The 144,179-nt window shown below is 35.3% G+C and overlaps 8 protein-coding genes, 2 long non-coding RNA genes, 2 other non-coding genes and 2 pseudogenes across 15 annotated transcripts; 6 read left to right on the forward strand and 8 right to left on the reverse strand.

Moving 5' to 3' along the window:
* The first annotated feature begins 7,615 nt into the window (after positions 1 to 7,615).
* LOC116134586 (probable zinc metallopeptidase EGY3, chloroplastic) lies at positions 7,616 to 11,005 on the forward strand. The gene is given in 7 exon segments (XM_031420273.1): positions 7,616 to 7,673; positions 7,676 to 7,893; positions 8,044 to 8,241; positions 8,597 to 8,821; positions 9,183 to 9,421; positions 9,963 to 10,117; positions 10,332 to 11,005. Coding segments are annotated over 7 exon segments (1,449 nt in total). The 3' UTR covers positions 10,688 to 11,005.
* A 606-nt stretch (positions 11,006 to 11,611) lies between these two features.
* LOC116134626 (F-box protein SKIP22-like) lies at positions 11,612 to 13,961 on the forward strand. The gene has a single exon (XM_031420306.1). The coding sequence runs from the start codon at positions 11,730 to 11,732 to the stop codon at positions 13,314 to 13,316; it is 1,587 nt and encodes a 528-aa protein (XP_031276166.1). The 5' UTR covers positions 11,612 to 11,729; the 3' UTR covers positions 13,317 to 13,961.
* A 1,915-nt stretch (positions 13,962 to 15,876) lies between these two features.
* Positions 15,877 to 17,607, forward strand: LOC116134578 (F-box protein SKIP22-like). Of its 2 annotated transcripts, XM_031420264.1 has the most exons (2): positions 15,877 to 16,474; positions 17,348 to 17,607. In XM_031420264.1, the coding sequence occupies exons 1-2, from the start codon at positions 16,122 to 16,124 to the stop codon at positions 17,406 to 17,408; spliced, it is 414 nt and encodes a 137-aa protein (XP_031276124.1). In that variant the 5' UTR covers positions 15,877 to 16,121; the 3' UTR covers positions 17,409 to 17,607. The 2 variants fall into 2 exon arrangements, with proteins under 2 accessions (XP_031276124.1, XP_031276123.1); XM_031420263.1 differs by lacking the exon at positions 17,348 to 17,607 and having other exon boundaries at positions 15,889 to 17,266.
* A 4,090-nt stretch (positions 17,608 to 21,697) lies between these two features.
* LOC116134555 (protein SHORT HYPOCOTYL IN WHITE LIGHT 1) lies at positions 21,698 to 26,613 on the forward strand. Its single transcript, XM_031420228.1, has 4 exons — positions 21,698 to 22,043; positions 22,115 to 22,339; positions 22,422 to 22,487; positions 26,147 to 26,613. The coding sequence occupies exons 1-4, from the start codon at positions 21,900 to 21,902 to the stop codon at positions 26,291 to 26,293; spliced, it is 582 nt and encodes a 193-aa protein (XP_031276088.1). The 5' UTR covers positions 21,698 to 21,899; the 3' UTR covers positions 26,294 to 26,613.
* A 2,520-nt stretch (positions 26,614 to 29,133) lies between these two features.
* On the forward strand, positions 29,134 to 31,482 carry LOC116134621 (tubulin alpha chain). 2 transcript variants are annotated; one of them, XM_031420301.1, is made up of 5 exons: positions 29,134 to 29,363; positions 29,697 to 29,931; positions 30,023 to 30,393; positions 30,471 to 30,931; positions 31,014 to 31,482. In XM_031420301.1, exons 1-5 carry the CDS (start codon positions 29,271 to 29,273, stop codon positions 31,144 to 31,146), a joined length of 1,293 nt encoding a protein of 430 aa, XP_031276161.1. In that variant the 5' UTR covers positions 29,134 to 29,270; the 3' UTR covers positions 31,147 to 31,482. The 2 variants fall into 2 exon arrangements, with proteins under 2 accessions (XP_031276161.1, XP_031276160.1); XM_031420300.1 differs by having other exon boundaries at positions 29,135 to 29,363; positions 30,471 to 31,473.
* A 196-nt stretch (positions 31,483 to 31,678) lies between these two features.
* LOC116134587 (amino acid permease 6-like) lies at positions 31,679 to 34,460 on the reverse strand. Its single transcript, XM_031420274.1, has 7 exons — positions 34,370 to 34,460; positions 34,025 to 34,252; positions 33,393 to 33,486; positions 33,086 to 33,300; positions 32,854 to 32,996; positions 32,374 to 32,601; positions 31,679 to 32,230 (listed from the first exon to the last, which is right to left on the reverse strand). The coding sequence occupies exons 1-7, from the start codon at positions 34,458 to 34,460 to the stop codon at positions 31,805 to 31,807; spliced, it is 1,425 nt and encodes a 474-aa protein (XP_031276134.1). The 3' UTR covers positions 31,679 to 31,804.
* Positions 34,461 to 49,201: 14,741 nt separating this feature from the next.
* Positions 49,202 to 52,896, reverse strand: LOC116134614. The gene is made up of 4 exons (XM_031420294.1): positions 52,570 to 52,896; positions 51,592 to 51,821; positions 50,105 to 50,212; positions 49,202 to 49,496 (listed from the first exon to the last, which is right to left on the reverse strand). The coding sequence occupies exons 1-4, from the start codon at positions 52,769 to 52,771 to the stop codon at positions 49,374 to 49,376; spliced, it is 663 nt and encodes a 220-aa protein (XP_031276154.1). The 5' UTR covers positions 52,772 to 52,896; the 3' UTR covers positions 49,202 to 49,373.
* A 1,467-nt stretch (positions 52,897 to 54,363) lies between these two features.
* On the reverse strand, positions 54,364 to 54,938 carry LOC116134561. Its single transcript, XR_004128767.1, has 3 exons — positions 54,793 to 54,938; positions 54,619 to 54,676; positions 54,364 to 54,516 (listed from the first exon to the last, which is right to left on the reverse strand). It is a non-coding gene; the product is annotated as an uncharacterized LOC116134561 (long non-coding RNA).
* Positions 54,939 to 55,581: 643 nt separating this feature from the next.
* LOC116134620 (pyruvate kinase isozyme A, chloroplastic-like) lies at positions 55,582 to 59,651 on the reverse strand. The gene is made up of 7 exons (XM_031420299.1): positions 58,934 to 59,651; positions 58,687 to 58,774; positions 58,390 to 58,580; positions 57,841 to 57,959; positions 57,067 to 57,310; positions 56,726 to 56,960; positions 55,582 to 56,161 (listed from the first exon to the last, which is right to left on the reverse strand). Exons 1-7 carry the CDS (start codon positions 59,450 to 59,452, stop codon positions 55,833 to 55,835), a joined length of 1,725 nt encoding a protein of 574 aa, XP_031276159.1. The 5' UTR covers positions 59,453 to 59,651; the 3' UTR covers positions 55,582 to 55,832.
* Positions 59,652 to 62,758: 3,107 nt separating this feature from the next.
* Positions 62,759 to 67,749, reverse strand: LOC116134588 (annotated as a pseudogene).
* A 506-nt stretch (positions 67,750 to 68,255) lies between these two features.
* On the reverse strand, positions 68,256 to 71,646 carry LOC116134589 (annotated as a pseudogene).
* Positions 71,647 to 100,803: 29,157 nt separating this feature from the next.
* Positions 100,804 to 104,023, reverse strand: LOC116134560. Of its 2 annotated transcripts, XR_004128766.1 has the most exons (5): positions 103,744 to 104,023; positions 103,608 to 103,655; positions 102,733 to 103,041; positions 101,730 to 102,142; positions 100,804 to 101,086 (listed from the first exon to the last, which is right to left on the reverse strand). It is a non-coding gene; the product is annotated as an uncharacterized LOC116134560 (long non-coding RNA). The 2 variants fall into 2 exon arrangements; XR_004128765.1 differs by having other exon boundaries at positions 103,608 to 104,023.
* Positions 104,024 to 124,491: 20,468 nt separating this feature from the next.
* Positions 124,492 to 124,598, forward strand: LOC116134644. Its single transcript, XR_004128778.1, has one exon. It is a non-coding gene; the product is annotated as a small nucleolar RNA R71 (small nucleolar RNA).
* A 3,295-nt stretch (positions 124,599 to 127,893) lies between these two features.
* On the reverse strand, positions 127,894 to 128,000 carry LOC116134641. Its single transcript, XR_004128775.1, has one exon. It is a non-coding gene; the product is annotated as a small nucleolar RNA R71 (small nucleolar RNA).
* Between the last annotated feature and the right edge of the window lie 16,179 nt (positions 128,001 to 144,179).

Raw genomic sequence — 144,179 nt, forward strand, 5'->3', positions numbered from 1 at the left:
CCCAATTGAGAAGAGCTTATCCACCTCAACCTTAAGAGCATTATAACACTTTAGGTCCATGGCTCTTCTCTTCTCGCAGACTGGCCTAACCTCATCATCGATGTTAAGTGCATGACATATTACATTCGGGTTGATCCCAACCACGTCAGCATGAGTCCATGCAAAAACATTAATATTCTGCTTGAAGAGGCTCGTTAGATCAGTAGCGAGTTGAGGGTTGAGATTGCTTCCGATTCTCAACACATGAGTTGGTTCCTTCTGGTCAACTGATACCTCAAATAGAGTCTCAACAGGACTACTATAAGAATATTCCTCTTGAACACGAGGATCTATATTATCTTCCAATAGACTTGGCTGTGGTTCGATCTTGCTGATCGTCATAGCCTGCTCAGGAATACGCATTGGCTTCCCTTTTCCTTTGCATGTCATTTACACTACTCTTACATAGTAGTCGCGAGATTCACGCTGAGACCCTTTGACCTCCTCGTACCTCGTCGGAGTGGGAAATTTCATCTTCAAATGATAGATGGAGGTGACAACTTTGAAGTTCTGAAGTAGAGGTCATCCCAGTATGCCATTAAAAGTGGACGAACAGTCTGCTACTAGAAATGATGTCATTTTGGTCACTTCGTGGGTCTCACCCAAAGTGATAAGAAGTGCAATCGTTCCCTTGAGAATCAGATGATCCCCTATAAAGTCGTAGAGGGCGATAGAGGCAGGCTTCAGATTTGAAGCCTGCATCGTCCAATTGCATTTCCTCAAATGCTCGCTGAAATAGGATGTTCACGACGCTCCTATTATCCACCAACATTTGTAGACTTCGCACTGACCTATTTTAGCCGTGACAATGAGTGCATCCTCCTAAGGATGATGCAATTGTACCATGTCTTTCTCTGAGAATGTAATCTTCTCCTCTTTGCGCACCTTAGCAGGTCGCTACGTCGTGTTTAACTCACTCACGAGGTCATGGCAAGCTTCTCGAGCATACTTCTCTTAAGCACCTCGAGAATTCCCTGAGAGGTGCAGCCCTCCAAATATAATTCCAACGAGATGTAGGCCCTTTTGACCATGATGCTTCTTCCCATCTTCCTATTGTCCTTCTCCCAAATAGGAGTTGGACCATTAACATACTCCTTGAAGTGCCCATTTTTAATGAGGTCTTCAATAGCCTACTTAAGAGCTCGGCATTCATCAGTATGGTGCCCATTTTCCCAATAGTAACGATAGTACTTTTTGCTGTTTCTTATTGAAGAGAGATTTTTCATGGGCTCTGGCTTTTTGAGCAGATTAGATTCTTCCAATTTATCCAGAATAGTTGATACTGATGCATTCAATAGAGTGTACTGATTCTTGTCGTGATCGCAACAAGGAACTTGGGTATAAAATTTCTTCGGCTCAAACCGCTGATTCTTTCCCTTTCTCTGATCGTCATTAGCCCACTTGCGATCAAGCTTTCTACTATTCTCTTACCGGTTTTCCTCCCTCCAACTAGATGCTCTGGTCGAAGGACCGGGGTCGTGGCGATTCAAGCCAACCATTGAATTTTCAATCTGAGATATCTCTCAGTGAGGTTGTAGAAGTGGGTGAGGGAAATATCATCTTCAAATTGCAGTTTCTTCCACAGGTCGATTTGCGGGCAGACTCCCGCAATAACAAGAGTTTGAACTGAATCTTTGAGTATATTAGCCACCTTATGAAGCTCCTTGTGGAACCTGTCGATATAGGACTAGTAGTACTCATTCCTCTCCTCCCGTATGTTGCTCAGATAGCTCAACGACATTGAGAACTTCCTATTAGCCTGGAAGTGTCTCAAAAATAACGAACTCATCTGCTGCTATGAGTTGATAGATATTGGCAGAAGTGATCTAAACTAGCACTTAGCATGGGCAGTCAGAGTCACTACTAAGTAGCGACATTTCGCCAAGTTGGAGATTTGGTGAAGCTCCATGAGGTCATTAAACTCATAGAGATGATCTTACGGATCAGAATTACCAGAATTCCTATCGAATGCTTGCATGTCGGACATTCTAAATCTCAACGAGAGAGTAGCAGTCAAGATTGTTGAAGAAAAGAGAGATGCCTCAACGACTTGCCCTCGCTCATTCTAATGAGCTCTAAGCTGATCCGGGGCTCGTTGTAACTCCTCAATCTGAGGAAGCGGAGCCACCTGAGGATCACTTTTCTCAATATGGGGTCGCTCCCTATGATTGCGATTGAGGAAAGACCACAAATTGGACTCTTCCTCGGCTTGGTCGGGACCTCCAGCATACCTTAACACATGCTGGCTGGAGACATGTAAAGGCACTGAATGGCTGGGGGAGTTATCCCAACCTTCGCGGTGGTCAAAACTGACCCGCGTTCGGTGGGTATTTCCCTCACGGTGATGGTCGAAACCATCATTCTGGCGATATTGGGAATCTTCATGCCGTACATTCTTATGAGGGTGCCCATGCGATGTGGTGTGAGACGGCTCATGATGTGACATACCGCCAAGTCGCAAAGCTACAGGTATTCAACCTGTTTCACGAATGGTATTCATTAGCCCTTTTGAACCTTTTGGTCTATCGACAGACACTTGCTTTCCCTTATTTTTTATGCCGTTTAGTGTGAGTGGTATGAGCTTTCACTTGTTTCCACACTTTAGCGTGACCTACAGATGTTTTTTGAGATGGTACCGCCTTATCAGAGTTAGGTGGCATGACCTGATCCAAACGATTTAGCCTTCGGCTAACCGTTTGGAGAGTATTATAAAACCTCTCCAGGTAACTCATCACAACTGGATCGAGCTGAAAGTTCTAGGGAATGTTCGCCGTGACACCTTGGGGAGTTGGAGGTACTTTAGGGGAAGTAACATCCTATACCCGGGGGATTTCCTCGTTGTTGGTGCTAGTTCACTCGGTTTCAAGACCACGAGCCATTTGTTCACAAGTAGAACTGATTGATCAAAGGTTATGAATGAAGAACGAATATGAAATCAGCCCTCCTTCTAACGCCAAACTGTTATTGCTTGATTTTGACACCAACAACTCGCACGTGCAAAGTACTGAGCTGCTCTTAGAAATTACACGTGAATGATTATGATCAGATACAAAGACTGAATAATAAATGAGAGATATGATTTTTAAAGTGGTTCGGATGTCTAAAGCGAATCCTACATCCACTATTTCTTTTACATATGAGAGATTACAAGAGGTTGCATATAGCGAACAGCGAGCAGAGGTACAACAACTGAGTATTCAGAGAGAATATCAGGTCAGTCTCTTTCTCGTAGGTTATCTTTGCTCTGAAAATAAAGATTACAATTAGAGAGCGGGTTCAGTATCAGAATCCCGAAAATCCGCAAGTGGAATTCCTCTATTTATAGTAGAGAAATTCAAGGTAATGATCACGAATCTGCAAGTGGGTAGGTGTCGTACAAGTCTTTTTTTGCCTCCTATTGACTGATAACTTAGGAAATATCCTTAAATTACGTAGGGCTTGGACAAGTGTACGACCCTCAATCACTCATAGACAAAACCTGAATCTGCCAAGTTGATGACAACTATATTCTTTCTATCATGAAGTAACATAACAGCTCCTAGACGGCATAAAATCTTCTTGAACTCTGATTGGTACTTGCTGACGTAGAGTACCATCAATCCTATTTTTTAGGAATAATAATTTGTAAAAGAAGATACACTTTATTATGGAAGTTTTCAAAACTGTACATATTTTAATTACAGTGCTACAAGTAAATTTTCAGTTCGCCTGGATTTGAAGAAGCTATAAATTAAAAAAATAAGTGATAAAATCCACTGTTTAACACGATAAAATTACCAGAATTAATCAGACTGATCTTGATCTATCTCCTATTCTGCACCACTATTAATTGCTACTTGTCCTCATAGATACCCTCGCTAAAATATGAGGAATAGCTTTTGGCTTTTGTGAAAAGTCTCAACTATTTTAGAAAGCTTTTTTGCCTTGTTTAGTTAGGAAATAATATATTTTTAAGGCATTAATTATGTGTAAATTTTATCTCAAATTCTCAATTATTCAATTTTTAATCTTTCAAGTATGACGTATTGTAGTTGTAGTCATGCACAAATCATGCCACTCTTCTTGGTGTAAATACATTTTCTGATCATTCAACAATAACATAAACAAAAATTATCATGAATATTAATCCCATTAATTTCATGAATTACTCATTGTTTTTTTTTTTCTTTTTTATGAACAGGGTGTCTATGCTAGTTTATATATCCTTCAACTAATCTTTCATGATTCTAGAACTATCCACCTATAAGAGCTTTAGTGGTTACCTCTATTAGCAACTAAAGAATTATTCAAACTTAAAATTAGAATTTCTTAAGTAATACACTCAAAAGTTTCTATTAAACCACTTTGTCATCCAGAGATTGCTTGAATTACCCATTCTCAAGTGTTGACCTACAAAAACATTTTTGAATCATTGTATGTTTTAGGTTTATTTATGTACTCTAAAACTATATGTTTATATCATTCCAAATCAACTGAAGAATCTAAAACTTTATGTTTATATCATTCCAAAACAACTGAAGAATCTATATTTATATACTCTAAAACTTTCATGATTCTAGAACTATCCACCTATAAAAGCTTTAATGGCTACCTCTATTAGCAACTGAAAAATGATTCAAACTCAAAATCAGAATCTCTTAAGTAATACACTCAAACGTCTCTATTAAACCACTTAGTCATCCAGAGATAGCTTGAATTACCCATTCTCAAGTGTTGACCTACAAAAACATTTTTGAATCATTGTATGTTTTAGGTTTATTTATATACTCTAAAACTATACGTTTATATCATTCCAAATCAAATTTGACAGGAAGATCATGTGTGATTTATAATATAATAATTTTGGTATTATTAGATAATACTATACCATAATTATCCCAAAGTCATAACTTATGTTATTGTTTAGACATAATCAAAGAAATTTTAACCACTATTAGGTGATTGAGTCGTCGACTAAAACTTTTGGGTACGTAAAGACACCTCCTATCATAGAAAGAAAAAAAGAAAAAAAAAAGTAGGAAATGCCTTTACAACAATGACTACTGCTTGTGCAATGATACCTCTCTAGCTACAACAACTGGATCACAAATTCACAATACAAGACTCATAAATGACCCAACTAAGGGGGTGTTTGTCTGAGCTTATGAAAATAAGCAACAAGTGCTTATAAGCTAATATTTTAGCTTATAAGCATTTAAAATTTTAAGCAATTACGTGTTTGGTTAAAGTACTTATAAGTGACTGATAAATAGTTGACGTATTTGGTAAAATATAGCTTATAAGTACATTTTATTATAAAATAGTTAAAAAGGGTACTATATTAAACAAGAGTATACTATAAAATTTTAAAATTAAATAAAGATAATGTGGTAATATACTTGATCAAACTATCTTATAAGCAAAAAAAAAAAAAAAAAAAAATTCAACTTATGAGCTCAAAAAAGTTATAAACAAACAAATCAGCTTAATTTTAGAGTTTATAAACCAGTTTGACCCGCTTATAAGCTTATATAAACAGAATTTAGCCGCAACAGCAAAAGCAGGAAGTCATGAACTCTTATTCCAAAGTGTCCAAAACAACATAAAGGAACTCTTGGTCAGACTCGGAAGAGGTTTGTTCAAATATGCCTTATCAAAACTTCATTATTTTAATCTTGTAATTAACATATAAACTTCACCTCAGATGACTAAGTTATGTGAGTGATTAAGTTAGAAAAATTGTTAATGTCTTTCAATAATTTAATTGAGTAGAAAAATTGTTAATGTCTTTCAATAATTTAATTGAGTAGAAAAATTGAATCTTAAACTGTAATTTTTTCAACATCATCAACTATATCCTATAAGACCCTACAATATCCCAAATAAAATCAAAGACCAAAACCAAATCCTAATTGGAAATCTTCTCATTTTTCAACCACACAAAATTCCATCTGTGTCATGATTTAGATTTCATGTGGGTCTTATAAACTTTGTCATCACTGCCAACAATCCATCCATCTGTAACACTTCTCCAACTTTCTAGACAAGTCCCTCCCCTTTCAAATCTCCGTCGTCATCATGTCCTCTCTAACTCTAACACAGCTCACGTCATTGGTAAACTGCTTCAATGGCCACCCTCTTCATTTTTTCACATGCACCATTGTCTCATCTTTCATGCTCTCTCAAAAACACAACCAAGAACCAAACCAAGAAACATTCATTTTCANTTAGGTTTACTAATTTAACTAAAGACCCTAAAAAATAACAAAAACACCCCCACCACCTGCAGTGTCAGATTCCGGCCACCACCGCCGGAATCTGGTCGGAAAATTTCGTTACGGCACAGACTTGTCGGATCTGTGCCGTAACACGTTGTTATGGCCTTTTCCGGCCAGATCCACCATGGATCTGGCCGGAAAAGGCCAGATCTACGGTCTGTTATGGCCGTCGACGGCCGGAAAAGGCCAAACGAGGGCCATCTTTGACCGAAAACGACGGCCATTTATTTGGCCGTCAGCTCTGGCCTTTTCCGGCCAGATCCGTGGTGGATCTGGCCGGAAAAGGCCACAGCGGTGAACTTCCGGCCATTTCTGGTCGGAAGTTAGGCCGTTGTACAGATTCCGGCTATCACCGACGGTGGTTGCCGGAATCTGACAAGTTGGGTTGATGGGGGTGTTTTTGTTAATTTTTAAACTTTTTTTTCAGGGGGTATTTAGTGAAATTAATAACCTTATGGGGTAATAGTAATTAAAAAATAGGGTAATATTTTTAGAAATATGTACCAACGCTATTTGGAAAATAGGATCCAGAATAGGGATAAAAATATTAAACCAAACGCATACGTTAATGTCTTTCAATAATTTAATGAGTAGAAAAATTGTTAATGTCTTTCAATAATTTAATTGAGTAGAAAAATTGAATCTTAAACTGTAATTTTTTCAACATCATCAACTATATTCTATAAGACCTACAATATCCAAATAAAATCAAGACCAAAACCAAATCCTAATTGGAAATCTTCTCATTTTTCACCCACACAATTCCATCTGTGTCATGATTTAGATTCATGTGGGTTTATAAACTTTGTCATCACTTCAACAATCCATCCATCTGTAACACTTCTCCAACTTTAGACAAGTCCTTCCCCTTTCAAATCTCCGTCGTCATCATGTCTCTCAACTCTAACACAGCTCACGTCATTGGTAAACTGCTTAATGGCCACCCTCTCATTTTTTCACGTGCACCATTGTATCTTTCATGCTCTCTCAAAAACACAACCAAGAAAAAATTCATTTTCAAGGCAACGTGTTTATCTTTCACCAAACACCCATTTGGCCAAAAGAGTGGAAGGAAACTTGTTAAGTATGCTTAAAGAAGAGCAAGAAAGTGAACAAACTTCCACTTTTCTCTGTTGCAGTGGCAGATGAAAAGCAGTGGAAACAATTTTTTTTTTTCTTTTTTTTTTTTTGGTGGGGGGGGGGGGTGTGTGTGGGTGGTGTTTTTTTTTTTTGGTGGGTTAGTGGGGGGGTGGGTTTTTTGGGGGGGTTGTTGGGGTGGGGGGCGGTTTGGGGGCCGGGGAGGGGGGGTGGGGGAAGGAATGGAGGCTAGTAAAGAAAGTGAAGACACTTGCGGAGCAGCAGAAATGGACTGGAAAACGGTGAGGATTTCAAGAAGGTCATGGGGAACCCTTCCATTGAAGCAGCCATAAAGCTGGAGAAGAAAAGGGCTGATAGGAAGCTAAAAGAACTTGATAGGGAGAATGGTGGCAACCCACTTGTGGGATTGTTCAATAGATTTGTTAGAGAAAATTTGAGTAAAGAGAAAGAGAGGCTGGAGAAGGCTGAGGAGACTTTTAAGGCTCTTGACCTCAACAAGGTGATTTATTTATTTATTGCTAAAGCATATTTTGATTCTGTCTGATTATGTCAAAAAGAAACTGGATTATGACATTTTCAGTCCTTTATAAACTCCAAGTTTGCATCAAAAGACTAAGATATAATCATTTGTACGATTTTGATATGGCAGTTGAAGAGCTGTTTCGGATTTGATACATTTTTTGCTACGGACGTTAGAAGGTTTGGAGATGGAGGTATTTTTATTGGAAATTTGAGGAAACCTATTGAAGAGGTCATTCCCAAACTGGAGAAAAAATTGTCTGAAGCAGCAGGAAGGGAGATTGTTGTATGGTTTATGGAGGAAAAGACAAATGACATCACAAAGCAGGTCCTTGATTATGGCTTGATGCTTTAGTTTTGCTAAATGATATGTTGTGTAGTTAGATTTTAGAATGCCATATAGTAAAGGTTCTTGCAGTTTATTATCAAAGTAATTAGATCATCCACCCAATACTCAGGCTATTAATTTTTGCTTGTTGAAGGAGTGATTTTACTTGACTTTGTGCTGAAATAACCTGCTTACTAATTAAATGTCTAATCATTGTTGTGCATATATAAATTATATATGATTCCCTTGCTATGTTTTCTTCTCTACATTCTAAATTAATTTTTTTTTTTTCTTTCTGAAAGAACATGTTTTAGTTCTTTATGACCCTACGATTCACAGTGTTTTGTTGTTCAAGGCTTGTGTGGTGCAACCAAAAGCAGAAATGGATCTCCAGTTTGAGTCAACTAAGCTGAGCACTCCTTGGGGTTATGTTAGCGCGATTGTTCTGTCTGTTGCAACTTTTGGGACTATAGCTTTAATGAGTGGCTTCTTCCTCAAACCTGATGCTACATTTGATGACTACCTAGCTAACGTTGTGCCTCTCTTTGGTGGCTTCATTTCCATTTTGGGAGTATCTGAGGTATGTTCTCTTGTGGTTGCTACCAAACTCATCCTTCATTTATCGGTATTCTATCATCTGGATTCAGAGTTATCTGGACATTTTAAAAATAGCATCTGCTTTCATTCTTGAATCAAGTGACTTTAACTGCAATTTTCTTTTTTGCTAATACATGGCTACTGTTTATTTTTTGGATAATTATTACTAAAACTGCATGGTTTGGCCATTAGGTCCTGTTGTTTGTCCGTTTGAAAATTGCATAGAAGTGTGATTCCTTTGTAGATTGTGGCAACATTTATGTCCAATATTACAGAAACTTTCTTGCAAAAACTGCCGCCTTCAAGTAAAATATACTGAAGGCTATATATTTTGTGTTTTGCAGATAGCCACAAGGGTCACAGCAGTTCATTATGGTGTTAAATTAAGCCCGTCTTTTCTTGTACCATCCAATTGGACAGGGTGCTTGGGGGTGATGAACAATTATGAGTCATTGCTTCCAAACAAGAAGGCTCTTTTTGACATTCCTGTGGCTCGTACAGCTAGTGCATATTTGACATCACTGGTACTTGCAATTGCTGCTTTTGTGTCTGATGGTGGCTTCAATGGTGGTGATAATGCATTGTAAGTTTTCTATGGCTGCCTTCAAGTAAAATTTTTCTGTTCTGAAAAGCCGAGAATGAGGAATGCAGAATTTGTTTGTTGGAATCAAATTTGTTCAGCTCTAGTTTCTGTTAGTATTAAAATTCCTAGATAATATCAATCACTATAAAAAACAGTTTGGAGTTACTGGAATTTACGCATTTGCAAGCAAGTGTTAATCAAAAGTGGATCAGCTCTCCAGCAACTTTGCCTATTCTGATTTTTGTTAGTGCAAGTATGGGTCAATCTTGGTTAAATCTTAGAGTTTGAGGCATGTTAATCTATCAGAGCGTGCAGTGTAGATAGAATCATGTTTATTAAATATATGATGTTACTCTAATAATATTTTAAGAAGTCACATGTACCCTATTTGATACATGCCAACTTAAGCTAGAAATTTCATCAATGCGTATAAAGTTTGTTGTGCCATTTGACTAATTCAACATTTTCCAAATTTTGGACATAAATGAATTCTATATACATTGTATGCTTACAATTAGTTTATTCTGTTATTTCTTTGCAGGTATATAAGACCTCAGTTTTTCTATAACAATCCCTTGCTTTCATTCATCCAATATGTTATTGGACCTTATACGGATGACCTTGGGAATGTATTGCCTTATGCAGTGGAAGGTGTCGGAGTTCCTTGTGATCCTCTTGCTTTTGCTGGACTTTTAGGTGAGTTTAATGGCCTCTTTATTCTAAGCTATTGACTTTACATTCTGTTTACATATGAATATGTATTTGCTGATCTTCTTGGCCTCATTGTTTGGACTGCCATTTTCTCTGCTGAATAAGTTTGAGCAGCCGTTTTGTGCAATTTTTGGCATTCCACATAATCAAACCCAGCAACACTCATCTGTACCGTGACCCTGACTTCTTCCTTCTGCAGGAATGGTTGTCACTTCATTGAACTTATTGCCATGTGGGAGACTTGAAGGAGGTCGCATTGCCCAAGCAATGTTCGGTAGAAGCACTGCTACTTTGTTATCATTTGCCACATCACTGTTGCTTGGCATCGGTGGTCTGAGTGGAAGTGTACTTTGTTTGGCATGGGGATTATTTGCAACCTTCTTCCGTGGTGGGGAAGAAATACCCGCAAAGGATGAGATCACCCCATTGGGAGACAACAGGTATGCTTGGGGCTTTGTCCTTGGCCTTATCTGTTTCCTGACTCTTTTCCCCAACGGAGGAGGGACATTCAACAGTTCATTTCTCAGTGATCCGTTTTTCCGGGGCGATTTGTAAATGTATGTATAGTTACTTATAGCATCGACTGTATACATATTTTGTTTACTCATATTAGTTGGTTAATGAAACATTTCCTATCAATCCCATAACTTTTCTCTTAGAAAAAAAAAAAAAAAAAGGGGCAGGAGATCAGGATCTTAGTTTCTGGTTACCACCCAGTTTGGGTGAAAAAATTGTGGAACAGCCAGATTTGTGTAACTACAAAAACAGACATCTGGGATAAGTCCCTTTTTTATATTTGCTGTTCAATCTCCATTGAGTGATAACAATTTTTTATCATTTTTCAATATGTACTGGTTATATGTCAATTTTAATGGGAGCTTTGCTGTCTACTTGTAATTATATTTATGCACTTCAAATTTGGACTGGTGTTACCAATTGAGTATGTTTGCAACAAGGAGCTTAAGAGAAAAAGCATTGTTCAAAGTTACGTCTAAGCGATATTAACTTATTTCCGTAGCCTTGTTCAAGATTTTATTGTCATTGGTAGTGCCTGCACTTGGCAAAATGTTGCTATTGTTCAGCATTATTCTTTCTTAGCTAGTCTAGTAACATTGCTGGTTTTTTACTGCAATACTGAAAGAAACATTGCCAAGTGCAAGATATTTTATTTTATTTTTTTTCAATTTTTTTTTAATGTTCTAGTGTTTATCTAGAATTTTCTAGATTTGTTTGGGCAATTTTGTCATTTTCTAGTCAAAATCATTTGATATTAGTATACCTATATGGTTTATTTCAAAATGCATTTTTATTGAAAAGAATTATATCCCTCAAAATTATTAAAAACCACTCTTAAAAATCCTTATAAATGATTAAAAAATCTTATTAGGATATCTAATACTTTTTAATATCTGCCTAGAAATAACTGAAACGTGGCTAAATCCGAGGGGAAGTAGTGTCTATCTAGTGTGTAACAAAACAGTACCGCTGCTTCTCTGTATCTTAGAAGCCAAGCAAACTTACTTTCTGTTTTACAAGTTGCTTCATTCTTCATTCTTCAATATTTTTCTTTCTTCATTCACCCTCAATCACCATCATCATGAAACTCAGAATTAGATCTCTTGAATCCAGAGAAACCCGGAGACTTGAAATCCCCTCCGATTGCACTCTCCAACAACTCAAACAAATTCTCTCACAATCCATCTCTTCATTTCCTTCTTCTCTTCATCTCTCTCTCAACAGAAAGGACGAGCTCATTGCTCCATCGCCTGAGGCGTCTGTCGAATCCCTCGGTCTCACGTCCGGGGACCTTATCTATTACTCTCTTAACCCCTCGGCTTTTGTTTCTCTACAAGAGACTGCCACTCCAGAACTACCTCAAACCCTAGTTCCATATCAACAGGAATCCAAACCCAAAGAGCATGCTATTGCTCAAGATAATGAAAACGAAAACCCACCTGCCCGATTGGACACACAAGAAAACCCAGTTGTAGAATCAATAGAAATTAAGGGAACCGGTTTAAATTCAGAAGAAACCATGTCGACAGATCATGATTTTTCTCTAGAAAATCAAGATATATCTGTTGATGAAACCCATAATGTTGAAGGGGCCCCACAATCGCAAGAATTTCCCATGGATATTGATGTGGATGGCAAGAGAACTTCCGAGCCATGTTTTTTAAGGAGAGTGCTGAGAGAAGAACCAGGTGATGGTGCAAGTGCTCACAAGCTCGTTGTCATTGCGGTTCATGCGATTTTGTTAGAGTCTGGCTTTGTTGGGCTTGATTTGGCGTCTGGTAAGAAAATTGACCGGTTGCGATTACCCAGTGAGTGGCCTTCAACAGCAGTTACAATGTCTCTTTGGTATACTCTTCCAGAAATTTTGAATAACAATGCTAATAATGTGATTGAATCTATTGTTTTGAAGTTTCAAAGCTTAGGACATTTTGTTAATGTTTATGGTTGTTTAGTTAGGGGTGATTCTGGGTTGCATAGGGTGTGCTTGAATGAATCTAAGTTTGCACCTATTATCGATTTAGTGTGGACTCAGAATGGTAAGTTGGATGGTAAAGATGAATCTAAGAATTCGTGCCCTGAAATGGAAGTTTTTGAATTTTGGAAGATGGTGAAGGATGGACTTGCTTTGCCATTATTGATAGACCTTTGCGAAAAGACTGGGCTAAGTCTTCCAGCATGTTTGATGCGTCTCCCAACGGAACTGAAGATTAAGATTTTGGAGTGTCTGCCTGGTGTTGATATTGCGAAGATGGGATGTGTATGTTCGGAAATTCGGTACTTGGCATCGAATAACGATTTATGGGAGAAAAAGTTTGTAGAGGAGTTTGGAGATCAACCATATGCACCTGGAATATGCAGCTGGAAAGGTAGGTTTGCTTGCTATTGGGATTCTAACAAGAAGAAACAGAGGGTGATTCCGCCATGGTATCCTTCCGTGGCAAGGCCTTTTCACATCCCGTTTATAAGAGATCCTTATCCACTTGGAATTCCTCCAATGATAGGTGGTGACCATGAGCGCTTGCCTTCTGGCATACCCTTTCCTTTTGGACAGCCCAGTGTCCCCAGCCACCCGCCTTTTTTACCTTTTGCTGGGAGGCGGAGTCCGCCTTTTTTTCGTTTTGCTGGGAGGCGGAGTTTTTCTCCAAATTGTAATTTGGGAGATACTTGAGGTATCTTTTGGTTTGCACTGAATGCCCAAATTTAATTATGTTGGAGGTGTCTTAAACAGATGTTATATATTGGATTTATTTTAGTAAAATTCTTGCTAGGTTTGCTAGTACAGTTAAGATGGTCGGAGTGTAAAAGAGGCTAAATGCCAGTAGCCTTTTTATGCTTACTTAATGGATAAACTGTTGGTTGCTACTGAGACTTTTCTGACAGAGAGTTGTTACCTCGGTTTTGGTAGAATCTGGTGCAAATTTGAGTTTACAGTTGTATAAATGGTAATTGTTCTTTGTTGCATTGCTAACATATTGCATTTTAGTTCAGGATGTTACAATTTCAGAAGTGAATCTGTGTGGACACTTCCATGTTAAAGCTAATGACAGATTGAATTTTGACACACTTCACAATATCTGCATGTTACCCTTCTTCTGGAGCTGTTGGGTTTTTTTAGGCTAAATAGATGGGGAAGTGTGTGTTGGATAAATAAGAGTCACGGCATGTCAGTTAGATTGGATGATTTATGGTCATACTTTTGGTTTTATAATGTTCTTTTAATCCAAGTCTACTGGGGTTTTGATAATTCATAGTGTTAGCACATGTTGGTAGGCTTTTTATTTACATCACTTGTATGTTGATAAAGTTTCTAATAAAATTTCCATGTCCATTGCTAGTCCACTCCAATCCACTACCCCTACCCCTACCCCTACCCCGAGAAAGAAAAAGAGAAAGATACACAGCAAAAATAAATAAATAAATAAATAAAGTTCGAGACAATTGAATTTCATTTTTGTTTGTGAAGCTCACTTAAGGAGTGTTGATTAACCGTTCCTTCGGTCTTTTCTTTTGTGGGAATGTGGTTGGATGTATTGCTCACTAGAGTGTCTCTCTTCAAATTAACTAAATGGGGGAAGGGCCATGATCTTGAAGTAACTGGAATATCAGTGAATTTTCATGTTTGCTGCATGCTAAACATGAAAATTCACAAACAAAAATGAAATTCATAAAATCAAGCAAGGATTCGTAAGGAGAATACCTCTCTTGTTCTTTGATTCCAAGATGACCTTTCTCTTGTTATACCAGACTGCCATGCTTAGGGCTAGTGTTTATATTACAGAATTATAACTTCTGCCAGAGCTTTACGAGCTTACCCTGTTTTCTGTCTTCTCTTGTTTAGTAATCCTCTGACTAACATTTTTACAGCATATTTGTGGCAAAAAAATCAGATTTTTTCTTTTCACATAATGTTGGTTTTTAGACCTTTTGTCCCTAGATAGTATCCATATCTGCCTGTGGCATTAGTTCTCTAATAATTTTGAGATTGTGTCCAAACTTGATACTTAACTGTATATTGTGCTGCAATTTTATACCATTACATTTCTTATGATATTTACTAGGTGAGGAAGTGTGTGATTGAGTACTTGCAGATTTGCTAAATGAGGGGGCAACAAGTTGTAGGTATTATTTAATGCCACAGATTTTTGCTTTTGCTGTGATCCTAATCTATTTACCTGGCTTGGTAAAAGCTTAGTTTCTTAGGACTCTTGGTACATAGTAAATCAAAGTGGATGTTGAGCTTGTTAGTTCCCTATGATGTGTAAGATTTCACCTCCCAGTGGCTTTACACATTGATAAAAACCATATATGATAATAGTTAAATTAACAAATAAATAACCGAGGTTCTCAAATTGTAACTTCCGGTTGATCCTGCTGAATACATCATGGTATTGAGTTATGTTTTCACTGGGAAGCACTAACCTTTCTGTCACAAAATCCTGTGTCAGTAGTATGTTTGATGTCATCTGCTATTGATATTAGGTATGTCGAAATTTAAGAGCAAGAGGGAGGAAATTTTGTGATCAGTGTTTGAGAAATGCCTACTCAATATTCTTCAACAGTGGCACCTTTTCTTTCCAAGTTTTCGGATAAATTGTTTCTTGCAACTAAGGTGGGATGAAGTGATGTGGATGCATTATTTGCTTCACAACCAGTGTTTTGGAATTCTTTCTGTTCTAGTCAGTGAACAAACATATCCCATCTTACTAGCCACGCATCTTAACTTGTGAAAAATGGGCTGCAAAATTATACAGAGAAATCAACCTTATGTTCAAATAAGGGAAGATTTTACATTTTTACATCATCATTGCAGCTAAAATTTGCTGATTATGTTTTGTATATGATTACTTTTAAATGACATTTATTCCCTGTAAACGTTGTAACTTTGCATTATGAATTCTACTGCAATATATGACCATGCAGATTATAAACATATTAACTTTATTTTGAGATAAACTATATGAGTAAAATGGAGGGGAAACAAGCAGTTGATGTTATTTATTTAGTATATTATAACCATCAACTGTAAACAAATCAACAGCGTAGATATCCCTTTTTAACTGCACGCATCATTTGGGTTGGGCCATGCTTTTACTGGGAAATTAGGAATAATATGCCTGCACAAATTCAAGGTCACTGTCAGGGTAACTGGCAGGAAATTTTCAATCAAGGTGGGTCACACTTTTTAATTGAATATTCTTCCATTCCATGGACTTACTCCTCTTCTAAGGTTTGCTTTAGCCTTTAAGTTCAACCCTTCTTGTTCATTTTGTCAAAGACAAAATAATGGTCTTTCCTTCTTTTCCAAATTTTATCCCACTTGTTCTTTTTTATTCATTCTAGTAACAGTGTTTTCTTGGACTAATCAGAGTTCTAGATCATAACGAAAGCTCGGATTCTGCAAAAAAACAAAAAGACCTGATAATCCGAAAACGCTTGTACCCTGAAGAAGATTTTCTCAAACATCGAAGCCAAAATGTATGACTCTGACCCAATACAACAGCAAGACCTTTTTTCTTCTGATACCGACGACTGTGAAGCTTTGTCATCAGATGATGAAGCCTCATCATCAACCTCGGAAGTTGATGATTTTGTACTTGTTAGTTCACCACCCAAGTTACCTCCCGCTATGTCTTCCACCATGTCTTTTATGAAAAAGGTTTACAAGGAAGAAGTGGGCAATCTAGCAGATGATTTCAAACTTTTGACTGTAGGCATTCATGCCATAATGTTACAGTCTGGATTTGTTTGTTTTGATCCTGATTCAGGAAACAAGATCGATGGGTTTCGACTTCCGAATAATTGGGATAATAAGTATTCTTCCACCAGGTATTTATGTTACACTGTCCCTGAACTTTTGGATCTTGGTTTTATTGCAGTAGAGAGAGTTGTTTTGAGGTTTCAAAACACAGAGGACTGTGTTAATATACATGGTTCTTTATCTGACAAAGAATCTGTGGAGCATCATCTAATTCTAAATCTAAACCGATTTGTTATCCCTTTAGATTTGGCTTTTGTGAACTGTGATATGATCGAGGCAAGGATTAAAATCCATGGTTCTTCTTCTGATCAATATCCTGAAAATGAAATTTTTGAGTTTCATAAACTTGTGAATGATGCCCTTGTGTATCCTCTCTTAATTGATCTCCATGAGAGGGCCGGTTTGGTTCTTCCACCTTGCTTCATGCGTTTACCTGTCGAAATTAAATTCAAGATTGTGGAGTTACTTGATGGAGTTGATATTGCAAGGTTGGCCTGTGTTTGTTCAGAACTGAGGAATTTGACTTCTGATGATGATTTGTGGAAACGAAAGTTTATAAAAGATTTTAGGATTTTTCAACCAATAGTTGTACCACCATTGATGGGGTGTTGGAAAAAATTTTATGCTTCTACTTGGAAGGTGTCCATTCATCGATCTGGATTCAGCAGGAATCTATTGAGGCGCTCTTAGCCAAGAATGCCTTCGTTCTTCCTTAATCCAGAGGAATTGTGTTAGTAGCTTCATCCGGATTCAAGATTAATTAGTTTGGTTTGTAAATTTCTTAATGTAATAAATGTAGGGATCCAGACCTCCGATCATGTTTCGATAGTAATTGACATTCCAGCACTTTATTTATGCTAGTTAACTAGTAACAAATTTTGGAGTTTGATCCCCTTCATCAGCAGATAAAGATTATTGTTTTCTATTTTAAAAAATTGCAGGGTTTGGCGAGGAGCTCCAATTTCAAGGCATTGGAGATTTCTGGAATCCGTCTTTTGTTAGAATTTAGACTGCTTGTAACTTCTCCCTTAATTACTTATTTCATAATCTACACTCTAAAATGTGTTTGGTAAACTAATTTCAAAAAGTGATTATGTTATAAGTTGATTGTGAAATAATCTATTTTTATAAGAGGATTCCAAAAATAGTTTTTGTTATTTTTTTTATTTTAAAAGCTGATTTGAGTGTTTAATTAAAAAAAGAAGTGGTACAGTTTAAAACGAGCAGAATTCCGGTGACTTGGGGCCATGGGAGTAACCATTTATTTTTTTATTATATATTTTTTCTGTTTTCTAATTGTTTTTATTTTTTATCTTCATCAATTAATAAGATTTTGAATAAATTTATTTTCACGTCTCTTTTCAGTTAAAACAATGAAACACTACTAAAGTTTTCACAAATAGTAGGGGGTCTAGAGCTACTAGAGGGGGTTTATTAGATTTAGACTATACCTTAGAGGGTTTAGAGTAATTTTCTCTTATTTAAAACAGTGGTTCAGTCGGGAAATATCATAGGGATTTTGTCTTAGACATTCTATGTTAAATGCAATGTTTTAAAACCTGATCTGACTTGTTGATTTAATCAGTTTGACCAAGAACGGCCACTGAGTCAGGCTGGGCCAGCCTTAAATCGGGGTGTGAGTTCACTGAGTATGACCCGCGATTGGACTAAGGTTTTATAGCAAACCGTCGGTCCAATCATTTTGGGGGAAAACCAGTGAATCAAAATTCAGATCACGACGACTTTTGGCTGATGTTTGACAAGCAAACATGAATCGGGTTAAGGGGTTTTGAAGGGTGGATCATGGTGAGTCGGAAGGTGGTGTCCGATTAAGTTTTAGTCGTCGAATCATTAATTTGGCCAAGAAACAGCAAAACCCTAACTTCTAATTACGTCGATTGGTGGTGGCAATGGCTTGGGACTTTGGGGTTTTGTAGGGGAGTAGCCAGTGAGTTTAAGGTGGTGGTGGTTGGAGTTTTCGTCGCTCGAAACCACCAAAGTCAACAAATAAAAGTCGACTGAGCTATTGCTATGGTCGACGACAGCGAGTGATAGGAGGGCAGGGGATGAAGGGTATATTTTGAGAGGAACAGTGGGGATTCCAGTGTGGGTGACAGGTTGATTTTGGGTGAGAAAACAACTGAAAAAGGGGGAAAAAAAGGCTAGCATCGACGCGTGCTAGTGCGGCGAAAACAATCACCATGCTAACATGTGCTGATATAAAAATTTTGAATTTTTTTTATGTGACACATCACTGGTTTGACCCATTGGTCAAACTGGTTAAACCGTCAACCCGAGACCCGAACACTTTGCCGGTTTAGCTCCAAGTTGATATTAAAACATTGGTAAAATGTATAGTTAGTGTTTTTGTATGGAATTAGAGAATCCAAGAGTCAGGGAATAAATTTTTCATTATACTTCTTATTCTCTTTCATAAATAAAAATATCAGCTTCGAATAAGAATCTTTATACAAAATTACAAATAGATAAGTTATTCAAAACAAACTAATGATATTTGAAAACGTTTTACTTAATCTTTTAACAACCAACCCAGGATGAAACCCAACAAAGTTGTCGAGTCTTGGGTTGACCGGTTCAGTCGATTTGACCAGTCAGTCAAACTGGGTTTTAAAAGTTTAAAAATCACAAATAGACCCCTAAATATTGTTAAGTCCATACATTTATTGAAATTTAGCAAACACACACCCAATAAAATTGACGATCGGTTGGTTGGCGGCAACGACACACAAAATGCAATCTCAATCATCCCCTGAGCCATTCCCAAAAAAAGCTACCCAAGATCTGGCCAACATCGGTTCGATTTTGGTTAGATCTCATCACTGCCGATGTCGACAACCCTCCCTGTCACCACAAAAATACTTCATCCTCAAAACCCACTCACCCCACTGTCATTCACCTCACCAATCACTACCAAAAGCTGCTATTGCCACAATGAGTTTTTTTACTTTCGGTCGATTCCCTTACCGGAAATCACCCTCCTGTCGCCACTATTGCTTTCATCGACCCTTCCTCTTAAAAAGCCCTAACATCTCGACTTCAATTGTCGTTAATCATCGCCCCAATTTCTAGGATTTTGGTAAACAGGAAATTGATAACCTGACCCAGTGAGGTCTTGGGTTGGTGAGTCTAGTTCAATTGGCTAGGCTGGCCGGATTTTAAAATACAATAATGCTACGACACCGGGATTTTTGCACCGAAATATTGTACTGCCTATGTGAACACTCTCTAATTTCTTTAACAATTTTTTTCTAGTGAACGCCGTTCACTCACATGGACGTGTTCCCCATTTAATGGACGCTCGTTCATAAGTAAAATGGAATAAATTTTTTTTTATAAAAATTAGGGACGGCGTTCATCCGTTATGGACGCCGTCCGCAAATAAGGGATGCTCGTCCTTAGCCAAAATATGAAAAAAAAAAAATTTTGGGGACGGCCGTCCATAAATTTTGGACGGTCGTCCCTTACGTTTGAATGGGCGGCCTACTTAAAAAAAAAAAAAAAAAAAAAAAAAAAACACAACCTTCTTGTTCTTCTTCTTCTTCTTCGCCAAGCCAAAACACCACAGCAACATCTCTCACACATAGCTCATTGATCTCCATTGATATCCAGTTGATCCTTACGCTAGAATCTGGGAAGCAGCAACAGGAGAATTTGGATTAACAACAGTCTCAAATGAAGCATCCTCCATTAAAGTAACTACCCACCAGACAATCCTCCACCATTGGTGCTACAAATGCTATTATTTCTTCAAGTACTTTGATAGGGATAAATATAATCACAAAACTTCCTGAAAAGCTGACTCCCTTCTTCATGGCGACCTACTTCTCTGAATAATCCAGCTCGGCCACAGTAACACCTCAAATCCATTTTGCAGCAATCCTAATCCTCCCACTGATTACAGCATAAACAAAACAAAAATAACCTTTAATCATAATCACTTGGTTTGAAGGCTTCTAAGCACTTGAAGGAGATGGCAATGGCGTAGGAGTGGTATCACTAGGAATGGCACAGGCTAGCACAAGTGCTTCTCAAGAAAATGCCCCAAATGGGTTAAGAAAGACAAAAGGAGATTGCTCCATGTTGTTTATCGTGTTGGAGATTTGGATAAGAGGATAAAGTATTCAGTTTTTATTTAACTTCAACGGCAATGTTAATGTTATAAATAAGTTTCTCTTTGAAACAATATTATTGTAATAATCTTGGAAGGATATTAATGTATTTGGTGACTTTAGATTCTATACTGAGTGCTTGGGGATGAAGTTGCTGCGGAAACGGGACATACCGGAGGAGAGATATACAAATGCCTTTCTTGGTTACGGACCAGAAGATTCTCACTTTGTTATTGAACTCACTTACAGTAAACTCTCTGCCTGCTCCTCTGTTTTGTTAAGCTTTGCTAAACTCTGAAACAGCTGAACTTCCGATGAACCTTCTGTAGAATACTGAGATGTTAAATAATTTCTGTACATGACTTTAATGGAGGATGCTTCATTTGAGACTGTTGTTAATCCAAATTCTCCTGTTGCTATGGTTTTTGGCTTGGCGAATAAGAAGAAGAAGAAGAGCGAAGAAGGTGTTTTTTTTTTTTTAAAAAGTATGGACGGGCGTCCATTAGGGACGGGCGTCCATTCCTAATGGACACCCGTCCAAACTTAAGGGACGCTTAATGGATGCCCGTCCAAACATAAGGGACGGCCATCCAAAATTTATGGACGACTGTTCCCAAATTTTTTTATTTTTATATTTTGGTTAAGGACGGGTGTCCCTTATTTGCGGATGCCCGTTCAAAATGAAGGGACGGCCGTCCATAACGGATGAACAACCGTCCCTAATTTTTATAAAAAAAATTTATTCCATTTTACTTATGGACGGGCGTCCATTAAATGGGGACGCCCGTCCCTAGTATATGGACCCCTGTCCATATAATATGGATGGGCGTCCATGTGAGTGAACGGCTGTTTAAATTTGATGGATGTCCGTTCACTAGAAAAAAAATTGTTAAAGAAATCAGAGGCGTGTTATACGTAGGCCGGTACAATATTTCGGTGCAAACATCCCGGTGTCCGTAGCATTATTGTTTAAAATGATGGTTTTACTAGTTATATATGTGATAGATTTCATATTTTATTATTTTTAGAATATTATTTTTATACAAACATATTAAATATATTTTCATTTTCACATTTTCTAAACCTGTAAAAAATAACACATCGGCAATTTTCCCATAAATTTACTCAATGGTTTTCAAAGCTTAAAAAAAAAAAAAAAAAAAATGTCCATGAGCGACGTGGCACTTATGAAGTCTCTATTGAATTTTCCGTCATCCCACCTCACCCACCACCACACATGACTGATGACTGAAACTTTTTGGCCGTCTCAACCTAACATAACCCACCGCAATTTCTTTCAATAACCACCACGTGCGATCCATGTCTGACGCCCTAAAATCGCCTGAAATCGAAACTCACCGCCATGTCATTCGCAGTCACTCTATCATCTCCCTCTCTCTTACCACTTCCCCAACAAAAATCTCCCTTTCGTAATTATCCCAAATTCCTCACATTTCGAACCCTAAATCCTCTCCAAGCTTCTAGAAGAATCCCTAATTTCCCCGAGGTTCCTTTTCTCTCCGGTTCTATCTTGTTAACATTTCTTACTCTACGCTTCGTAACTAACTTCTCCTGCAGGGAAGTGAGAGTCTTGTGGATGATCCTCGCAATTGGGGCCGTAGGATCAGTCAACAGTTTAATGAAGATTATGGTGATGACGATGATGAGGAGGATGAGGAAGAGGAGGAAGATAGGAGTTTGGATCTGTTAGTTAGGTTTGTTGAGAACGTGTTCAAGAAGGTTTCTAGAAGAGCTAGAAAGGCAGTACGCTCCGTTTTGCCAGTCTCGATCTCGACCAAGCTGGTAAGAAACATTCGTTTGAGTAATTTTTTGATGGTTTTGTTCGGTGATTATATTGTAATGAATTCTTATTATTGAAATTTAGGTTGGGTTTTCTGTTAATGGAGTTCTTATTCTTGCGTTTTTGTGGGTTTTGAAGGCATTTCTTGAGGTAATGCTGATCTATAACTTCTTAACATGTGTGCACATGATTATTAAATTCATTCGCATAATGTCATTCTTGTTATCGTTTTCTTGGGAATTTAAATTCATTGAAATCGTGATTATTAGCTAAGACGGAAATGCTGTGTTTGTGCAATACAAATATATAGTAACATTACAAGAACAATGTGCTTCTTAAACCACATACGTGAGGCGTCATTCTGGTTAAGTAAGGTATTTTAAGTACACTATTGCACTTTGTAAAATGATATCTAATGTGATCAGTATTTAGTAATAGTATAAATTTTTTCATATTTCTATGTTTATTTGGCGTGAACATAAGATAGAAAGAAATGTGTACTTGCAAGTAATAGAACTTCTTGATTATAGTACACTTCCTACCATTGAGTTTGAAGATGGTTTATTCATAGAAGTAGAATCATAGTGAGACAACATGGGGTCAGGCAGTTCTAGGGCAAGTCAACATATGAACTGATGGTTCATAGGATGATTACAAGCTCAAATTACTGAATAAATATGATATTTAATAACCCCAATTCTATTGCAATTTCACATTTCTTTCTATTTTATTGTTTTTTGGGGTCGATATGTTTCGTTTTGTTAGTATAATTCTGTATAATGATGGACTCAAACTAAATTTGGAAGAAAATTTGTTGTTTTGTCTTATTTAAGTGTGTTGATTAAGCAGTGGTATAGCAATTTCAATTATTTATTCCATTTTGAGCCCAATTTTGGGTTTTTGTTTTTGTTTGTTTCTTTTTGGGGTAAAGGGTTACAGAATGGCAAATTTTTTATTGTTGTAACCTTGCCAATTCGGATCCTTCTTTCTGTTAAGCTTGATTTTCCTCCTGTTTATTCTGTTAACTGTCATGTACTCAATTGGTTTTTTGCAATAACTGAAGGTTTATAATTTCCCCCCTTCCCCTCTATCTGAATGTTCTGTTATTCAGAAAAGGAGTATTATTACTAAGAGAGTAAGAGGACACTTATTTCCTGAAAGATTAAAAAAGATGCCAAGTTTCAAAAGCGAGCCCAAAGGTTGCACGTAACAGTGGGTAGACATTAAACTTAACTGACCTAAGGGCATGAATGTCTTTTCTGAAGGTAGTCATTAGAGTCTGATTTGATCCTTGCAAAGCTTCCAATGATTTTGTTTACAAAAGTTTCAGGATCCTTCAGGAAATTTTGAACCAAACACTTTTTCAAGTAGATAAACCTTAAGTTATTTGGAAATATGGAAGGAAAACTGTAGTTTCCAAAAGTTTTTTCTTCTTAGGAGCTTCTCACTCTGAAATCAAACTTTATTGTTGTTCACAACTAGCAAAAATATTCTCCTCTTCTGAATCCTCTAAAAACTGGTCATTTAATTTGTCATGGTTTTCAGTATAATGTGCCTCTTAATTATCATTGCTTTTAATTAAGCTAATTGATTTTCTTCCAAAAATAGAATGAAGCTTCTTATCATAAACAATCTTTGCTTCCTTACCTGGTGGATAAGGTTATCCACATTAACATATGTACTTGTAATGTCAGTAACACCATACGGAGAGATTTGTTACTTGGTATTGTTTACGAATTGATTGAAAAATCCCAATGAGAGGTTTTGATCCCCAACCAACAAAATCCATTTTCTTTTATCTAACCTTTTCATTGTATTTAAAGTGACAGATTTCTTCAACAGTAGAATAGAGTTTGACCTGACCTTCCTTTTCATTTTATAACTGAAGGGTTCAATATAATGTGGTGACTGGTGAAAAGAAGAAAAGGTGACAATGCAGCTTTATAAAAGACTGATTTTTGACCATTGTATTCCAACAGTAAAAAAATAATTGGGGCTTGTTTGGTGAATTCATTTGGATATTTTGTGCTTTGTGTAGGATAATTTCGTTAAGGGACTTTTTTTAATGCTGACTCATATTCTACTCATTGTTAAGTGTCAAGTGTGGCTTTTGTGTCTACTCTTGAAACTTTGTTTCCTTTTTCAATCTTTTGAAGGAAAAAGTGTCCTAGTTGTGATAATATACCTTTAGAAATCATCTGAGTTTTCATGCTGACTAAGTCGTGAGTTTGCACATCAAATAGGTATTTTGAGTCATGTACTGCCAAGTTATCATTTCTGATATTGCAGTGGCCTCTAGTGCCTTTTGCAAAAATAAAAAAAGGACCATTCTGAGAGTGAGTTCTTGCTTCTATTGTGTGTATTTTTGTAGGCTGGAGGTAATGGTAGTGAAAAGCACGGTCTTCTTTGTCTTGAGTGATAGGGTGGCATCTAACTAGTTGAGATTAGTCCAGTCTTTAATGTTTTGGATTTGTTTCCTTTTTATGGATTCGATGGTGTTCCGTCTTCCATCCAAGCTCAAATTTAGCGGCTGTCAGTTGCAAAGGCTGATGTTATTGAAGAAGTGTTAGATGTTAAGAAAATTCGATCTAGACGAGGCAACCCATATAGACGATTCTTGGTAAAGTGGCTTGGTAAACCAGCAAGTGAAAGCTCATGGATTTTTTAAGAAGAGCTGAAACAAGTTGATCCAGCCGTATTTGAGGAATATGTCAAGGCTTACTCGTTCGAGCCGAGTTCTTTTCTAACCCGGGGAGAATGATGCGGAAGCATCCAAGTTAAATTAGGATTTCAGTTAAATTAGGAAAGGGTTTCAGTTATTTTGTCAGTTTTCCTTTTTTATTTAGGATTCCTATTTAATAAGAATTTGGGAATAATTTTCAGTCTAGAATTAGGATTTGTCCTAACTAGTATAAATAAGACAACATAGTCAGTTTATTGTATCTTTTCTTTAATTTAGAATTTTAATTCAAAGGTTTTCTTTAAACCTAGTTATTTTCTATTGTTCCAACCACAATCACCCTATTCTAGCCCTAATTGTTGAAGATCTAATTGCCCTACAACTCTTCCGCTACATCAGATTGTGTTATGCCATTCCAAGTTAAGAAATGTCGAACTTTTGATCATGTGTTGCACGTCTTCTACGAAAACCTATTTTAAAAACTTATCCATTTGTTCAAGTTGCTAGAATTTGTTTTTGCACTTCATGTCTCAACTATACTTCTCAATCTATGCAGAACCCTAGTTGGAAAAGGAAGTGAAATATGTGTATGAAGCAAGAGATTTTAACTGGGTATGCTGTAACTCTGTTTTTGCAATTGATCATGGTGTCACAGCGTTTGATAATAAAGTAAGCAATATGTATGCCCTTTGTGGAAAGCTTAGGGAAAAGGAAAGGAAAAAAGGTATAAGAGGTCCTTGTTGACTGCTTATATTCATCTGTATTTGAATGTAATCAGTTTGACGGTTTGACTTGTTTTGCTATCATAGTTAAGAGGATGTCAATTATGCTTACTTAGGCATTAAGCACCGGCCTTGATTCATGTGTTTGCATAATATTAGCAGTCAAAATTGGCAAGCACTTAGTGTGAATTGAGCACTTCATTATTTTCTCAGCCCTATCTATAAACATGCATATCTTGAGTTTGTGGTGCAGATGAATGCTACTTGCTTTTTCATATATGAGAGACTATGTTGTTTTAAATGGAAGTTTATTACTTCTTGAGATGCTAAAGTTAACTGAGAAGCCAGTTAGTTCCTTGCAAAGTTTGCTGCTCATTTCTGTACTTATCTTTTTATACTGAATCTAGGTGGTTTGCACCCTTGGAAGTGTGGTCTTTGTGAGCATATTACTCATACGTGGTGTTTGGACTGGGATAGCCTATTTACAAGAAAGCCGCAGTCATCGTGTGGATGACGATAATCGCGCATGGACTGGTGCTCAGCCTGCAAGTTGATACGTCCATTTACATAATTAATTGTTTGAAAAATAGTCCCAAACATAAATAATACCAACCTTAGCTAGAGGAACACTCAGAAAGCTTTCCATCTTTGAAAAAAATTTATTGTTGTAATTGAAAATAATGTAGGAATACAAGGATGACTTCCTGTGTGAAGATTCTGAACAAGCTATCTTCTTTAATATTGATATAGAACTGTTTAGTAAAAGCAAGGAAAAGATATAATCAGTATGCACAAAGACAGAAATCCGCCCTATGTATTCACAATTTCACACATCAGGTATAACATATGTATTGTTAATTACGAATTTTGACAAGGTTCCTGAATTGCTGTATTTTTATTTTTTTACCTAGTTTTTATTAACCTGAAAAGAGCAGCAAATGCATATCACGATTCACGAGTAGCCTTCCTGGTTTTGCTTTGTCTTGTGCGTCATTTCTGTTCCTTTATTATCATTTTGTGCCGGAACATCCCATGGGAATCAAATACTTCCTTCTGTCTTATATTGCTCTTGACTGTAAAAGTTTTCTGTAGAATACTCGATTACTGCTTAAAATGGTTATTTCATTTCTCTGTCATATGTGAGAAAACATCCTATGGAACTCAGGATGCTTTTCTGTCTTAGATAGTTCTTTACTGTAGAAATCTGTGCTACAAGATTGGTTTACTTGTGAAAATGGTGATTGTCAAAAATTAAGGGATTACAAACCAGTCAGGGAAGCTTCAAGGGGTAAATACAATTGCCCCTATTGATTTAATTTTCTGCAACTTGGAGTCGGAGTTGAATAAAATTCGTGAGGGACACGATAAGGGGTGGTGTTTATAAGTTCTAATACAAATTTCATATCGGAAATGACAAAAAAAAAAAAAAAAATCATATAATTAAAAGCTGATATCATGAAAGACCTATAATAAATTACCCCTCACGTAATTAAAAAACTGATATGGAAAGTCTTATAATATATTACCCCTCACGTAATTGAGTGGTTTGATAGAGATTTTTGGGTGTATTATTTAAGAGATCTTGAGTTCGAGTCTCTCTTCGGTTGCTAATAAGGGTAATCACTGAAACTTTTATCCGATTAGTAGTTTTAGGGTCTTAGAGTTATTATCTGGTCTGTAGTTTCAGAGTTTTGGAGTTCTTATTCGGTCGGTAATTTGTTGCTAATAAAGTAGCTACTGGAGCTCTTACTCGATCAATAGTTTCAAGGACTCGGAGAATTAGTTGAGTTGCTAATATGAGTGACCTACAATAAATTCGTAATGTTATATATCCTAAATTTATTAATATTTGTGATTTTTATATGAATTATGTGTTTACATTAATATCGTGTATGTGTGTATATATACAGTAAAACCTTTCTATCGTGATATTTTATATAAGAATAAACTTTACATAGTCATAAAAAATTATATTTCCAATTTAAGATAGTTATAAATAAGAATAAACTTCACATTATAATAAGATATAATTTTTTTAATTTCCATCTTAAGAAAAGTTGTCTCTACATAGTAATAATTATCTGTATATTGAAAAAAAAAATGTTACCTTACATTAAAGGTTTAAGATGAAATAAAATATTTATTTAAAGTTGTTTGGAAGAATGATTTATGTTTTAGAGTTGTTACCACATCTTTTAACTCGTGGGTACATTACTCATTAGCATGAACATCTTTTTGTTGAAACCAAAATATTTCTAGCTTCTCAAGTATGTTTAGAGTTTAATAGCACGGAACTTTTTGTATTTCCCTATAATCATCCTCATGATTATTTCCTTTATCTTCTTATTTAATTGTAACAGTGATTTCTTTTTCAGTTAAAGTATACATGACTTGTTGCTCATTTGGATGATTGAGGAAGACATTAATATCAATTCGATTAATGTAGTGAAGTTGTCGAATTTGATAACTCAATTCTACAATGATTCTTTGATTCTCCTTATCTGCTTCATTTGTAACTTACAATTAATTGACATCGGGGTCCTAATTTTGTAATATTTAAAAGTTAAATCAATTGACAATTATCTATGGATTCACATTAATTTAATTTTATAATGCTTAAAAGTTAAATCAATTGACAATTGTCTATGGATTCACATTAATTTGAACATGCAGCAATTGCATTTACAATTCCATCCGTGACACTTATCTTTGTTAGTTCCAAGATAGAATCTTTTATCCGTTTCAAAAGTAGACAATTGAAGCGCAGAAATTGAAATCTTAATACTGTTAAAACATTAATTGAAATCATAATACTATACTACAAAAACATGAATTATGAAATAATAAATTTTTGTAACTACGCCTCTATTAAGTTATAACCTCTTCATAATAATAAAATTAATTAGCCATACCATTATGACTATAGAGAAGTTTTACTGTATATATAACTCTAAATTAATAATATAAGAAATTTCTCAATTCATAAAAATACAAAAACACTATAAACTAAAAGAGAGAAATATACACAAAACTCCCCCAAAGTTTATGTTTTTTATCTGAGAACCTACAAGTTTCAAACAATACAATGACACCCTTGCTTCAACTCCAGTGCAGGAATATCTATAACAGTAAACCCATGAGGGGGATCAATACCCCTCTTACGGTCTTACCAAACAGGCCAACCTCAACCACTCGTAATCACGACAGGCCCAGCCTAGCGGCAAAATTTAAAATTCAAAAAAATAAAAAAATGGAAAACCTAACCACGGTTACAAAAGTAGTTACAAAGGCCCAATCATATAGCGCCAGCTCACCAATAATTGCCGTCCCTTAACTAAACCCCAATTCATCCACCCAAGTATCTCTTCTCTCCTGTTATAAATATCCTTCTCAAATCCCTCTTCGGTGCTATCCTCTCTTCAAACATTTTCAGTAGAAGGCGTCTTAATAAACGCCTTCGTCTTAATTTACTTTCGTTTCTTCTTCTTTCAAATCTCTCAAACGGTTTCGTTTTCTTCTCAATTAGCGAAAATGAGAGAGTGCATTTCAATCCACATTGGTCAGGCCGGTATCCAGGTCGGTAATGCCTGCTGGGAACTATACTGCCTCGAGCACGGTATCCAGGTCCGTATTTTTATACGTATAAATCTCCGTATATACTCCATTTCGTTTAATTCTATCCAGATCTATGGTCTTTCTTTGATCCTGGAATCGGATCTGATCAAATCGGCGTCGTTTGACAGTATAATAGTCGATCTATGATTTAAGTGTGTGTTTATGTTAGATCTGATTTTATTTCGTTAACATTAGGTGACTTTTGGTCAGATCTGTGAAAAGTGTTATATGTGATTGAGAGTATAATTGAGGGATGGCTATGTACTCTAATTGAAACCCTAGATCTGTAGTTTTCTTGAAAATGCTCGGGATCTGAAGTGTTGAGTTTGTGTTTTTGAACAGCCTGATGGCCAAATGCCAAGTGATAAGACTGTCGGAGGAGGTGATGATGCTTTCAACACCTTTTTCAGTGAAACTGGTGCAGGGAAGCACGTGCCTCGTGCCGTCTTTGTTGATCTTGAGCCCACTGTCATTGATGAAGTGAGGACTGGTACTTACCGCCAGCTCTTCCACCCCGAACAGCTCATCAGCGGCAAGGAAGATGCCGCCAACAACTTTGCCCGTGGCCACTACACAAGTAATTACTTCTTAACCCTTTTTTTCCAATAAATTATTTTGTTTATTAACGTTATGCGGAATTGTTAATGTTATGAATTGTTTTGTTGCAGTTGGTAAGGAGATTGTTGATCTCTGCTTGGACCGCATCAGGAAGCTGGCTGATAACTGCACTGGTCTTCAGGGCTTCCTTGTGTTCAACGCCGTTGGTGGAGGAACTGGTTCCGGTCTTGGTTCCCTTCTTTTGGAGCGTTTGTCAGTTGACTATGGAAAGAAGTCCAAGTTGGGTTTCACTGTTTACCCATCTCCTCAGGTGTCCACATCCGTCGTTGAGCCTTACAACAGTGTTCTCTCAACTCACTCTCTGTTGGAGCACACTGATGTGGCTGTTCTTCTTGACAATGAGGCCATCTATGATATCTGCAGGCGCTCCCTTGACATTGAGCGCCCAACTTACACCAACCTTAACCGTCTTGTCTCTCAGGTAACATGTCTAGCTTTTAATAATGGTCATGTTGGTGGGTTTGGCTTCTCTAACAGTGGTTAATTTTGGTGTTTCAGGTGATTTCTTCCTTGACTGCCTCTCTGAGGTTTGATGGTGCTTTGAATGTGGATGTTACTGAGTTCCAGACCAACTTGGTCCCTTACCCAAGAATCCACTTTATGCTTTCCTCTTATGCCCCTGTCATCTCTGCCGAGAAGGCCTACCATGAACAACTCTCAGTTGCTGAAATCACCAATAGTGCATTTGAGCCCTCGTCTATGATGGCCAAGTGTGACCCTCGCCATGGCAAGTATATGGCTTGCTGCCTCATGTACCGTGGTGATGTTGTGCCCAAGGATGTCAATGCCGCTGTTGCTACCATCAAGACCAAGCGTACCATTCAGTTTGTTGACTGGTGCCCAACTGGATTCAAGTGTGGTATCAACTACCAGCCACCAACTGTTGTTCCTGGAGGTGATCTTGCCAAGGTGCAGAGGGCAGTTTGCATGATCTCCAACTCCACTAGTGTTGCTGAAGTGTTCTCTCGCATTGACCACAAGTTTGATCTCATGTATGCTAAGCGTGCCTTTGTCCACTGGTATGTGGGTGAGGGTATGGAGGAAGGAGAGTTCTCAGAGGCTCGTGAGGATCTTGCTGCCCTTGAGAAGGATTAAGAGGAGGTTGGTGCTGAGTCAGCTGAGGGCGAGGATGATGATGGCGATGAGTACTAAGAGATCCAAGTGCCTGCAATAATATCTGAATGCTATTTTGATATCTGTGTTTTTGTATGGTCTTGTGCCCTGTGTTGTATTTGTTCTATGAAAAAACTTGCGCTTGTATGAGTTTTGATTCTTACTCGTTTCAAAGCTGTTTTAATTTAGTTTGAAAAATTAAAAATCTATGCTATCGCTATGTTAGTGTAAAGTTGTGCCGAGTTCTTTCATGCTAGAGTAGATGGTTTGTCCTTCAATTGTTGGGTTGCCGAAACCATTTGCTTAAGCACAAACTTTTCACACCTTAGAATACTTGGCCTGAATGTTGTGTATTGGGCCTATAAAATATGCTTCAGGGTGGACTGCAGTTGCAATTGTTCGGTTGTCAAAAGTTACTGAATTGGTTTAATTCATTTTCCCTTTCTGAATTAAATTCATTTAGGTTTAGAAAAGTACTTAAATCTTTCTAAAAAATAAAAAGCGAAGAAAGAAACTTGAGCACAAGTTGTTGAACTTAGCTAGTGGTTGGGGACTTGGGGTTGTTATATCAAACAATAAAGTTATTCGCTTAGAGTAACTTGGCTTAGAAGCAACATTAAGATAAGACACCTTTATATATCTAGGTCTTCTATAACTATCATCCAGTAACTAATAATTGAGTGTGTTCGATAATACATTAACAAAGAAACAATGGAGAACTAGGAAACTGAACTGAAGGGTTTGAAGGAATGGAGATCCTTAATGAGGCCTTGAATGGATGCAGCAGCAGCAAGAAGTGATATGATCAAACAGACCAAGGTCAAAAGCTTTAGCCATAACCAGGTGAAAGAAAAGTGACCAATCGTTTCCCGTGAAATGTACATCTCTATTGGGAAATAAACTGTCAATGGCCAGAATGAAGCAGCTCCGAGTAGACCAAGAACACTGTTGAAGAATGGGAATATCATGGCAATCACTGCAGTTACTGTTACATATACCGTTCTCCAAACTAACCGGAAGATGTTTATATTGTGAACACCACACAAGGGAATTGTAACAGAATATCCTTTTGTTATGAATTCACTTTCAGGCCATCGCTGGCAGCACCATTTCTCCACAGTATTGTATATTGGTTGACAGAATACCTGCAGACAAGCATAATTATGAATCTATCAGACCCCCTTTGCTTCTTGATCAAGTAATGAAATCAAAATGTTACAAACATTATGTTGCAGACCCACCTCAGTGCCATCATTAACTTAATTAACCTATTTTTTTCTAACTGTACCTGGTAAGCTCCCACAAGATGAACAACAATGCATACATTAGCAATAGCAACAAGCCAGAAGGGTTCATAAAATCCAAATCCTGTTAAAAAGTTGCCTGGTGCATTGTTTCCAAATGCTGCATAGCCTAAAGTTCCACACAGCATGTAGAACACAGTGGTGACCGAGACTCCAACAAAACTAGCCTTCTTCATCACTTGAGTCTCTGGTGGGCTTGATTTCAGAGTATCCTGCATAGTGTAACCCATGAAAACATTCAACTTTAAATGTATGAAAAGAACTTACAGCGCTAACTGAGAACTACATATTGCTGAATTTATAGCCGGTTCACAGAGCAATGAAAGGCTATTACAGATATATACCCACTTCAGTCCCCAACTTCGTCATTGGAAATGAATTAATAGTATATTGAACCAGTCGAATCAAAAGTGGCGCGCTCTGAACCCACTATTTGAGATACTAAGAGACATATATGGACTTGCCTGTATCTCAACGAGGACAACAGCAAAAGAATAGGCAAAGGCAATGTCGCCAATGGCCTGTAAAGAGTTCCAGATTTTCTCTGTGCTAGTCACATCCACTCCAATGCTTACTCCTGTTAAGCTTGTCCTCGCATGATTTCCTCCTTTAACATCATCACATAAGAAACACAAACCCAGCTAAAACATTGTTATTAACATTGAACAAACTTTGCATATTGCATTAGTTGCTGACCTGCAATTTTAGCTATGGAGAGAGCAAGGCCTATTAAGGAGTATGCAAAAGACATGACAGCAGCGATAATGGAGAGGCATGAAAGCTCATGAAAGTTTGGAATTTGGCTTAATATGATCTCTGTGATCGCAAAGCTTATCATATATTTATTGTTTGATGTATGACATCCTGCATTGTGACCTTTCTTGTGGAAGCAATCTGATCTTATAACTGCCCTGTTCATTTTATGAAATAAATATAAATGAAAATGAAAACCGCCGCATTCAGAGTCCACACAATGATATTTGAGATTATAAATATAGCTTACGCCATGCTAACTGATGCAGTAATTGTGTATCCAACTGTTATTCCAACAAGATTCCCATATTGAGCTAACCCACAAAATTTGTACTTAATTCCTCCTGTGCAAAAACACCGAGAGTTAGAGTTTACTGAATCATAATACTCCATGTTTACACACAGCTTTACATTTGTTGATACCCATGTTCCTAAATGTCAAATTTATTATAATAATATGATTTACAAATATTATAAGAATAACCACCACTACCAATGGATGACCGAACGGTCAATTAGAACTCTTAGGTGTATTATTCAAAAGGTTTAGAGTTTGATCCACCTCCGCCCCTAATAGAGGTGGACACTGACCCGATCGTTAACTTTAGGACCCCGAGAATTAGTTGTGCGCGTGTCATATATATTCTTGCCTAATAAAATTGTAATATATACTCATTTATGTTTTTGTCTCTCTACCTGATTACACTAGTCTAGTTTTTTTTCTTTTCTTAAGGACATACAACTAACATGAGACATTGTTATCCTATGTTTCACCTAATATTTTCTCGTATTAACAATACGTCCAACAAAAAAGTGAAAACTTCAAACGAAGTATTCCGATAACTTTTATGATTTCTTTGTTTCCCCATATATTAAAGGTACCTAAATTGGCTTTTACAACATCGATGTAGGTGTAATTTCTTGATCCACTGGTGGGAGACCTGTAACAATCAGCAAGAAGAGTAGAAGTAAACCAAGTGATGATAGAGAAGATGAAGATAGCGGCAGGCCCAGTAATCCAGCCCAATTGAGCAATGGCCCATGCCAGAGATAACACTCCTGATCCAATTACAGCCGTTATGATATGTGCACTTGCAGTCACCCATGTTCCTTCAAAACACAAAGCACCATGCAGACAAAATTGATTCCTAGCAACAAGAAACTGGGAATTTTGAAGAAGAAACAGAGAATTACAAGGTCTAAGAAAGAGTAAAAAAAAAATATTACCGGTTCGTTTTACTCGACCGTCCTCATCGAATTTAGAGTTGGCAATGCCTGTTTCTATGCTGAGTGTTCTCTCTTGCAGCCCTATAGCCATATCTGTGTGTGAAATGAAAGAAGAGTGTGTCTTTGACTGGTCTTAAATAACAAAAAAATCGAAGTAAATGGGAAGTGATTTAATGATGATAAACAAAAATGGAAAGTTTACTTACCCAAAAAAAAAAGGAAAGTGATTTCAACATGCTTAAAAGAGTATAAATGCAATATCAACATAATGAATTTCATATATATTTAGCCTACATAATGAATTAATTCTCATGTCGAGGAGTCTTAATTTTCGAGTCTCACCTAACGAAGTAGACTGAAAAAGAAAGAAATTGAAAAGGGTTTCACTAAGCTATAATTTCAAAATGTTTTTATTTGGAAAATAAAGCACTTAGCCTTATAAGTGGTTGGAAGATGAAACACTAAATATTATACACTACTTACATTATATAAAAATTCTCTCGTGCATTCAATACATCAAATAAAACAACCTATGTAAATTTCTATTATAAAATAAAAAAACTTATGTAAATTCTTATGTAAAAGGGTTTTGATTAATTCTTATGACAAGATAACAAAGAAAGAAAGTCATAGGATGATAATATATATATTTGGTAATCGAGGTTTTTAGGCCAGTTTGCGCGTACCTTAACTAATTTTTTGGGTCTATTGAACACCATTCAAACTTAAAGGACAAGATAAACTATAATGTTATTGTGATATGTGACCTCAAAGTTTGAACCTAAGAACTCAAAGAAGGGAGCAAATCTCCTTAATCGTCATGCCAACCCTTGGGGTTTACATATATATATTTCTGATTATTGAAATCTAAAGTTTAACTAGAAAATTATTTGAAAGAAGTATTTTTAAAATTTTAAAACATTTGTCTTCTTACATTTTTTACACAATTTTTAAAATGAGGGTTTCTTTGATTTGTAATTTTTAATAATTTATCCATGATTAACATTACTTAAAAGTCAAAATGAATTAAAACTTAGAAGTTTTCAAAGTATTCACCTATAAAACAATACCAAATAAATAAAAGCATTATAATTTTTTTTTATTTGTTTTTATTTTTTTTTTTATGTTAAGAAATTAAGGTCTTTAGTAATATGATTCCCTAATAGTCTTGACTAGAAATTTTAAATAAACACTTGTTAATGTTAATCTAAAAATTGTTTGATTTTTGTTTCTCCCACGAACCCAAATTCCCTGTCAATGAAAAAAAAAAAAAAAAAAAAAAAAAAAAAAAAACAAACAAACAAACGTATTCAATTGTACCCACAATGGATGTGGCACGTGGAGTGTATGATTTTATTTTTGTTTTAATCAAATTAAAATACAGTATATACATATCACTTGAGATATGCATAGAATTTGAGATAGGGTATTGGATGTAGAAGTATTATAGAGTTTAATCTCATGAATGACAGAAAAATAAATATAATTTTTCAAAAGAAAACGAAAAAAAATGAATTAAACATATATATTTCAGATTAATTAATTAATAATTAGCAAACTGTATGAAAGAATCAATCAATTATAATTCAAATATAACTAGTCATCTAATCAGTTCGAGAAATCTAAACTATCATTGTCACCTTCACCTTCACCTTCGGATATAATCAAGCAGTTCATCAAAGAATGGTGAAGAAAATAAAGACTCGAAGAATGAAGAAAGATAGACTCAATTTCTTTTGTGATGTCAATACAATAAAAAGAAGAGGTTTGTGATTTTATTGAATAAAGAAGACAGAAATAACTAGGCTACATTGGTAAGACAGTTTCGAAAAGGAATATTTCTTAAAAAAAAAAAAAAAATAAATGAAGAAATTTTAACAATTAGGAATTTAATATTCTTGTAAAAGGAAAAAAATAATTAAGAAATAAAACTTCTAAAATAATAAAAACTCCTAAAAAATAAGATACACTGGCTAATTCATAGACTCTTAGTAAGGAAACAAAACAACCAAATAAAACAATCAACGACTTGACTTTCAACACTCCCCCTCAAGCCGATGTAGAGATGTTGATCATACCAGGTTTCTCTACAAAGTCTTTGAAGTTGGTTCGAGGAAGAGCTTTTGTGAGAATATCTGCAGTTTGACCGATTGTTTGAGTGTAGCTAACCTTGAAAATTCCTTGTTCAATCTTTTTTTTGACAAAATGTCGGTCTATCTCCACATACTTAGTTCGATCATGATGAACCGGATTCTTGGCTATACTGATGGTAGTTGATTGTCACAATGTAATTCCATAGGATGCTCCAAGGTGACCTTTAATTCTAACAATAATCTTTGTAACCAAATTCCTTCACAAATTCCATGCGCCATTGCTCGAAATTTTGCTTCTACGCTATTACGCGCTATAATTGATTGCTTCTTGCTTCTCTAAGTCACCAAGTTTCCCCACACATAAGAACAATATCTAGAAGTTGATCGTCGATCTGTAATGGATCCTGCCCAATCTGCATCTGAATAAACTTCAATGTTTCTTTTAGAAGTTCTTGAGAAGAATAGAACCTTACCCGGAGTCATCTTGAGATATTTTAGAATTCTATATAAGGTAGTCATATGTCTCTCAGTCGGACAATTTATGAACTGGCGGACTACACTGATAGAGAAACCGATGTCAGGTCTAGTTGATACCATCCTTTGTCGACATGAGCACTCCCATCAATAACTTCGAGCTTGACAATTGGATCCATGGGGGTCTTGACAGGTTTACAACCAAGCATTCCCGTTTCACTTAACAAATCCAGAACATACTTACGTTGGGAGATGAAGATGCCTTTCCTTGATCAACCAATTTTCATCCCAAGGAAGTACTTGAGGTTCCCTAAGTCCTTGATCGTAAATTCTTTATCCAAGAATTGTTTGAGAAGTCTGATTTCTTCCTCATGGTCACCTGCCAAAATGATGTCGTCCACATAAACAATAATAATGGCCATCTTCCCTTCAGGATAGTGCTTCACAAATAGAGTATGGTTAGATTGACACTGGGAATATCCATACCCTGTTACTACTTTAGTAAATCTCTCAAACCATGCCCACAGAGATTGCTTGAGTCTATACAAGGATTTTCGAAGTCTACAAATCTTTCTGGAGTTAGATGATGTCTCAAGCCCATTAGGAATATCCATATAGACTTCTTCCTCTAGATCACCATTGAGGAAGGCGTTCTTCACATCCAACTGGTGCAAATACCAATTAAGGTTAGCTGCCAAGGATAAAAGCCTAGTTAGTAAATTCGCGTTTTATACGCGAATTATACGGCTAGCCGTATAATTCCCGTATAAAACGCGAATTCACATATATTATAAGGACTGCCGTATAATTCGCGAATTATATACCCTATCCGTATAATTCGCGAATTATACCCGAATTATTGCCGAATTTTTGCTGAATTTTTGCAGACAAAAAAATAATTACATAATAAGGCAAAACGACGTCGTTTTTGTGGGGTTTGACTAAAATTAAAAAAAATCTCCTTCTCCTCTTTCTCGGTTCTCTCTTCCACAGTCTTCATCTCTTCTTCAAATCTTCAACAATTCAACTCTTTTTTCTTCATCTCTTGACTCTGAGTCTTGATCTCTTCTTCTCTTCTCTTTTTAAATTTTAACTCTCTTCTCCAAGCTTTAAGTCCAAGACTTCAACTCTTCAAGCCTCAAGCTACACACTTCTTCTCTTCTCTTTTTAACTCTCTTTGAATCTTGTATGTTGGTGATTTGTTTGTGTTTGTGTTGGTGTGTGAGTAGTAGTAATAGGGGCTGGTGGATTGATGGATTTGTTATGTTGGTGGATTGATAGATTTGTTTGAAACATGTTTGATGAAATGCTTGTGAGAGTTATATTTGGTATCTGTTTTAACATAATATTTCATTTAGTTCTGTTGTTTTGTGTTGTATGGGTCAAAATGAAAAGACTAAAGATCATCTATGAAAGCAAAAGGTAAAGGCAAAACTGCAAAAGAAAAGCATGAATTCATAAAAATAATATTGTCGGGCTTGGATTTGGAATTGGCAGATACTTAAAGAAGAAGAAAAAAGCAACAAACCATCAGTTTACAACCAACGCCAACTGCAAATTGTAAACCCATGTGCACTTTGTCATGTTTTTAGATTTCATAACACTATTATTATTTGACCTTTGAATGTACTGTCCAATTAAATTCAGAAAATAAAACAACTATACTAATTGGAATCCAAACTTTGTATGCGTAGCTATAAAATTAAGGATAAAAATACTAGTCTTAGTTATTGTTCAAATATACTTTAAATTAAAAGGAAAATAAATTGTAGGGTCGACCACAATGGATTATTTAAATGGGGATGTTTTGAAAAGTGCTAAAACCAAGATTGCTATTGCCGTATTTTTCAAAACGTATTATTGACAATGTGTCGTATTAAACCGTATATATCCGAATCGTATTTTTTCCGTATCCGAATTTTATGACCGAATTTTTACAAACGTATTTTTCACCATTTGCCGTATCATACCCATAAAATTCCCGTACCGTTTTTTTGCCGTACCCTTATTTACTAACTAGGGATAAAAGTACACACATTTCGGTTATATGAATGATTAATTATTTATGTCCCGCTGATATGTGAGTTTATATGTTAAATGAATTAATTTTGGTTGATTCCGTTTTTTAATTAATAGGTGTTATTTGAAATATTTCTTATTAATCCTAATATGATAATCCCTTAAATTTGGGTTAAGCAAACCATTCATTTTATCATCACATACATTTCGGTTTCCACTGAACAATTAGTAATAAATTGACCATAACTTGCTCAATAAAAACCCAATTGATGAGAGAATTGAATCTTTAGAAACTAGACAGACAGCGTTTTAATTTGATATATTATACGCTTAATTTGGATAACTGTAACCCCACTTCTGAACCATTCCTTTTATCATCACACACATTTTGGTTTCTCTTGTTCTTGATTTCTATTGAATAGTCAGTAGCAAATTAGCCATAACTTGCTCAATAAAAGTCCAATTGATGAGCGGTTTAAATATTTGAAAACTAGACAGACAAGGATTTAATTTGATATATTGTACACTTAATTTGGATAACTATATCCCTACTTCCAAACCATTCCTTTTATCATCATACACATTTTGGTTTCCACTGAATAGTTAGTAGTAAATTGACCATAACTTGATTAATAAAACTCCAATTTATAGGAGATTTAATATTTAGAAACTAGATAGATAGAGCTTTAATTTATATTCAATGCTTAATTTGGATAACTGTATCCCAACTTCCGAATTAGTCCTTTTATCATCACACATTTCGGTTTCCACTAAACAGTCAGTAGTAAATTGATTATAACTTGTTCAATAAAACTCTAATTGATGAGAGGTTTGAATCTTTAAAAACTAGATAGATAGGGATTTAATTTGATATATTATATGCTTAATTTGGATAAATGTAGCCCCACTTCCGAACCATTCCTTTTATCAACACACATATTTCGGTTTTCCCTGTTTCTCGATTTCCACTGAACAATCAATAGTAAATTGGCCATAACATACTCAATAAAAATCTAATTGATGAGCGGTTTGAATCTTTGAAAACCAAAAAGATAGAGCTTTAATTTGATATATTATATGATGAATTGGATAACTATAGACCTGCGACTGAACCATTCATTTTATCATCACACACATAAAACCAATGCAATTTTAGTGATGACAAAGGAAAACAAATATTGATATGTAGTTTTAATTGTATTTGTTATATTTTTTTTTTTGTTGATATTTTTTTATGTTACATACATATATCGAAAACAGGTTGTTACTGAATATAACAAATTTTATTTGTATCACAAATATCATTTGATGTTTGTTGCCGAACCATGTAGCTTTAGTAAACCATTTGTAATATGTCGAACAATTATTATTATCCTTAAAGGAAAACAAATACTGATATATAGTTTTAATTGTAATTATTCTATCTCTTTTTGTTGATATCTTTTTATGTTACATACATATATCATGAAAAGATGGTGTTGCTGAATATAACTAATTTCATAAATTGACTATAACTTGCTTAATAAAACTCTAATTGATAAGAGGTTTGAATATTTAGAAACTAGACAGATAGGGCTTTAATTTGATATATTATACGCTTAATTTGGATAAATGTAGCCCCACTTCCGAACCATTCCTTTTATCATTACACACATTTCGGTTTTCCTTGTTTCTCGATTTCCATTGAACAATCAGTAGTAAATTGACCATAACTTAATAAAAATCTAATTGATGAGCGGTTTGAATATTTGAAAATTAGAAAGATAGAGCCTTAATTTGATATATCATACAATGAATTTGGATAACTAAGGACCTGCGGCCAAACCATTCATTTTATCACCACATACATAAAACAAATTCAATTTTAGTGATGACAAAGAAAACAAATATTGATATGTAGTTTTAATTGTATTTGTTCTATCTCTTTTTGTTGATATTTTTTTATGTTACATATTGTAGTAACAAATAGGGTTATTAACTAAGTTGATTTCAATCAAAGCAATGAATGAGCAGACTCAATAATCAACTTATACAATCTAATATGCAATCAATTTAGAGATGAATTAAAACAGGAAAAAGCTGAATAGCAATTGACACATAGGGATTTATAGTGGTTCGACTAAGGCAACCTACATCCACTCTTCAAGGCACACATTAAGGTATTTGATTAATCATAAGAACAATATTACAAAGAATATTAAACAAGCAACTACAGGAAAGAACACACCCGATTAAACCTCACGTTCCTCTGCCTTCTAACACATATCGGTCTGATTTTATACACATATAGACTTTGTTGATCAATCACTAGTTGTACAACAAGATCTAAAAACCGTTGGATGAATAATGCACTAGAATCTTCTGCCATTATCGAGATCTAGAGCTGAAACAGGACCAGAGAGAAATGAGCTGTGAAGGGGAAGTTTGTTACACTGAAATGAGGATCAAGTGCCACGATAGGGCACTTAAGCTTAACAACCAAAACGACATCGCATAGGCAATTATATTACACTGCTTGCTTTGACTCATTTTGACTCCAGCGTGTCAATTGCAAGCCATGCTATCACAATCCTCCACCTTGGCTTGTGAATTGACACCCTAAGTGGCCTTCGCAAAACTGAACTATTCTTGAACTTGGAGTAGGCTCATATAGAGCCTATGCTTGTCTGCAGTTACTGGTTTGGAGAGCATGTTTGCAGGATTGTGTGTTCCTTTTATCTTCTCAATCTTGACTTCTCCTTTTTCAGCCATTTCTCTAATGAAATGAAGCCTGACATCGATGTGTTTAGTCCTCTCGTGGAAGACTTGGTTTTTGGATAGATGGATTGCACTCTGACTGTCACTTTTGATCACCACAGTTTTCTGTTCCAGCTCCAGTTCATTCATAAAACCCTTGAGCCATATAGCTTTATTTGCTACTTCTGTCAAGGCTACATACTCAGATTCTGTTGAGGAGAGTGTAACAATATGTTGAAGTTTTTATTTCCAGCTAATCACATTCCCCATAATGTAAAAACAAAGCCTGAAGTGGACTTTCTCTTATCAATGTCCCTTGCATAATCGGCATCAACAAACCCTCTAATGCAGTAGTCTTCTTCTTTGTTCTTACTGAATACAATGCCCACTGATTTGGATCCCTGTAACTATCTTAGAATCCATTTGAGAGCAAACCAGTGTAGTCTTCCTGGATTGCTCATGAACCTACTTACTAAGCTCATAGAATATGCTAGATCTGGCCTAGTGCAAACCATTAAGTACATCAAGCTGCCCAGGGCATTTGCATATGGAATAGTGGACATTTCCTTTTGCTCTTCTTCTATTTGTGGGCACTGATTAGTTGATAATTTGATGTGCTGCCCTAGGGGAGTTTGGACAACCTTAGCATTCTGCATGTTAAACTTCTGCAGGATCTTTTCTGCATAGTCTTCTTGAACCAGCTTCAAGCTTCCCTGCATTCTATCTCTTACAATGGTAATACCAAGGATTTTTTGAGCCTGACCCAGCTCCTTCATTTCAAACTTGGTATTAAGGATTTTCTTCAATCGAGTAAGCTCAGTTTTGTCATGGCAGGCAACCAACATGTCATCCACATAAAGCAACAAGTAAATATGAGTCAAATCAGAATTTCTTTTAAAATAAAAACAGCTATCAAACTGACATCTATTAAAGCCAATTTCAATCATAAAAGAATCAAATTTCTTGTACAACTATCGTGGTGATTGTTTTAGACCATAAAGTTATTTTCTTAGAAGACACATTTTACCTGTTGGTCCTGAATATCCCTCTGGTTGCTCCATCAAAATATTCTCTTCTAAATCACCATGTAAAAATGCTGTTTTCACATCTAGTTGCTCCAGTTCCAGATTGAACTGTACAACAAGAGAAATCAGAATTCTGATTGATGCATGCTTTACAATTGTGGAGAATATTTCATTATAATCTATGCCCTCCACTTGTGTGAATCCTTTTGCAACCAACATAGCCTTGTACCTAAGTGATTATTTTGAAGTTAGGCCTGGTTTCCTCTTGAAGATCGATTTGCACTTAACCACCCTGCAATTTTATGGTTTGTCAACTAAGATCCAAGTATTGTTTTTCATTGAGGAACTGAATTCCTCCTCGATTGGCTTTTTCCACTCTGATTTTTCAGGTCCTAATATAGCTTCCTAAAAAGTTTTAGGCACATCATTCAGCTCTTCTTCTACCTGAAGAGCATAAGCTACCAAGTCTGTATATCCTAGTCTATTGGGAGGCTTAATGACTCTTCTGGTTCTATCTCTAGATAGCTGATAGTTTGTCAAATCTAACTCTCGCTCCCCTTGTTCCCCTTGCTCACCAAATTCATTTGTATCATGGTTTTTAGGATTCTCCACAATCTCTTCTGCTTCACCTTGATGATTAGAAACTGCATCTTGAATTTCTAGCTCTAGGTGATCTGATCGTAAGGCAATGTCAATTGGTTTTCTAGGTTCATTTTCCAGTCCAGGAAGGACCTTTTCCCTAAAAGCCACATATCTATTGATTATACATTTCTTAGTTTCTAGATTCCAGAACTTATAACCTTTTACTCTCTCTGGATATCCAAGAAATAGGCACTCAATGGCTCTAGGTTCCAGTTTATCTTCCTTTACATGGACATAAGATAGGCACCCGAAAACTCTTAAGTTTTCTAGTTTTGTAGGGTGTCCAATCCATTTTTCTAAAGGCACCTTGAAACCTATGGTAGATGAAGGCCAATTAATCAAATACACCACAGTATGTGTAGCTTTTGCCCAGAATTTTACAGGAAGTTTAGAGTTTGACAGGATGCTTCTAACTTTGTCTAAGATTGTGTATTCATTCTTTTATAGAGGCCATTATGTTGTGGGGTATTTTTGACAGTTTTGTGCCTAACAATTCCATGGTTTTTGTAGAAACTATTGAATTCATCATTTACAAACTCAAGACCGTTATCAGTCCTAAGCCTTTTAAGTTTCTTCCCAGATTGAGTTTCAACCATTGTTTTCCATTCTTTAAACCTAAGAAAAGCCTTATCTTTGGTCTTGAGGAAGTATATCTAGACATGCCTAGAATAGTCATCTACAAAACTAATGAAGTACTTGCAACCCCCTAGTGAATTGTGTCTAGCTGGTCCCTATACATCTGAGTGAACATACTCAAGTGGTGAGCTTGAATAATGTTTACCAAATTCAAATTTGACTCTGCACATCTTGCCAAAAATATAGTGTTCATAGAAGGTTAAACTTCCAATCTTGTCCCCTCCTAACAAATTCTGCTTACTCAACTCATCTAACCCTCTTTCACTGACATGTGCCAACCTTTGATGCCGCAATAAGGTTTTATCTTGTGTTACTAGAGACCCTACAGCAGCTATGCCATAATATTTCCTACCCTTTAACACATAGAGGCCATTTCTCTTTTCACCTTTCATCACTACTAGTGATCATTTCATCACACTAAGGCTTCCATTTGAGGCCTTGTACTCAGTCTTATTGAGTCTAGAGTGCCTAGTGATATTAGATTCCTTTTGAGGTTAGGAATATATCTCACATCTGTGAGGGTTTTGGTTAGGCCATTGTGAAGGCTTAGTTTAACGGTACCTATACCCTTAATGGAACATACTGCATTATTTCCTATCACAACTTTTCCACCATCTAGAGTTTGAAAAGAACTAAACCACTCCCTATTAGGTGTCATGTGATAGGTACATCCTGTATCTAAGATCCATTCCTCACTATTTCTACCTTCAGAGATGACTAACACCTCTGAACTTTCATAACCCTCAGACACAACACCAGCACTGCCTCACTCTTCCTCTTTTTCATACCTTTTCTTACCATTTCTCTTAGGACAAGCTCTCCTAAGATGACCTTCCTTATGACAGAAGAAGCATTTCCATTTCTCAGTTTTGGACTTGGATCTATTCCTATTGTGTCCCCTTTTTTTCCAATTCCTCTTCTCTGATCTACCCCTTACCATGAGACCTTCCCCATCACTACCTAATTTCATTTTATTCTCACTATCCTTAACTGTAATGGCTTCTACAACTTCTTCTAATTTTAGGGTCTGCCTACCATATTTTAAGGTTTCTATAAAATTAGAGTAGGGTTTTGGTAGGGAATTTAGAAGAATTACAGCCTGGTCTTCATCATCAATCTCTATTGATATGCTTTCTAAATCATGTATAATTTTCAAAAATTCATCCTTATTGTCTTTTAAAGTTTTCTGCTCATCCATTTTAAACCTAAACAATCTTTGTTTCAAAAATAGTCTATTAGGGACAGCTTTAGATTGACAGAGTGTCTAACTTGTTCCAGATCTCAGCAACAGTTTTCTCCTTCTTCACTTCTCGAAGGACTTTGTCACCTAGTCCTAAGATCAAGGAGCTTTTCGCTCTGTTGAGAACATCCTGCTTCTCAATTTCAGCCATGGTGTCAGGCAATCCAGATTCCCCTTTCAATGCTAAGGCTATTCCTTCTTTAATTAGCACAACTTCCATTTTCATCTTCCAGAGTCCAAAATCATTGTCCTCTGTAAACTTTTCGAGTTCAAATTTAGTGGACATGTTTTTGGTATGAAATTTGTAACGACAGAAACAAAGAAATCACAAATAACTCTATTTAGGTCTTGAACCAAGCTTTGATACCAATTTGTAGTAACAAATAGGGTTATTAACTAAGCTGATTTCAATCAAAGCAATGAATGAGCAAACTCAACAATCAACTTATACAATCTAATATGCAATCAATTTAGAGATGAATTAAAACAGGAAAGAGCTAAATAGAAATTGACACAAAGGGATGTATAGTGGTTCGGCTAAGCAGCCTACATCCACTCTTTAAGGCACACATTAGGGTATTTCATTAATCATAAGAACAATATTACAGAGAATATTAAACAAGCAACTACAGGAAAGAACACACCCAATTAAACCTCACACTCATCTGCCTTCTCACACATATCGGTCTGATTTTATACACATATAGACTCCGTTGATCAATCACTAGTTGTACAACAAGATCTGAAAACCATTGGATGAATAATGCACTAGAATCTTTTGCCATAATTGAGACCTAGGGCTGAAACAGGACCAGAGAGAAATGAGATGTGAAGGGGAAGTTTGTTACATTGAAATGAGGATCAAGCGCCACGATAGGGCACTTAAGCTTAACAACCAAAACGACATCGCATAGGCAATTATATTACACTACTTGCTTTGACTCATTTTGACTCCAACGTGTCAATTGCAAGCCATGTCATCACATATACATATATCAAAAACAAGTTGTTGCTGAATATAACAAATTTTATTTGTATCACAAATATCAATTGATGTTTGTTGCCGAACCATGCATCTTTAGTAAACCATTTGTAATATGCCAAACCATTATTATTATCCTTAAAGGAAAATAAATATTGATATGTAGTTTTAATTGTAATTGTTCTATCTCTTTTTGTTGATATCTTTTTATGTTACATACATATATCATGAAAAGAGGTTGTTGCCTAAATAACTAATTTCATTTATTTAACAAATATCAATTGATGTTTGATGCTGAACCATGTAGCTTTAGTAAACTTTCATTTTATTATCACACACATTTAGGTTTCCACTGAATAATCAATAGTAAATTGACCATAACTTATTTAATAAAACTCCAATTGATGAGAGGTTTTAATATTTAGAAACTAGACAGATAGAGCTTTAATTTTATATATAATATGCTTAATTTGGATAACTGTAGCTCCACTGTCGAACCATTCCTTTTATCATCACACACATTTTGGTTTCCACTAAATAGTCAGTAGTAAATTGACCATAACTTGCTCAATAAAAATCCAATTGATGAGATGTATGTTTGGTTGTTTAAATTGAGGTTTAAAATGGAGTGTATTTTGCTTGCTAGCTGCATCTGTTTGCACTCGGTTGATTGACTAAAATGTGATGTTGGCTGGGTAAAATCCACTTGCATGCACTTCGGCTGGAATGCCTTTAGGATAATTGATTAAATGGTGTTTTAATATGCTGGGAATTAAGGTAAATCTGGCTGTTAAATTGTTAAATGGGTATATGTGTATTACCTTTATTTTTCTAAGGATTAAATTATTATTTTTGGGTGATAATGAAATCTGGAATCCATAATTATAGTGGAAAACCTGATACCACAAGTTTCCCTAACTCTTTTCTTTTGTAAAACGAAAGATGATGTATGTTTTTGGGATGTTGGAAATGGAAATACTATGATGTTATTCAGAAAAAGTAGGTATTTTAACAGGTTTCACGGTTTTTCTACATGACACGCCTCGAGTATCTGAGTCTTGTGGGAGTGCCCAGATCTTACGGGATGAGAAAATTCGGGACGGGTCGTGTCATATAGACTTTGAGTTCAATTTGTGAATATTTTATTTATTGATTTTTTAATTATCAGATCAATATAAAATGAACTTCAATATAGAAAATATATATTTAAAACAAAAAAAAACCAATAATAATGTAAAAAAAAAAAATATAATAAATATATCCATGCAATGCAACTTGAAAATGAATATAAATTATAGAAATTGCGGAAGGTCAATATAAATTTTAAGTTTAAATAGTTGATTTTGATAATATTCAGATGATATTAAATATCATACACGATTCACTACAAAATACTAACATCGAATATCAAAGATATGTCTGCAAAAATAATATCAATTGTACAAGGTGATGATCCTGAAAATATAATTAGACCATATAATATTCAGGTGATCTTCTCAAGTTAGATGAATGATTTAATGACATATTCCTATAATTGGTATTAATAATTATATAGATACAATTATTAATTTTATTTTAACACAACTTTGCATATATATACAATTTATATTTACTTTAAAATTTGTATAATTTAACAATTATTATGTCTTGATCTAATTAGTTTATTTTATTAGAATAAATTTGTTTACAATCTATTTTAAAAACATTGAATAAGCATAACCACGTAACGCGCGGACCCCATGTCTAGTTAAACTATGAGTCTCAATACTTTGGGGGGCGTTTGGCTAGGGGTATATGAGATTATTGAGGTTAAGTCATCATATATTACTTGATTACCACGTTTGGTTGTCAAGTAATATAAGATTCCGATAATCTTCCAATACCAATAGTGCTTACTGTTAGTAATATTGGAGATAATCTGATAACCTTCATTTTCTCAGGTATTGTAAAATTACCAAGGTAATCTTATTTTTGTTACAATTTTATCCCTTATTAATAAAATTTTAGGACAATAATACCCTTATTTTAAAATTAATTTACATAAATTAGCTTTTACTATTTTATCCAAATTAATTAACTTTTTAAATAAAATTACCCAACCGTCGCGGGAAGTTGTCGGAAGTCACTTGGATTTGCTATGACTAGCCCATCGTCATTGAGAGGCTTCGATATAGCCATTTCTGGTCGAAAAGGCCATATCGGAGCAGATCTGACCGTTAACGACGAGATCTATGGCCTTTTTCAACCATATCTAAATGAAATCTGATCGTTAATAATCAGATCTGCTCCAATATGGCCTTTTCAGCCATCAATATAGCAAAAAAGGGCCATATCGAAGCCTCCTAGTTATGATAGGCTACTCATGACGACTCCAAGTGACTTCCCACAGTGGCGAGTGATGGCAGGCAATGACTTCGGGTGATGAGAGTGATTTTGTTATAAATTAAAGTTTTATATAAGCGGAAACGTTTTAGCTAAATCTTAAATGTTGGGGGTTAAAAAAAATTATTCATAAATTAATAATAAAATTAATATTATATTAATATTTAAAAAGATGACAATTTAAATAACATACTCACTAATTTATTCCAATTAACCAAACACATTTTCTTAAAAATTTCAAGTAATCTTCAAGGTAATCTAACATTCCAATAATTCAATATTCCCAGTAATCATATATTCCCTAAACCAAACGCACCCTCTAAGTTATGTTTAACTTCGCGAAGGAAACATAAAAGTAAAATTAAATCTAACTCTAATGGCTAATTACCAATTTACCATAAAGAAAACAAAATAATCATTGGATGACTTAATGGTAAAAGAGTAAAAAGAGGTTCCATGAATTCCTAAATTCAAGTCCCTCCAAGCACTAATTAAACTAACCACTGGGACTCTTACTTGATCGACAATTCCAAGACCCGACACCCCCCGTGATAGAAAAAAAAAAAAAAAAAAAATTTACCAGAAGGATAATAACATGTTTCAAGCATGGGAAATGGAGCCAAGCATGCAAACTTTACCTTTGACGAGAATTGAGAAAAGTTCTTATTTACTTTTAGATTTACACAGAAAGAATTAGCAAAAGCGAATAAATTATGCTACAGATATCTATAATTAAAGTTTAAGAATGTAGTGTAGGTAAAACCCATTTGGTCCTTCAATTTACACGAGGAGCGATTTGTGATATCCTTTCATCTTCCAATAGCGCATACGGATCAACATACTGTGGTGGTGAAATAGGGGTCTGACTTCCATCATGAACAAAGGTTGGCCCAAAATACTGCCAAAACGAAAGAGTGAATCAGTCAATATCTATCTTTTCAACACAAAATAACCAAATCATGTTTATTCACTCCAAAAACTTCTTAAAGATGTTGTCATGCATACAATTCATATTAAAAATCTTAACATTGTCAAAGGATATTCCCCGTGACAACGATTATGATAATATGACTAATAATCAATTTTGGCCTGAGATTTCACTTGGTTTTCAAACTCGTTTTATTCTTGTTCAGACAACTGCAAATGGGTTCACTTCAGAAACTTCTCTCAAGCATCTTGCCAACATAAAATGTGAAATGCCTTCGACAAATTGCTCACACGTATTTTAAACAAAACAAAATCCAAATTACACTACATGATAACAAAAACCACATCCTAAATGAAATTCAACCTTTCAAATTTCAAATAAACCCTGATTATTCTTCCACTCACCAGGTAGCTGTAGGTTTCAAATAGCCAAATAACATGTATGACTATAATTATTAAAATTAGGCAACACCTAGAAAAATTTGGCATTGATCATAAAAAATTGATCCATAATATAATAAGCAACCGCATGTTAATATAAAATAGATCTATTGTGTTAGAACAAGAAAGAGAGCTTACCAAATAGAGGGCAGAAAAAGATGCCACAGTTATAAGGATCAATGGCCAAAATCCCAAGAAAAATGTTCCCCCAAGTGTTAGAAGGAGTTTAGCTCGTGGAATCAACCCCTGAAAAATATAGTAATGTAAGTCCATTTTCTCTTAAATGCACCCATATCATGCATACAGAAGCCAACAAAACTAACAGGGTTAAATTTCCACTATAACTATTTTTTTATTTTTATAAGAAATAAGGTAAAGACAAACTTTGGTACTAATTTTATACGGAAAAAAACATCACCATTTTGATCACAAGCAATAGGCTTCTTGAACAAGGACCATTGAAATTTAATGAGATTGAAATGAATACAGATTTATATGAACATAAAATATAAGTATTAAACTAACAAACAATGGCCAGCACAAACAACAGCTCCGCAAAAAACAAATTGCAGGAAACTTTACAGAAGCCTTGCCATGTAATTTACCTTACTTTAACAGGAGATGAAAATTTGTTCCTTTTCTCTTTACAATAATGTGTTACTAAATCTAGACAAGTGAAATTTGTAAATGAACTTCCAGGGAAACACGTATGTTTCTTGTGCTCCAAAAGGTATCATGCAACTAGTTTAGATGAATTCAAACACAAAATTCCAATAGCAATACTGCTCGAGACCCAACTTATGCAATGGAAACATATGAAACAAACCAATTAGAGTACCTTTACAATTCAGTAGGGAAAAAAGTCCATAAGGATTATAAACAGAAAAGTAATTCTTAGTGACAAGTTGCCTAAAGTTTCATGTTTTTCTTTATTAGAGGCTCAAATGTCATAGTTAGAGTATGCAAGGAGACAAACCATCGTCTAAATAATGTCCTTTATAGACTATATTATATATAACAGGGAGACCAATGTTCAAAGGCCAATCAGGTAAAAATGTTATAGATAGTCATTAACCTCCCCTGTTTCTCAATCCTCTAAGCAAATATTTGACTTTTCATAGGATCAAATTTTCTTCAACCGTTTCCTATAATGTGACTAGAGATAAAAATGAGTTGGGCAGCTTGACCCTAGAAATCAAAAGGGTTTCAAACATTTCATGCTGCACATCATTGTAGTGTCTACAAATAATTAGCAGAAAAATGAAAAATATGAGTTTCTAGAACAAATATTTCTCTGAAATAAAACATTATTCATTTTAAAATAAATTTCCATGTTATCCTTCTGGAATTCTGTTTAGGAAGAAATTTTCAGTGTGAAATTCTAAATTAGCAATCATTAGAGGAGAAAAAGAAATAAAGAACAAAAAATCAACAATCATTTCACCAAAGTAGTAAAATAAAAAATGGATTTTTTTAACGCAAACAGACATGGCTGAATCTTTTGGAGTTTCATGTGTTTGAAATATATACAAGGAAATAATGACTTAGTTCTAAGGCAGTTTACCAGGAAGCATAAATTTAAAAATTTCTACATAAATCAATAAATAAGGAAAAAGAATGTCAACCTCAAGGCCTTCACTATTCAATGCCATGGAGCGCTCCCTTTGATTAGATAGACTTTTATCTAATTTAGCTGAGACTGCATTTCTTTTTGAGAAACTTCTTTCTTCTTCCCTCAATTTCGTCTCACCATCCAATCCATAATCTGTCCTCTTTGTGTCCTCAAGCAATGAAGTTGGAGTCATGCCCCTTCTCTTTAGTTCCTTCATAAATAATGACTCTGGAGGCTCTTCACCTGGAAAACATATTCTATGAGGCAAAAAAAATAGTTGCATATGGACAACTGATAAAATTTCAGAGAATACTACTATAGCATAGGCAGAAAACATAAAATTCTAAGCCTCAACAGCTCAAAAAGGTCATCCTATAATCAATATAAACCAACACAAGCATACAAAAGGTGCTCCGAGACTTGCACATTAGATGTGTCTAAAATAACGTGAGCTATAAAAATCAAACGACTGGGCCAATCAATCATATACCACCTAATTCAAAAAATAAGTACTAAATTCCCCTTTATGATTTCTCATGCATTGCCACATGGTGTTTGCCTCCTAAATCAATTTGTTCTACTCTGACTCTATTTACAAATCACTAACTAAGCACCAAGTATTTTAAAAAATTGATAACTTAATAAATGCTAAATCCAATATTCCACTAGCTACAAAACCAAATTTCTTATTTTTTTTCACGTCAAAAAGACCAAATATTATTTAAATACTTCCAAAATCCACAATCCGATCCTGCATATGCTTATACTTACAAACACTTAATATCAACTGCAACAATTTATATGCTTTTAATAATAACAAAAAAAAAAAAAAAAAAAAAAAAATGGGAAACAAACTACGAAGTTTCAATCTTGTTTTAAATATTATAACAATTCTGCCTTAACAGAAACAAATTATAATTATAAATGAAAAATATAAACATCAATTACGAAAAATTAAAAACTCAAATAAAATGAATAAGAAACGACTTGCCGTTGGTTTGATTATTATCGCGGTCTTGAACAGCACAACAAACCCTAAAATTCCTGCCGGCGGAGCTATTCGACCGTTTATAACTTCTAAAACGGAGCGCCACTTTCCCGAAAGAATCCGATTTTCCGGGGAAATTAGAGTGAGGAACCGAAACGGGAGTTAGCAAAGTGGATTTCACAATCTGCAGAGAAGCGGCGGCCATTTCTTAGTTGTTTTCGTTGCTTTCTCGCATCAATTAGAGCAGATTTTCATACTCAGAAAATTAAAAATTTTTATTTTAGGAAAACAGAAAGGAATAATTCAGCTGTGATAGTGAAGCTTTTATATTTTTGTTCTAGAGGTGGCGAGAGGTGGGTGATTGTTTCCTAGTGTCACAGGTCGGCGTACGTTAGTTTTGGATAGTAGAAATGAGTAAAGTGCGCCGAAGATGACGTGGGAGGTTTGTGGCTTGAAGTTTGCGGTTGGACAGAATCAGAAGAATGGTGGCGTCACTCGTTGAGTGAGTTTAACTGTTTAAGTTTGAGTTAAATCATATTCGTCCCTGAGGTATGGCCCAAATAACAAAAAGTCCACTAGATACTGATATTTAGTTCTTGTCAGGTTTCAGGTTTCTGGTTTTTGATTTTTTTTTTTAACTATCTAAAATACCCTCAGCCTGTTAATTTTTATTTTCTTTTAACTAATGGAACTGTCCTAAATTTATAACAAAATTCACAGTTAGTAGCTGTTAATTTTTTTATAATTTTATTAATTTTGAATTTCATTTGCATAAGAAAATAATAGAGATATTTTCTCTCCTTACAGTCGGATGACAAACCTTTTAACCATTGGAATTATTCATGGGGTCTTGTCTTCGAGTCGTGGGAGAGACAATTATCGGGTTTACTATATATATATATATATAATAATAATAATAATAGGGATATTTTAGACAAGAAAAAAAATTTAAAGCTGCTATCTTATAAGGATCTAAGTGTTACTATCAGATTCTACTGGACCTAACTGAAGGAACAAATGTTAACTCGCTTAGGTTTGGACCGTCACGTGTCCTTGAAATATAATTAAATTTTGTAGATAATAAAAAAAATTGATAATTTGATTGAAATGTTATGGTCAGACTAAAAAACAGAAAGAAAAAAAAAATGAAAAGGTTATATTTAATATTAGGACGAATGCATGAATACATTAATCTGTAAAATAATTAAAATAAAGTTAGATTAATCAATATTATAAATGTATGATACATATTATATAGATGCTGAAATTAAATATATAATATTCTATATTTTGTGAAAAATATATTATGGTATGTTAACATGACCCGAGAATTAAAAATGTATAGTATTCGGAGTATAATATTAATAACATGTAGAGTGTTTCAACTCTATTAATACAATACAGCTACTGGGTGGACTTTTCCGCCTCGTGATTCACGGTGCCCATTTCATTTTCTCTTTGGCAGTTGACCAGACAGAAATATTCAATTCAATTTAATCGACAATACCCACTTATAAAATTACCTTAAATTTTCTCTCTGGGCGAACCTTTTAGGGTTTGTTTGGGAATTTTATGGTAGCGGTTATAAGGTAAACTATCGGTTTTGAGGGTAAATCATCGTAGCGATTTTGAGGGATTTTTAGTAGCGGTTTTTAAAACATCCAACCTGTGTTTGAGAGTTTATTTTCCAACGATTTTAACAGTTTTTTTAAATAATAAATTTATATATATGCCCATAAAATTAAAACAGCCAAAAACAGAATGCTTGAACAATTTTAATTAAACTCATACCCAAAAAGTGATTGCAAAAACAGAACAAAGAGCACAAAAAAGGTGAAATCCAGCAACCTGGTCAGACAGTGGCTCTAGTTTCAGACCTTCCACTGTGACTTCTCTTATGGTCTTCGTTTGGGCAATTTGTTTCAAACTTGAACGTGATTCTCCAAAGGCCTGCAATCATAGATGTGACATCAATCTAGGAGTAAAAATAAAAAAAATTCACAAACATATAACCACAACCAGTTCAGCAAACTGAGAAAAAGAATCTCTTACCCTCGTGCTGCCTTTCCATCCACATTTTGTACGAAAACACATCCATAAAGCTATGACTCTGATCACACAGAAATTCCGAAAAAGGAACTGATAGGTAAGTGGTGATCTGTTAAGAACAGAAAAAGAAGAAATTACAAAGAAGGAAAGTATAGATAGCGTACCCAGATAGCGTACCCATCAGGGCTGATGTAAACAGACAAGCTTTTTTCCTCTGAATCACCACCATTGCACTAATATACAAAGAATAATGAAAAACAACAAAACCAATATTGTTGTTAAAACCATTCACTCACTTCGTTAGAGAGAGAAAGCAACAGCAGCAAGAGATTTGTGTGCAGCAAAAGGATTATTAATGGAAAGGGATTTTTTGGGATAAAATTGTTAAACTAGCCAAAACACCCTGATTTGGGGTGTTTTATAAATCCCTCAAAAATATACTACACTAGTTTTTTAGGGTTTTAAAATCAGTCAAAACCAGCCCATTAAAAATCTGACAAATAATGGTTTTTAAACACTTCAAAACCAGTTTAATTAAAAACCCCCCAAAACCAGTAAAAAAAAAAAACTCCTAAGCAGACCCTTAGCCACTAGAGTTAACTGTATCCAAAGGGTCTTGTCTTTGAGTCACAAGAGAGATACATACCTTATGTATACAATTACCATAATCCATTAAGCTTGTAAAGTATTTTATGACCTTGAAATTTAGATAGACTCTAATATGGGTTTAGACACAATTAATTACCTTAGAAAATAAATTACCTTAAATTTAAAATATGTGATGATTGTTTAAATTTAAAATATTTTTTACTTGTTTGGCAGCTAATTTAGGCTTTAAGAAAACGATAAAATGAAGGTTACGAATTGAAGTAGAGTGTGTTTGAGGAAGGAGTTTACGTATACGGTGAGGTTGCGAAATCTTAAATCACCTGCAAAATCTGGATTTATACGGCTAAAATTTTGGTAACAAAAGTGACATGTGTGTCATTTAGTTGTGGGCTCATACACCAAATTCAAACTTTCAAGATTCATTTTGGCTGTTTAGGCACGTCCAACATTCTACAATTCTACTTTCATAAGATGTAAATTGATAGCATCTAAACATAATGCACATTACACATTCTCACAGATTGGAAATTTGCTTTGTCTTTTCATAGAACTTGCCTTCTTCTCTCTACAGCTTGATTAAAACGATACTTAGAAGATAAAATATCTCATTAAACAATGGTCTTCACTTGGATAGATTGGAATGCTGTTGAAGTAACATAAGCTGGAATTAAATCTGACACCACCAAAACAGAATCACCCTGTATTACCATCCCCTTCGATTTCATGAGATCTATGGTTTTTGATACATTAGCTTCCATGTCATCTGATAGGTCAACAAGGAGGGGAATGACTCCCCATTGCAAATTCAGAGCCATCCGGGTGCTGTCATCATTAGTGAAAGCAAATATGGGAGGGTGTGGACGGTTACAAGACAAGAGAGATGCCATATGCCCGTGTTTTGTGTACACAAAGATGGCATCTACACCAAGATTTTTAGCTGCAGAAAAAGAAAAAAAAAAAAAAAAAAGCCCAAATTATTTGTGAGGGAGTATGTGCTAAGAGTCTCAAAATGGGTACTCAATTACATATATTACGAAAAATAAAAATCTTAATTAAGACAAGTGAAACAGATGGTGCTTATATTTGTATGTGAACATCTGCATAAACAATGTAATTACATCACAAAATTGAACATCAATTACTAAATGCGACTCAAACTGCTAATTTCATGCCTTCATCCAGTGTTATCTCGTGAGAATATTGTTATTTCATTGGTCCAGGTTTCATCTTGTTTCCATTGGACCAAGAAGTGATGTACATTAGTGATCTAGTATTATATCCTTTTTACCATATAAATCACACTTTATATTTATAATAATCCCAGTTATTGACAATGAATGCATGGTGCGCTGAAAACACTTCCTCATAGACTCATTGACAATTTATTTATTTATTTATTTTTTGACAAGATAGTACTAATATGCTTGATAGTGAGATTGCAGATAATGTGTTTAATCAAAGTACTGAAGGATGATGGAACAGTGAGGAAAAGTAGTAGTACCCATTTCAACTGCACAACTGCAGATCTGCTCAGTGATGCGATCTGGTAGTGATACTCCTAATTGACGCTGGTTGAGAGCACTTTGTCGGTTTTCCTCACGACTCCACAGTTCCATTCGGCTGCTAGTCATTTGCAAGACAGAAATAGCCTTCTGTCCATATGGTCCAATTGCTGACTCTCCAGACAACATCAAGGCATCAGCATATTGTCTAACTGCTTCGGAAACATCTGCAACCTATTCATGCAAAGAAAATACTATTATACAAAAACATTCTCTGCCTAATACACAATGCCTAAACAACAGAATAACATTAACATATCATCAATTGTGAAAGAACTACCTCAGCACGTGTTGGAGTTGGATATTCAACCATTGACTCAAGAAGTTGAGAAGCTACAATCACTGGCTTGTTTAGCTGCCTGCATACATGGGTAATTTCTTCTTGGACTGTTGGAATCTGCTCAAGTGGAATTTCAACTCCAAGGTCGCCTCGAGCCACCATTATTCCATCAGAAGCCTCTACAATTTCTTCCAATTTCAGCACAGACTCCAGGTTTTCAATCTTTGCCAGTACTTTTATGGATCTGAAATGACCAAGTTTTTTCCTTTACAGTTCAAATTCCGAAAGATACCTAGAGCTAATGTCATTTGTATCCAGCATTCTACTTATTGCAGAAATTTTAGTTCAGGACACAATAATTTCTTCCAGTTGAAAGGCAAAAAGAAATGATTTTGTTATAATAATGATAAGATCAAGTATTATTGAAAAGAAAAAAATAAGACAATGGAATTCTTATAGGATGAGATTGTCGAGATAATAATGTCAGCAAATATTAGGATTGGTATGATAGTTTATGGAAAAAAATGAATATGAATCTGAAAATTGTTTCTGTTCTAAACTTCTAATGCATGTTGCAGAGTGAGAATTTTCTAATTTTGGCTTCATTCAGATGGACTTGAAAAAATATAAAGATAGAAGCTGACAAGTACATGCAAACATTATAGGATCATTTTGGTATAGATAATTTTTTTCTACCAAATTAGAGTATTATGGGAATAATTCAAGAAGCAGGTCTTAAATTTCCTATACTAGTAAGGATGTATACTTGCTTACTTTGTCGATTTCGAAGAGAGATAATTCTTCAAATGCCTGATAGAATCAGCATCACTTACAAATGACATGGCCACAAAATCAACTCCTTCGGAAATTCCAAACTCGATGTCTGCCCAATCCTGCGACATGAAAGGAAACCTTTTAATTGTTGGTATCACAGTATCATAAGAAGTATTATATTATGTTATCATCACCTGCAATGCAGCAGTAATATCATCTATAGTTACTAATCATCATAGCAGCACAGATCAGTTTTCTAACGGAAAATCAGTCTTTTGAGTATTTAATAAAAAAAGATTAAAATTTGTCCACATTTTTTCAGAACTTAGAATTCCAATTAATTCAAGAGAACATTATATGAGATACTTTAATATAAGGTAGGAACTGTATTAGTTAATATGGTTCAGCAGGCCTAACAAAAATACACCAGCTGGATATTTTCAATATAACATCACTTAGATGGTACTGTAGAGTAAGAATGCCGATGCAAATAACATTTGACTAGAGTCTATATACAAAAATTCAAATAAAGAGGCATATGAAATCCACCTTTTTTGACAGAGTAGGGAGCCCATAATTTCTCTCCACCAGCTTCCCATCTCTCCAGAAGCTAAATTTTGCTCGAGGTAGGAAAAGACCAGGATCTGTGCACTTACAACGCAAATCATTCCCAAGTTTTTCAATCACCTCAAAGCTTGCCATTCCTCCATCAATAACAAGCTCATCACCCACTTCAATGCCTGCCAAACATGAAATTTAATTTAGATGGACCATAAAGTTACAAAAGATTTCCCATTTTCATTTAAACAAATTGATTCTTGACACAATTAGTAATGCTTTAATTACCTTCAGAGAAGCCTTCATACTTTGCTTGCACTGTAAAAGGAAGAGATCCCTCAAACTTTTGAGCAGTAAATAACCATATTGAATCCACCTGTTGCCCAAATAAGAACCGTCAAAATTACTATATCTTCATCAAAATAACAAATGTAAACCAACATAAAAAGAAAGACTGATACCCAATTGAACCATTCTGATGCCCCTGCCCCATCTAAATTAATCCAAACCTAGAAGTGGGATTCTTGTTAAATACCTCAGCTTTGACAGAGAAAGGAGCACCATGGTCAACCACATGAATCTGACTACCTTCAGTATCAATCATCACAGCAACACAAAACCCCTTTTCATCATTCAACCTCTTGATCTTCCTAATCACATCACGATGCCACTCCCTAGAGTTGTGACACATGTTAAGCCGAGCCACATTCATGCCTCCGAAGGCCAACTTCTCCAAAGCTTCCTCTGAACAGCATGCAGGCCCAATTGTACACACCATCTTCGTCTTCCTCATCCCCATGAACCCCTTCTCTCTCAGTTCCCCCTCTGACACCACATCAAACCCCAAACTCAAACCCTGCAAACTCTTCTCTTGTAACACTACCCCTGCTTGAACTTCAGCCTTGATCTCACACTTGAACTTGAGATTTCTCCCATTGCAAGAAAACCCTCTTGCAAGATAAACTGGGGTGGCAGAAATCTGAGTCTTGAAACTGAAACTGGGAGTAATTTTGAGTAGAGTACGTGAAAGAATTGAATCACTTGCAACAGCCATTAAAGAGTCTAAGGAAGGTGGGTCTTTTTTAGCAAATATATCATGAAAGATCAAATTTTGAGAGTAGAAATAATCAAAAAGTGTAAGGCAGATGATAATAACGATGAATTTTTCGTGGCAAACTCCGTCAAGGATCCTGGAACTTTGTTTTAAGCAAAGACTAGACTCACCAGGGCTGTTGTACCACTACCAGCACAGGTGGTGGGTGACTTTTAATTAAAAATAAAAATAAAAAAATAAACAAATAGAAACTAGAAGAGGGTGGCTTGTTGTAGCAAGTTTTCTAACAATGGGCTAGGGCATCTTTAATGGGACACTAAATTAGTGTAAAAAATAAAAATGGTGTTGTTTAAATATTACTCCAACTTAATTCTAAAAGTAATACTAAATTGTTATTGATGAATAGTGTCACACTAAATTTGGTGTGATGTGACACTATTCATCCACACCAAAATACCAAATAATTTTTTCATTTTTCAATATAATTTTTTTTTCTTTTTCAAAATAAACCTTACATTTTAGCCATTAAATTAAATTTTATTACATTTATATCCTTATTTTTTATTTAATTATTAATTATATTAATATTTATAGTAATTTTATAATTCAAAAAATGATGAAAATTTGAAAACAAAACTTCATTTACAATGCAAATATTACACTTCAATAACTCAAAATAAATTAACACTCAAATTAAAAGAAAATATAACCCTAAAATATATTATTCTTAATATTTAATTAATATATATAAATAATTAGTGAAATAAATTAATTATTAAAAATTAATAGAAATAAAAAAACGAAGAATATTCTAAGAAGTATTCTTTTCAATATAATATTTGGTGTAATAGATCAGAGATGTAATAATAAAATTGTGCAAAAATTTGGTTTGAAGGATACACCAATGTGGTGTTTAATGCTTGGAGAAGGTCCTAAGGTTTAGAGCATTAAATAATTCGAAGAAAAGTTTAGGTAAGAAAGGGCGGTATTGATGGCAATGGTAGTCGTCCCAGTACTGGGTTTAGCTTATTTAGGATAATAACAAGCTTGAGTAATACTACATTTACAAAGAAATTTTATAAAGATTTCTATATAAAGTGATGTGACAAAAAATGAATGGAAGAGTGAATTTAATGAGTTTGACTTTTTGTTTTACTCTTCCATTTATATTTTGTCAACTCACTTTGTATGAAAATCTTTGTAAGTATAGTATTATTTGTACCTTTTTGTCCCTATTAGTAGCAATTTGCCAATTTAATCCCCGTCGAATCATCGATGCGAGCGACTAAAATAGTAAAATGTTACTGATAAGGAATAAAACGTTACTAAAAATTCTTTTAAGCTTAAATTGTACTCATTCTAAACCTCAGGGACTATATAAATTTCCCTGTTTTAGCTGTCCCTACGGCTATGCTGTGTTTGGTTCTTTTAGCTGTCTCTGTTGTCATTTTCTGCTTTGTTTTAATTGGTACTGCTGTAAAGGGGTTGTTGTGAACATGTGACGGTGATGAAATTTTGAAAAATGAAATAGAATTCCACTTGCATGTTTTATTAATTACATCTCTTTTATTTTTACTTCATTTGATTTGTTTTGTTTAGGAAATTATTAAGAATTCTTTTATCTCTTTCCTTGATCGAAAAATAAATTTTATGAAGAATTTAATTTTTAAGTTTGAAATACAGTAAAATGTTTAATTGTATTGATGGGTACTTTTAAATAGAATGTTATTACTATGATGTTGGTATATTATTAATATAAGTTATTGTAACAGAAAAATTTGACATTAATTCATAATAATTTAAAAATTAAATATTATGAAAAGAGTAATGCTACATTTAATTAAAAATTTATGTGGTTATGACATATGTCACATCATGATATAATGAATATGATATAAAAGAATAGTATAAATGTAACAATATTACTCTTATGAGAAAGTATTCACATGAACTCTTGAGTCAAGTGTAAGCATGGTTAAGTGAAGCTTTTTCGAAAATTTGAATATTTTGGGATCTTCTGATATTGCCATTTGGATTCTCTCCTGTTTTTATTATTATTGTTAAATTACTTAATTAATTTAATCAAATATTGTTTATTTCACATTCAAGTTTATTTTTTTAGAGGGCTGTTTTTTAAGCTCCAAATTTATTTCTAACTTTGAATAATAATTTTTAAAAGACAACGAATCTTCTTACCCTTTGCTGCCTTTCATCCACATTTTGTACGAAAAACCATCCATAAAGCTACGACTCTGATCACACAGATTCCGAAAAAGGAACTGATAGGTAAGTGGTGATCTGTAAGAACAGAAAAAGAAGAAATTACAAAGAAGGAAAGTATAGATAGCGTACCCATCAGGGCTGATGTAAAGACAAGCTTTTTTCTCTGAATCACCACCATTGCACTAATATACAAAGAATAATGAAAAACAACAAAACCAATATTTGGTTAAAACCATTCACTCACTTCGTTAGAGAGAGAAACAACAGCAAGAGATTTGTGTCAGAAAGGATTATTAATGGAAAAGGATTTTTTGGGATAAAATTGTTAAACTAGCCAAACACCCGATTTGGGGTGTTTATAAACCCTCAAAAATATACTACACGTTTTTAGGGTTTTAAAATCAGTCAAAACCAACCCATTAAAAATCTGGCAAATATGGTTTTAAACACCTCAAAACCAGTTAATTAAAAACCCCAAAACCATAAAAAAAAAAACTTCAAGCAGTACTACCACTAGAGTTAACTAGTACCAAAGGGCTTGTTTTGGTCACAAGAGAGATACATACCTATGTATACATTACCATAATCCATTAAGCTTGTAAAGTATTTTATGACCTTGAATTTAGAGACTCTAAGGGTTTAGAACATTAATTACCTAGAAAATAAATTACCTTAAATTTAATATGTGATGATTGTTTAAATTTAAAATATTTTTTACTTGTTTGGCAGCTAATTTGGCTTTAAGAAAACGATAAAATGAAGGTTACATTGAAGTAGAGTGTGTTTGAGGAAGGAGTTTACGTATACGGTGAGGTTGCGAAATCTTAAATCACCTGCAAAATCTGGATTTATACGGCTAATTTTGGTAACAAAAGTGGCATGTGTCATTTAGTTGTGGGCTCATACACCAAATTCAAACTTTCAAGATTCATTTGGCTGTTTAGGCACGTCCAACATTCTACAATTCTACTTTCATAAGATGTAAATTGATAGATCTAAACATAATGCACATTACACATTCTCACAGATTGGAAATTTGCTTTGTCTTTTCATAGAACTTGCCTTCTTCTCTCTACAGCTTGATTAAACGATACTTAGAGATAAAATTCTCATAAACATGGTCTTCACTTGGATAGATTGGAATGCTGTTGAAGTAACATAAGCTGGAATTAAATCTGACACCACCAAAACAGAATCACCCTGTATTACCATCCCCTTCGATTTCATGAGATCTATGGTTTTTGATACATTAGCTTCCATGTCATCTGATAGGTCAACAAGGAGGGGAATGACTCCCATTGCAAATTCAGAGCCATCCGGGTGCTGTCATCATTATGGAAGCAAATATGGGAGGGTGTGGACGGTTACAAGACAAGAGAGATGCCATATGCCCGTGTTTTGTGTACACAAAGATGGCATCTACACCAAGATTTTTAGCTGCAAAAAAGAAAAAAAAAAAAAAAGCCCAATTATTTGTGGGAGTATGTGCTAAGAGTCTCAAATGGGTACTCAATACATATATTACGAAAAATAAAAATCTTAATTAAGACAAGTGAAACGATGGTGCTTATATTTGTATGTGAACTCTGCAAAACAATGTAATTACATCACAAAATTGAACATCAATTACTAAATGCGACTCAAACTGCTAATTCATGCCTTCTCCAGTGTTATCCGTGAGAATATTGTTATTTCATTGGTCCAGGTTTCATCTTGTTTCCATGGACCAAGAAGTGATGTACATTAGTGATTAGTATTATATCCTTTTACTATAAAATCACACTTTATATTTATAATAATCCCAGTTATTGACAATGAATGCATGGTGGCTGAAAACACTTCCTCATAGACTCATTGACAATTTATTTATTTATTTATTTTTGACAAGATAGTAATAATATGCTTGATAGTGAGATTGCAGATAATGTGTTTAATCAAGTACTGAAGGATGATGGAACAGTGAGGAAAAGTAGTAGTACCCATTTCAACTGCAACTGCAGATCTGCTCAGGATGCGATCTGGTAGTGATACTCTAATTGACGCTGAGGAGCACTTGTCGGTTTTCCTCACGACTCCACAGTTCCATTGGCTGCTAGTCATTTGCAAGACAGAAATAGCCTTCTGTCCATATGGCCAATTGCTGACTCTCCAGACAACATCAAGGCATCAGCATATTGTCTAACTGCTTCGGAAAACATCTGCAACCTATTCATGCAAAGAAAATACTATTATACAAAAACATTCTCTGCCTAATACACAATGCCTAAACAACAGAATAACATTAACATATCATCAATTGTGAAAGAACTACCTCAGCACGTGTTGGAGTTGGATATTCAACCATGACTCAAGAAGTTGAGAAGCTACAATCATGGCTTGTTTAGCTGCTGCATACATGGGTAATTTCTTCTTGGACTGTTGGAATCTGCTCAAGTGGAATTTCAACTCCAGGTCGCCTCGAGCCACCATATCATCAGAAGCCTCTACAATTTCTCCAATTTCAGCACAGACTCCAGGTTTTCAATCTTTGCCAGTACTTTATGGATCTGAAATGACCAAGTTTTTTCCTTTACAGTTCAATTGAAAGATACCTAGAGCTAATGTCATTTGTATCCAGCATTCTACTTATTGCAGAAATTTTAGTTCAGACACAATAATTTCTTCCAGTTGAAAGGCAAAAAGAAATGATTTGTTTAATAATGATAAGATCAAGTATTATTGAAAGAAAAAAAATAAGCAATGGAATCTTATAGGATGAGATTGTCGAGATAATAATGTCAGCAAATTTAGGTTGGTATGATAGTTTATGGAGAAAAAATGAATATGAATCTGAAAATTGTTTCTGTTTAAACTTCTAATGCATGTTGCAGAGTGAGAATTTTCTAATTTTGGCTTTCATTAGATGGACTTGAAAAAATATAAAGATAGAAGCTGACAAGTACATGCAAACATTATAGGATCTTTGGTATATAATTTTTTCTACCAAATAGAGTATTATGGGAATATTCAAGAAGCAGGTCTTAAATTCCTATACTAGTAAGGATGTATACTGCTTACTTTGTCGATTTCGAAAGAGAGTAATCTTTCAAATGCCTGATAGAATCAGCATCACTTACAAATGACATGGCCACAAAATCAACTCCTTCGGAAATTCCAAACTCGAGTCTGCCCAATCCTGCGACCTGAAAGGAACCTTTAATTGTTGGTATCACAGTATCATAAGAAGTATTATATTATGTTATCATCACCTGCAATGCAGCAGTAATATCTCTAGTTAAATCATCATAGCAGCACAGATCAGTTTTCTAACGGAAAATCAGTCTTTTGAGTATTAATAAAAAAAGTAAAATTTGTCCACATTTTTCAGAACTTAGAATTCCAATTAATTCAAGAGAACTTATATGAGATACTTTAATTAAGGTAGGAACTTATTAGTTAATAGGTTCAGCAGGCCTAACAAAATACACCAGCTGGATATTTTCAATTAACCTCACTTAGATGGTACTGTAGAGTAAGAGCCGATGCAAAACATTTGACTAGAGTTTATATACAAAAATTCAAATAAAGGGCATATGAAATCCACCTTTTTTGACAGGTAGGGAGCCCATAATTTCTCTCACCAGCTTCCCATCTCTCCAGAAGCTAAATTTGCTCGAGGTAGGAAAAGACCAGGATCTGTGACTTACAACGCAAATCATTCCCAAGTTTTTCAATCACCTCAAAGCTTGCCATTCTCCCATCAATAACAAGCCATCACCCACTTCAATGCCTGCACAACATGAAATTTATTTAGATGGACATAAAGTACAAAAGATTCCATTTTCATTAAACAAATTGATTCTTGACAATAGTAATGCTTTAATACCTTCAGAGAAGCCTTCATACTTTGCTTGCAACTGTAAAAGGAAGAGATCCCTCAAACTTTTGAGCAGTAAATAACCATATTGATCACCTGTTGCCCAAATAAGAACCGTCAAAATTACTATCTTCATCAAAATAACAAATGTAAACCAACATAAAAGAAAGACTGACACCCAATTGAACCATTCTGATGCCCCTGCCCCATCTAAATTAATCCAAACCTAGAAGTGGGATTCTTGTTAAATACCTAGCTTTGACAGAGAAAGGAGCACATGGTCAACCACATGAATCTGACTACCTTCAGTATCAATCATCACAGCAACACAAAACCTTTTCATCATTCAACCTCTTGATTTCCTAATCACATCACGATGCCACTCCCTAGAGTTGTGACACATGTTAAGCCGAGCCACATTCAGCCTCCCAAGGCCAACTTCTCCAAAGCTTCCTCTGATCTTATAAGGATCTAAGTGTTACTATCAGATTCTACTGGACCTAACTGAAGGAACAAATGTTAACTCGCTTAAGTTTGGACCGTCACGTGTCCTTGAAATATAATTAAATTTTGTAGATAATAAAAAAAATTGATAATTTGATTGAAATGTTATGGTCAGACTAAAAAACAGAAAGAAAAAAAAAAAAATGAAAAGGTTATATTTAATATTAGGACGAATGCATGAATACATTAATCTGTAAAATAATTAAAATAAAGTTAGATTAATCAATATTATAAATTTATGATACATATTATATAGATGCTGAAATTAAATATATAATATTCGATGTTTTGTGAAAAATATATTATGGTATGTTAACATGACCCGAGAATTAAAAATGTATAGTATTCGGAGTATAATATTAATAACATGTATAATGTTTCAACTCTATTAATACAATACAGCTACTGGGTGGACTTTTCTTACTCGTGATTCACGGTAGCCATTTCATTTTCTCTTTGGCAGTTGACCAGACAGAAATATTCAATTCAATTTAATTGACAATACCCACTTATAAAATTACCTTAAATTATCTCTCTGGGCGAACCTTTTAGGGTTTGTTTGAAAATTTCATAGTAGCGGTTATAAGGGTAAACCATCATAACGGTTTTGAGGATAAATCACCGTAACGATTTTGAGGGATTTTTAGTAGCGGTTTTTAAAACATCCGACCTGTGTTTGAGAGTTTATTTTCCAACAATTTTAACAGTTTTTTTAAATGATAAATTTACATATATGTACATAAAGTTAAAACAGTCAAAAACAGAATGCTTGAGGTATCAAACAACTTTAATTAAACTCATACCCAAAAAGTGATTGCAAAAACAGAACAAAGAGCACAAAAAAGGTGAAATCCAGCAACCTGGTCAGACAGTGGCTCTAGTTTCAGACCTTCCACTGTGACTTCTCTTATGGTCTTCGTTTGGGCAATTTGTTTCAAATTTGAACGTGATTCTCCAAAGGCCTGCAATCATAGATGTGACATCAATCTAGGAGTAAAAATAAAAAAAATTCACAAACATATAACCACAACCAGTTCAGCAAACTGAGAAAAGTAATCTCTTACCCCTCGTGCTGCCTTTCATCCACATTTTGTACGAAAACATCCATAAAGCTATGACTCTGATCACACAGAAATCCGAAAAAGGAACTGATAGGTAAGTGGTGATCTGTTAAGAACAGAAAAAGAAGAAATTCAAAGAAGGAAAGTATAGATAGCGTACCCAGATAGCGTACCCACAGGGCTGATGTAAACAGACAAGCTTTTTTCCTGAATCACCACCATTGCACTAATATACAAAGATAATGAAAAACAACAAAACCAATATTGTTGTTAAAACCATTCACTCACTTCGTTAGAGAGAGAAAGCAACAGCAGCAAGAGATTTGTGTGCAGCAAAGGATTATTAATGGAAAGGATTTTTTGGGATAAAATTGTTAAACTAGCCAAACACCTGATTGGGGTGTTTATAAATCCCTCAAAAATAATACACTAGTTTTTTAGGGTTTTAAAATCAGTCAAAACCAGCCCATTAAAAATCTGACAAATAATGGTTTTAAACACTTCAAAACCAGTTTAATTAAAAACCCCCCAAAACCAGTAAAAAAAAAAACTCTAAGCAGACCCTTAGCCACTAGAGTTAACTGTATCCAAAGGGTCTTGTCTTTGAGTCACAAGAGAGATACATACCTTATGTATACATTACCATAATCCATTAAGCTTGAAAGATTATGACCTTGAAATTTAGATAGACTCTAATATGGGTTTAGACACAATTAATTACCTTAGAAATAAATTACCTTAAATTTAAAATAGTGATGATTGTTAAATTTAAAATATTTTTTACTTGTTGGCAGCTAATTTAGGCTTTAAGAAAACGATAAAATGAAGGTTACGAATTGAAGTAGAGTGTGTTTGGGAAGGAGTTTACGTATACGGTGAGGTTGCGAAATCTTAAATCACCTGCAAATCTGGATTTAACGGCTAAAATTTTGGTAAAGTGACATGTGTGTCATTTAGTTGTGGGGCATACACCAAATTCAAACTTTCAAGATTCATTTTGGCTGTTTAGGCACGTCCAACATTCTACAATTCTACTTTCATAAGATGTAAATTGATAGCATCTAAACATAATGCACATTACACATTCTCACAGATTGGAAATTTGCTTTGTCTTTTCATAGAACTTGCCTCTTCTCTCTACAGCTTGATTAAACGATACTTAGAAGATAAAATATCTCATTAAACAATGGTCTTCACTTGGATAGATTGGAATGCTGTTGAAGTAACATAAGCTGGAATTAAATCTGACACCACCAAAACAGAATCACCCTGTATTACCATCCCTTCGATTTCATGAGATCTATGGTTTTTGATACATTAGCTTCCATGTCATCTGATAGGTCAACAAGGAGGGAATGACTCCCCATTGCAAATTCAGAGCCATCCGGGTGCTGTCATCATTAGTGAAAGCAAATATGGGAGGGTGTGGACGGTTACAAGACAAGAGAGATGCCATATGCCCGTGTTTTGTGTACACAAAGATGGCATCTACACCAAGATGTTAGCTGCACAAAAGAAAAAAAAAAAAAAGCCAAATTATTTGTGAGGGAGTATGTGCTAAGAGTCTCAAAATGGGTACTCAATTACTATATTACGAAAGATAAAAATCTTAATTAAGACAAGTAAACAGATGGTGCTTATATTTGTATGTGAACATCTGCATAAACAATGTAATTACATCACAAAATTGAACATCAATTACTAATGCGACTCAAACTGCTAATTTCATGCCTTCCTCCAGTGTTATCTCGTGAGAATATGTTATTTCATTGCCAGGTTTCATCTGTTTCCATTGGACCAAGAAGTGATGTACATTAGTGATGTAGTATATATCCTTTTACCATATAAATCACACTTTATATTTATAATAATCCCAGTTATTGACAATGAATGCAGGTGGCTGAAAACACTTCCTCATAGACTCGACAATTTATTTATTTATTTATTTTTGACAAGATAGTTATAATATGCTTGATAGTGAGATTGCAGATAATGTGTTTAATCAAAGTACTGAAGGATGATGGAACAGTGAGGAAAAGTAGTAGTACCCATTTCAACTGCACAACTGCAGATCTGCTCAGTGATGCGATCTGGTAGTGATACTCCTAATTGACGCTGGTTGAGAGCACTTTGTCGGTTTTCCTCACGACTCCAAAGTTCCATTCGGCTGCTAGTCATTGCAAGACAGAAATAGCCTTCTGTCCATATGGTCCAATTGCTGACTCTCCAGACAACATCAAGGCATCAGCATATTGTCTAACTGCTTCGGAAACATCTGCAACCTATTCATGAAAGAAAATACTATTATACAAAAACATCTCTGCCTAATACAATGCCTAAACAACAGAATAACATTAACTATCATCAATTGTGAAAGAAACATCAGCACGTGTTGGAGTTGGATATCAACCATTGACTCAAGAAGTTGAGAAGCTACAATCACTGGCTTGTTTAGCTGCCTGCTACACATGGGTAATTTCTTCTTGGACTGTTGGAATTGCTCAAGTGGAATTTCAACTCCAAGGTCGCCTCGAGCCACCATTATTCCATCAGAAGCCTCTACAATTTCTTCCAATTTCAGCACAGACTCCAGGTTTTCAACTTTGCCAGTACTTTTATGGATCTGAAATGACCAAGTTTTTTCCTTTACAGTTCAAATTCGAAAGATACCTAGAGCTAATGTCATTTGTATCCAGCATTCTACTTTTGCAGAAATTTTAGTTCAGGACACAATAATTTTCCAGTTGAAAGGCAAAAAGAAATGATTTTGTTATATAATGATAAGATCAGTATTATTGAAAAGAAAAAAATAAGACAATGGAATTCTTATAGGATGAGATTGTCGAGATAATAATGTCAGCAAATATTAGGATTGGTATGATAGTTTATGGAAAAAAATGAATATGAATTGAAAATTGTTTCTGTTCTAAACTTCTAATGCATGTTGCAGAGGGAGAATTTTCTAATTTTGGCTTCATTCAGATGGACTTGAAAAAATATAAAGATAGAAGCTGCAAGTACATGCAAACAATATAGGATCATTTTGGTATAGATAATTTTTTTCTACCAAATTAGAGTATTATGGGAATAATTCAAGAAGCAGTCTTAAATTTCCTATACTGTAAGGATGTATACTTGCTTACTTGTCGATTTCGAAGAGAGATAATTCTTCAAATGCCTGAAGAATCAGCATCACTTGCAAATGACATGGCCACAAAATAACTCCTTCGGAAATTCCAAACTCGAGTCTGCCCAATCCTGCGACATGAAAGGAAACTTTTAATTGTTGGTATCACAGTATCATAGAAGTATTATATTATGTTATCATCACCTGCAATGCAGCAGTGATATATCTATAGTTACTAATCATCATAGCAGCACAGATCAGTTTTCTAACGGAAAATCAGTCTTTTGAGTATTTAATAAAAAAGATTAAAATTTGTCCACATTTTTTCAAATTAGAATTCCAATTAATTCAAGAGAACATTAATGAGATACTTTAATATAAGGTAGGAACTTTATTAGTTAATATGGTTCAGCAGGCCTAACAAAACTACACCAGCTGGATATTTCAATTAACATCACTAGATGGTACTGTAGAGTAAGAATGCCGATGCAAATAACATTTGACTAGAGTCTATATACAAAAATTCAAATAAAGAGGCATATGAAATCCACCTTTTTGACAGAGTAGGGAGCCCATAATTTCTCTCCACCAGCTTCCCATCTCTCCAGAAGCTCAATTTTGCTCGAGGTAGGAAAAGACCAGGATCTGTGCACTTACAACGCAAATCATTCCCAAGTTTTTCAATCACCTCAAAGCTTGCCATTCCTCCATCAATAACAAGCTCACACCCACTAATGCCTGCCAAACATGAAATTTAATTTAGATGGACCATAAAGTTACAAAAGATTTCCCATTTTCATTAAACAAATTGATTCTTGACACAATTAGTAATGCTTTAATACCTTCAGAGAAGCCTTCATACTTTGCTTGCACTGTAAAAGGAAGAGACCCTCAAACTTTTGAGCAGTAAATAACCATATTGAATCCACCTGTTGCCCAAATAAGAAACCGTCAAAATACTATATCTTCATCAAAATAACAAATGTAAACCAACATAAAAAAAAGACTGATCACCCAATTGAACCATTCTGTGCCCCTGCCCCATCTAAATTAATCCAACTAGAAGTGGGATTCTTGTTAATACCTCAGCTTTGACAGAGAAAGGGCACCATGGTCAACCACATGAATCTGACTACCTTCAGTATCAATCATCACAGCAACACAAAACCCCTTTTCATCATTCAACCTCTTGATCTTCCTAATCACATCACGATGCCACTCCCTAGAGTGTGACACATGTTAAGCCGAGCCACATTCATGCTCCGAAGGCCAACTCTCCAAAGCTTCCTCTGAACAGCATGCAGGCCCAATTGTACACACCATTTCGTCTTCCTCATCCCCATGAACCCCTTCCTCTCAGTTCCCCCTCTGACACCACATCAAACCCCAAACTCAAACCCTGCAAACTCTTCTCTTGTAACATACCCGCTTGAACTTCAGCTTGATCTCACCTTGAACTTGAGATTTCTCCCATTGCAAGAAAACCCTCTTGCAAGATAAACTGGGGTGGCAGAAATCGAGTCTTGAAACTGAAACTGGGAGTAATTTTGAGTAGAGTACGTGAAAGAATTGAATCATTGCAACAGCCATTAAAGAGTCTAAGGAAGGTGGGTCTTTTTTAGCAAAATATCATGAAAGATCAAATTTTGAGAGTAGAAATAACAAAAAGTGTAAGGCAGATGATAATAACGATGAATTTTTCGTGGCAAACTCCGTCAAGGATCCTGGAACTTTGTTTTAAGCAAAGACTAGACTCACTAGGCTGTTGACCACTACCAGCACAGGTGGTGGGTGACTTTTAATAAAAAAAATAAAAAAAAATAAACAAATAGAAAATGAAGAGGGTGGCTGTTGTGGCAAGTTTTCAACATGGGCTAGGGCATCTTTAATGGGACACTAAATTAGTGTAAAAAATAAAATGGTGTTGTTTAAATATTACTCCAACTTAATTCTAAAGATACTAAATTGTTATTGATGAATAGTGTCACACTAAATTTGGTGTGATGTGACCTATTCATCCACACCAAAATACCAAATAATTTTTCATTTTTCAATATAATTTTTTTTTCTTTTTCAAAAAAAACCTTACATTTTAGCCATTAAATTAAATTTTATTACATTATATCCTATTTTTATTTAGTTTTGTATTTAATTATTAATTATATTAATATTTATAGTATTTATAATTCAAAAAATGATGAAAATTTGAAAACAAACTTCATTTACAATGCAAATATTACACTTCAATAACTCAAAATAAATAACACTACAATTAAAAGAAAATACAACCCTAAAATTATTTTTCTTAATATTTAATTAATATATATATAAATAATTAGTGAATAAATAATTATTAAAAATTAATAGAAATAAAAAAACTAAGAATATTCTAAGAAATATCTTTTCATATAATATTTGGTGTAATGAATCAGAGATGTAAATAAATTGTGCAAAAATTGGTTTGACGGATACACCAATGTGTGTTTAATGCTTGGAGATGGTCCTAAGGTTTAGAGCATTAAATAATTCAAAGAAAGTTTAGGTAGAAAGGGCGGTATGATGGCAATGGTAGTTGTCCAGTATTGGGTTTAGCTGTTTGGATAAAACAAGCTTGAGTAATACTACATTTACAAAGAAATTTACAAAGATTTCCATATTAAGTGATGTGGCAAAAATGAATGGAAGAGTGAATTTAATGAGTTTGACTTTTGTTTACTCTTCCATTTATATTTACCAACTCACTTTGTATGAAAATCTTTATAAGTTAGTATATTTGTACCTTTTTGTTCTATTAGTAGCAATTTGCCAATTTAATCCCTGTCGAATATCGATGTGAGCGACTAAAATAGTAAAATGTTACTGATAAGAATAAAACGTTACTAAAAATTCTTTTAAGCTTAAATTGTACTCATTCTAAACCTCAGGGACTATATAAATTTCCCTGTTTTAGCTGTCCCTACGGCTATGCTGTGTTTGGTTCTTTTAGCTGTCTCTGTTGTCATTTTCTGCTTGTTTTAATGGTACTGCTGAAAGGGGTTGTTGAAATGTGACGGTGATGAAATTTTGAAAAATGAAATAGAATTCCACTTGCATGTTTATTAATTACATCTCTTTTATTTTTATCCTTTGATTTGTTTTGTTTAGGAAATTAATAAGAATTCTTTTATCTCTTTCCTTGATCGAAAATAAATTTATGAAGAATTTAATTTTAAGTTTGAAATCAGTAAAATGTTTAATTGTATTGATGGGTACTTTTAAATAGAATGTTATTACTATGATGTTGGTATATTATAATATAAGTTATTGTAACAGAAAAATTTGACATTAATTCATAATAATTTAATAGTTTAAAATTAATATATGAGAAGAGTAATGCTATAATTAAAATTATATGGTTGTGATATATTCATCATGATATAATAATTGGTATAAAAGAATAGTGTAAATGTAGCAATATTACTCTTATGAAAAACACTCACATGAACTGTTGAGTAGGCGGACTAATGGTAAGTGAAGCTTTTTTGAAAATTTGAATATTGGGATCTTCTATATTGCCATTTAGATTCTCTCCTGTTTTATTATTATTGTTAAATCACTTAATTAATTTAATCAAATATTGTTTATTTCACTTCAAGTTTTTTTTAAGAGGGCTGTTTTTTAGCTCCAAATTTATTTCTAACTTGAATAATAATTTTTAAAATTAGTAATTACCTCATAGGACATTTGTTCTTTTAGTATACTCCATATATTACGGAACTTTTTTCTCAATTCCCTAAACCCTTTTTAAAAAAAAAAAAAAAAAAACATTAATTTGAAAATTTATTAGAAATTATGTTGTCATGAATGATTGGATTTTTTTTTTTTTTTTGTAAAGAGATAGAAGATGGAATCACAACGGATGAAAAATAATAATTGATATTTCCATTGACTTTCTTGCTTAGGGTTTGATTTAAGAAAGAGCAAACGACATGTTTACAACTCGAGGTTTAGTGAAATACCAAGTTCATACTTTTGGTTGCATTTATTTAGGATTTTTACCCTTAAACTAACATCGTTAGTGAATATTGACTTCTGACTTATGTTATTACCATACTGTCTTTAACTTTTGATTTCACCCCATCCAACCACCATCACCATCCCCATCCCCATCTAGCACCACCATCACCTACCAAACCTACTCGATCGCCATTCAGTGCCGATCTGGCCTGATTTTGGCATCGATTGACCAATCCGACACCATCAAGAGCCTCTAATCTTCGATCCCATGCTGCCATCATTCATCAACCACCGCAATTTTTTTGTTCCTGCGCTTCAAGCATTCGATCAGGCATTTGAAGAATTATCTCTCTTTGAAATCAACAAAGTAAGCAAGTATACATCCTTACTAGTATAGGAAATTTAAGACTTGCTTCTTGAATTATTCCCATAATACTCGAATTTGGTAGAAAAAAATTAGCTATACCAAAATGATCCTATATATGTTTGCATGTACTTGTCAGCTTCCATCTTTATATTTTTTCCTAGGTGGGTTATCCAATGGGGATGTTCTTGTTTGATGATTGCATGGTGCCTGGTACATGAGCCTTAGACTTATTGTTTATTGTTTATTGGGTTTGTTTGTAATTTTTATAAACAAATAGGACTTGCCTGTCCTGCTTCTCTCTCTTAAATCTCCATGTATTTCTTCTCCTCATCTCACTCCCCTCGTATGTAACGCAAGGTTTCTATTTTATTGATGTAAATTAGAATAGGTTTTTTATTATAAAATTATTTGTAATGATCGTGAAGAAGAAACAAAGGAGCTATGAAGAGGAATAACTTGAAGATCCAAGATTTATTTTTAAACCCTAGGTTGACCCACCGATTCCTCTAGGCTCGAGGAAATCGGTTTTAGTGGGCCATGTATCGGCACGTTTAATTTTTTGTTTAGAATGCATGCTAGGGTTGAATGTTCAATAACATGCCAAACAATGACATTCTAGCAAAGATAATAATCTGGTGAGACATTAAATAAAAACCCTCAAATAAGATATATTAAGTCACGTATGCCTTCCATCACCATGGTTTTAATCAAACCACTGTTCGTCAGAACCTTGTTCGCCACAGCGAAGGGTACACTTCTACCTGTGGGAGGTTAAAATTCATTGGAGTTTTCCTTAATGATGATGGGTCGACTTAAAATGACAGTTTAGCTTGTTCGCCATAGTGAAGGTTGATAAACACGTCATAGGCATAGCAGAGAAGTACACATGTTGAGTGTACTTGGCGACATGTAGTATCCACTCTACTGATACTGAGAATCACACTTGAGGATGATGGCTAGGCCATTGAATTGTGTGATTGGCTTGTTGGCTTACTTCACATTTGAGGTTGGTAGTGAGAGCTATCAACTGGTGTGGATTAAGTTTGTTGGCCTTCCTAATGAACCCATTTTGGCTTGTTCGCGACAATGAAGGTTTGAAATGGGTCAGAAGGGATCTCAGTCCACTAAGAAAGCCAACAGGCTTTCCCGAGTTAATAGTGAGGCTAATGGCTTGAGGAAAATAGTGGGAGTGTTTTTTAATGAAAGACCATATTAAGAATTAATAAAAATTATATTGACTTTACTTTTTTGAATTGTAGATTCTCTTAAAAATGAGCATTATGAACCTGCGACCGATAATCGGGAAAGAAAACAAGTTGGATGGATCCAATTTCTCGGACTAGTATCGTAATCTTCGGATTATACTTAAGTCGTATATCATTGATAAGCCATACATAGCTGAGCCTGATCTTGATGCTACTCAGGAAGTAAATGATACTTATCAAAAGTTCCTTGATGATGCTGATGGCGTTCAATGCTTGATGTTAGCATTGATGACACTAGTGCTGCAAAAATAGCATGAGAATATGGACGTTCCTGTCATCATTTTACACCTCAAGGAGCTTTACGAAGGGAATGCTCGATATGAGAGGTACAAGGTGTCAAAAGCACTGTTTGGAAGTCGCTTGACTGAGGGAGCCCAAGTTGGCCCTCATGTGCTCAAAATGATCAAGCACATGGAGAGGCTTGAGACTTTGGGGTTTGAGTTGGATGCAGAATTACAAGTGGATTAATTCTGCAATCCTTGCCTGACTTTTATGCACCGTTCATAATGAACTTCAATATGAACGCTATGGTGAAAACCCTGTCGGAGCTTTTGAACATGCTAAGGACTGCAAAGCAGGACTTGAAGAAGTCCAAGCCTGTTTTACTAGTAACTGCCAGTAAAGGAAAGGGTAAGGGCAAGGGAAAGGCCAAGGCCAATCCCAAGCCCAAGCCTAAAGGACAAGATGCTCTCAAGCTTGCGGGTGGCGTTGGGAAAGGTGGGAAGGTAGTCTGCTTCTATTGTGGCGAGCCTGGCCACTAGAGGAAGCACTGCAAGGCTTTCCTCGCAAACAAGAAGAAGTCAGATGCTTTGACTTCAGGTTTGTTTATGATTGAGATTAACTTCTCTCCTTCAACATCTTGGGTCATTGACACAAGATGTGGTACTCACATTTGTACTGATGTATAGGGACAAAGGTAGATTAGATTGCTTAGCAAGGGAGAAGTAGACCTACGAGTTGGAAATGGAGCATATGTGGCTATATTAGCTGTAGGGACTTATTGTTTATCTTTGCCTTCGGGCTTATTATTAGAACTCAAAGACTGTTATTTTGTACTTGCGATTTCTAGAAACATTATTTCAGTATCCGCTTTAGATAATATAGGATATCGTTTTGAGATTTCTAATGGATTGTTGTCCTTTAGTTTGAATGGTATTCTATTTGGAATTGCAAGGTTATATAACAGATTATATGTTCTTGATTTGAACAATAAGGACATTCTCAACGTTGAAACTAAGAAATCTAAACATAGCGAACAAAACCATACATACCTCTGGCATTGTAGATTGAGTCATGTTAATCAGACCTGCATTGCAAAACTTCAAAGAGGTGGAGTTTCGGACTCTTTTGACTTCCAGTCATTTGAGGTATGCGAGTCATGCCTTTTAGGCAAGATGACCAAGTCACCTTTAACAGGACAAAGTGAAAGGGTTGCTGAACTGTTAGGCATCATCCATAGTGATGTATGTGATCCACTAACAGTTGAAGCCAAAGGTGGATATTCCTACTTCATCACATTTACTGATGATTTCAGTAGATACAGTTATGTCTACCTTATGAGACATAAATCTGAAGTCTTTGATAAGTTCAAAGAATTCAGGAATAAAGTACAGAATATGTTGGGCAAAAGTATTAAAGCTCTTCAGTCAGATCGAAGAGATGAATACTTAAGCTCAAGGTTTTCTGAATACTTGAAGGAATGTGGGATAGTATCACAACTCACTCCTCCGTATACACCCCAACACAATGGAGTGTCTGAAATGAGGAATAGGAACTTACTTGACATGGTTAGGTCCATGATGAGTTTTAGCGATTTATTTGCATCATTCTGGGATTATTCCCTAGAGACTGTAACTCACATTTTGAACCGTGTGCCGTCAAAGTTTGTATACAAGACTCCATTTGAACTATGGAATGGGCGAAAGCCCAATTTGTCTTATCTAATGATTTGGGGTTGCGAAGCTTATGTCAAGAAATTAACTTCGAACAAGCTGGGCCTAAAATCCTACGAATGTATATTTGTAGGGTATCCTAAAGAGACGAAAGGATACTATTTCTACCATCCAGAAGAGCACAAAAATTTTGTTGCTCGTATTGGTGTCTTCCTATAAAAGGATTTTTTTCTAGGAAGTATTAGTGGGAGAAAAGTAGAACTCGATGAAATTCTAGAGCCATAAGATATACTAGACGAAGGATAAGAAGATGTGCCACAAGCAGTGGTTAAACATCAAGAGGAGGTTACTCCACAACTTGTGGATCAAAGTGAACCACCTCAAGTAGCACATGAGCTACGTAGATCTGAGAGAGTACGCCATTAGCCTGAGAGATACGGTTATCTCGTGACTCAACATGGTGACATACTTGTCTACCAAGACAATGACCCCAAATCCTACGAAGACGCTATATCGGATCCAGATTCTGTTAAATAGCTTGAAGCCATGAAATCTGAGATAGACTCCATGTACCAGAACCAAGTATGGTTTCTGGTGGAACCACTTGAAGGGGTAAAACGCATAGGGTGTAAATGGGTCTTCAAGAAGAAGTCTGCCATGGATGGCAAGGTGCACACTTATAAAGCATGACTGGTTGCCAAAGGTTTCAAACAAATTCATGGTATTGACTATGAGGAAACCTTTTCGCCGGTTGCCGATTGTTAATCACATTCAGTCACTAGCCACCCTATCTTTCTCTCTCTCTCTCAAGAAGAAAACTTTTCTTGTTCTTCTTTCTTGATTCTTGAAGCCCTTGATTGTTCTAGCAAAATAATCAAGGGTTTTGCGGATTATCTTCGTGTGGGCTTCCATGAGTGCGATCCTACTTTGGATTGATTGGCGAAAAATCACGTGAACGGTAGATGGTGAACAGTAATCGTGAACAGTAACCATGAACAGTACTATGAACAATACATGAACAATATTCCTATCCGAAATAAGAGATACTCGAACGAGCCTCCAAACGTATGTAAGTATTCTAATCCTTGAATGGATTTACTTTATACAGATTTTTGTTTATAAACATGTAAACGGTATAATCTATACTTGGATCTAGGCTAAGAAAGGTAATTGATTTACCGATTGAATTTTTGTTTTCTACTACATATGGTAGATCAATTACTTACAATGGTCTATGTATACTCGAACAATTCTAAGCCTGATGGTGAGGGCCAAGAGGAAGTTGAGGAAGGCAAGGAGGGGACTAGCCTTAAGCAAGAGGTCGAGGATCCAGTTCCTCTGGCTACACTTGCCCCCAATGTTGTCGATCTTCCTCCGAGCGAGGCTCCCAACCCTAAAGAGGCCTCAGTTATTCCTACCACCGAGGAACCATCTCTCCTAGTTGGTGGCAAGCTTCATGGTCCGGCCGTTGATGATGCCCCTACTCCTCCACTTGTTTAAAGAATTTCTGTATCTTTCCCCTTTTTTTAATTAAATTTGTAGTCAAACTTCATAATGAATGGGAGGTATTTTTGCATGTCTTTGTTGAGCAATATATTTCTTATAATCCTATAGAGTCGTTTCAATTGTCCTAAACAGACTTGTCATAAAAACTCCGAATTTGCTTCAAGTTATGCATAGCTCGTTTCTTGAGGAGCTTTTCAAATATATGTAGGGAAATCTTATGCGACAGCTCCGACTTCAAATCCATTGTCCGTCTCGAGTTTTGGTCACTGGCTTATGGTCGATTTCCCTTGATGTGTTTTACTTGAATTTTTCCAAGTATAACTTTATCAATTTGGGGATATTTCCCCCTTACAGAGTTAGATTATGGCATGGCTTATTGAGATAAGCTGCATTTTTCTAGACTCTTGACTTTGAGTTTTTTAGATGCGATTGCGTAAGTCATGATTTTTGAAGCAATGAATGATAAATGCTAAACAACAAGTAAATTAAAAAGGAAAACAAAGAAAAGTTATGAATAATACCTCTTTTATTGATTAAGCATTTTGGCTGTAAATGACCTTACAAAATGATTGAAAGAAAACAAAACATGACTGGAACTCGAGCTGCTTATTGGTAATACCTCCGCAGATCTTGGCGTTCCAGGCTCGTAGTATTGCATCGCCGTTGAGGCGTTCCAAGTGGAAAGTTCCTAGTGCGAGCTTTTCGGAGATCCTGAACGGACCTTCCCATTTGGGCCCAAGTGCCCCCAAGTTTGGGTTTTGAGGCCCCCTGGACAACCTTTTTGAGGACTGTTAGTGTATATTAGTGTATGCCGTAGAAACCATTCGTGTTGTCGATTTTAGAGTATTTTGTCTTGTATCAATATATCATAAATAATAGAAGAAAGAGTTCTTCAATTCATATATATAAATTGCTTCCTTTATTCAGTCATGCATTTAAAATAAAGTATGTATATGAATTGTCCAGATGATTCATTTAATCGATAAATGAATTATCAAAAATGGTTCCCTGCGGAAGCAATATAATTTGGGCAACTATATTACATAGTAGGCATACTGGATGCTTCCGAAAGATATCATGAGTTGACATAAGTACGAATGACGATGATAGTCATGTCACTGGGGCATTGTTATGGATTAGTGGTTGGTGAACTGTTTTTCGAATGTGACTGAATAATGACAAATCACTTGGAAAAACATGTAGTCAATGATTTATTGTTTGGTTATATCAGTTCACCAAACAATAAATCATGTTTGGTCGGATCTGATACGGATGTGTATGGTTCATACGGTGTATAAGTACGAGACTAGTCATGTTTCGTATGATATAGCCTATTTGGTCATGTGTTGTTCATATGCAGAAACGAACGATGGTCAAGAAGGGATTCATTGACTCGAAAATATAGGATCAGGACTACCGCTGACTCCATCCGGATTCAAGTTCCTAGACGAACGTCGATAAATGTCGAAAATCGAAATCTCTGGCAAGAGTCAATTATTAATCATACGAAAGCAAGTTCGTGATGACGAGTTCCAGACATATTGATCGACGATTCTGTAGAAGATCGAGTCTAGGATTTTGGCATTCCATGAATCCATACTCGATCAGGATATATCAATGGAGGGACTTTACTTGCATGGTACATATGATCTAAAATGGGTTTGATGAAGTATTTCTTCATCGTGGTTTAGGGACTATGACACATTGCTAGATGTTTACCATAGTCGTTGAGCCTTCAGACAGGTTTTCGGATTCATCCAGAACCGGCTCACGGCTAATCCATGATGGACCTACATGGTCATACCAATAGCCTTGAGAAGTTAGAGAAGAATAAGAGAGAGAAATGATTATCCGAAGAGGGCTAGCACCTTCCGAGGGTAATGACAGGATTTCTATGGTAATAGTTACATAGAAAATTATTTGTGACATTTTAAGGGTTAAAATGGTCAAGCAATAATTAATTGTATTTAATTATTATATCTTAAAGCGTTAAGATAAATGAGATGAACTAAAATAACCTTTTAATAATTGAAGGGCAAAAGGGTAAACTTGTGGGTTGTTAATGTAAACTAGTTTAGCTTACATGGGCCCTTGAATAATATTGATTATTCAAAGGGTGAAATAATAAATACTTGGGCTCCTTTTAAAATAAGATTTTATTGGGGCATAGAAATGAAAAACAACTAATTACAAAACGGCCCATGTAGATATAAATGCAAATGGTTGCATTTTAGGTTAAGGGTTCATTTTGTTCACTCAAAAGAAAATCAATCTCTCTCTTTTAGGGTTCGACCACTCTCTCACTCTCTTAAGGTGGTGTTAAAGTGTGGAGGATTCATCCCTTTGAATCTTGGCTTCATCAACCTTAAGCAAAGGAGAAGGTATAATGGTTTCAAGTTTTGTTTGAAATTTTTTTGAATCCTATTAATCCAACCCTTTCATGCTTTCAATCTATGTTTTCTGCCACCTCTTCATGTTATTCTTTCAAATGGTATCAGAGCTTAAAAGCTCCCTGCATGTTGTTTTTGAGCAAAAGTCATGCTATTCCATGTGTTCATATGTTCATCATACATGGTTGAGTTTGCATGTTAGTGCTTTGGTTCAAAAAATGAGTTTTCCATCCTAACTCTTTACATGCATGTCTCGGCCACACCTTGATCAAAGGTAAATGTTTATTTTTAATGTAATTCTCATGTGTTTTGAATGATGGTAATATTGATAATGAGCATGTCTTTGTATTGAATAAGTTGTTAGTTGGAATAAGCATGTTTGATGCATGTATGTGATTCGGCCATCTCCTTACTTTGTGAAAATATGTTTTTGATCTTGCTCTAATATGATTGGATGTGTTAGAATATGATTTAAAGCATGCTTGGATGATGGTTATTGCATGAGTTGTATTGAGAACTACATGCATATGTATGTTATGATTTTCCTTTTTGTCATGTTCGGCCATGACTAGTTTTGCCATAAGAATTTGTCATCTCATTCATGCATTGATGAATAATGTTTTGGGAAATGTTGCATTATGATTTATTTAAAGAAACATTCATGTATGCTCATTTCCATGACTTTGATTAAATTGTTTATGCTTTGACATGCTAAATGTGTTATCCTTTAATTTGATTAAAGTATATTTTGTATGAAAAGTATGCAAATGTTGCAAGTGTTTAGTGGTGGAAAATGATGTTGGCATAAAGTTATGGATTATTAATTCATGTGATGCATTGTGATAATATGTATACATGATGATGGTAATTTTAAAGCATGATATTTAATTTGATTAAATTATCATTTAATGCATCATTGCATGGTATAAATTATTATTATTTTTGAAATGTTTTAATTTGGTTTTTTGAATACTTTCAAAAATTGATGATGCAAGATGATATTATTGTCTTTGAGTAGATAAATATGTCATAAAAAATATTACTTTATTTAAAGTAACTTGTATCGTAAAATGATTACTCTTGGAGTAATAAAACCCATTTATCTATATCATGCATGACTTTTGTGAAAAGTATTAAAATGATGTTAATAATTAAATAATAAATTCATTATTATATCTTTGGGTGGAATATGACAAAAGTGTTTGTATAATGATTCGCTTGAAAAGTGTAATTGTTGCATGCCTCAAAGTTATGATTAAGTTACCACACATATATATATATAACACTTTCGAATATTTTGAAAACTAAATGGTGCCCATGATCAACCCTCTAATCTAATATTCATCCATCACATAAATAAATATTAAACATTCATACCAAATATAATAAACAATTATTTAAAGGCATGAATATAAACAATTTAAAAAATATATATAAGCACCATTTAGTTTTCAAAATATTCGAAAGTGTTTGTAATATTCTTTTATTAAATGGCTTGTAATAATTAAATTTTATTTATTTATTTTAATCAGGCCTGCGCGCCTAAGATCCAATTTGTAATTGAATTGGCTAGACGGGAACCCGAAGAGCATTCGGATGACGATCCAATCAAGGATATAGGATTAGGGCAAATAGTTTACCTTTAGGATGTATTTTCGAAAAGCCCCATGCTCAACCCATATGCTTTAATTTATGCATATATGTGATATGTATGGATAGTTAGTTAAACATGACATGTTAAAATTAATTAAGGTTAAACCTAAATCTCCCCAAATTAAAATTATTAAATTCAAGTCTCCCATTGTGGGATAACTAAATTCTTTAATATAAATTTTAATATCCCAAGATTTCTATTATGTGAGGGATATGATCTTTATATCATAGAATTAAGTTGATCTTGTTCTTGGATGGATATTTTCACCTTGACCAAGATTTCTATTATGTAAGGACATGATGAAAATGTCATCCTAAGAAAGCACAAAGGTTCATATTTAACTAGCCTAGGGTACCAAGAATTCTATTATGTGAGGTATCCGAAGCTAGGACAAGGAATATGAATCAAATCTTATATAGTGATATAAAAGGAAAATAGTTTCCTACTTATTAGACTTAATTAACCAAGAATTCTATTATGTGAGGTTAATTGAATTTGATAAGAAATTGATTCCCACTAAGAAATTTAATCCAACGAAAATTTTCGGATCCTATTTAAGAGAGTGTAGGACTCGAATAAAATAGTGGGAGCTAATTTGATTACGCAATAAAGGGTTTAAAAGATTACAAGACACTAATAAAATTATTTTTCTTTGTAGTTTCATCTTTGTGATATATAATAAAAAATGGCCAACAATGTTCTCCTAAAGATACTGAATAATAACATGTTAACCAGACCCAACCTTAAGGATTGGCTAAGAAATCTCAGAATTGTTCTAGATTTCGAAAGGATTGCTTATGTCCTAGAAGCACCTCTTCCAATTGATATTGGATCGGATGCTCCACAAGCTGAGCTTGATGCTTTTGAAAAGTGGAGAGAGGATAGTAGGAGGGCTAGAAATTACATGCTAGCCTCAATGAATAGAGAACTTCAAACCAAGCATGAAAAGGTTTCGAATGCTTATGATATCCTCAAAACTCTACAAGAGTTGTACAACGAAAATCCAAGAGTGGTTGAGTATGAGTTATGTGCATCCCTCTTTAGCATGAAGTTGAGGGAAAGGGTACCTCCAGATGATCATACTATTAAAATGATCAATGGATTAGGTCGACTGGATGGATATGGGGTGGTCATGCTAGACTGCCTCAAAGTGAATTTGATTCTACAATCCCTTCCTTTAAGTTATGAACCGTTTATAACTAACTACAATCTCAATAGGATTGAGCGAAACCTCTCTGAATTGCTAAATGAGCGTCAAGAATTTCATAGGCAGAATGTGAAAGGAAAAGGACATGAGGATGTCTTTGCCGCCTCCACCAGCAGAGCCAATAAAAGGCCCCAAAAGCGACAAGAGAAAGGTCCAAAAGTTGGACCCAAGAATAAGAGCTTCAAGAAGCCAGCGGCAAAGGTAGAGAAGGCCAATACAAAGGGAAAATGTTTCCACTGTAGAGAAGATGGACACTAGAAGAGGAACTGTCCTCAATACCTAAATAGTATGAGGAAAGGCAAAGGAAAAGCAAGTACGAACCAATGTCTTATGATTGAATATGAATTAATTGTTAATTCAGATAGTCATTCCTGGATATTAGATTCAGCAACAACATTTTATGTTTGTAAGTCTTTGCACGTACTTCAGAATAGTTCTGAGGTGACAAAGGGTGAGATCATTTTGAGGATGGCAAATGGGGCATGAGTTGCAGCCGAGGCCATGGGGGCTTGCCCAATAAGACTACCTTCAGGGCATGTTTTGAATTTATTTAAAGTATTGTACTTTGAAAAGGCCACTAGAAACATCATTTCTATTTTTGCTTTGTGTAAAGCAGGTTACTATGTACTATTTAATGGAAATGAATGTTCAATACATTTTGGAAATGTTTTAGTTGGTAAAGCTATGAATACAAATTGTTTGTATGTCTTAGAAATGACTATGGTTCAATCAATACCATTTCTAATAAAAGAACTCGATTTGAATCAAATCCGAAAATTCTATGGCATCATAGATTGGGTCATATAGGAGAGAGAAGATTAATACAGCTTGGAGAAAGTGGGATTATAAACTCATTGGGTTCTGAACCCTATCCAACCTGTGAATCATGTCTCCAAGGAAAGATGACCAAGTCTCCCTTTAAGCTAAAGAACTATTAGGACTCATACATACAGATATGTGTGGACCATTTAGTACTTTAGCCAGGGGAGGATTTGAATACTTCATTACCTTTACAGATGATATGTCACGATATGGGTATTTGTATTTAATGAAATACAAATCTGAATCCTTTGAAAAATTCAAAGAATTCAAGAATGAAGTAGAAAATCAAACTGGAAAGAGTATTAAAATACTACGATCAGATCGTGGGGAAGAATACTTGAGTTCAGAATTTCAAGAGTTCTTAAAAGAAAATGGGATCATCTCACAATTGACTCCTCCCTATACACCCTAGCTTAATGGAGTGTTTGAAAGGAGAAATCGTACCCTATTGGATATGCTACGATCGATGGTAAGTTTTACAGACTTGCAATGTCTCTGTGGGGGTACACTTTCCAGACCGTTGTGCACATCCTTAATAGGGTCATGTCTAAAACTGTCCAGAAAACACCTTATGGGATATGGTATGGAAAACATCCAAGTCTGAATTATATGAAGATTTAGGGCAGTATAGCTTATGTTAAATTAGTTAAATCTGATAAGCTGGATGTTAAATCCGAGAAGGGTTGGTTCATTGGATATCCTAAAGATAGTTTAGGATATTAATTTTACTTCCTAAGTGATCAAAGAGTTTGGGTCAGTAGAAATGCACACTTCCTTGAGAGCGAGTTCTTAGAGGAAGGCGGTGTTGGAAGAAATATTGAACTCAATGAAGAGTTCGAAGAGCCAAGAACCGAGATTGCTAAAGATGGAACGTCCACTCAGCGAACCTTAGTATCAAATACTATGGTTCCAGTGCGAAAATCTTCTAGAATATCAAAACCTTCAGAAAGATATAGGTTCCTACATGAGCAAGATTTTGAATCTTACTTAGTGAGAGTAGATGATCATGGTGATGATCCTAGGCTACGAAAAAGCAATACTGGATAGAGATTCAGGAAAATGGCTGGAAGCAATGGATTCTGAGATAGAATCAATGCATGCCAATCAAGTATGGTCACTTGTGGATCCACCAGAGGGAATAATTCCTATAGGTTGCAAATGGGTCTACAAGAGAAAAGTTGGCAAGGATGGGGAGATAGAGACCTTCAAAGCTCGATTGGTGGCAAAAGGTTATACTTATAAAAAGGATTGGATTATGAGGAAACCTTCTCGCTTGTAGCTATGATTAAATCCATCCGTATAATGCTAGCCATCGCAGCATACCATGATTATGAAATTTGGCAGATGGATGTCAAAACAGCTTTCCTTAATGGGTTTATTCAGGAAAACATCTATATAGAACAACTGATAGGTTTTGTATCCTCTGCTGAAAAGCATAAGGTATGCAAATTGCATCGATCCATTTATGGATTGAAGCAAGCTTTAAGAAGCTGGAACATTCGATTTGACGACATAATCAAATCATTTGGTTTTGTCAAGAATTCGGATGAACCTTATGTATACAAATGGGTTAAAGATCATGCCATCATGTTTCTCATATTATATGTAGATGACATACTTTTGATGAGAAATGACATAGGCATGCTAACAGAGATTAAAGTTTCGTTGTCCAAAACCTTATTGATGAAAGACTTAGGAGAAGCGACCTATGTCCTTAGCATTCATGTCTATAGAGATAGAACAAAAAAGGTAATTGGATTATCCCAGAAATTGTACATAGAGAAAATGCTAAAAAGATTTAGCATGGAGAACTCTAAGAGAGGTCTCTTGCCTTTCACTCATGGTCTTCATCTTTCTAAGGAGATGGGTCCAAAGACCGATGAAGAGTGGCAGCGGATGCGTAATATGCCTTATGCGTCTACCGTAGGAAACTTAATGTACGCAATGCTATGTACAAGACCTGATATAACTTATGCTGTAAGTGTTACAAGCAGATATCAATCAAATCCAGGGGAGAAACATTGGTCGGTTGTAAAATCGATCCTTAAGTACTTGAGAAGAACTAAGGATCTGGTTCTGAGTTATGGATGTTCAGAGTTAAACATTCAAGGATACTCAAATTCTGATTTCCAATCTGATATAGATGATAGAAAGTCTATGTCAGGGTACATTTTTATATGTAATGGAGGTGTTGTTAGTTGGAAAAGTTCCAAACAGACAACCACAACATACTCCACTATAGAAGCTGAATACATTGCTGCTTCAGAAGCAGCAAATGAGTTTGTTTGGATGCGAAAGTTCGTAATTGAACTTGGTGTGGTTCTGAACATGGCTTACCTAATAAGCATGTTCTGTGACAATACTGAAGCTATTGCACATGCAAAGGAACCAATGGCACATTAAAAATCCAAACACATTCAACGCAACTATCACATTTTGAGAGAATTCGTTGGAGCTGGAGAGCTTATAATGCTAAAGACACTTTCAACAGAAAATGTAACTGATCCACTGACTAAGGCGATGACACTGAAGCAATTGGACCATCATCTTGAGAAGATGGGTATAAGATACAACATCGAATGGCTTTAGTGTAAGTGGGAGTTTGTGAGTGTATATTAGTGTATGCCCTAGAAACCATTCGTGTTGTCAGTTTTAGAGCATTTTTTCTTGTATCAATATATCATAAATAATAGAAGAAAGAGTTCTACAATTCATATATATAAATTGCTTCCTTTATTCAGTCATGCATTTAAAGTAAAGTATGTATATGAATTGTCTAGATGATTCATTTAATTGGTAAATGAATTATCAAAAGGGTTCCCTATGGAAGCAATATAATTTGGGCAACTATATTGCATAGTAGGCATACTAGATGCTTTCGAAAGATATCATGAGTTGATATAAGTACGGATGATGATGATAGTCATGTCACTAGGGCATTGGTATGGATTAGCGGTTGGTGAACTGTTTTCCGAATGTGACCGAATAACGACAAATCACTTGGAAAAGCATGTAGTTAATGATTTATCGTTTGGTTATATCAGTGCACGATGTAGTCCTTTGACCTGAGACATTGTGGTCGGATCCGATATGGATACGTATGGTTCATACGGTGTATAAATACGAGACTAGTTAGGTTTCATATGATAAAACCTATTTGGTCATGAGTTGTTCATATGCGGAAACAAACGATGGTCAAGAAGGGATCCATTGACTCGGAAATATAGGATCAGGAGTACCACTGACTCCATCCGGATTCGAGTTCCTGGACAAATGTCAATAAATGTCAGAAATCAGAATCTCTGGCCAGAGTCTATTATTAGTCATACGAAAGCAAGTTCGTGATGATGAGTTCCAGACATATTGATCGACGATTTGGTAGAAGATCGAGTTTAGGATTTTGGCATTCCATGAATCCGTATTCGATCAGAATATATCAATGGAGGGACTTTACCTGCATGGTACATATGATCTAAAATGGGTTCGATGAAGTATTTCTTCATCGTGGTTTAGGGACTATGGCACATTGCTAGATGTCTACCATAGTTATTGGGCCTCTGGACAAGTTTTCGGATTCATCCAGAACTGGCTCACGGCTAATCCATGATGGACCTACATGGTCATACCAATAGCCTTGAGAAGTTAGAGAAGAATAAGAGAGAGAAATGATTATCCGAAGAGGGCTAGCACCTTTCGAGGGTAATGACAGGATTTCTATGGTAATAGTTACACAGAAAATTATTTGTGACATTTTAAGGGTTAAAATGGTCAAGCAATAATTAATTATATTTAATTATTATATCTTAAAGCGTTAAGATAAATGAGATGAACTAAAATAACCTTTTAGTAGTTAAAGGGCAAAAGGGTAAACTTGTGGGTTGTTAATGTAAACTAGTTTAGTTTACATGGGCCCTTGAATAATATTGATTATTCAAAGGGTAAAATAATAAATACTTGGGCTCCTTTTAAAATAAGAGTTTATTGGGGCATAGAAGTGGAAAACAACTAATTACAAAATTGCCCATGTATATATAAATGCAAATGGTTGTATTTTAGGTTAAGGGTTCATTTTGTTCACTCAAAAGAAAATCAATCTCTCTCTCTTAGGGTTCGGCCACTCTCTCGCTCTCTCAAGGTGGTATTAAAGTGTGGAGGACTCATCCCTTTGATTCTTGGCTTCATCAACCTTAAGCAAATGAGAAGGTATAATGTTTTCAAGCTTTGTTTGAAATTTTTTTGAATCCTATCAATCTAGCCCTTTCATGCTTTCAATCTACATTTTCCGCCACCTCTTCATGTTATTCTTTCAAGGATTAGGTCGCCCACTTCAAAGTCTCCATTCTTGACATTGGTGATAAAGTATCGCCTGGCTCTCTGTTGATAAGAAGCGAGCCTTAACTGAGAGATTTAATTGCACCGATTGGTGTAGTTTGACAGCCTATACCAATCGGTGCAATTAAATAATAGATTCCACCTATTATAATACTCATGTAATCGGTGTAGTTTTAAATTATAATACACTCCAAAACAATTATGGAATTGTTTAAAGAAGTCCAAAACAATTATTGAATTTTTTACAAGGCAACATATATAAGAAAATGATATATCAATTTTGGAGTGGAGATAAAAATTTTCTAAGAACCCTGGTACATCTCTCTTGGCCTAATTCTTCTTTTTTCCTTAGTGTGGATACTCTTTTGTTTAATTTCTCTTGAAATTAAAAGTCTTCAAGGTTGCTAAGGACTTAAGGTAATAAGCTATACCTTACATGTGTTTTCAATTTGATTGATTTTTTTTTTTACAAAATCCTAATATATATTTTATAGTATTATGTGCATCAAATGCTTATTTCTCGATGCATTCCAACCTTCAATTTTAACTTACATTTCCCCATTGGTGAATAAAAATTACAATATTTATGAATTTTAAAACAAAAAAGCTTTTGAGAATATCATCATCTTGAGAATATCTATATAAAGTAAACCCATTCAAGGATTAGAATACTTATGTACGTTTGGAGGCTCCTTCGAATATCTCTGATTTCGGACAGGAACACTGTTCACCGCCTACTGTTTACGGTTACTGTTCACCGTCTACTGTTCACGTGATTTTTTGCCAATCGGTGCCACATATGAAGAGGAAACCAGGTTATTAATTATATAGAGCGATTGAAAGCACATCAAGGTTCATTGAGAAATATATCAAACTATTTACAAATCGGTGCCACATATGCTATAATACATCTGCCTATACATAATTTAAAGCAATCAATTAGGCAGAGCTTAAGCGATCTGCGATCTGCTGCATTATACCAGACATACCAGATTGCTTAAGCGATCCATCAGATCCAGAACACATTTTCAGTCATCTCCACCTACAATCGGTGCTACCACCCCCAACTATCCACAATGCAAGAAAATATTCAACAAATTTCACTCCTTTCAACTTGCATTACATCAAACACAACCTAACAACCTAAGGAACTAAATCAAAATCATAACCTAAACCCAATGCATCATTAAATCTTTGTAAATTGAAATATAAAATGCAAATAAGAGATACACATACCTGGACAAAATGTCAGGAGGAGGAGGAGGTAGATCTTTGGCGGAGAAGATGTTAATGGCGGAGGAAGAAGAATATGTAGACGAAGAAGAAGATGTAGATGAAGCTAAGAAGAAATAGCAACGAGGGAAGGGCACAGTTCTGATGCGTTAAAAGTGGGAGGAAGAAGAAGAATGTGTTTGCGTTTGTTTGCAATAATTTCGGGTTTTTGGGGACATAGTTTATTTTTAAAAGATTACACAATACTTCATTAATCCTAATGAAGCACTAATCATGTTTAATTACTCTTAATCAATAATGAGACTATTTAGTTAACATTTCAAAACTTCATAGCCTTTTAATTAAATTTGAACTTGATATCGTCTTTTAATAAAAAGCCCCATTTTTTTGGACACAGAGGTTGAATCCAAATCAAAGAAGGAGAGTTTATACTCATTAAGGTTTAGAAATTTGCATTTAACAGCCTTTTTTTATTGCTTAATTTTTATTATTTTTATTTTGTTTAGAATCCAAAAATATTTTTTATTTTAAATTTTTGCAATTCATGCTACTTGATTATATTTTTAACATAAACTCATGTTTATATGATAATTGTTTATAAATGTTTCTAAAGGATCATGAAGAAATTAGTGATTATTTTTTTAATTGCATAATAAATGACATAGCAACTTTGTATTATAAAATAAATCAAAGATAAGATGAATTCATAAGAAATATTTTCTAAATCTGTAAAAAATATATTAAAAAAAAAATTCATTTCATTATTAGCTAAAAATAATGGATAAATAATATGTTCAAATCATGGATTTGAAAAGTGTATTGTGTGGAAAGTAGAAATATAAATGAAAAGGGTTATTCTCGAATAAATGAAGTTTATATAGACGACTACATATGTTTAAAATTTTTAACATAATAGATTTAGAATTGAGTAATGTTACAGTTATCGAAGGATACGCACCGAATTCATGCACCGAATGACATGGCGTAATCTTGACCGTTGATTCATTATAAATTAATATTAATCAACAGTTAATATTTTGTCACGTCATTCGGTGCATGGATTCGATGTGTAATTTTCGATAACTCTATCATTTTCCTTTAGAATTTGGGTTGGGGTAAATAGCATCATTCATAAAAATTTTATTCAATTGTGGAAAGAGTTATTTCCATTTTCCCACCCTAGTTTTGCCGAATGTACAAGTCGGTATACCTTAAATGCTTAAACTATAAATGTTCACCCAAAATGTAACTCTGATAAAAAAAAAAAAAAAAAAAAAAAAAAGTTAATGGCATAAATTCCCCAAAGGTAAATATAATAACAAAAATCCTTCAAGATTTCGGAAATAACACAAATCCCCATGTCAGTAATAAACTTCCTGTGAGTTGTTAAAATTTATGCTATCATGACTTAATAACCAAATTGCCCTCTTACTTTTATTTTTAACACATAAAACTTAATAGTAGGGGAATTTTTATTATTTCCGAAACTTGAAAAGGATTTTCATTATTATTTATTGTATCATATCCCAAGAGATTTATATCATTAACTCTAAAGAAAAATATAACAATACAACAGCATAAAAGTCAGTTGCTGGCTTTCTCAATAAAATTTAGCTAAGCATGGGCCATGTGTACTTACCTAAACCCTGAAACATATATAAGATCTAAACCTCTAGCCATTGACATTAATCTGACCAAGGGCAATCTTTGCCTCTATCATAAACCTCTTCAACTCGTTTGGGATAGGAATCTCAAACCACAATTCAAAGGCAAGGATAGAAGCTCACGAATCTTGTCAAAGGGCTTAAGGGAACATTGCCCTCTAGCGGGCTCAAAGAGTGACATATTCGGGAATTTGGTATTTAGTCCTATGGTGACCCTAGCCTTTCTCACCAGTCTTGGAAGTTTCTGCATCAACACTCCAGTTTCCAACACACTGTCGCGCTCTACGATTTCATCTCCTGACATGGGCTTTAGCGCTACTAATGATTTCTACACTTGCGGTCTACGAACTAGAGAACGTACATCTACTCTTTTCATTATTAGACTCGGTCTTTGCCCTATTTTAGGATTCATCTACTTCAAACATAATATACGCTAAATTCTAGAGTTGCAACGCAAGCATCAAGGTCCACAGAAAACAAAAGCAATAATGGACACAATCAACATACAAAAAGCTACTCAGTATTCAATCAAGATCAACCCGTACGAAAATCACAGAAAAATAGAAAACCCCTAGAAGCATGTAATGTTAAGATTACCAAAAAATCTTAAAGGTCAGAGCACAAAGTCGTGACACTGTGACGGAGAAAGAAAGAGACAAATGCCATAAAACTAACTTGAAAATGATGACGAACGGAGTGATTTGACCAACTGTGACCCTCGTCGGAGTCGCGAATTACAATATGTGGAATTTAAAAGGTAGAGAATTCGACAAAGGAATCACAAAATGACAAAGCAAAAGTTTATGTAAGGCAACATCAGCGCCCACGTCTGGGCTGTTAGATGAATCACATGGTCAGGGTGTGGAATGTGTGCCGCACTCGCCAGGTGTCGCGACTACAAGGCTAGAACGGTCTAAGGCAGTTATGACAGTTGTAACGGCATAAATGTGCCTGTGCCCGGCCTAGTTGCCCTAAGTATCATAACTACCGCCCATACCGCCCACGTGTAAAGAAGCTGAACCACCTTAAAGTGTTATTTCAAATTTCAAATTCAACCGTCCAAAGTTCATGACGCAGAAGCCTAGTTCTCGAATAAAACTATAGCGCTAAAGCATTTCTGCGTTGAAACATTTTTGACCTTTTTAACACCCTTTTTTCTATTGCTTAATTTTTATTTTTTTTAGAATAAAAAAATTAGGTACAGAATTTGATCATATCAATTAGAAGCTTCCAATACTGACTTCTTCGTCATCTCATTATAATTAAACAAAAATGCTTGTTGGATCAATTGATGTGGATAAAATAGGAATATATTTACTTCTTTGTCTTTACTGAATTAAAAAGTACAAAAATAATTTAACGGTGAAAGAGAGAATTGTTTCAAATTTCATTTAATTCTCTCCCTCATCATTCCCTATAAAAATCAAATTTGAATGAGATATTTTCAAAACATTGTATTTGTTATGTGATTTGTTACCAAGAATAAATCCAATATTTTAATTTAATTATATGATAAGAGTTATTATACACTTGACTCATGCCAACAATTGTAAGTTTAATTATAATCAAGATATATGTGATAAAAATTTAATTTCAAATAATATCTTTATTGTTGTCGAAAATTGCTTCCAATACCGCGTTTCGCTCTTTGGATTTCATGGTTCCCTTCCAAATCGAGTAATGAATAAGACTTTCCTTTCAACACGAAAATTAGCACGTATTAATAGACAAAGTCATACCAAACAAAATATGAACACTTGGATTACAATGGTTGGCTTAATCGAATTTTAAGTTGTCTATGCATAGATAAAAAAAACCTCTTGTACAAAATCTATAAACATTCTCTCGATAGAGATCAATATATATATGAACACTTGAATAATGCAATGGTGGAGTAACACATAGCCTGTAGCCCACCATTCATTGCCTAGATACCCTTCGACTATCTATGCAAAAGGATGCGTCACATTCTCTTAATAGAGATCAATAAATATATTAATATTTTCGTTTATTTTTAAAATTAAAACAATCTAATTTTATTAAACAAATACAGAGAAAATGACTTTTATCATCATGACATGGCATACTCATTCAATATGAGATTTTATACTTGATTACTTGTAAAATATATATTAAAATATTTTATAAGAGACTTTATACGCATAATATTGTATATACAAATGTTGATACATAATTTTGCACCAACCAGCATGATCCAATCGACCTTGCCGGGATCGGAACCGATGTGTGCGTGATTAATGAAAATCAACGATGAATATGAATGAAATGAACTAAGAATAAAAAGATTTTTAAAGTGGTTTGGCCGGGTTAACAACCTACGTCCACTGTGTTTTTGTATTTGCTATGAGAGCTTACAATGTGATTTTTATCTGAAATTCGTAACCCCTTCCTCGTTGTCTGATGGGGGTTTATATACAAGATTTGTACAAAAGAAGAAACACAATTTAGGTGATTATAACTTATTCGAATCATAATTCTGATATCCTCGCGATTGGGCGTTGTGATTAGTAGCGATCACCTTTGATCCAGTCTTTCCAGCAATATCTGGGATATGAAGTAATATGGGGATTGATTGAATGATTCATTGAATTGTTCATGACTAGCTTATTCTAGGTTGATCAATCATAGTTGCCGAGCTCATTCTGGATCGAGCTATATTCTCGAGTTGGCCCGAGCTTGGTGAAAAAACCACACACAACATCTGCCCCCTAGTGTTCGATGCTCATTTTGGGATTTGAAGACTATTGCTCGATTTGATGTCAAGCTCGGCTTCAACAGTGAGTCTTCGAGTGCGTGCTCGACTGGGGCACAATAATCGACCTTGTGCTTAGCTGATGTACTTCACACTTGGATCTTTATTCCTCATAGTACCTATCAAAACTCAGAATATGAACAGTCAGGGCATACAAGTAATTTTTGCGTGGTCGTGCCGCATTAAATGCGGCAGCCTTTATCAGTTACGTTTCATTATGCGTGGGCGAGACAACTGCTCATGTCCAAAGTCGAGGCCATGTGCGATGACGGTTATCATTATAGCAATCTGACAGTTCGTCGCTCCTTCCGGATGGTTGACACATGGCCACGCCTACGGGCTGAGATTGCTCAATGAATGAAGGGTTAGAATCGACTGTAAGTTGACGGCCACGATTAAACTCCGCCCATTCGTCTCCCATGCGAACCACTATAAAAGGTGACAAAAAACCTCAGAATAGTTACTCCGAAAGTTATTCTGACTCTAGTTCTCCTTTTCCATTGTTCTTACGTCGTCATGATGGTCTTTCTCACGATTTCCCATCACTTTTCTTATTCCGATAAGGCTCTTTTCCTTATTTTCTTCCCTTTTTCTGTTTTTTGAGTCAAAGGGTAGCTACTGTAGTGGCCACATTGGATGTTTTAAGGTTTCAGTAGGGCTTTTGGTTGTGTCTCCGACGGTCTCAAGTTTTAAAGGGGTTTAACGCAGTGGCCGTGGGTATCTTGGGTAGGTCGTGTAACACCCACATCGAGGTACGTAATCTCATTTCCCTTAGTTGTAGTGTTTATTCCAAGATGAATGTATGAAATTAGCTTAGGGAAAATTTTGCAGACTTCGTCGCGGCAAAGGGATTTCATTGCCGTGACAATGTACTCTCTGCCCAAATTCATGGCATCAAATGCATGCTTCATCGGGGCAAAGAAAGTGCTTCGCCGGGGCAAAAAACTCCCTGGAAATTTTTGTGAAATTCAAGGGAAAACTTGCTTAAGGGCAAAATTGTCATTCCGCCCATAATTAGTTGAAAGTGTGGGAAGTGAAAAGAGATAAATTTACATGGAGAAGGCAATGGAATGAGGACATTATGGTAATTGACTAAGGGACACTGATGGAATTTCATAAAATGTGTAAGGGTAAAATGGGAAGCTATAAGTAATAATATGTTATATTAATGGTTCAAGCATAAACCCTAGCCATTCTTCCCCTTCCATTCACTCCAATTTCCACCTAAGTTCTCTCAAATTTCTTCAATCACTTTTCAAGGAAATTCATAGATCTTGGTTCACTTTTGGTGGAATTTCAATCTCAAGCATCCCTAGGGTTTAAGAGAAGAGGGTTGTATCAAGGAAGACTACTAAAGTGTTTAGATTGCTCACATCTAAGGTAAGTAAATCCAACCCTAGTCATGATTGGAGCAATATTGTATAGAGAACTTCTTTTATGCATGTATGTGTTTGTATGAGAATTGTTAATGGAATTGATGTTGAATGATGGTTAGAATTCCACCATGAGAAGTGGTGTTTGTGTATGTGGTGTTTGATGAGAGTTTGGATGAATTATGGAAGAATTAGAGTAGAATTTGTGAAGTGTAATTCCTGGCCAGGTTTGATGATGATTTTAAGGAGTTTGGCTCCAAATTTTGGTGGCTTAAGAAAGATATAGAAGTGTAGCCAATTTAGAGTTTGTGTGTGCATACAAATTGTTTGATGAAATGTCAAAGAGAAGTGCATGCATGAATATGATTATTTGTTATCTTGAGATGAGTTTGTAGATGGTAGAGAATGACATGTTCACATGCCATATAGCATTATTTCTTCTAAACATGTGAATTTAGAAAGTATAACAAGTACAAGCCCATCTACATGCATACATACACATAAGAGCATTAAAGAGCATTAAAGAACATTAAAGAACAAAGAGAAAGAAAAGAGAAATAATAAAGAACACTTTTAAAGAAGAAAAAGGAAGATTGTTGCAATGGGGAACCCGTGAGTGACTAGCCCCACATGCACGCCGCCTTTAGCGAGCGGCCTCAGAATAAGAAAGAAGATTTGTATAGTCCGTTAGAAGTGCATGTGGATGAGGACTGTACCCAGAAAGAATTAGAGAATACACTCACACGGCCAGGGTTCCAAATCCACGTCTCAACTGAGTCCAATTGGCAAGAAAGAATTGAAAGAAAGAATAGAAAGAATGAAAGACTAGAAAAGAAAGAAAGAAAGAAATACAGAGAAAAGAAACAGAAAAACATAAAAACATAAAAGAAAATGCATATCCTATGTATTTGTGCATATGCATTATATCTATGCATGATACTATTTCCACTATCCTGAGTAGTGAGAAACTAGAGTTAAAGAAAGAGTAGAGAATAATAGAAAAGTTTGATGTAAGGAAAGAAAATCAGAATAAGAGCAACAGAGATAGAAAGGGTAGCATAGTGGGTTTACTTATTGAGTAATTAATGCTCACCCCGTTGTTTTCAATGTTTTTGCAGATAGTAGATGAGATGCGGTCAGATGGAGCGTCAAGAAGCGGAAGGGTCTGGCAACACTGTCGAGCTTATTTTTTTGAGTAATTTGGTTACTTAATGTACATATTTGTATATAAAGAAAAATTAGTATGGGCCCTTTATTTTATACTCATCTACTTGTATATTTTCTTATATATATATTTAGTGAGTTTTACTATATATTTCATAAGTATACTAGCTAGAGAAAGAGAAGCATTATAGGTCGCGTCCCTTCGTTGTATTGCACGAGCTATCTCAGGTGCCTGAAATAGAAGCGAGTGTGGAATGGTCGCCGATTTGTTCGAGCTCTGACACATGTTTGCTTCTTTTTTCAAGTACCCAGAAGCAAGCTACAACTATGTCTTCCTCCAGGAGTCGTACCATAAACCGAATGTTCAATTTGCTGGTAGGCTCAGCAATCCTTGGGGATGTGTCCCCCGAGGTTTCTGAAGAATTCATCGCTCGAAGCTCGGACCTCGACGCTACGGGCTTGTCCGATCGTGCTTCAATTCAACTAGCTCACTCCTCGCCGTCTCCAGCCTATAGGCTATCAAGAGAACCACAATCCTCGATCACCCTCGAGCGGGGATCTTGAACGCATAAGAGTAGTCTACGCGTCGCAACTTAACTTGATGGTTCCGGAGGGATATTCTCGGAAGGACCCCTACATGGATGGGTAGCAACCTCTAAGACTCTCCTTAGGTGCGAGGTATCCATTCCCCCGCACTACTTCATCGATAACGTGTTGAGGCGATTCGACATTGTTCCTCTTCAACTGACAGCCAACTCTTACGTGATCATTATCATGATGTACTTCACGTACATGATTGCTGACTTAGGCGAGTCGTCCGTTGAAGAGCTCGTCCACTTGTACAAGCTCAAAAAAGGGCAAGACTAGACATACTACCTTTCTAAAGCGAGGAGAGTACGTTTCAATGGGCTGGTCGACGTCTCGAAGAAAATTCCACACTGGGATTCTCAGTTCTTTTTCTACAAAGCCCAGGAGACCGATGTCTTCACTACGGAAGCGAGTAAGGCTCGGGCTTCCTGTGTTCGTGCGAGGATTGTTCTCAAGTTGTACATTCTAACTGATCGTCATGTCTTGTTTTGTAGTTAACGTTGAGCAAAGTTATCTTCCAGTTGTGAGCTTACAGAGGCTGCAGCATTTTAGTGATCTTCCGGACAATCAGTGCAACGTTAATCAGCTTCTTACGCTTCCTCACCTGAAAGCGTATAACTTTTTTCGGGACGAGGCCAATTTTCTAGCGCTTTTGGAGAAAGGTTAAGTTGTTACTTGCTCACGTTTGTTGTCTCACGCAAATAGATTGCTAACTCGTTTACCTTTTTCCTTGCAGAAATGTGGGCCGAAAAGCCAAAAAAGAAGAAAATAGATGCCTTTGCGGCCGTCACGAAGGCTCCAACTGTTTTAGGGATGAAGCAGCCCGCAGACATTGCCAGCTCGAAGCATGTTGGTGGCGAGCTTAGGGGAGGCCCAAGCACGAAGAAGCCCGCGACTTTGAATATAATGACGTTTATCTAGTGACAACTCTAGATCCTATTCCTTTGGAGGCCTTTATGCTTCAGGTGAGGAATTTAGTTGACATATCCTCACTCTTAATGCAATAATTTGATTTTCATTCCTGTATAAATGGATTTCTTTCCTTAATCATTCTGTAATGTTTTGTTGGATACTATCACAAATTTTTTTGTTTATATCTTTTGAAGATTTATAATTTTAATTAGAAGGTAGAATTAATAATGTCATTTCATTTCAATAGTTGATTCACTCTTTTTCTTTATGTCTGTTGTGGGCGGGATCAAAACTTTGTAAGATGGTTCTGGGAAGATCTATAGTTGTTGGATGGATTGCTTTAGTGTCTCTTGGAATTGATTTTCTACTAAATTAATTTACTCTAGTTCATTAGTTGTGTATTTCTTTGCCAATTGTTGCAGCATAAGTCCTAACCAACCAAAAACTACAATTAGCAATGGAAATTCTTTTACTTGTATTTTTAAGTAGACTGGTTAGCAAATATTGCTTGCTAGTTTTGTTCAAATAATATACAATCGCACTTGCTCATTAATTATGAAAAATAAAATTATTGCTATAGGAATTGAAAAATTCTTCCTAAAAAATGGTTAGGCCATATGGTCTGATTTTCATTAGAATTCCTAAAGGAGTTGAAAAAAAAAAAAAAATTAAATTTAAATTGCTCCTGAAATTCTGTGTCACTATTTCATTGCTTGAGTACAACTTCTCCCACTCTTGTAGGCTTGCCCTGCATCAATTGACCTTGATTTGAAATTTCTAGTAAGTGGCACCTGGTGCATTTTAGAAAGGGGGGCTTAAATATGCAAATTACTGGTCAAGCTGCATCTGGCTGTTAGTTGACATGAATGAACTAATGCTTTTTGTTGTCAAACTGCTTGAGAAGTGAGAACCTGAATGTGCTTTTGCTTTAATTTTGGGATAGGAAACAGAGGACAAATGTATCTTTTGGTAACAAAAATTTAGTGGTTAATTCTAATAATTTTAGATGCTGAATATAAGATCCAAATATGATAAATTACTTTTCGCTACTATAAAATTAGCTGCAGAATGTGTTTTTTTGTGAGAAAATAATTAGTGGTGAAAACATTTCGTTTTTAGTTGAGAAATGTATATACCCAATTTGGTTTCTTACATTTTATAACTAATGTTTAGTCATTAAAATTAATTTTTTGCATCTAAATAATATAGTAACCGATTGTATATGAGTTTTGAAAACTAATTATTTTAATTAGCTATTATTGATTAGTCTTGGCTGGTGTATTATTTTTGCAATAATACTTTAATAACTAATTGGTTAACATTTAAGAACATTATTTTTGCTCTTTGTAAATGACCTAGTTTATACATTCAACATCAACAAAATAATTGACACAATATAAAAATCTGATCACTAACATCAAATATATATATATATAGTCCATACACGGATTTTTATGCATGATGAGCAATAAAAACCCAAAATGCACTATCATGTGTGCATAACCAAAAAACAAAGCATGCACCCCACATTTTCATCAGTACCTATCTATCTGTGCATAACTCTAACAAACAAAATGCCCACCCCGTATCTTGCTGCTAAGTCATTGAGAATGCAATATTCAGGTTGAAGCTGGAAGCTTTACCAAGCACTTCCTCACATGTTTAAGCTTCAGATCTTTCATTTTCCCCCGCCTGGGTTTCCTCTTGCATCTCAATCATTTTCTCCTGCCATCAATTCATACCATAAGCAATAAGTCCAGCATGAATTTGGGATTCAATAGATACAATATAATAACATTTAACACTATTGACTAAATGCATATAGTATGAACACCTCATATGCATCTCACCCATTCTCTGTGGTACAGTCAATAGTTGAGGTTTAACATGCCCAAACTTATACAATAGTTACTTAAATATTCAGTGTTTATATGAATTATATGCATAATGTCTCATCCTCTTCTTCAACATCAACATCAGTAAGAAATTAAGAAGAAAATCAGCCTACTATATTGGATTCACTTTCTATTTCAGATCTCCACCAATATCAATCTCCACCAATACGCATATCATCCACCAACATCTCATGAATGAAATTCATAGGTAAATTAATCATGATTCAGCTGAGTTTTATTTCTTTCTTTTGGCTATATAGAGAACACTCTAAAACAGACAAAGTTTTCATTTATTTAGCATTGTCAAGTTGCTTTATAACAATCAAATGTGTTTATATCAAAACATTGTTTACTACACAAATAAGCATTGAATTGAGGAGTCTCTTGCGCAAGAAATCTAGTAATAATAGATACAATCATAACTACACAACTCATGCAACATTAATTAGATAATTTAGACTTGATGAACTTACATATAGCTCTCTTGCTTGTTCATTAACCCACCCTTTCTCGATTCCCCAACGAGTGTCATGAAACAATTGTATTGGACCGATCGAATCCCCAAGAACACAACTCTCTAAACTAAAAGAATTATACAACTAGATAAAGACAGGCAAACTTGATGATGGTCAGAAATCAATAAAACAGGAAGCACACCAGAAACACATTAGAATCAGATACGCTAAAAAAGGCATAACCCATAAAACAAAAAACTTTCAAGAGATTATAATATCATTCAAACCAAAACCTGTATCATGCAAGGTATTCTTACTCACCCTGTTGACCTTTCCACTACATAGTTGGTAATGTAAAGGCCAATAAATGTGGCCCAGAAAAAGTATATAGGAGAGATTTCATCTGATGAACCCCCATTGTCACTACCTAACTGCAAATTTTAAAGAATGTTAAAGTATAAATTATCAACAACATGATACAGTCATTTCCGAGATAAAACCAGATATCATAAAATCAACGGCTTCTAATCATACCACCCCATATAAAACCCACTTGGACAAAAGTGGATAATCACTTGCAGATCCAATCAAACTAACTCATACAAATATTAATTAAAAATGAAGTACAAACGCATTATTTTTAGGTAAATACTTAACCACACAGTCATTATAATAACTCAACTAAAACAAATAGCACTTAATTACAACCCTGTATATTTGGCAGTCTATATCAGTTCAAGAAAATAAAAATTTTAGGTTATTTCAATGAAGTATAAAATACTTTTTTTTTTTTTTTTTTTTTTTAAAGAAAAAGAAAACCCAATCACTCACTTCCACAATTTTTTCCTCAATAACGAAACAGAGCATTAGGGTTATTCTCAAAAATAATCTGTATCTTTGCAAACAACATATATATATATATATATATATCCTTGCAAAGTTAATCGAACTGAAATGAATGAAATAATCAAGTAATATCAGTAATAAATGGAGGATTAAAAATTATAGCAATAGAAAGTACCTGGGATATGAGAGAAAAAGGAAGCTTGGATGTGAGTAGACAAATAAATTACTTGTTTTATCAATCCTTATCTAACAAGCAGAGGTAAGGCTGTTATAATAATGGTAATAATGAATTCTAAAAAACCTAAGTAAAAATTACTTCAATTAATAGCTCAATTAAACGAAAACGTACAGTGGAAAAGATGTTTAGCAAGAGTATCATTTGGCAGGTACTCAGCCACAAGCAATCTCTCGTCGCCATCACAGCAAAAGCAATCAAATTCGCCAGCCTAGTATCCCTCAGCTTCCCAACGCCCCACGCTTCGTCCTATTAATAAAAATATTAATAAATAAATGAAACCCTAGGAATAAAATGAAACAAAATAAGAATGAAAAAATGAAATCAAAATTGATAATAAATGCATATAGCAAACTGTTTGATTATGAACTCAAAATAACAAAAGAAGGCCGATATGACACTGAATATTATCACAAACAAGCAAAAACAAGCAACTGCGCTAAATAACAATAGAAACAACATAACCAAAACAAGCAGCCTGAAGTTTTGTTTATGAACTCAAGCAACCACATAATATGACTCTGAATATTATCACAAACAAGCAAAAACAACTTATCCACTCTAGCGTATGACACTGAATCTTATCACAAAAAAAAAAAAAAAAACAAAAACTTTTAAATTATTTATGAACTCAAGCAACCACAGAAACCATCTTCCTAACTTTAAAATAAAACAAAAAATAATAATAATATTTACCTAAACACTCAAAAGTTGATTGTAAAGGAAGCCACATGTATCATGTTCTCCATTCACAACCAAAACAAGGAATAACAGTAAAACTCCATGATGGAATAACTAAATCGAACAATCCTCACCTGTTTACTTTCGTTGGATTTTGATTTACAAAAGAGAACTGGCTTATTCTGCACGATGAACCAAAAATCAGTAACAAAACATAACAATATTAATCAGTCGACGTCAAATTGAAAAAGACAAGAAACGAATCCTTACCTAAATCAAAGAGCGTGTTATGGATTTGAGTTTAGATGGTGTCACCGTGGTTGTGGCGCGACGAAGCTGGGTTTCTAGCCGGGAAACAAAGTTTCTGGAGACTGGAGAGTGTGATTGCATGATAGGGTGTTTGGGTTTGGAGCCTTTAGGCGCCTGTGTGGATGGTAAGTGAGAGAGAGAGAGAGAGAGAGAGGGAGGTGTTGCAGTGGCAACTGGAGAAGTCCAGATTTTAGGGAAAAAATGGAGAAGAAGATGCGAACGGAGTGGAGCAGTGGGGAGTGTTTTGCGTCTTAGGGTAAAATTAGTTTGGGGATTTTGTATAACCAGGTTTACTTATTTTTTAATTTTTTTAATTTTAAGATTAAAAAATTCCTGGGCAAAATTGTTCACTTTTTTTTTTTTTAATTTTACCCTGAAACCGGGTTTGGGGTTTTGTTTTTCTTTAATTATAAGGATCCTAGTTAGTAAATAACGGGTACAGTAAAAAAATGGTACGAAAATTTTACAGGTATAATATGACAAACGGTGAAAATATGTTTATAAAAATTCGGCTATAAAATTCGGATACAAAAAAAATACGGTACGGATATATACGGGTTTAATACGATATATTATTAATAATACGTTTTGAAAAATACGGCAATATCAATTATAGTTTTTAACATTTTTATGGGCTATCTGATTAAAATTAATTAAGACTTTTATGGAGTATCTAATTAAAATTAATATAACATTTCAAATGGGGAGGATTCAATTAACTAACATTAATCTTTTCTTTTCTTTGCGTTAACAAATTCCCAGCCCATGTCTTGTTCTAAGTTCTTTGAAAAGATATTTATTTATTTTTTGGTTTGTGCAATAGAAACATAATTGCAGTGTTGAGTCATGAGTGTTGAGATTGACACGTAAACTGAAATCTACCACAAACACAAAACACCCATGACCCATCTTAAAAACCCCCCTCCCTCTCTCTTCTTCGATCAATCATCTCTCAATGTCTCTGTCTCACCCACAAGGCCAACTGTTTCTTTCAGAGCTCCAAAAATGACATCTGTGCTATTCTTTCTGCCAATACTTTCCCTTCCTCAAACTTATTCTTCTCCCCCAAACCCGTTAAAAATCTCAACCAGTTCGCCATCCGAGCTTCCTCTGATGACTCTGCTGGTTCCTCAGATGAAGACCCAAGAGATGAAGAAAAGCTGAAAACGTGGAAGAACTGAGGAAGAAAAGCTGAAAATGTCGTCCGTCGAAGAACTGAGCAAGAAGAAGAACCGAAGAAGAGAAGAGATTTTGTTTAATTTTGAATTAAACCCCACTAAAACGACGTCGTTTTGGGGAGAGCAATGAGTTTTTTTTTTTTTTTTTTTTTTGCAATAATACGCGAATTATACGGGTATTCGTATTATACACTTATAATTCGGTAGTTTTTATAACATACGTCAAAACACGTTTTATACGCGTATTTACTAACTAGGGTAAGGATTTAGAGACTTTTTAATTTGTTTACTTTTTTAATTTTAAGGAAAAATTGTTTACTTTTTAAATTTTTTTTAATAAAATTAGAAATTTTATTTTTTATATTTTAGTGGACCAAAATTGAACCGGTTTTTCGGATAAACGAAAAACTAGTTCGATTCCTAGTTAGGTTTGGTTTCTACATTTTTCTAAACACCCCTACATTTGGGTGTTCGGGATACGCCTCGCCAAAACTCACCGAAGTTAACAATCTCCATCGAAATAGACATGGAGTAAGCACCAGAGTCAGTGAACAAGTCGTTGTCTATTGAACGGGAGTGTTAGAAACTAGAACTTTTGTTCCAGTGTCGGAAGGAGGTTGACTAGGAGGGTTTGCACAAATGAGTGAAATAGCAGGTAAGCAAAAGTTTTAGGGAAAAAATGGTGGGAATAGTTAATGAAAAATGGGCAGCAAAAGAACAGTAGCAAAAGTTTTAGGCAAATTTTTTTGCTTTTTATATACTTAATCCTTGACAATTAAAAACTGTCAAGGATTAAGACTACAACAAGTCAAGAGCAAGATTCATAAAATTTATTTTTAACCAATTCCTTGACAATTAATAACTGTCAAGAATCATCCAAAACGGTCAAGGATTATTTCAAATTCTTGACAGTTCATAAACTGTCAACAATTTGATTCTTGACAGTTTATAAACTGTCAACAATTTGATTCTTGATATTTTTTTAAAACAGCCAAGAAAATATGTCAACTCATTTTGTCAAGGAAGGGGTTTTTTCTAGTAGTGAGTTGAATAAAAAACTCAAATAAAAAAGAGATCAAAAGAACAAACCCACAAAACAGTTTTTAAAAAAACCCAAAAGATACGCAGAAATAAATGTATAGAAAATAAATCAAAGATCTAAAGAACAAGAATGTGAATAAAAATGCGAACCTTAGTTGAAGAAATCGATGAATATGAAACCGTCTCGAATGAGTATCCACAAAACAAAAAACTTAAATACCCAATTGAGAAAATAAATAGAGATTATCAAACACCATTCGTTTATTAGCAACAATAAACAAATTTAAAGTACTCATTACAATTATAATAGCCATTGTAATGTCAAATGAAAGAGAAGATAAAAGTAAAATCACCCATTACGAAGTTAAACCCACCCATTTAGGAACGGTACTAACAACATATGCTTAAAAAAATTAAAGTAAATGTTGTGAAGAAACGGATTGAAAATCAAATAATAAAATCGAAATACCATCTGTAAAAGAATGAGCTTTGAAATAAAAACAAAAAGAATTTACCTTCAATGGGCTAATGTAGATGGCAAAAGTAGAATCAAGGAGATGGTAAAGTGAAAAGGGAAATTGGATACAGAGGAGTGCGTGGAGAAGAAAAGGACTCAGGTAAGAATAGGGAAATTGGGGTATTAGGGATTTGGTTTTAAGTTTGGGTTTATATAGGATGGGCTTTTAGTAATTGTTTCTATAAACATAAACATTTATTTATTTGCAACAACCAGTTTTGGTCACCATTTTTAACTTTTATGTTTTGTAAACCATCAATAGCAACTAATATTTTAGTAGTTGCCAAAAAAAAAAAAAAAAAAAAAATTGCAACTAATGTTGTAGTTGCCACTGTCGAATTTCTGATTTGCAAACTTTTTGTATCTAATTGATTTTGGTTACTAATAGTATATGTCATTTTTAATAAACAATATTTAGTGGCTAACATTTTGGTTGCGAAAAAAATCCTATTAACAACTATAACTTTAGTTGCCAAAATAACACACCCAAAATTTCAATTTATTTCAAGTGAGAACATGGGGCCGCCCAAACCCATTTGCAAAATTTACCATACATTTGGCAACTAAAATCTTAGTTGCCAAAAGAAGATAATTTGCAACTAACTAATTAGTTATGCAACAGTAATTTTAATCACAAATTAAAATATTATTTTTTCATTTTACTGGGAAAGTGGGGGCCAAAAAAATTCATCAAGTTTTAGCGACTAAATACATTTTAGTTGTTATACATGAGTTTTTGCAACTATTTGTAATATGCACAAAATAATTAGTTGCCAAATGTACCTTGGGCCCTTTGTAATTATTGTCAGAAGCTTGGATATTTCGGTAATTGTATTATTTTGTAACTAATAAAAATAGTTACAAATTAATTAATAAATATTTGCATCTTATTTAGCAACTATTCAGTAGTTGCAAATAATTATTTTTTGTAACCATAATTTTTGTTGCAAAATCTGTTGTTGTAGTTGTCAATTGTGTTGTAAAGCTGTGAAAATTTACCGCGCAAGAATTGGCAACCAAATAAATTAGTATCTAATGTGATATTTTTGGCAACAAATCAAATTAGTCGCAGAATATTAATTTTAGACGCCAATGGCGAGAATAAATGGGCCCTAGAATTTTATTCCCCTTTTGCTGACCGATTGGAATTTAGTAACTAAATGTCGGGTACCTGCAACTATTTTTTCCTAGTTGCAAAAAAATTGGTTGCAAAAAGTACTTTTTCTTGTAGTGCATATCTCTTGGGCTCACGATGTACTCTCCCAGATCTACGTAGCTCCTGTGCTACCTAAGGTGGTTCACTTTGATCCACAAGTTGTGGAGTAACCTCCTCCTAATGTTCAACCACTTCCTATGGCACATCATCCCGTCCTTCGTCTAATGTATCTTGTGCTACTAGAACTTCATCGAGTTGTACTTTTCTCCCACTAGTACTTCTTTAGAAAAAAATTTCCTTTTCTAGGAAGATACCAGTATGAGCAACAAAAGGTGCTCTTCTGGACGGTAGAAATAGTATCTTTTGGTCTCCTCAAGATACTCCACAAATACACTTTCGTAGGATTTCGAGCCCAGCTTGTTCGAAGTCAATTTCTTGATTAAGCTTACACCCACTCAATTATTCATACGGAGTCTTATCTATAGACCTTGGCGGTAGACAGTCTAGTGCGTGAGTCGCATGTCTCTAAGGCATAACCCCAGAATTATGTGGGTAGATCACAAAAACCTCATCATGGACCTAACTCCCACATTACTTCAAGTATTTTTAACTCAACTTGCCATATTCAACGTAGATGTGACTTTGAGAATATTCTGATTGTCCATTTTTGAAAACATATTATTATGAAACAATTCCATAGAATATTATTTATACTAAAAGACAACAATCCATTAGTAAAGCAATATTCTTACTTGTCCAAAGTGGACATAGAAAAATTATTTCTAGAAACTGAACGAATATCATAACAATCCACAAGTTCCAAGTAACAAGCCCGTAAGCAAAATCAGACAATAAGATCCTAAAGCTACTGTAGCATCATGTGCTCCATCTCCAACTAGTAGGTCTACCTCTCCCTCGGAAAGCAATCTACTCTACTGAAGTCCCTACACATTAGAACAAATATGAGTACCACATCCTGTGTCAATGACCCAAGATATTGATAGGAGAAGTTAATCTCAATCAAGAACATACCTAACGAAGAAGTAACATCCTTCTTCCTTTTTGCTAGAAAGGCCTTGCAATGTTTCCTCCAGTGGCTAAGATTCTCACAGTGAGGACAAATGCCCTTTCTATCTATAGTAATTCCTTCCAACGACTTCTGAGCCCTTACCTTCTCATTTGAGTTGGCTTCAACCAACGTCAATGTTTCTGACATTCTCATGCCTGACTCAGTAACATTCAACATATCCAGAAGCTCGGAAAGGGAATTCTTCTTATCATCCTCAATGAAGTCATAGACAAATTGAGAGTAAGAATCTGGCAAAGACTATAATATTAGGTCTATTGCTAAACCTTCATTAAGTCTGCATCCCAAAATCTCAAGCCTGTTCATATACTCGGTCAACTTGAGTATATGATCACCAATTTTGGTATCCTCTTCCATCCTACATCTGAATAATGACTGAGACACCCAATGCTTCTCATTTCTTTGAAGAAAATGAAGAATAGAAGCCAAGTCCATTCTCTAGCACTGCTATCGCAGTAATGGTGTCATTGATGCAAGCACAATGTATCTAGTCATTTCTGCTTTCGTATCATGTGTATGCTTCACATATACATACCTAGTCTCATGGATAGAACTATTAGCAAGCTCTGGTGACAAAGCCTACTCAATGGTGTATAATCTATCGCTTGACTGAAGTATATTGTTTATACTTCTATACCAGTCAATGAAATTCTCACCATTCCATTTCTCTACCAGTTCGATGATTTGTCGTAGTGATGTTGGGATCATTTTGCTCAATTAAGTGAAACTACAAGTGCAGAATAAAGCAAAATTATTATCATGTTTATTTTTATTTAATAAGGCCTTTTATTAAATAATCACTCCCACTATTTTCCTCAAGCCAATAGCCCTTACTATTAACTCGGGAAAGCCTGTTGGCTTTCCTAGTGGACTGAGATCCCATCTAACCCATTTCAAACCTTCGCTTTGGTGAACAAGCCAAAATAGGTTGATTAGGTAGAACAACAAACTTAATCCACACCAATTGATAACTCCTACTACCAACCTCAAATATGAAGCAAGCCAACAAGCCAATCACACAATCCAACGGCCTAGCCGTCGTCCTCAAGTGTGATATCCAGTTTTAGTAGAGTGGATACTATATGTTTCCACGTACACATAACAAGTGTACTTCTCTACTATGCTTATGACGTGTTTATCAACTTTCGCTTCGGCGAACAAGCAAAACTGTCATTTTAAGTCAACCCATCACCATTAAGGGAAACTCCAATGAATTTTAACCTCCCAGTGGTAGAAATGTACCCTTCGCTTTGGCGAACAAGGTTTCGACGAACAGTGGTTTGATTAGAACCATGGTAATGGAAGGCATACGTGACTTAATATACTCAAGTTGAGGGTTTTTATTTAATGTCTCACCAGATTATTATCTTTCTTAAAATGTCATTGTTTGGCATGTTATGAACATTCAACCTTAGCATGCATTCTAAACAAAATAAAACGTGCCGGTACATGGCCCACTAAAACCGATTTCCTCGAGCCTAGAGGAATCAGTGGGTCAACCTAAGGGTTTAAAAGTAAATCTTGGGTCTTCAAGTTATTCCTCTTCATAGCTTCTTTATTTCTTCTTCACGATCATTACAAAGTATTTTATAATAAAAACCTTATTCTAATTTACATCGATAAAATAGAAACCTCGCGTTACATACGAGGGGAGTAAGATGAGAAGAAGAAATACATGGAGATATAAGAGACAGAGGTAGGACACGCAGGTCCTATTTCTTTATAAAATTACAAACAAACCCAAAATTACAAAAACATACCAAAGGCCTAAGGCTCATTTACTGGGCACCATGCAATTTCAAACAAGAACATTGCATACATCCAAAATTAACATTTTGAATTTGGGTGGGTGGAATTATTAAATTACCCTCTTTATATGTGCATAATTATTATTGGCTTTATAGGTTCAAAAACTGCAATTTGGCCCTTGTGTGAAAAACAGAAAAGCAAAATGGAATAGTAGCTTTCTTGCCGTGGCGAATAAATTATTCGCCCTGGCAAAGTTCATACACACATATTTGTTGCAGCAAAGTTTTATTTCGCCGCGGCAAATACCATAAACTTCCAGAAAACACAAAACGTTCCAGAGACTTTGATGCCGTGGTGAAGTTTTATTTCGCTACGGCTGCTAACGCCACAAAACAGTGAATCGCACAATAACCCCTTTTGGAGTTTTTCACGTAACGATATGGATCCAAATCGAATCGAATGCACAAGCATTCAACCAGGACATCAACCAACCAATAAGTCAGTCATCAACACATCATTAGTCAATTGATCAATCAAACAAAATTTTACAGATTTAAAAACAATCAATTTATGCATCCACATGTTATCAATCAACGATTAAACATTATAATTTGGCACCCGAGGCTCTAATACCACTGTTAGTAACTGATCGGATTCGCACAACGAAAAAATGTAATATTTAAAATGAATCGATCAATTACATGAACCAAGATACGAGTACAGATTATAACGTTTTCATGCATAAACTGAAACGTAAAATAAAACTGTATTAAAAACAAATCCATACAAGGATTTAGTTCATACTGATGTTTGGAGGCTCCTCCAAATATCTCTGAGTTCGGACACAAACACTGGTCATCGGTTACTGTCCACCAGCTACTATTCACTAGCTACTATTCACTGGATACTGTTCACCAACATTGTTCATGTGATTCTTCGCTAATCGATCCAATGTAGCATCGCACTCACGGAAGTCCACACGACGATAATCCGCAGAACCCTTGATTATTTTGTTAGAACAATCAAGGGCTTCAAGAATCAAGAAAGAAGAACAAGAAAAATTTTCTTCTTCACACAAGAGTGTAACATGAGAGATGTTAGAGTAGGTGCTCTAGAGCCAATCAATTATTATGAAATTGACTATGTGATAAATGTTTATTTATCAATAAAAAGCATATTCTTCTATATCGTGTATGTAATGATATATGTCCTTAGGATGGTAGAACTGCGATGAGGGTATCAAGTGTTTCAAATCTTGATATTGAGAACCCTATGATCACATATGGGGGCCATTCTAGAAATGTCCGTAGCCGCAGTATTATTCTGAACAAGGACACAGATAATATGGTAAGACTATCATAGTGTTGAACGACCCTGTCAAAAGGCATTGACTGATCTCACTTGTTAAGGTTGTTTGTCGACAACCTGGTGCAACACATGGGTGCTTGCTAGAGGCAAGTTCACTGGACAGACCCACCAGAGGATTCCATATGGATGATAACCCTAGTGTCTATGGAATAAGTCCTCTAACGGATGGTGGTGCATGTGATCCTTAGACTTGAGATCACCAGAGCGCCTTATGCACCAATTGGTTTAGTTTGACATTAGCTTAACATAGTTCTATTCAGAGCTATCAATACAGTAGTGATTGGCTACATTGAGAAGTGTATCGAGACTATGGTGGATCAACAAAGGATTCATCACTCCTAGTTACTGGAGAAGTTATCTCACTGGGTAATTTAGTAAATGGCAATGACATTAAATCTGTGGCCACAGCAAGATTGAGTGATGCTCAATCCAATTTAATATTTCTATCATTGGTCCAGTAACTGAATACAAACATGTTAAGGATATCTGAGATTGACACTATTTCTGTACCTTAGTCTCGATGAGATAACAGTTGATGAAAGGATTTGATTGCACGGTAACTATATCATTGACAGGCTGCGGTTTCACTGAATTCGAATCTATTGGGTGGCGATGATGCCTTGTAAGGGGTCAATCTTGGTCTCTGTGTAGTGAGACGACTAATTGGTATTTATCGCGATACTACACACTGTCGATATGATAAGGAGCCTATGGGTCACACACTTAGAAGATAATTTAAGAATCAATTTGTGAGAAGGGTATTTTCGTCTTTTAGGATGAAAGAGTATTTTGGTAATGTCACAGTACAATTAAATTTTCTAAGGTTGTTGCCTGTATTTAATTTTAATATTAAAATTAAATTAGTGAGATTATATTTAAATATATCTCTGTATATATTTAAATGAATTATTATTATTAATTAAATATTAATATATTATTATATATTAATTGATTTTAATTATAATAATAATTAATTAATTAAAATACCATAAAGGGTGTGTTTGGTTGCAAGGGTAAACTAGGGTTGGAGCCCATGGCTATTCATAAGTGGAATAGGGTTTTAATTATTGAACTATATAAGTGCAACTTAAAAATTAAAACATGAGGGGATTATTCATTCAGTTAAAACCCTAGCCACCCTATATCTCTCTCTCTCTCTTAGGAATGAAACTTTTCTTGTTCTTCTTTCTTGATTGTTGAAGCCCTTGATTGTTCTAGCAAAATAATCAAGGGTTCTATGGATTATCTTCGTGTGGACTTCCGTGAGTGCGATCCTATTTTGGATCGATTGGCGAAAAATCATGTGAACAGTATACGGTGAGAAGTAACTGTGAACAGTGTTCCTGTCTGAAATCAGAGATATTTGAAGGAGCCTCCAAACGTACGTAAGTATTCTAATCCTTTAATGGATTTACTTTATACAAATTTTTGTTTATAAACATGTAAACGGTATAATCTATACTCGAATCTTGGCAAAGAAAGGTAATTGATTTACCGATTGAATTTTTGTTTTTCGCTGTGTAATACCCACATCAAGGTACGTAATTTTATTTATACCCTAGTACCCTTAGTTGGATGTCTTTGATGTTACCTTAGACAATGTGAAGAAAATTCCTTAAAACTTCATTAGGGGTAAAATGGTCTTTTCACTCATAATTAGATGAAAAAGTGGGAAGTGAAAGGAAGCAAAATAATGTGAAGAAAATAATAAAAATGAGGGTATTTTTGTAATTGACTAAAGGACATAGATGTAATTTCATAGAAAATGTAAAGGCAAAACAGGAATACATGCTTATATTATTTGATATAAGGCTTCATTTGAAGAAACCCTAATATACCTTCCGCCCTTGTTCACGCCACCTTTACCCAATTTTCTCTCAATTTTCTTCACTAAATTTCAAAGGAAATCATAGGATTTTGCTTGGATTTTTGGAGATTTTCAATCCTAAAGCATCCTAAGGTATAGTATCTTTTTCTATTCTCTTTCTACAACATGCTATGTTATAAGGTTTTTGCGATAGGGAACCAGTGAGTGACAGAGATGCCCACATACACGCCGCCATGAGCGAGCGACCACAGTAGAGAGATACAGTATTTGTACAGTCCGTCGGTAGTGTATGTGGATTAGGACTATACCTAGCAGAGCATACCTACATGCACGCTGCCACGAGCGAGCAGCCACATCAGAGAGATACAGTATTTGTACAGTCCGTCAGCAGTGCATGTAGATGAGGATTGTACCCCTTCACATAGCCAGGGTTCCAAATCAATGCATCAACCTAGTCCGATTGACAAACCACAATAGAAGAAAGAAAAGAAAGAGAAACAGAGAAGAAAAGAAAGAGATACAACATAAGAGACAAAAAAGAAAAGAAAAGAAAGTTCATTTCTCAGGAAAGTGTATTATTCTGCATATGTATTATGCTACTTACATGATTCAGTAGTTCTTGTGTGCTCGACAATGTACAATTTTATTCATTGTCCTTGCACATTGATAAGTAGCAAATCAGAATATCAGAAAAGAATGCAGAATATCAGAAAGGAATGAAGAATATTAGCAAAGATTAAAGTGAGAAAAGGGAAATAAAAACATGAGTAACGGAGGAAGAACAGTCGTGCAGTATGGTTTACTTATTGAGCAATTAGTGCTCACTCTGTTATTTTACTGTTTTGCAGGTACTAGATGATTTACGGTCGGGTGGGACGTCAAGAAGCGGAGGAGTTTGGCAGCACTGTCCAAGGCTACCTTGTACTTATTAAAGTATAACAACTATTTTGTGTATATATTTAAATGAATTAAAATTAGAATTTTCGGATTTTACATTATGCATATATATTTATAAAAGTTATTTGGTGGATTTTGTTATATTTTTCTTAAAGAATTACTAGCTATACATTATATTACACACTGAGTATGGTAGATCAATTACTTACAAGAGAGAGAGAGAGAGAGAGAGAGAGAGAGAGAAGATGGTTAGGGTTTTTAATTGAATGAATATTTCACATTGTTTTAATTTTAAGTTGCACTTATATAGTGCAACAATTAAAGCCCTATTCCACTTAGGAATAGCCATGGGCTCCAAACCTAGTTCACCCTTGCAACCAAACACACCCTTTATGGTATTTTAATTAATTAATAATAATTATTATAATTAAAATCAATTAAAATATAATAATATATTAACATTTAATTAATAATAATAATTCATTTAAATATATACATAGATATATTTAAATTTAATCTCACAAATTTAATTTTAATATTAAAATTAAATACAGGCAACAACCTCAGCAAATTTAATTGCACCATGAGATTACCAAAATACCCTTTCATCCTGAAAGACGAAAATACCCTTCTCACAAATTGATTCTTAAATTATCTTCTAAGTGTGTGACCCGTAGGCTCCTCATCATATCGACAATGTATAGTATCGCGATTAACACCAATTAATCGTCTCACTACATACAGACCAAGATTGGCCCCTAGCAAGGCATTATGGCCACTCGATAGATTCGGATTCAGCGAAACCGTAGCCTGTCAACGGTATGGTTACCGTGCAATCCCATCCTTTCATCATCCGTTATCTCATCGAGACTGAGGTACAAAAACAGTGTCAACTTCAGATATCCTCAACGTGTTTGTATTCGGTTAATGGACCAATGACCGGAATAATAAATTGGATTGAGCATCAACTCAATCCCACTATGGCCACAGATTTAGTGTCATTGTCGTTTACTAAATTACCCAGTGAGATAACTTCTCCCATACCCAAGAGTGATGAATCCTTTGTCGATCCACCATAGTCTCGATACACTTCTCAATGTAGCCAATCACTACCGTATTGATAGCTCTGAATAGAATTATGTTGGGCTAGTTTCAAACTACACCAATTGGTGCACAAGGCGCTACGGTGATCTCAAGTCTAAGAATCACATGCACCACCATCCGTTAGAGGATTTATTCCATAGACACTGGGGTTACCATCCATATGAAATCCTCTAGTGGGTCTGTCTAGTGTACTTGCCTCTAGCAAGCACCCATGCGTTGCACCAGGTTGTCGGCAAACAACCTTGACAGGTGAGATCAATCACTGCCTTTTGACAGGGTCATTCAACACTATGATAGTGTAATACCTTCTTTCTAGCTAGTATACTCGTAAAATAATTAATAAAACTCATTAAAAATATATAAGAAAATACACATATAAATGAGTAATAAAGTATGGGCCCATATTTAATTTTTCTTTATATACAAATATTTTCAAAATATACTCAAAAATAGCAACTTGACAGTGTAGCCCAACCCTTCCACTGCATGACGTTCCGAGTGACCGCAACTCACCTACTACCTGCAAAACATTAAAAACAACGGAGTGAGCACTAATTGCTCAGTAAGTAAACCCATTATTGCTACCCTTCTCTCTCTGTTGCTTAAATTCTGAATTTTCTTTCCTTACATCACATTTCCCGATTATTCTCTATTCTTCTCTCTATTCTTTCTCTATTCTTTCTCTGTTTTGCTCTCTGTTTTTCTCTCAATTTTCTAATTTCTCTATACTCATGATAAGGAGCATGATATTATGCATATTCATGATGCAAATGCACAAATGCATAAATTATGCATTTTCTTTTCTATTTTTCTTATTCTGTTTTCTGTTTCTTTTTCTTTATTTATTTCTTTTCTTTCTTTCTAATCTTTCTTTCTTTTCTTTTCTTTCTTTCTTTCTTTCTTTCTATTCTTTCTTTCTTTCTTGCCGATCGGACTCGGTTGAGGCATGGATTTGGAGCCTTGGCTGTGTGAGTGAATTCTCTAATTCTGGGTACAGTCCTTATCCACACGCGCTTCTAACGGATTGTACAATTCTTCTTTCTGAATTCTGAGGTTGCTCACTAAAGGCGGCGTGTATGTGAAACTATGTCACTCACGGATTCCCCATTGCAACAACCTTCTCTTCTTTTTATCTTTTCACACTTCTTTAAGTAAAATTTCAGATTTGAATATCTTTAATATTCTCATTTCTTTCTATTTTCTCTTTAACACATTTTAGTGATTTTTCATGCTCTTATGAATATGTATGCATGTAGATGGTTTCATGCTTATAATTCTTTCTAAATGCAAATGTTTAAATGCAAGGATGCCATGTAGCAAGTTTCTCTCTACCATCTACAAACTCACATCAATTCATAAATGAATAAAACTCATGCATATATTTCTCTTGGACATTTCATCAAACATATTGCATGCATAATTAAACTCTAATTTGACTACAATTCCATCTCTTTCTCAAGCCACCAATATTTGGAGTAAAACTCCCTTAAACAATTATCAAACCTGTCTAAAACAATACACTCCCAAAAATTCTACTCAACTCCTTTTAACTTCAACCAAACTTCAATTAATCATCATGTAACCAAAACCGCTTCTCATGGCTAAATTCTATTCATCAATAATCATCAAACTCATCAATAATTCATCAATTTCATCAACAATTCTCAAAATCATAAACATATACATATATGTAAAATCATTTTTATTGCATTCTCCATGAAATTCTATCTCTTTTCACTCCCCACTTTTCCAACTAATTTTGAGTGAAAAGACCATTTTACCCTTAATGCAAGTTTAAGGCATTTCTTCACATTTTTCCTTAAAATAACCTTAGCAAAAATCAACTAAAGGTATAAGAGCATAAATTAAATTACGTACCTCCATGTGGGCGTTACATATAGCCTTACCGTATTATCTGTGTCCTTAGTCAGAATAATATTGAGGCTACGGATGTTTCTAGAATGGTCACCATATGTGATCATAGGGTTCTCACTATTAAGATTTGAAACACTTGATACCCTCATCGCAATTCTACCATCCTAAGGACATATATCATTACATATAACTATGATTTACACAATATAGAAGAATATGCCTTTTATTGATAAATGAACATTTATTACAGAGTCAATTTTACAATAATAGATTGACTCTAAGGCACCTACTCCAACACCCAATGCATGCATGCAAGCATGCACTTTACCACTAGTTATTTAGGTTAACAAAGCGATTTTGTACTAAACAACCTAAATTGGCAATAATTGATTAATCCTAACAATTAATTGAGCACTTAAACAATTAAGATAGTCTATTTAAACCCTAATCTCAAAGAATAAATCACATAATCAAGAGGGGCCAAAAGATAAAAAGATACAGATTGTATTAATCACAAGACATATCTAGGGTTTTGAAGTCACCCTCAATCACAAAACAGTTAGTTATCCATGAAGATAAATAAAAACATCATTGTATTATTGATAACAAATAATAACAAAGGAGAAGGAAAACTTAGTAAAACTTGGATGGATTAATGGAGTTGATGATGATCTCCTCCAATTCTTCTTCTCCAAACTTCTTTCAATCTCTCTTCCTCTCTACATTATTGTGTATTTTTGTTTCTCTCCATTCTCTCTCTCCTAAAAATAACTAAAGATATCATTTTATAGTGCTAAGGTTGTGGGAAAAATAGTGGGAAAGTCTGATATAGAAAAGGAGAATCAAATTCGGATTAGGCTAGATAGAGTGCCTGTGCAATTAGGATTCCTATGCTGACCCTCCGATACTAGAACTTGAATATCTTCCTCTAGAAAACTCAGAATAACAAACCGTAAAATTTTATATAAACTAGACTTCCAAAGCTTCACATGGATAAAAGTATGACTTCCAATTTGTTCTGAGGAACTTATGGATGCTTCATGAAGTTTCCATCTCCTAGTAATGCCTTTTCCAAACCAGAATCTGAATGTCACTATGCTAGAATTTTTCTGTAGCAGCGCCAAAAGAACTTCCAATTTGAACACAAAAACCTTAGAATCTAAAGAAGTCATAAACATAAGAATTTTATCCTTCAAGTTAGCTTCTAAATGGTCCGAGAATCATCCAAAACGGAGGTCTACAGATCAAGTTATTGTTGAAATATTGAAGCATGCTCAAAACTAGAGCATTTTCCAGATTTTGTGTTCCATGCTAAATACGCCATATCTTTCATATTTCCGATTCTTGAACCGTTTGTTTCTAATCATCACAAATTCTCTTGCCAACATTGTCTTTCATCCGAATATTATTTTTAAGCTTTTATGCCCTAAAAACAAAACAAAAATACCCGTGAAAGTGCATTTATGAAACAATTAAGTTAATTCATACAAATTAACCCTAATTTTACACAAACGATGCCTATAAACCACTAAGTATAAGTGCATTTTCAAGCACTTATCACAAGCCTTAACTAGCTTCTTGCTAGTCCCTAGCAAGATAAGCTATCTAAAGATGTATTCTAGTCTAAAAACAAAATAAAATCTAATCCTAAATCAACCTAAATCACTTTCATAGATTGTCATGGTTGCATTTAGCATATGCAACAAGCCTTAAACCCCTAGGTGGATGAGTTTTAGTCTCATGAGTGTTTCTAGCAATGATACTCACAAACATCCTATTGAACCTAACCTAGACTCAAAACAAAACAAACAAAAACAAAACATTAGTTTTTGGATAAACATTCGTCCAAAAGAAAAATGTATACAACACATAACATAGAGAATAATTAAATATCACCCAAGCCCAAAGATAATTCAAACATCAATTCCATTTTTGTTATCAAATCTCACACATCCAACAAATCACAAAACCGAATGATGGCATGTGCAAACTTCACAAACAAAGAACTGGTCTCACATTTTGAAAAATAAAGCATAAATTATAGATTCAAATTCCATAGGCTCACTTTTCAAACTACTCTCCACAAATGTAGAATGATCATGCTACCTTGGATCAATAGGTCTTTATTAAGTTGGTAACATTAGGCTAGGGTATGGGGTTATGAAAGAATGGAAATGATATAAGCAAACATAAGAGACTCAATCTCATCTTTTAAACACCTTCCTTCAAGCATCACCATTCTCCTTTACACCAAACCTTTCACCCTTCATCAAAATTTCTCACAAGATAAACAAATTTATTGCATCATTCATACTTTGCAATATTTCTCAATATTTTCCTTTTTCTTTCCTTTCTTTTCTTCTTCTTCTTCTTCTTTTTTTTTTTTTTTTAATTCTTTCTTCTTTTTTTTCTATTGCCATAACTTTTAACAATATCAGCAATGTTTTTTTTCATCTTTTTTTTTTTTCATTAAGAATAAATAAAAGAAAGCTAAAAATGCTACCCCACAACTTGATTAAAAAGCACTCCTCAACCCCCAACCTATTCTTTTGAACACATTTGGAATAAGTTGGCAATTTCCATGACCTTCCACCCTTACTCCTCTAATTGCTCTCACTAATCTTGTTTATATTAAGTCTCTTAAAAAAAGTTAAGGGTAGAAATGTGTTTTTGGCTCAAAATAATGGTGGGTTAACGTGGGTTATATGAAAGAAAATCAGGGCTAAAAACTGTTTTTAATAATGGCTCAAAAGGGGTTACTAGCGATAATTTAAATAAAGGGTTGGCTTGAAAGGCTCAAATGATCTAAAGATAAGCCTAAATTTTTTCCTAAGTAATGTTTATTCTAGGATTTGGTCTCATGTAGTTTCCAAATGAGTTCTAGAATTTGTTGAGATCGCAAAAATGTTTATGAAAATTCACACACAACAAACATCACCACGCCTTAAGACTAACCAACCAAATCATACCACATAGCTTGAGAGTCTCAAACTAGATGAAATTAATTATTTGAAATCACCCTTAAACCTAAGCAACATTGTAATGACTCTTTCTAACTTATATACTTGGGAAATATAATACACTAAAAACACATAAAAATATTAGTAAAAGATAATGGGCCCGAAAATTTCTTTACTTTACATATAAAATTCTTTACATTAATAAAAGTCTCATGTACATAAACTCAAAAATAGTAGACAGTGGTGCCATTTCCCTCCGCCTCTCGATGCCCATCCGATCGCTTCTCACATATTTCCTGCAAAAACAAAGAAATCAATAGAGTGAGCACTAATTGCTCAGTAAGTAAATCCACTATAATAGCCTTTTCTCTCTGTTGCTCACATTCTAATTTCTTTCCTTACATGACTCTTCTATGTTCTTTACCTATTTTTCTCTATTCTTATATCTCTATTCTTTCTTTCTTTCTTTCTAATTTCTTAATACTTCTTCTTTCCTTCTTTCTTTCTAATTTCTCACTACTCATGGTAGTAGGCATAATGCCATGCATAAGTGTGATGCACATGTACAAATGCAAGAAGTGCTCATTTTCTTTTTTGTTTTCTATTCTTTCTCTTCTTTCTTTTCTTCTCTTATGCTTTCTTATTCTTATTCTTATTCTTTCTTCCTTATTCTTTTTCTTTCTTTCTTATTTTTTGTCAATCAGACTCGGTTGAGGCATGGATTCGGAACCCTGGCCGTGTGTGTATTCTTCTTTCTTGGGTACAACCCTCATCCACATGCACTCTTACGGGCTATACCAATTCTTCTTCTTATTCTTAGGCCGCTCACTGAAGGTGGCGTGCATGTGGGGAAATTCTTCTTGTCACTCACGGGTTCCCTATCGCAACAACTTGTTCTCTTCTTCTTTTAGAGCATTCTTTAATAACTTTTTTTTCTTTCTCTTTATTCTTTAAATTCTCGTACATATGTATATGATGTATGTAGAGGGCTCATGCTCATTATTCTTTCTAAATGCAAATGTTTAAATGCAAGGATAACATGTAGCATAGAAATAAGTTTCTCTCTACCATCTACAAACTCATGTCAATTCATAAATGAATAAAACTCATGCATACACTTCTCTTGGACATTTCATCAAACATATTGCATGCATAATCAAACTCTAATTTGGCTACAATTATATCTCTTTCTCAAGACATTAATATTTGGAGTAAAACTCGCTTAAACAATTAATAAACCTGTCCAAAAAAATACACTCCCAAAAATTCTACTCAACTCTTTCTAACTTCAACCAAACTTCAGTTAATCATCATACAAACAAAACCACTTCTCATGGCTAAATTCTACTCATCAATAATCATCAAACTCACCAATAATTCATCAATTTCATCAACAATTCTCAAAATCATAAGCATATACATGTATGTAAAATCTCTACACACTTGATTTCTCAAATCATAACTTGGGTTGGATTTACTAATTACCTTGTGCTTGAGTAATTCCACTAGAATCTCTCTTTCTTTGGTAGACTTGTTCTTTCTCTAAAACCCTAAGCATAAACACTATAAGAATTCAACACTTCTAAAAATTAATCTCACATCTATTGCAAGAATTCTTACCTTTGGGTGCTTAGGATAAAATCTCTACCAAAACCCAACCAAAAGCCCTCTAAAATCCCTTGGAAATTTGATGAAGAGATGAGAGAAATTGAGAGTGAAGATGGCGTGAGAGGGAGTAGAGAATGATAGGGTCTTTGTGCTTGAACCCTTAATATCTCATATTAATAGGCATACTTTCCCATTTTGCCCTTGCACTTTCTTGAAAATTTCATCTTTGTCCTTTAGTCAATTACAAAAATGCCCTCATCACCATTGCATTCTCCATAAAATTTCCTTACTTTTCATTCCCCACATTTTCAACTAATTAGGGGTAGAATGGTCATTTTTCCCTTAAGGAAGTTTCTCTAGAATTTTCTCAAAAATTCCAGCCAGTTCTTTGCCTCAGCGAAAAACTCCAGAGAATTCTTTGCCCCGGCGAAGTCTGAAATTTCTGACACACAAATTTGGGCAGAAAGTCCATTACCGCGGCGACAAAATTCCCTTACTGCAGCGAAGTTTGCAAATGTCGATTTTTTTTCAATCTTTCTCCTTGAAATAAGCAAAACTAAGGGAATAAAGGCATAAATAAGTTACGTACCTCAATGTGGGCTTTACAAACATTTAACGTCTTCTTAAACATTACATGTCATCACAATTATATTCATATCATTGACATACAAATTAATCTGAAAAACTAAACAATTAATCCTAAAAACATGCAAAAACTTAAAAAAAAAAAAAAAATTACCCAAATTTATATCTTTAACAAAACAAATAAATAACTAGGAACAATTTCCTCACCCCCAACCTAATATCTACATTGTCCCTAATGTAGCAAAAAGAAAAAGGAGAAAAGGAAACAAAAAGTTACCACCCTTTTTAATATCGAAGTGTGTAGACACGTGAAAGTTTGATCCCTACTCTCGTTTCGTTCCATCATCTATATCAAATTCTATTGAAAACAAAGAGATATAAGGTGTACCTCAAGGCAACACTAATCACTAGTTAAATATATGAATTAGAGTAGCAAAACACAAAATAAACAACATCTAAAAGAAAAAAGAAAAATAAAAATAAAAGGAAAACAACAAAAACAAGACCAATGGGTTGCCTCCCATGTAGCATTTAGTTAACGTCCTTAGCTCGATGTCATCACTTTCTTAACCATATTCTCCCATGTATTTAAAGAGTTTCAGAGGAGGTCTAAGCTCCAAATTAGGGGCCTGCACAATGGAAGGTGGAAGCTTCTCATTAGATGTAGGAAGAGAAATAGAAGAAAGATCATACCTTGGATTTATTTTCGGAAGAAAATCACGTAATGCAACAATCTCTTCTATTTCCTTTCCCATGCCAATGTCTTTTTTAGACTTTTTAGATTCCTCGACTAACAAACCATTTCGAATTGCAACACCTAGTGGATCTTTACTCTTGAGCTCGAACATTTGCTTAGGTAGCTATTTTGCTTCTTTGGAGTCAATGGTCTTATCTCCCTCATTATTGGTCTTTTTCTCTCCATCTTGAATCAACTCATCCTTAGTCACTTCGATATTGATCGGTTTCTTATGAGCTTCTTCAAATTGTGTCTCATTTCTCAATGTTATAACACTAACATTCTCCCTAAGGTTGACCACGATTTGAGAAGAAGTTTACCACATCCTTGTGACTCTAGTCTTCCAATAGTAATAGCCAATTTACTGACTTGATTCTCCAAATTCTTGATTGATGTCTTCGTATCTTGTTGGAACTTGAGAGTCTCTTTTGGGAATTGAAGAGTGCTAGTGGCTAATGAATTTACTAAGTCCTCTAAAGACTTACCTTGAGCTTGGGGAGCATTTTGAGGCCTTGGTATGGTTATGAGGTTCTTTGATAAGGAAATTCTAGTGGATTATAAAGGGTAGTAGCTTGGTGGTTTCCCAAATAGTTAAGGTTGGGGTAACCGCTCCATTCCGAAATGTAGGTGTTGGAGAAAGGTTCATACCTCTGCCTTTGCTATCCTTGAAATCCTCCCACAGTAAAATCTTAAAGAATAAGGCATATGTGGGTAAGATGTCCAACTGTTGAGCATATCTCACATGGTTTAACTTGTCCAACTACCAATTGTTGCACAAGTGTTGTCAAGGTACTCAATTGTTGCTCAATATTGGTGGGCGTACTCACTTCATTTACCCTCTTCGGTGGTGGATCGAATCGTACACTAAATTGTTCAGAGTTGACAGCCATGGTTGCAATCAAATTTCTTGGTTCCCCATGAGTTTTATTAACTGAAGCTCCACCATTTGCCATGTGAATCATGCTCATCTCGATAAGCATCAGTCCCTTATAAAAGTATTGAAGTATAAATTGCTCACTTATTTCATGATGAGGACAACTAGCACATAACTTCTTGAATCTTTCCCAATACTCATACAAAGTCTCCTCATTGTACTAGCAAATACCACAAATTTATTTCCTAATAAGAGTAGCCCTAGATGCAGGAAAATATTTCTCCAAAAAGAGTCCCTTCATTTCATTCCAACTATTTATGGTCTCAGGTGGTAGATAGTAACACCACTCCTTAGTGCTATCCACTAAAGAGAATGGGAATGCCTAAGGTTAACTTGCTCCTAAGTCGTTCCATTGATTTCATGCTCGAACATATCACATGGAATTCCTTAATATGCTTGTCTGGATCCTCTCTCGCTAATCCTCTAAAAGTAGGTAGAAGATGAATCATTCTAGATTTGAGCTTAAAAGCTCCGCTCGTATCATTGTAACAAATGCACAAAGGTTCTTCATCCAAAGACAATGCAACCATCTCCTTTAGCGTAAGGTTAACCATCTCCTTGTGATTGGAATTAAAAAAAAAAACCAAATAAAACAATTAAAATTGAAAAATAAATAAAAACTAATAAAAAGTTAATTAAAGAAAAGTCTCCGACGACATGGCGCCAAAATTTTGATGTGTACAAAAGCAACACCTAATTTTACCTCACCTAAAATCTCTAGCAATGTTGTGTAGCAGTACAAAGCAAGTAAGGGTCTTTCCCACATAAGACTTTTCTACTTAACTAATTACCTACTTAAATAGGGGGTTTCTATGATTAGATAGAAAATTAAAAACAACTATTTAAACAAGTAATCAGAAACAAGTAACATAATTATAGAAGTGAGAGAATATGAGATAAATTGGATTGAAGGATTATTTGCCACCGCTAAATATGTAATGCAAATCAACAAAAACACTCTTTTGACTTTCTACCCTCTTGATTTCATCATCTCAAAAAATACCAACATTGATAAGTTCCATCTCTCCTTACTAAGTCGTTGGATTAGGCACGGTCGTAATCTAATTCCCTATTTATTAAATAACCTAGTATACGATCTCTAGATTCAAAGTAATAAAAGCACTAAGACATGATAGACTACTAAATCAAGGCTAAACTCATATGGTTGGTTTAGTTATTGTAATAACTGCTTCATACTAGGATACTCATAGAAATACATCAAGTAAATATATTTATATTAGCAAAAGTAAATGGGCCCAAATTTTTCTTTTAATACATTTAATCATTCTTTATGCAAAGTAAGGCATCATTAATAAAAGTTATCAAAAACAGTGGACAGTGTAGCTATTACTCCTCACTTGCCGACGCCCATCCGACCGCGTCCTCACCTAGATCCTGCAAACACAAAGAAAAACAATGGGTTGAGAACAAAATAATGCTCAGTAAGTAAATCCTCTACTCGTCTAATGATAATCCGTGGATTATATAGTTTTCATTAGACTTTTTAAACGGATTTCAGGTACTTTCTGATGCATTTTGACCTAAATTGTTGCTTAATTCTTTACATTTTGAGCAAATAAGGACAAAATTGGAAGTTTTTGACTCAGAAGTTAGCGGACCTCAGAAGTTAGGAGAGTTCTGAAGCGGGATAAAGCACGATGAGGCTTGTTCCAAAGAGAAAGCACCGAGAATCGAAGAATCAAGCGAAGATGCAAGTAGAGTGGCAGTTCTGTAATTTTAGAACTTTTCAAGAAGCTTCGCCTTGGCGAAGACTTGTCCTTTGCCACGACGAAGTACGCCAGACATGAACAAGTCTGCTTCTCTTCGCCGCGGCGACAGTCGTAATTTTCAGTTTTGTAAAACGCACAATTTTACTTTGTGCAGGTTTTTCTGAGAAATTTGGGGTGAGGTATAAAAGAAACACTTAATCTTTTTGCCCTAGGTCGTCGAGGAAGTAGGGTTAGCAACTTTTGCATTGTTTTTTATTTATCTTGGAGAGATTCAGCGATTAGAAGGGGGAAGATTGGATTTTGAACCAAGGGATTCATCATTTGGGGAGATTTCTTGTCCTCTCTCTTACTGTTCATTATGTTGAACTTCATTATTATCATTTTTCTTATTTGTAGTGTTAATTTAGCTATGAACTAACCCATCTTGGGTTAGGGTTTTGATTGTAATTCGGATTTCTAATGGGTTAAGTTATTTATCATGTTATGTTCATATGACTATGCTTTGATTGTGTGTTTACTCTGAGTTTTAAATGTTTTATGTGAGGAACATGATGAGATTGAGAAGTAATTCATGTTAGGCTTCTTGGGTAATCACCATTATAGTATTGGATGCTAGAGATAGATTCAAGAATTAATGAAATCATTGTAGGATTCTTGTGCTTAATGAGTTTGGAATTGTTGACCTTCAAATTGTTGGGTGCGGAAGGTTAAAAAGGAAGAATAGGAAAACATAGCCTGAGAAGGTATGTTTAATACCTTAGTGAGTTCGGTTTACAACCAATGCATATGAATGTGAATGTAGTGTAATTTTTAGGTTTAACTCATAAAATCTGAATGAAGTCAAAACCCTACCCTTTTTATTTGAATTGATTTTTATCCATGATTTTCATCTTGCATTCATAGTTAACTTTAGTTTAAAATTTATTGTTCAGTTTAATTAGAAATAGCTCCCATCAATCCAAAGATTTCGGCTGCTCCAACTTGAAAACGGTAGAACACTTAGTGGTTAGCTAACAATCCTCGTGGGAACGATACTCACTCATCATTATATTACTTGTGCGATTAGTATACTTACTACATATTGCATGTTGTAGGAAACACGCATCAAGTTTTTGGCGCCGTTGCCAGGTATTTGTTTTAAGTTAACATTGAGTCTGTCTATAGTTAGCTAGATTGGAGTTTTTATTTTTGTTTTTAATTTTCAGTTGTTTTGTGATCTCACTTTCTTTCAATTCTGTCTTTGCAGTTTATGCGAAGAACAAGATGTCAATCAGTGGTTCCTGTTGATCCTGAGATCGAGAGAATCGTTAGATGACATAACAGAGAGAGAAGAGAAAGAGAGGATTTAGTTGTAGAAGCAGAAGAAATAGTTGTTGAAATGGCTAAACCAGAAAACAGGACACTGAGGGAATTTTCAGTTCCCACAGTGAATGGTAGTGGGTCGAGTATTACTAGACCTATGGTGCAAGCAAACAACTTCGAGATCAAGCCGACAATCATCCAGATGATCCAGCAGTTGGTTAGATTTAATGGTGATTTGAAGGAAGATCCGAATCAGCACATTGCAAATTTCTTGGAAATTTGTGACACCTTCAAATCGAACGGAGTGTCGGATGACACTATTAGGCTGCGGTTATTCCCATTCTCATTGGGAGATAAAGCCAAGGGGTGGTTAATGACATTACCATCGGGAACTATAACAACTTGGAATGATCTAGCATAGAAATTCCTTACCAAGTTCTTTCCTCCAGCTAAATCAAATTGAGAAATGATATCACATCATTTCTACAAGATGATTCTGAGTCATTGTATGAGGCTTGGGAGAGATACAAGGAGTTAATGAGGAAATGTCCATACCATGGGTTGCCAGTTTGGCTTCAAGTCCAAACTTTCTACAATGGATTGATGGGTAATGTGCAAACCATGGTGGATGCGGCTTCATGAGGCGCCTTGCAGAATAAGACACCAGAAGAGGCCTATGAGTTGCTTGAGGTTTTGGCAAGCAACAACTATCAAAGACCAAATGAGAGAGCAACAACAAGGAAATCTTTGGGTCTTCATGAAGTTGATACCTTCACAGCTATCTCAGCCCAACTCACTGCATTGCAAAAATAGTTGGGAACTATGCAGGTAAACTCTATACAAGCACCTCAATTAACATGTGATTTTTGTGTAGGAAACCATGTGAGCAACGAGTGTCAAGTTGGGAACACATTTGCTTCGTCATCTTTATCAACGGACCAAGTGAATTACTTGGCAGGAAATCAGAGACAACCAAACAACCCATACTCTAACACATACAACCCAGGGTGGAGAAATCATCCAAATCTGGCTTGGGGAAATCAGAACCAGCAAAATAACCAATGGAACCAAAGGACAGTTCCAAATAACCAACCAAGGGTGACTAATCAACTGGGAGATCAAAGAGTGACGAAGTTGGAAGATATGTTTGGGAAATTTAAGCAGGAGACAATGGGATTCATGAATGAGACGAGGACAAATTTTAGAATGAGACGAGGACAAATTTTAGAAATCAAGGGGCGTCCATCCGGAATCTTGAGGTACAGATGGGCCAATTGGCCGAGAAGCTTAATGAGAGACCGTAGGGTTCCTTACCAAGCAATACAGTAACTAACCCACGTGAGCAAGCAAATGCCATAATGTTGAGAAGTGGGACAGTTTTGGAAAAGGTAGAGCAAGCTACCAAGGAGGTTGAGCAAACCGAAAATGAAGCTTCTGATGAGGAAGTTGATGAAGAGATAGTTGCTGAAGAGAAACCAAGTGGTTTGGAGGAAGAGAAAAAGGATGAAAGGCAAAAGAAGAAGGAGAAATTGCCATTTCCCGAGATACCACTAGAGTTGGCACATCACACCCCACCCGTGCCTTTTCCTTAAAGATTGAAGAAAAAAATCAGGATAAGCAATTTTCAAAGTTTATTGAAATTTTTAAAAAATTGCACATTAACATTCCTTTTGCAGATGCATTGCAGTAGATGCCGAGTTATGCGAAGTTCCTGAAGGAAATCTTATCGAACAAAAAGAAGTTAAACGATGAGAAAACGGTGATGCTCACAGAGGAGTGTAGTGCCATCCTCCAGAAGAAGCTATCTCCAAAGCTCAAAGATCCAGGGAGTTTTACTATTCCTTGTATTATAGGAGATATTACATTTGATCGTGTTTTGTGTGATCTAGGAGCTAGCATTAATTTGATGCCCTTTTATGTTTTCAGGAGATTGGGCATTGGTGAAGTGAAGCCAATGACCATGTCATTGCAACTAGCAGATAGGTCAATAAAACACCCGAGGGGGATAGTAGAGGATGTGTTGGTGAAGGTGGGAAAGATAATTTTTCCAGCAAATTTTGTGGTGTTGGACATGGAAGAGGATAAGGAAATTCCTCTGATTTTGGGCCAACCATTCTTGGCCATGGGGAGAGCACTTATTGACGTGCAGGAAGGAAAGTTATTGTTGAGGGTTTAAGATGAAACAGTGACTTTCAATGTTTTTGAGGCAATGAAGTTTCCGACGGAAACAGATTCATGTTTTAGTGTCGATGTGGTGGACAAATTGGTTGAGGAATCTATGGAAGAAAACACCCCACAATTACCTCTAGAAGCTTGTATATCCAAATCAATAACAGTAGAGGTAGAAGAGTCGGCGAGTAATGATTGTGCTAGGATGTTAGAAGCACTTCAACTGATTGATGAGAGTCAAGATATAGAATTTGAGGAGTTTGATTTTGATAAGGAGAAGGAGAAGGAAAAAAAATGAAGAACCTCCAAAGCTTGAATTGAAACCTTTACCTTCTCACCTCAAATATGTTTACCTTGGAGACTCAGAAACCTTCCCGGTGATAATTAGTTCAGGTTTGAGTAAATTGGAGGAAAAGTGGTTGATAAGGGTGTTGAGGGAACACGGAATAGCAATTGGATGGACAATTTCGGACATTAGAGGTATCTCGCCATCATTTTGCATGCATAAGATACTCATGGAGGATGATTTTAAGCCTAGGGTGCAACCACAACGGAGATTGAATCTTTCGATGAAGGAAGTGGTTAGAAAGGAGGTGGTGAAACTCTTAGATGTGGGGATTATTTATCCTATTTCCGATAGCCCATGGGTGAGCCCGATACAAGTGGTTCCGAAGAAGGGAGGTATCACGGTGGTAAGGAATGAGAGTAACGAGTTGATACCAAGGAGGACGGTGACGGGTTGGAGAGTATGCATTGATTACCGTAAATTGAATGAGGTGACAAGGAAGGATCATTTTCCATTACCTTTCATTGATCAAATGTTGGAGAGGTTGGCAGGACATGCCTATTATTGTTTCCGGGATGGGTATTCAGGATATAACCAGATTGCCATAGCTCATGAGGATCAAGAGAAAACGACGTTCACTTGCCCCTACGGCACCTTTGCTTATCGAAGGATGCCTTTTGGGTTGTGCAATGCACCCGCAACATTTCAAAAATGCATGATGTCAATCTTTGGAGACATGGTGGAACGGTTTATAAAAGTCTTCATGGATGACTTCTTAGTTTTTGGTTCATCATTTGATAGCTGCTAACTAATCTTTCTTTTATTTTGCAGCGATGTAAGGAGACAAACTTGGTGCTGAATTGGGAGAAATGTCACTTCATGATCCAAGAGGGGATAGTGCTCGGGCATAGGATCTCCAAGGACGGGATAGAAGTTGATCAAGCAAAGACGGAAGTGATTGAGAAGCTGCCACCACCATCAAATGTCAAGGCAGTCCGAAGTTTCTTGGGGCATGCGGGGTTTTACAGATGCTTCATCAAGGATTTTTCTAAGATTTCTAAACCCTTTTGCAATTTGTTAAATAAAGATGTTATTTTTTACTTTAATGATGATTGCATACATGCCTTTCTAACTCTGAAAAAATTATTAGTATCTGCACTTATTATTGCAGTTCCCGATTGGGGAATACCTTTCGAATTGATGTGTGATGCTAGTGATTTTGCTTTAGTGGTAGTCTTAGGACAGAGGAAAAACAAAGTGTTGCATGTAATTCAGTATGCTAGCAAAACACTTGTTGATGCACAATTGAATTACACCACCACTGAAAAAGAAATGTTGGCTGTAGTTTTTGCTCTTGACAAGTTTCGTTCTTATTTGTTAGGTGCAAAGGTGATCGTCTACACGGACCATTCAGCAATCAGGCACCTATTGGCAAAGCAAGAAGCAAAACCTCGGCTGATAAGATGGATTTTACTACTTCAGGAGTTTGAGTTAGAAATTCGAGACAAGAAGGGGTCGGAAAATGTGGTGGTTGATCATTTGTCGAGAATTGAGAGACCAATCAAGGAAATGAGGAGGAAATGCCAATTAGAGAAACGTTTCCAGATGAGAAGTTGATGAGAGTGGAAGAAGCATCATGGTATGCGGATTTTGCAAACTATTTGTCATCAAGGGTGCTCCTAAGTGGTATGACATACCAACAAAAGAGAAAATTTTTCTCAGATTTGAAGTACTACTTTTGGGAAAAACCATTTTTATACAGACACTGTACAGATCAAATGATACGGAAATGTGTCCTGGAGGAGGAGATGGAAAGCATTCTAAGGCATTGTCACGAGAAGGAAGTAGGTGGCCATTTTAGAGGAGCTAGGACAGCAGCCAAGGTTTTACAATCGGGTTTTTATTGGCCAACCCTCTTTAAGGATTCCTTCCGGATGATTCAAGAGTGTGACCAATGTCAACGGATGGGTAATATTTCAAAAAGAGATGAGATGCCATTGAACAACATCTTGGTGGTTGAGCTTTTTGATGTGTGGGGGATTGATTTCATGGGTCCTTTCCCAAGTTCTTTTGGAAACACATTTATCTTAGTAGTGGTGGATTACGTGTCAAAGTGGGTTGAGGCAGTTGCATTGCCAACTAATGATGCTAGAGTAGTGATTAAGTTTGTGAGAAAGAATATTTTCTCAAGGTTTGGGGTACCACGGGCGATCATTAGTGATGGAGGATCTCATTTTTGCAATAGACAAATGGATGCACTGTTGAGTAAATATGGAGTGACACATAGAGTTGCAACACCATGCCATCCACAAATGAGCGGGCAAGTGGAACTGTCGAATAGAGAACTCAAGGGGATTTTGGAAAAGACAGTTAATACATCTAGGAAAGATTGGTCACGGAAGCTGGATGATGCATTATGGGCTTATCGAATTGCCTTTAAGACTTCGATTGGTATGTCTCCATTCAGGATGGTATATGGGAAAGCATGTCACTTACCGGTTGAACTCGAACATAAAGCGTACTGGGCAGTCAAGCAGCTAAACATGGACTTGAAAGCTACTGGAGAAGAAAGGATGCTGACTTTGAACGAACTCGATGAGTTTCATCTTGAAGCATATGAAAATGCCCGGATCTATAAGGAGAAGACAAAAAGGTGGCATGACAAGCATATCCGGAGAAAGGAATTTGAAGTAGGACAGAAGGTGTTGTTGTTCAATTCTAGACTTCAGCTATTCTCCGAAAAACTTAAGTCTAGATGGTCCGGACCATTCACTATTACAAGGATTCACGCATCCGGAGCAGTGGAAGTTACATATGAAGAAAAGGGCACTTTCACGGTCAATGGACAGAGATTAAAGCCATACATTCATGGGGTGATGAGTTGCAAATTCATCCCAATCCGGCTTGACATCCCAACTTGAAGGATTGAGAGAGTCGAGCTATCGACTAAAAACAAACGCTTCTTGGGAGGCAACCCAAGTGTTTTTAATTGTTTGTTTTTCAATTTGGTTGTTTGAATTTGTTGAATTCATTATGAGTTTGTATGATTTTTAATGTTTGTGTTTTTGGGTGTTTCAGGTGAAGTCTTCAGCCAAAGAAAGGAATTAAAATGCTCCAGACTTCGCCGCGGCGAAGCATTGTGAAGAAGAATTCGGTATGAAAATGTTCCAGACTTCGCTGGGGCGAAGAAGTATTCTTCGTTGTGGCGAAGAAACCTAAAAAATTGGGTTAGCTCCTGGAAGTTTTCGCCGCGGCGAAGAAGAAAATTTTTTTTTTCGAAAATTGGCTAAGGCATTTCGCCGGGGCAAAGTAAGCCTTGTATCCTCGGGAAGTTTTCGCCCCGGTGAAGAATATTTCTTCGCCGCGGCGACGATGCTTTTCTATAAATACCCACTCTTCTTTTTCATTTGTAAGGCAACTTTTCATTTTCATTTGAGAGAAATTTTTTAAAAAAATTCAATCTTTTACCTCCCTAGTGCTTTTCCAACCAAATTTCTTACTCCATTACCCTCCTAAACACCAAAACAACCCATTTCAACAACAATTTTCGCGAAAATTTCATGAAAATTTTTGGATCCAAAATTTGGGGATTTTCAATCTGGGCTGTTTCTGGTTCAATTGGTGGTGAATACTCCTTCATATTGGTAAGATCTCAAGTACCCAAAGCTTTTTATCGCAAAATTTCAAGTTATTAATTGTAGATCTGAAAATTAGTATTGCGATTGAGTTGTGGAATTTGGGTGATTTTGAGCATTGAGTTTGTTAGAGGAAGAGTAGTTCGTGCATTGGGTGATTGTGAGGGGTGTGGGTTTTTGAAATATTGAAGTGTTTGTGTGAAATTGAAAATTTGTAGTTTGGGGGTAAAGCGCAAATTTTTGGAAGTGTTGGTTGCCTTTGCAGGATTGAATTGATTGTGTAGAACAATTAGGTTTGAATTGTTGGGGTAAATTTTTGAGTGAATTTTTATCGTGAACAATGGCTTCCAAAATTAAGCAACCATACAAGGGCAAGAGTAAGAGTAAAGGGAAGAATGTTGACAACCGTTTTGTTAATGATGAAGCCCGTAAAAGGTATGAGGGGGAAATTCAAAGAAAGGATAAGAGAATTATTCCTGAGCGCGGATTGACCACGAGTCAGGCCTTGGATTGGAGTAGAGGGAGACGTTGGGAGTTGTTTACACGTGCTCCTGAACAACCGGCTGTAGAGCCGCTGGTAAGGGAGTTCTATGCCAATCTCCCGGATTGTCATGAAGATAGAAACATGATCAATGAGTTCTATTACCTGCCTGAAATTCTCACATATGAGTATGTACAGTTTAAGAGATCACAGTTTGAGGACAGTGTCATCCCTCTGGTCATTGCAAAATCGGATGCAGATTGGGCAGTTTCAAAGAAACAGAAGAAGACTTTGAAGGGAACTTAGTTGACACCGATGGCTAGACTGTGGCAATATTTTGTATGTGCGAAATTGATGCCGGAATCGTACTATAGCACTGTTACTCATGAGAAGGCAGTATTGCTTTACTCAATTGTCATAGGGAAGAGTATCAATGTGGGAGACATGATCCTGAATAGTATTAAACTAGCCTCCAAACCAGGGCGAACAAGTTACGGGTTCCCATATCTCATCACAGCCTTATGCCGTAAAGCTGGAGTCACGGTTCAGGATGACGAGCACCATATTCATGCTGCCCTAGTTCTAGATTCAGAGTATTACAAGAAGCACCTTGATCGTTCGGAAGCTGCGCAACCAAGAGCAGGGGCAAAAAGGCAGAGAACAAGCCTTGCCACATCATCCAGCTCCACAAGTACACAGAAAGAGATGATGCAGCAGATGATGGGTTTAGTGAAATATATGAAAAAATGTCAGGATTGGCTGGTGGAGCAGACTCAGATGATGCATGAGTTGCAGAGGAATAACTTTAAGGAGCTCAACGTCGACACTTCAGCATACCAATGGGCCGACTGGAACTCAGATGAGTGGATGGACTCCAAGGAAGAAGAGGAAGAAGAAGAATGAGCCGGAGCACCTGTTTTTGTTTTTTTTTTTTTTTTGTTTATTTGCTTTTATTTGATTTCGTTGTTCATTCTAAACATTAAACTCAGTTTTATTTTTGTTTTGGATTTTGTTTAGTTGTTTAGTTGTAGTTGTTGCAAGGACGAGATTAGGTTGTAATATTTTCAAGTTAATTGTGAACTTGTGCTAACATAAGGGACACCACAGTTTCAATTGTTTTGACAGATTTTGGGTGATGAAAAGTCCGAGAAAGGGTGTTCATTATGGAGTGACACTTCATGGATTAACCAGGGAGCATTCTCGTACCTTTGTTGTTTTTGTTTTTATATATTCTTGATTTATGCATAATGGAACATTGGGGACAATGTCATGTTTAGTTTGGGGGTAGGAAATAGAATTAAAACCTAGTTTACGGGTATATTGGCTGGAAACCAGTGCCCGCCTTAAAAATTGCCTAGCAGTACTTGGCAACCTCTGGTATAACAACGCCACGTACACCTTAAACTGAAAAAAAAAAAACCTAGTTTAAGGGTATATTGGCTGGAAACCAGTGGCCGCCTTAAAAACTGCCTAGCAGTACTTGGCAACCTCTGGTATAACAACGTCACGTACTGTAATGCCCCAGTTGAGGTACATAGTTAAGATTTGATGATTGGCTTGAATGTTTATTGATTTGTCCTCATTGGAGCTTGCATGTTGTCATTTTCGGTTGGTTGGCCCTTAGTTGGATTAATGAGTTGCTTTGGTTGAGTGTTTGCCCTGAAAATTATGAAGAATTGGCGAAATTTTGGGGTTACAGGATTCGCCAGGGTGAAGAAGAAGCTTCGCTGCGGCGAGGAGGTGCTGCTGTCCACAGAGTAGCTGCTGGAGTATTTTGCCACGGCGACGGAAGCTTTTTCGCCGCGGTGACGGGCCGGCTGAAAAATGTGTTAAGTTTTAGATATTTTTCCCTAAGGGCAATTTGACCATTCTACGCCTAATTAGTAGGAAAAGTGGGGAGTAAAATGTAAGGAAAGTGTGGGGGTGTGATTGTAATGAATCAAAGGATATAGATGGAATTTCTAAGAAAGAGCAAGGGCATTATGGGAATGAATGAGGATATTTGGAGCTAAAAAGGGTTGAAGCTTAGTGAACCCTTCATTCATTCTTCTTCCACCGCCTCCTTCATTCTCCATTCCTCTCAAGTTTTCCTTCAATCTTTCAAGGATTCAAGAGGGCTTTTTGAGTAGTTCGAAGTGGGAAGTTAATCTAAAACATCCTAAGGTAAGGATTCTTGCTTTAGATGTTAATTTTACCTTTATATGAGGTGAAGTCTTATAGCATGGTTGGTTAAAATTGTAGAGAATAGACAAGTTATCAAAGGTAAAGAGAAGTGCTAATGGAATCACTCCATCACAAGTAAGTAAAATCCAACTCAAGCTAAAGTTTAAGAAATCATTTGAGTAGAGATTTCTTTATGTTTGTATGTATTAAGCTTGTTGAGAAATTGAGTTGAGATGTTATGAGTATTTATCCATGTTGTGATTGATTACACTTCATTTAAGAGAAGTGTTAAAATGTGATGAGAGGATGTAGTTTGAGATGGAGTTTGGAAGGTTTTGAGTGAACCTTTTTAGAAGCGTTTTTCCTTGATAGGAATTGTAGCTTTGTGAGGGAGTTTTCTCCCATTTTGGATGGTTAGAGAAAGAAATAGAGCTATTGTTATAGTGGAGTTTATATATGCACTTGAGTTGTTTGATGAAATGCCTAAGAGAAGCATGAGAATGAGTTATGAACCTTAATTATTGCAACATTTCATATTGGCATTTCCTAAGTGCATTAATGAGCATGAACCATCCATATGCATTAAGTGTGCATTGAGGAAGAACTTGAGAAAAGGTTGAGATAGAGTAGAGAATACTCTAAAAGTTAAGCTACATTATGATGAGTAGCTAGAGAAAGAGTAGAGATCTTGTGCACAAGAGTTAAAGAAGAGAATAGAGTAAGTTGTGCGATGGGGAACCTGTGAGTGATGAGTAGAGTCACGAGAGTGGGTGCTTTGTGATCCCCAGCTGTGCCTCCAGTCAGATGAGGCCGTGACCGTCACGTAGAGTGGAACATGAGGTTTTAGCCGTGCCTCCGGTAAGAAGAGGTCGTGACATTTGAGAGATAGAGAGAAAGCATGTACATTCATATGGCCAAAGGTTCCGAATCCATGCATGACCAAATCCGATCGGTAGAGAAAACGAGTAAGTCACGAAGAGTGGGTGCTTTATGATTCCCCAGCCGTGCCTCCGGTCAGAAGAGGCTGTGACATACATCAGAGAACTTATAGAGAAGAGTATCAGAAACAGAAACAGAAATAGAAAGAAAACAGAAATGAGAAAAGGTCACAAGTAGTGGGAGCTTTGTGATCTTCTGGCCGTGCCTCTAGTAAGACGGGGCCGTGACATATGAGTGAGTAAAAGTCACGCAGAGCGGGCTTGAGTTCCCGGCCGTGCCTCCGGTGAGATGAGGCTGTGACATTCAAATGAGAAAGAACAGAGAGAGAAAAGTATAAGTCACGAAGAGTGGAGCGAGTTCCAACCGTGCCTCCGGTAAGATGAGGCCGTGACATTTAAGAAACAGTTGATAGAAAAAGAGCTATGTGGAAGAGAAACAGAGAGAACGAGAGAGTATTGTAAGGAAAAGAATTAAGAGAAAGAGTTACGGGGATAGATTAGTAGAGGATTTACTTAGGGAGCCTTTTTGTGCTCACTCCGTCATTTTCCTTTGTGGTTGCAGGTTCTAGGTGAGATGCAGTCGGATGGGCATCGGCAAGCGAAGAGAAATAGTTGCACTGTCCACCCCGTTTTTGAGAGCTTTTGTATATATAATACTTTATATTTGTGTAAAGTATATGTATATTTAATAAAAGAAAAATTTGGGCCCATCTATTTATGTTATAATATATGTATTTTATTATATGTATTTTCTGAGTATATGAGTAGAAAACAGCTGTTACACGTACACCCTAAACTGAAAAAAAAAAAAAAGTTTTAGTTATTTTTCCTTAGTTTGTTTGTTTTTGCCGATGATGAATTGTACAAATCAATAATGAGAATTGGGTTGTTGAAATCTTATTGTTGAGAAATGTTAAGCATTGCTTTAAGTTTTTGTGTATTGACTGGATTTTTATTGAGGTTTGTTGAGTGGTTCAGCCACAATGTTCATTTATTTCGGCATGCTTAGATTCATTTTATGTGATCAGGTGAAGTTTGATAATGTTGGTGGACTCTAGAACCTAGTAGAGAAGTGCTTGAGGCGAAATTTTAGGATTAGACATGGTTGAGGAGATGATTTAGGCATCTTGTTGGAACGTTTGAGCCTTTCTAGCCGACCCAGGAATGAAATTGTCCCTAGTCACCCGTTTAAGCCGTATGAATCAGTTTTGCTTTATTTTTTTCTTGGCAAACTGAAAATTGTCCAATCCTGTTACCCTAAACACTTTGTCGTACCCTTAGGAGAATTCGGCCTTAGTGCAAACACAAAGAACGGGAAAAAGAGTTGTACGAATAAGCCAAAAGAATAGTTTGGGGGTTGTGAGAAGGCCAGAAAAAAAAATTATAAAAGAGGTAGTTCACCTCAATTCAATTGATTGTATATGAAAAAAAAAAAAAAAAAAAATTTGGTTCCATTGCAGGGTTTAAGGGTATACCGGCTGGAAACCAATAACCGCCTTAAAAACTACCTAGCAGTACTTGCCGACCTCAAGTTTAACAACGCCACGTACACCTTAAACCCGCGCATTTGTGGCTTCAAAAATAAGAAGGATACGAGTTTGAGGATGGTCAATAAGTGGACACGTGGATTGTTAGTTGAAAAGAAGTGGAGTTCGATTTGACTTGAGTGTTTGCATGAGGAAAACCGAGTTCTCTTACTTTGTTTTTCCTATCCTTTTCTTGGAACCCACTACCCGAGCCTAACGTTACAACCTTTTAAAGACCTTTTGATTCTCATCTTTGTTTAGTCCTCATTAGTGGAGAGTAGTTCGATATTTAAGCTTATGGAGTCTGCCACCATTTGATAAACTTTATATTTTTGCATAAAATAATTCGGGAAGTTGGGATGTGGATTGAAGTGGGGATCACCTACTTGGTGGACCGATTGAGGAAGACAGTCGATAATGCTTATAACTTCTTGGAGTTTTGAACATTTCCTTATAATAATTTTTCAACAACTTTTGAGACTTGTGCAATTTCTAGGAAATTTGTTTGTTGAATTTGAGTCTTGCTGGTTTTGTTCATTTTCTTGTTTTGTTGTGTGTGTTTTGTGTTTTCGTTCATTGTCTGTGTTTTTGTTTTTGTTGGTTTTGTACCGTATGCTCGGGGACGAGCATATCGTTAGTTTGGGGGTATTTGATAATCCGTGGATTATACAGTTTTCATTAGACTTTTTAATCGGATTTCAGGTACTTTCTGATGCATTTTGACCTGAATTGTTGCTTAATTCTTTACATTTTGTGTATCAGGTTAAAATGGACATTTTGAGCAAATAAGGACAAAATTGGAAGTTTTTGACTCAGAAGTTAGTGGACCTCAGAAGTTAGGAGAGTTCTGAAGCAGGATAAAGCACGATGAGGCTTGTTCCAAAGAGAAAGCACCGAGAATCGAAGAATTAAGCGAAATGCAAGCAGAGTGGCAGTTCTGTAATTTTAGAACTTTTCAAGAAGCTTCGCCGCGGCAAAGACTTGTCCGTCGCTGCGGCGAAGTACGCTAGACACGAACAAGTCTGCTTCTTTCTTTGCCGTGGCGAGATTTCTTCTTCGTCGCGGCGACATTCGTAATTTTCAGTTTTGTAAAACGCACAGTTTTACTTTGTGCAGGTTTTTTTGAGAAATTTGGGGCGGGGTATAAAAGAAACACTTAACCTTTTTGCCCTAGGTCGTCGAAGAACTAGGGTTAGCAACTTTTGCATTGTTTTTTATTTATCTTGAAGAGATTCAGCGATTAGAAGGGGGAAGATTGGATTTTGAACCAAGGGATTCATCATTTGGGGAGATTTCTTGTCCTCTCTCTTACTTTTCATTATGTTGAACTTCATTATTATCGTTTTTCTTATTTGTAGTGTTAATTTAGCTATGAACTAACCCATTTTGGGTTAGGGTTTTGATTGTAATTTGGATTTCTAATGGGTTAAGTTATTTATCATGTTATGTTCATATGACTATGCTTTGATTGTGTGTTTACTTTGAGTTTTAAATGTTTTATGTGATAAACATGATGAGATTGAGAAATAATTCATATTAGGCTTCTTGGGTATTCACCATTATAGTATTGGATGCTAGAGATAGATTCAAGAATTAATGAAATCATTGTAGGATTCTTGTGCTTAATTAGTTTGGAATTGTTAACCTTCAAATTGTTAGGTGCGGAAGGTTAAAAAGGAAGAATAGGAAAACATAGCCTGAGAAGGTATGTTTAATACCTTAGTGAGTTCGGTTTACAACCAATGCATATGAATGTGAATGTAGTGTAATTTTTAGGTTTAACTCATAAAATCCGAATGAAGTCAAAACCCTACCCTTTTTACTTGAATTGATTTTTATCCGTGATTTTCATCTTGCATTCATAGTTAACTTTAGTTTAAAATTTATTGTTCAGTTTAATTAGAAATAGCTCCCATCAATCCAAAGATTTCGGCTACTCCAACTTGAAAACGGTAGAACACTTAGTGGTTAGCTAACAATCCTCGTGGGAACGATACTCACTCATCATTATATTACTTGTGCGATTAGTATACTTGCTACATATTGCATGTTGTAGGAAACACACATAATCTATCCCCGTAACTCTTTCTCTTAATTCTTTCCTTACACTCTTCTCATATCATTTATTTTCTCTTTCTGTTTCTCTTTCACATAGCTCTTTTCTATCAACTTTCTATTGTATGTCATGGCTTCATCTTACCGGAGGCACGGCTGGGTGGAGTTCACAAAGCACCAACCCACTGTTCGTGACTTCCGGGTGGAGTTCACAAAGCACCAACCTATTCTTCATAACTTTCGAGTGGAGTTCACAAAGCACCAACCCATTCTTAGATTTTTCTCATTCTCTTTACTTTTAGAGTAGCCCATTCACAAAGTTCTCTACTCTTTCTCAAACTACTTCTCAATGCACAATTAATGCATAAGGATGGTTCATGCTTAAAGTTTCTTACTTAATGCACTTATGAAATGCACAAATGCAATATTACATCAAAACAGTCATTCTGCGCAGGTCACACTCAAGAAGGCATAACTTGAGTTATACACCTTGGATTGCTACGGTTATGGTCTCGTTTTAAAGCTTAGAGACAAGGCTACAACGTTTACATTTTGGTCTCAACCCAGTTCTATCTGTAAGATGCCCAAAAGTTACTCAGAAAGTCACGGCTGTGACAGGGCAGTTTTCACTTAGGCAAATCATCAAACATTAATTGTGCATAAACAAACCCTAATTCAATTATCATTCTATTTAGTTCTCAAACCATCCAAAATAAGAGAAAAACTCTCTTGTAGCATCACATACCTATATGGCAAACACACTCCACAAAAAATTCTCCAATTCTTCTAATTTCAACCCATCATTAAATCATCACATATACTTCTCATATTCAAATATATCCAACAACAAGCATAATTCATCATCAATCTCATCTCAATTTCTCAATAATCACAACATATGCATATTTAAAAGAAATCTCTACTCACTTGAATTCTTAAATTTTAGCTTGAGTTGGATTTTGAGTGGAATTTACTTACCTTGTGCTTGAGTAATCTCTCCTAAGCTCTCTATTCTTGTTGGATTCCAATCTTCTCTTAACCCTAAGCATAAACTTCATAAGAACTCAACCTTTACACAAATAAATCATAGATAAAGAGCTTGAATCCTTACCTTTTGATGCCTTGAATCAAAACCCTATGAAAATCTACTCAAAAGCCCTCAAATTCCTTGGAAAAGTGAATGAAAATTTGAGAGAAAAAAGGAGGAGGAGTGTGGGGGGTGGAATGAACGAAAATGAGGGTTTCAAACCCTTAACACTTTAATTTATAACCACACTTTCCCATTTTGCCCTTGCTCTTTCTTAGAAATTCCATCTATGTCCCTTAGTCAATTTACAATAATGCCCTCATTTTTAATGCATTCTCTATGAAATTCTATCTCTTTTCACTCCCCACAATTTCAACTAATTTTGAGTGAAAAGACCATTTTACCCCTAATGAAAGTTTAAGGTATTTTCTCTACATTTTTCTCAAAATAACATTAACAAAAATTCAACTAAAGGCCAACCAATATTAACAATATATCAACCCAAATAAAAGCAAAACAATAAACATTCAAGCAATACACCATAACTTAGCTACGTACCTCAAGTGGGGTGTTACAGTTATCTTGAGTGATAACGTAGGTTTATGGATCAATTGAACGCAGCAGAAATTAAAAATTTTCCTGATCCACAAACCAAAAACCCTAAGATCCTTATATTGTTTTACATTGTTTACATATTAAATAAATATTAAATTTTTTTAATAGTTTCGTATCAGCGTTTGGAGGCTCCTTCTATTGATTTCATACCTCTCATGTCGAGCATTCTTTTGATATAGCTCCTTGAGGTGCAGAATTATGCCATGTGCATCCATATTCTCATGCTTTTTTTGTAGCTCAGATGTCATTGATGCTAGCATAATGCATTGAACATTATCAACATCATCAAGGAACTTTTGATAAGTATCCTTAGCTTCCTAAGTGGCATCAGGTGCAGACTCAGCCGGATAAGGCTTATCAAGGACATACAATTTCTTTTCAGACTTAGTACAATTCGAAGATTTCAATACCAATATGAGAAATTGGATCCATCCAGCCAGTTGTCTTTCTTGGTTGCAGTGATAGCTTATTATTGCTCATTTTAATTAACCTACAAATGCAGAAAAACAAATGTTATTATAATGTTTATTATTATTTAACAAGGTATTTTATTAAATAATTGCTCCCACTATTTTCCTCAAGTTAATAGCCCTCACTATTAACCTGGGAAAACCTGTTGGCTTTCCTAGTGGACCGAGATCCCATCTAGCCCATTTAAAACCTTCGCTTTAGTAAACAAGCCAAAATAGGTTGATTAGGTAGGTCAACAAACTTTATTCACACTAGTGATAGCTCCAACTACCAATTTCAAATACAAAATAAGCCAACAAACAGTTACATAATTCAATGGCCCAAACCATTGTCCTCAAGTGCAATTCTCAGTATGAGTAGAGTGGACATTACATGTCACCACGTACACATAACAAGTGTACTTCTCTACTATGCCTATGACGGGTTTATCAACCTTCACTTTGGCAAACAAACAAAATACATCATTTAACTCGACCCATGTAATGACTGCTTTACACTAGGATACTCAGAAAAATATATCAAGTAGAATATATGTACATTAGCAAAAGTAAATGGGCCCACAAATTTTCTTTTATTACATATAAGCATTCTTTATACAAAATAAAAGATCATTTACAAAATGATATTAAAACAGCGTACAGTGTAGCTATTGCTCCTCGCTTGCCGACGCCCATCTGACTGCGTTCTCACCTAGATCCTGCAACCATAAAGAAAACAACGGGGTGAACACAAAACAATGCTCAATAAGTAAATCCTCTACTTGACTGTCCCCGTAATTCTTTCTCTTAATTCTTTCCTTACACTCTTTCTCATCTCATTTATTTTCTCTTTCACACAGCTCTCTTAACTTCTGTTATATGTCACGGCCTCATCTTACCGGAGGCACGGCCGGGTGGAGTTCACACAGCACCAACCCACTCTTCATGAATTTCGGGTGGAGATCACAAAACACCAACCCTTTTTTCATAACTATCGGGTGGAGATCACAAAACACTAACCCGTTTTCATACCTATCGGGTGGAGATCACAAAGCACCAACCCTTTTTCATAACTATCGGGTGGAGATCACAAAGCACCAACCAGTTCTTAGTGCTTTTCTCATTCTCTCTACTCTTAGAGTAGTTCATTCACATAGTTCTAGTATTCATAGTGTAGCTTACTACTTAGAGTAGGTTAGTCACAAAGTTCTCTACTCTTTCTCAAACTACTTCTCAAATGCACAATTAATGCATATGGATGGTTCATGTTCATTAATGCACTTAGGAAATGCCAATATGCAATGTTGCAAAAATTAAGGTTCACAACTCATGCTCATACTTCTCTTAGGCATTTCATTAAACAACTAGTGTGAATACCTATACTCCATTTTATTTATA

Source organism: Pistacia vera, unplaced genomic scaffold, assembly GCF_008641045.1.
Source record: "Pistacia vera cultivar Batoury unplaced genomic scaffold, PisVer_v2 Contig29, whole genome shotgun sequence".
NCBI classification, from domain to species: Eukaryota; Viridiplantae; Streptophyta; class Magnoliopsida; order Sapindales; family Anacardiaceae; genus Pistacia; species Pistacia vera.

Bases quoted from the DNA above. Each gene is read 5' to 3' on its own strand.
- LOC116134620 (XM_031420299.1), bottom strand. From the start codon at position 59,452: ATGGCTGTTGCAAGTGATTCAATTCTTTCACGTACTCTACTCAAAATT. The intron at 58,775-58,933 runs GTATTTAACAAG...TTTGGGCAACAG, and splicing joins CTTTCTCTGTCAAAGCTGAG to GTGGATTCAATATGGTTATT. The intron at 58,581-58,686 runs GTAATTAAAGCA...CATGTTTGGCAG, and splicing joins GTATGAAGGCTTCTCTGAAG to GCATTGAAGTGGGTGATGAG.
- LOC116134555 (XM_031420228.1), top strand. From the start codon at position 21,900: ATGTCATTCGCAGTCACTCTATCATCTCCCTCTCTCTTACCACTTCCC. The intron at 22,044-22,114 runs GTTCCTTTTCTC...CTTCTCCTGCAG, and splicing joins GAATCCCTAATTTCCCCGAG to GGAAGTGAGAGTCTTGTGGA. The intron at 22,340-22,421 runs GTAAGAAACATT...ATTGAAATTTAG, and splicing joins TCTCGATCTCGACCAAGCTG to GTTGGGTTTTCTGTTAATGG.
- LOC116134578 (XM_031420263.1), top strand. From the start codon at position 16,122: ATGTATGACTCTGACCCAATACAACAGCAAGACCTTTTTTCTTCTGAT.
- LOC116134614 (XM_031420294.1), bottom strand. From the start codon at position 52,771: ATGGCCGCCGCTTCTCTGCAGATTGTGAAATCCACTTTGCTAACTCCC. The intron at 51,822-52,569 runs GCAAGTCGTTTC...TATGTTTTCCAG, and splicing joins CGATAATAATCAAACCAACG to GTGAAGAGCCTCCAGAGTCA. The intron at 50,213-51,591 runs GTTGACATTCTT...TATATTTTTCAG, and splicing joins TGAATAGTGAAGGCCTTGAG to GGGTTGATTCCACGAGCTAA.
- LOC116134587 (XM_031420274.1), bottom strand. From the start codon at position 34,460: ATGGCTATAGGGCTGCAAGAGAGAACACTCAGCATAGAAACAGGCATT. The intron at 32,997-33,085 runs GTCAGCAACTAA...ATGATGTTAAAG, and splicing joins CTCCATAGCTAAAATTGCAG to GAGGAAATCATGCGAGGACA. The intron at 32,231-32,373 runs GTACAGTTAGAA...GCTTGTCTGCAG, and splicing joins ATCTTGTGGGAGCTTACCAG to GTATTCTGTCAACCAATATA.
- LOC116134621 (XM_031420300.1), top strand. From the start codon at position 29,271: ATGAGAGAGTGCATTTCAATCCACATTGGTCAGGCCGGTATCCAGGTC. The intron at 29,364-29,696 runs GTCCGTATTTTT...GTTTTTGAACAG, and splicing joins GCCTCGAGCACGGTATCCAG to CCTGATGGCCAAATGCCAAG. The intron at 29,932-30,022 runs GTAATTACTTCT...GTTTTGTTGCAG, and splicing joins TGCCCGTGGCCACTACACAA to TTGGTAAGGAGATTGTTGAT.
- LOC116134626 (XM_031420306.1), top strand. From the start codon at position 11,730: ATGAAACTCAGAATTAGATCTCTTGAATCCAGAGAAACCCGGAGACTT.